The sequence below is a fragment of the Podarcis muralis genome, chromosome 13, assembly GCF_964188315.1.
Source record: "Podarcis muralis chromosome 13, rPodMur119.hap1.1, whole genome shotgun sequence".
NCBI lineage: Eukaryota > Metazoa > Chordata > Lepidosauria > Squamata > Lacertidae > Podarcis > Podarcis muralis.
This window is the reverse complement of record NC_135667.1, coordinates 11,264,514-11,399,769: the sequence shown is the minus strand read 5'-3', so window position 1 is coordinate 11,399,769 and position 135,256 is coordinate 11,264,514. Positions and strand designations below refer to the sequence as shown.

Below are 135,256 nucleotides of genomic sequence, written 5' to 3'. Positions count from 1 at the left end.
AAGGTTGTTGAGCTTTTGAGCTGTTTTAGGAATTCACCCAAATAAGGCAAAAAGTGTTACTCATCATCATCATCAAATTTTATTACGGTCGCAGACCAGCATATGATAAAAACATGCAAATAAAATTAGGCACATAGGACTTAGAGAGGAAAGAGATAAAAGCTAATAGTTAAAAGTGATTATTACTCACATAAACATAAAAGGAGATATAAATAAAGACAAACAGTTAAAAGAGACAATAAGGTAGGAAGCATGAAGTAGCACAGGTATTAATCAAACACACACTTCCTGGTTCTATTGGCAAAAACCTGTACATTTTGCAGATTTCCCAAAATTCCCTCCCGGACACTAATTTCACTGGACACTTATTTCTCCAGGAAATTCCTGACGTAGGGCAACTCTAGTGGCAGCTGTAGTTTGGACTAATGGGAACCTGAGCAGAACTCTACTATGCTTCAGAATGGCCAAAGGTAGAGAAATAGAAATACAGGTACAGAAATAAGAAGTATAGAAATAGCACTGTGAGGCAGAGTAGCTTGTCTGATTTACGGAACAGATCTAGGCACTGTTCACTAGAATTGTTTTAGCCAACTGAAATATACTCAAAGCCGAGAGAGGATTTCATGCTCTTTATTCAGCTCATAGTGGTGAGGAGGAATAGAAGTTCCCCCAAAGTATCTGCTTTATATACATTATTTACACAATAGGCCACATGTGATTGGCTAATTCTGGGATTCTCCCGTGGGCCAATCAGGTTGTGGATTCACTTCCACCTGGAGCTGGATTGGGTGGCTCCTGTGGACCAATCATACTGCTGCATTGTTCTAGGACCAATCAGACTTCTGCCTTTTGGATTCTATTCAACTCAGTATATAACACAGTGTCTGATCAATGTTACATAGGAGAGAGAGTATAAACAGCGTATTACAGGAAGAGGATTGATACCTGCCCATAAATGGGTTATTTTACTTATCAATTTCTTGTCTTAGTCAAGAGGTTGGACTAGATGACCTTGGAGGTCTCTTCCTAATCAATGATTCTGTGATGTGACAGATATGTTTACTTTGGCTGTTCTCCTACTGATGATGCACCATAGAGTCCAAAAACATTGCACAAATGCTTATCTCCCCTGTAATTATTAAAATTATTATAATCAATCCACCTGGCAAAGCTCCACAAGGTAGAATGAGAAATAAAAAATCAAAATAGGCTCTGCTATTTCAATATTTCCCCCTCTTTCATTGTAAAGGACAGATTTCAAATCACTGTAGCTTATTTAGGATTCACAGAATTTTTTGTGACAGTGTTGAAGTTAATGAGAAGGTGGATACATGTCCATTTACATACTTCATTGCCAGAGTTGGCTGTCACCAAATCTTTCCTATACAGGTCAGGCTGACGATAGTCACAACATTGTAGAGAGATAAAAGAGAATATATGTGTAGAAGGATATTTGTGATCAATATGTTACTTCTTCTGCTTCTCTTGCTGCTTCCCTACATGGTGCCCAAAGTGCATACTGTTTTTTGCAGTAGAAATATTCCTGTGGATATTCCACATGAATGGTATGAAGAAGGTGACCTTGTCATTGGTGGAATAGCGTCTCATATCTTTTACTTATTCCCCCACCTTTCCTTCAAGAAACACCCTTCTCAGGAATTTATTGACATCCCAGTGTAAGTAAATGGTTGTTAACATTATTTTATGTGTGCTTTTGGGGCGGTGGTGGGGTGGGTTTAGAACCTATTTTATAAAAAGCAATAGGCAATGTGGATTCAGTAAAGTTGGAACAGGCAGCCCACTGCATACCATTTGACTTGCCTAAATTTGAGAGATTTTTCCTCTAAATTGCCTTAAAATCATTACACCAGGCTTCTGAAGATGTCAAAGAAACACCCCTCTTGGCCAGATGACAATTTTCCATTCACCACTTGGAAAAGCTCCGTCAGATGGCTACTTGTGGACACAGTCATGGCAGAAAGGTAAGCTTTCTGTGCCAACGCTACTACCACATTGCAGTGTCCTAATACAGTCTCACACATACATGATTGATGCCATGATTTACATGGCTGTGCTCCAACCACCAGGTCTTCTGTTTCTTCAGACACATACCTGCACACAAGAGCTCTTGGTTCATATCTCCATTTTTTGGGCCACCTACAGGGTAGGAGTTGTTGTTAGGATTCAAGGATAAAGGGATCTGAGCTTCCTTGATAAAAATTAATATAAAAAAATAGTAAATAAGTGGTCATGCCTATTTTGGTGCTATTGTTTTTTTATGGCAAACTACCCTCTGATCCTCAGATTAAGGACGGTATAGAAATTTGGATAACAATAATAAATAATATTAATAATTCATGACTAAACTTTCTGGCTGTGCCCTTTCATTATAGGCAGGCAGGTGAATCTTTCAGATCTAGATTTCATTCACTGTTTAATCCCCTCGTGAAACAATAACTCACTTCATTTGCAGGGTGATTACAAAGTTCTACCAGCATATCCTGGCCTTGGTGTTTGCTGTTGATGAGATCAATGAGAATCCCAAGATCTTGCCCAATGCCACTCTTGGATTCCACATCTATGATAGCTATTTTGATTCAAGGATGACCTACCGGAACACTCTGGACCTGCTCTTTAAATCACATCACTTTGTCCCCAACTACATATGTGGCATTCAGAAAAATGTAGTAGGAGTGATTGGGGGACTTAGCTCTGACACCTCCACATCCATGGCAGACATCTTAGGTCTTCACAAGATTCCACAGGTAGAATTTGGGGGGCGGGGGGAGAGATTTCACGCAAAAATAAACACTTCCCTTTTTCTTCCTCTATTAATCTGCTGATTCATGAATATGGACTGCTTAAATGAAAGGAGTAGAAGAGGCTGCAATGTATGCATATATTGGGGAGGTATAACATGAGAAAGGTGTCAAGCAAGGCTGCCTACTGGCCCCACACTTATTTAATTTCTATATCATCTCCATGGTGGACCATCTATAAAACATAAACGTCCACTCCCCAAAACTAGCAGAAAGACACATCTCTCTTTTTTTTTCTTTTTTTTTTAATAAATATTTTTTATTGCGTTTCTTTCCATGGGTTCACAAGTTCAAAAATACAAGAGTAAAAAACAAGAAACAGATTATAAAAATATAAAAAAATAAAAAAGCATAGATATATGTCAAATCCTCTTTCCATAATTTATCACTGTCAATTGGACCTCCTCCCATCTTCCAGGCCTTGCGTTCTATACAATAACAGTGTCAGCAATTTGTTACCTTACTTCGCAACTTACTGTAACTTTCAGTTATTATGTTTCCAAGTTCAGAGTGTTATAACCCAGTTTTTGTACCTTTAAAATAAACATAATAGAAAGACACATCTCTCTCCTGCTCTATGCAGATGATGCAGCAATACTTTTAAGAACACATATTGGCCTCAAAAGAGCTCTGAGAACATTAATACAGTACTGTAAGGAGGACCAGCTAGAACTTAATTATCAGAAAACTAAAATCATGGCATTTGCCAAAAGGCCTAGGAGCTGCTCCTGGAGCATAGATGGCCACAAGATTGAGCAGGTCTCCTGCTTCAAATACCTGGGGTTAGTCTTCCATTCTACTGTCAGTAGGAAAGCCCATGGGGACTATGCTGCTGAAATTGCTCAGAGAAGCTTACCAGCAATTCTTAATTTTTTTAAAACAAGAGGTTGTCCTTATATACCAGCAGCACTCAAATTATCTGAAGCCAAGCCTATAGCACAACTTCTCTATGGTGCCCACTTGGGTCTCTTTTCCGATTTTGCACCACTAGAACTTGTGCAATCCAAATTTCTAAGGTCAGTCCTTCAAGTCCCAAAATGTGTCTCTAATGCTTCTCTGAGACTAGAGACAAGCTTCACAAAAGTGGAGGCTAGAGTGTGGGTGACCAGACTCAATGATTGGCTTAAACTATCCTTATTTTCCCCATGGCCTTGCCCCACCAACTATGAATGATGATTTTTCAATCCACGTGGAAACAGGCAGTGGCAACTAAAATCTCATCCCTGGGCTTCTTTCCAGGTCTTCTACTTAGCATGGGATATGTTCAGGCTAAAGCACTCATTTTAAACATGTGTAGTAGACACAGAGAGCCAATTGGATCTAGCCAGGACTTTTCTTGCCAAGGAATCCACCAGGTACTTTGCCTCCCCTATGGCATATCTAACTAAACTCGAAGTCCCTAAACACCGAAGGGCTTTTAACCTGGCTCGATGTCATGCCCTCCCCTCGGCTGTTATTGAAGGTCAATACAGGAAGATTGAATACTTGGAGAGGCAATGCCCCTGTGACTTAGGACAAATAGAAACGGTACAGCATGTCCTTCTCCAGTGCCTATATTACAGAGGCGTTTGTATTAGCCTGATTTCCCCACTACTTCATAAGTACTCAGGGTGCTCAGGGAAATTCTTTACTTCCTTGCTGCTCTCAGATACCAATCCTGCTACAACATACAGTGTTGCCGACCCCTGCTATAAGGGTTATAGAACAAAAGAGCAGGATCAGTGGTTTCTGTTGCTCCAGCTCCAGATTGGAGTTTTGTTAAATCATCCACTTAGTGCAGAAAGCAGTAACAATCAAAAATAATAAATGCACCAAATACTCGGATTTGTACAATCAATGTGTACAAATGTGATGACTCAATAATATTAAGAATCAATAGCTACAGAAATTAATAAGCACAATTATTTGTGTGCATTTTTCTATGTAAGGAGAATGGCATTCCTAAAATGAGTACATTTGGGTATATAGGATTTATATTCAGATAAATGGGTGCATTGTAATTTCTTGTTTCCACTTGAACAGTTTGGCTTTTCCTTTTTTTCAGATTTCATATGGTTCATTTCAACGAGCCGCAGATAATCAAATCAAATTCCCTTCCTTTTACCGCATGGTCCCCAATGAAGGACTTCAGTATCAGGGAATTATCCAGTTGCTTTTGTATTTCAGATGGAAATGGGTTGGGCTCATCACTACAGATAATGAAGCTGGAGAACGTTTCCTACAGACTATTGAGCCAATGCTTTTCAAGAATCAGATATGTTCTGCATTCACAGAAACGATTGAATACCATCTGCATTTCAAACATAACATGCTTAATATGGTAGACGATTTGGTGCATTTCTCAAAGCTATTCACACGAGTTTTCATAATGAGCAAAGCAAATGCTGTTGTTATATACGGAGAAAGTCAAACTATTGCATGGCTGTTAAGGACTGAAAAGACCATGAAGATAATTCTGCAAATAAATCATCAATATATTAAGTTACCTGAAGGAAAAGTGTGGATTACAACAGCTCAATTTGATTTCATATTAGATAAGTTTCAAAAAGATTTTGACTTTAACTTACAAATGTTCCATGGTGCTATCTCCTTTGCTATCCACTCCAAGGAGACTCACAGCTTCCAAGGTTTTCTTCAACAAGTAAACCCTTATTGGGAAGATAGAAATGGTTTTATCAAAGATTTATGGGAACAAGCATTTGGTTGTTCAGTTTCAAACGCCTCTGTGTCAAAATACATTGATGGCACATGTACCGGAGGGGAGAAGCTGGAGAGCCTTCCTGCACCATATTTTGAAATGAGCATGACCGGCCACAGCTACAGTATCTATAATGCTGTCTATGCTTTGGCACATGCCTTACAGATCATGTATTCAGCTAGAACCATCCACAACAGAACAGACGGTGGAGACAGACTCTCTCATCAAAATCTGGAACCTTGGCAGGTAGAGTTTCCTGCTAGAAAGTGTTGTTTATGAAGTGTTCAGTGTTGTGCACTGCCTTGATTGTTTTATGTGTGTTGGCAATGCATTATAAGTAAAGAAATAAAAGAATAGACCTCGATAAAAATACACCTTAATTAATGTTGTGGTATCCAAGTTGGGTATTAGAAAATGAATAAAAATAATTTAAATGACATGTGCTTTCATAAGCAAGAAACTAACAGCAACTCCTGTTGGGTTTATTGGGTTATTGCTTTTGGTTTGATTTTATATTATAATAATAATAAAACTTGAAACACTAATATCTCTCAAGTAATAGCTACTATTTGAACTGTTAGAACCAAGGGTCGTCCTAAATATCAAGCGGCAATTAAATTGACAATTGTTATATGCTAGGGGCGGTGGGCAGTAACATAAATCTGAACGATGTTTTGGTTGGGGATAGGGATTTTGTTTAGAAACGTGTGGCTTAAGTGTGCCGTAATTGTATTATGTGCTTTTGGTTTGATTTTATATGTTGTGGTCTTGTTGTGAACCGCCCTTAGATTCCAGGTATAGGGCAGTGTATAAGATGAAATAATAATAATAGTAATACTTAACAACTGAAGTTTGCTATATTTCAAACAGTGAAAATCAAGACAGAAAAGCTTTACCAAGAGTTATTGAGCTTTTTTGCCAATTTCGCACAAAAAGAAAATATTACAGCAATACCAATGTGGGTTGCCATACGTACGGATTTCCCTGGACATTTTTAGAGATTACGGAAATTCTGGACTCCCAACCTTTAGGGACACAGTTACTCCCTTCTGGATGGGGAGTCCCACACACAACTGTCCTTCTCCTGCCTTTATAGACCTTGTGGTTCTCTTTTCATCTAGGTCCACTCATTTCTGAAGAGGATCTCATTCAACAACAGCGGTGGTGATGAAATCACATTAAATGAATATGGAGAGTTAGCAGCTGGCTTTGCTATTACAAATTTAGTCACTTTCCGAAACAGGTCATATGTCAGGGTCAAAGTGGGGAGGCTGGATCCTCAGGCCCCTCCTGGCAAGGAGCTCACCATCAATGTCGACAGAATCAAATGGCACAGTGGCTTCACTCAGGTGAGAAAATAACTGCTCTGGCTCTCAAATGGCAACATTCATAGTTATCCAATAAGATGGGGTGTGAGTGGGGGAAGGAAGCAGTTCCTCACTTAATACATAATTAAATTTGTAATTCACTGGAAGGGAAAAGAAAGTTTTCTTCCAAAGGACTTTTCACCTGTGTAAATATGAATTTCACATTATTTACTGATAGATCACCTTATGTTAGATTTATTTGCCCCAAACATTTCCTTAATATTAACCTTTTCTTATATCTTTGGATAGGAACCGCCGCTTTCATTATGTAATGCCAACTGCCATCCTGGTTATGGGAAGAGAAAGAAGGAGGGGGAGAAGTTTTGCTGTTATGATTGTGATCCATGTCCACATGAGATGTTCTCAAATGAGAAGGGTGAGAGATGCCGTGTTAGCATATACCAAACTATACAATTTATTTTAGTAAATTCTGGACAGTTTTGTTGTCTTTAAATTTCTGGAAGAGAAAATGTTTAAATTATGGCTTGATATATTATTCTCTTGGTTTATAGATAAAATCAATATAATGTTATCCTTAACAAATCTGGAAGAACATATTTTAGAAAGGGAGGTACAGTGGTGCCTCGCAAGACGAAATTAATTCGTTCCACGAGTTTTGTCGTCTTGCGATTTTTTTCGTCTTGCGAAGCACGGTATTGGAAAAGTTTTGGAAAAGTTTCAAAAATCACCAAAGTCTTCAAAAACCTCAAAAAAGGCTACCACACCGCGTGCTATGAGTTGCTCCTCGAAGTCAAGTCGCAACTGTATTAACAGTGTTAAGAAAAAGGAAACAAACTTGCAAGACGTTTCCGTCTTGCGAAGCAAGCCCATAGGGAAAATCGTCTTGCGAAGCAGCTCAAAAAACAAAAAACCCTTTTGTCTTGCGAGGCATTCGTCTTGCGAGGTACCACTGTTTTGACTTTTCCCACCAACATTGACTAACTTAGGGTGGAATAGAAGTGGTGGCCCCTTCTTTAGGAGCAGGATTTGGGGGAGTGAGGGTGAAAGTCCTGTCAAAATCACCTCTCTTGCTCCCAAGATTTCAGCTGTAATATTTCTCTCATTTAACTATGCAGTATTGGACGTTCTGAGAAAAAAAGAAAAGCACCAGTGAAAACATATAGCTTATCCACATTTGTAACATGGGTTTATTTGTGAAGCATCTAGGGCGAAAGCATTCTGGCTAGGGTTTTTGAAGTTTTTCCGGGTGAAAAACAGTATGCAAAGTGGAGTTCATGTTGGGTAATAACTACTGAATACCAATTAAGAATAAAATCCAACATGTGTAGGGAACTACAAAGAAAAAAACAGCTGCCTGAATTGAAGAAAATGTGAAGGGCTTGACTCACTCTTTATAGTAACTTACAGCTCTGTGTCCCTTAACAGGGGTTACTTACTGGCAGTTATGCACAATTATGTTTGGTTTTATAAAATCTCCCACATTTCTGATAACAAAATTCTTTAGCATAATCATGGTTCTTTCATTTTTCTTGTACATTGTATTTACAGAGATGGAAATATGTGTCAGGTGCCCTGCAGGTCAGTATCCAAATGAAGACCAGGATCACTGCATTTCAAAGAGACCAAATTTCCTGGGCTTTGATGAAACTTTGGCCATTGTTTCAATATTCTCTGTACTTTTATTCTCTCTGATCACAATTCTTGTGCTTGGCATCTTCATTAAGTACAGGGACACTGCCATAGTCAAAGCCAACAACAGAAGCCTCACCTACATTCTCCTATTCTGCCTCCTCTTGTGTTTTCTCTGCTCCTTGATGTTCATTGGAACACCTAAGGAGGCAACCTGCCTTCTCCGACAAACAAGTTTTGGCATTGTCTTCTCTGTGGCCCTCTCCAGCATCTTGGCCAAAACTATATCAGTGGTTTTGGCATTCATGGCTACCAAGCCAGGATCCACAATCAGGAGATGGGTAGGCAAAAAACTGGCATATTCCATTGTCCTCTCCAGCTCCATTGTTCAAGTAGGAATCTGTGCCTTCTGGCTGGCAACCTCTCCCCCATTCCCCGATGTGGACATGGACTCAATGACTGAAGAAATGATATTTCTTTGTAATGAAGGGTCAGTCTCCATGTTCTATTGTGTTTTGGGCTACATGGGGTTCCTGGCCACTGTCAGCTTCACTGTGGCCTTCTTAGCCAGAAAGTTGCCGGACAGCTTCAATGAAGCCAAGTTCATCACCTTCAGCATGCTGGTCTTCTGCAGTGTTTGGCTTTCATTTGTTCCAACTTATCTGAGCACCAGAGGAAAATACATGGTGGCTGTGGAGATCTTCTCCATCTTGGCTTCCAGTGCTGGGCTGCTGGGTTGCATCTTTTCCCCAAAATGCTACATTATTGTGGCGAGGCCCGACCTGAACAACAGAGAGCAACTGATACGGAGAAAGATTTAAATGGTAGAAGAGATTGTCGTTTATTTTGAGATTTAGGTTCTGTATTCTTTCTGGCCAGGTTCAGTTTCACTGTACTTGTCTGAGAAATGATATCTGAAAATAGATGAATAATATAAGAGATTTTTTTAGCATGTTCTTTGTATTCAGCATACAAACATATTTGGTGGAAATAAATTGACACTCTGTGATGGAATAAAACTATATGTGATACCCAGCATTGCATGAGTGAAAGTCTGATTGTACAATAACCATCCTATACTCTCCTTCTCCTGCATACACCGAGTGGTCCCCATATTTTCCCAAGATGTTCTGAAGCTCTCTTGAGCAGTTTTTGGGAATTCTTAGAAAACTGCAGAGAGGGGGAAAGGGAAAGGAGAACATCAAAATCCGCCTTATAGTGAGTGAGAGTGTTGCTCAATCTATTTGGGAGGATTTTGGATAACTCATGTTGAGTTGCTCTGGTTTGGGTTGTATGATGCAAACTGATCTGGGGCTGTTGGAGACGGATATCAGGCAAAATTGGAAGCAGGCACCAGGCTGGAAAAGCTGTGTTTACTCTGAAACATATCTGATCATCAGGTATGTCTTCCCCAGAGACTTTAAAAGCCAGATGCCTCCTAATTCTCCTCCCTGCCTTGTACCTCACACCACAAGACTAATGTCTCTTTCAACCTGCAGCTTGATCATCAGCACAAGAAGATGCTGGTGAGCTATGACTCTTCCCTTCTCTTGTCATGGAAGTATTTTCTACTCATGAATGGATGTCACCTATCTTGTGTTTGTTTTTCGGATAATGATTGTTTCCTTGAAACGCTTCTTATGAGATACATAAAAATACACAAGAGAGCCAGCTACAGTTTGGACTAATGGGAACCTAAGCAGAATTCTACTATGCTTCTTCTTCTTTTTTTAAAATAATATTTATTAAAGTTTCAAAAATATATATACACAAAAAACAAAAAGAAAAAAAGAAAATAATTCATTCATTACATTCCAGATTTTCAGTAACTTCTTTCCAGAACTTCCCCTCACCTCCCCTTCTTGTATTCCATGTCCAGAATATTTATCCAACAAGTTCTTAACCCTAAATTTTTAACCTTAATTTGTTATTATATTTAATTCAATTTATATATCAACTTTTAACTTATAAACATCAATCATTTATACTTAAAATTTTTCCTAAGGTCGACCCAATTTCCCTTCCACGAATTCCCCATCTTTATACTAATAACAGCAAAAAATTAAGAAGAAAAATGTAAAAAAAAAGATTCAGACACCCTTTGGATTTCCAAACCCCACCCTCCCTTCCCCGGTTTCGATCCCCAAACCAATATCCATTAATCCATCTACTATCAGCCTGGCAACCTCACGTCCGAGGCTCTCAAGTCTCTCTCAGTCCCTCTCTGCCCGTTTCTTTGTAAGTCCTTTGTATTTAACACCAGCTCTCGGAGGGGCACTATCCCTATAATGTCCATGTTCCTTCCAGCCAGACCTCCCTGTTTAAAGTTGGAGCTAAAATCTTGTTCTTTAATCGTTTTAAGTCCAAATAGTCCAAAGGCTCCAACTTCCACCTTGTTCAACTTTATGGTCCATAGATCTTCAGATCCCCACAAAAGGAGATCTTTCCATTCCTCCTTTTTAAGTTCAAACCAAATTTTCCTCTTCCAATCTTTATTTTCATCCATGTTGACAGGCCTCCGGCTCTCCTTTGCCTTCTGCAGTTCTGCAGCCCCTCCTTCCTGTTCCTCTTGTTCATTTTCTTGTTCAGCTGCCTGGGTTTTGTAGCTCAAATCCTTTTCCAACTCAGTGGATACATTTGCTATTGACTTCGAAGTTACATCACTTGTAGACAAAACATGACCTTGCTCATACAACTTTTGCAACTTTCTCATGAGAAAAGCAACCTCATCCAGGTCAGCTAGTATTTTCCAACCTATTTCCATTCTTGTAATGTCCCTGAACCCCCTCTAGAGGGATTCTGGTTGTTCGGTATTCCTTTCACTTTCCAGCCCAAAAGTCAAGTTAGTTTGTTTCAATCCTTCTTATTTTCAGCAACTTGTAACTATATTGTGTCTAGTTTAACCAGCAAAAACATCAGAAATAAAGTTCTCTATTTTTCCGACTTTGACAGCTAATCTGACAGCTGTCAAAATTTTCTGTATCTCCTCAGCAGGCTCCTCTCACGGATCACTCCCGGTCCCGGGGGGGGGTGGCAATTTCACTCAAAAAGTTAGCTCATCCTCCAGCACAATTACTTATACTATCAATCCGTGCAATTAATGATTTTTCTCCAATAAAGAAAGGCTCTTCACTCGACCTTAGTTATCAAATCCTTGCTTTAAATTGTTTACAATTAGGGGGAGACGGACTTCCTCTTTGCACCTCCCCCGCTCGTACCGAATCCAAAAAAGATTTTTAGTCCAATTTCCCAATTACTCACGGGTTCTTGTTTCTAATTAGTCCAATTTTTTAGAAGAAGAAGTCAGCGCTCTCCATCAAATGGCATGCGGCTTCGCTTGGCAGGGGAAGCAGAAGACTCACAGCACCGCGCCGCTCCCCGTCACCCGCTCCGTAGCCTTTAAAAAGGCTCCTTCGCGGGTCGGGGGCGCTAACGGTGCCCGCCGAGTCACCAGGTCCACGGGCTTCCGCGCCCATGGTTTTTGAGGGTCCCCGCGTCGCCGGCGCAGCACAACCCAACCCCTGCCGAGCAGATTCCCTCCAGAGCTCGGAGGGAATCCGCCATTCGGCGATGGCGCCAACCCGGAAGTCCCCCAGAATTCTACTATGCTTCTGATTGGTGAGAAGGTTGAGAAATAAGATCTATATAAATAGCAGTGTGAGGCAGAGTAGGTTGTCTGATTCGAGGAACAGATCTAGGCACTGTTTATTGGGAAGAGTCTTGCTATATTTGTGAGCTCTTCAGTTTAACTACTCAACTGTTTTAAAATAAAATTCTTTTTTTAAAAAGATCTCTTCACAGTCATTGTTTCTATTGCCACATTACTAAAGCACCCTGTATTAAAAGCTAATTGTGTTTCAGTTCAACTTTGAAGCCTTGTTATTCACACTCTGCCTAATTGCACTAGCAACTAAACCAGTGTATATGGTTGGCTGTGTGAGTCCAGAAACTAAAGGAGTTAAAGACCACCAGGTGGAGGCAATTAGGCAATGAAGAGATTCACTTTCTGCTCTGGTAAGGACTCAGAGCAATCAGTGGCACCAGGTATAGGGCTTCAGCTTCCCCCATGTTTAGGGGGATGCCACGCCCCACCACGGCTGGGCGCTCTCTACACACCCCAGCCCCAGCTTCTGCCTGGCAGCCCAGGAGTCATGTGGTAGCTGGGGCAAGCATGTATGATCTTGCTTCACTCGTCCCAGCTGCAGCCCAGCAGTCTGGCAGCCCAATAGCCGGGCTGGGGCTGGGATGAGCAAGCACAGAGATTGCCTTCTGTGTGTTCCGCCCCTACCCAGCACATGCCAGGCAGCATCACATGACGCATCATGTGACACACCTCAAACCAATCTAAAAGCTCTCATGGTGAACCAGGACATCTAAACTCCTTGAATCTCATTTCTGGACCGATGTGAGGTTTGCATAGGAGTCGGGAAATCATGGTTCTTGCCTTAGCAAGTGCGCCAGACTCAAAAGGATCTATTATATGACACATCCCTGGCAGATAAAGATCACATCAGAGAGGAAGCCTATTTCTACCCCAGAAACTTTCCCTTACACCAGAGGTAGTCAATCTGTTTCCCTCCAGCTGTTGCTGGACTACAACTTCCATCCGTTTACAACAGACCATTATTATCAGGGATGAAGGAAGCTGTAATGCAGCAAAATTCAGAGTGAACAACATTGTCTATCATTGGTTTACAATTTACATGGATGGGACCATCCTGTCATTCATCTGAATTACGTATTTCCTCAGAGTGAGAGAATGATGGCAGAGATGTCCTCATGTATGCCACATTGATTCATTCTTTGTTTGTTTTTTCAAAAGGGGTTAGACTGTATTGCCTTGGGTCCCAACATCTGGATATGGTTATGACTCTCTCCCTCATTTCCCCAAAATATCCACTTAGTAGGGTGGATGGAAGTGTCTGATCAATGTTACATAGGAGAGTGTGTGTAAAGCAAAGTATTATAGTAAGAGGATTGATGCCTGACCATAAATGAGGTTTTTTTTACTTTGATGACCTTGGAGGTCTCTTCCTAGTCTATGATTCTGTGATGTGACAGATATGTTTACTTTGGCCGTTCTCCTACTGATGATGCACCATAGAATCCAAAAACATTGCACAAATGGTTGTCTCCCCTGTAATTATTTAAATTATTATAATCAATCCACCAGGCAAAGCTCCACAAGGGCAGAATGGGAAATAAAAAATCAAAATAGGCTCTGCTATTTCAATATTTTTCCCTTTTTCATTGTATTGGTCAGATTTGAAATCACTGTAGCTTATTTGGAATTCACAGAATTTTTTGTGACAGTGTTGAAGTTAATGAGAAGGTGGATACATATCCATTTATGTACTGCGTTGCCAGAGTTGGCTGTCACCAAATCTTTCCTATACAGGTCAGGCTGACGATAGTCACAACATTGTAGAGAGATAAAGGAGAATATATGTGTAGAAGGATATTTGTGATCAATATGTTGTTGCTGCTGCTTCTCTTGCTGCTTCCCAACATGGTGCCCCAAGTGCATACTGTTGTTTGCAGTAGAAATAATCCTGTAGATATTACACATGAATGGTATGAAGAAGGTGACCTTGTGATTGGTGGAATAGTGTCTTTTATCCGTTACTTATTCCCCAAGCTTTCCTTCAAGAAACACCCTTCTCAGGTCTTTATTGACATTCCAGTGTAAGTAAATTGTGGTTAACATTATTGTATGTTTTCTTTATATGTTTATATCTTACAGAAAAGTACTTTGATCACTTTTTTGGGGGGTGGAGTTTTAGAACCTTTAAAAAAAGGTTTTTCTGGAAGGTTTTTCACATTTTTCTGGAAAGACACAGAAAAGAGAGAGCAGGAAAAGAAAAAGTGGGTAACAAACAAACAAACAAAATGCCCTGTAACATATAGCCAAGCAGTTAGGTAGTCAAGTTTGTTGATGATACCCAAATGGTCAGTTGTTAAAAAGAGAGAGAGAGAGAGACCACAAAGCAGTTTCCGGACTTCAGATTAGGGGCAGGGGCAGTAAACTGGAAAAGGCAATTCAGTATAAGCAAGAGTAAGATGAGGCTTATTCAGGCAAAAAAAAAATTAATTTTATGCATAAACGTTGGGCATTTGAACTAGTGGCAATTGACCAGGAATGAGAATTTGGAGTTGTAGTGGATACCTCAGTGAAAATGTGCACCCAGTGTGCAGCAGCTGTGAAAATGGTAAATTCATTCTAGCAAGCAGCCCTCAATGGACTGGAAACAGAACTTCAATATCATAATGTAGCTCTACTAATCTCTGGTGTGACCACACTTAGAATGCTGTGAACAGTTCTAGTCATCTCACCTAAAAAGCAATATTGTTAGAAAAGCTTTAGAAATTACATTCAGAATGATAAAAGGGATAGAACATCTCCCCTTTTTAAGTTAGAGAAAAGGCATGCTAGAGGTGACAATATGTTTAAGGTTATGTATGATGTGGAGACAGTCAGTAGGGAACAGTTGTCTCCCTCACTCAGAATACTAGAACTCAGGGAAATTAATTAGGCAGTGTTCATTAGACAGCCAATCAATTGAGAGCCAGAGTGGGCCACAACATTTTAAATTTCGGTATTAAAATCAGTTAAAGCAATAGTGTCACAGGAAGAGGGTCAATCCTGGAAACACATTTTACAGGTCTTTCCACAGGTGGTGTCTCTCCATCCTCCAACAAGGCTTTGATCAATCCTCACACCTCCTCAGTCAATTGCCTACAGCTTGTTTTAAGAAGCCAAGCCAGAGGTGGATAGGCAGGCAGGTGAATCTTTCAGTTCTGAATTTCATGCCCTGTTTAATTCCCTCATGAAATGGTAACTCACTTCATTTGCAGGGTGATAACAAAGTTCTACCAACACATCCTCGCCTTGGTGTTTGCTGTTGATGAGATCAATGAGAACCCCAAGATCTTGCCCAATGTCACTCTTGGATTCCACATCTATGATAGCTATTTTGATTCAAGGACGACCTACAGAAACACTCTGGATCTGCTCTTTAAATCACATCACTTTGTCCCCAACTACATATGTGGCATTCAGAAAAAAGTAGTAGGCGTCATTGGGGGACTTAGCTCTGACACCTCCTCATCCATGGCAGATGTCTTAGGTCTTTACAAGATTCCACAGGTGGGTATTCACAAAATTGATATTTTATGCCAGAATTCACTTTTTTCTCCTTCCACTAGGAATCTGTTGATGCATAAATTTGAAGTGGTTAAATTGAAAAGGGTAATGGAAAGGGGTAATGTAGGATCCAAAAGAATGGAGCAGCTGTCATTGGGGGATTTGGCTCAGAGACCTCCTTGAGCATGGCAGAAATCTTAGGTAGAATATGGGAATAAAAGAAGAGAAACTCTTCCCTTCTTCTTCTGCTAGGGATCTGCTGCTTCCTGAATATGGACTGGTGAAATGAAAAGAGTAAAAGAGGCTGCAATGTACACATATATTGGGGAGGTATAACATAGGCAACCAACAATGTGTAGGGGTGTCCAAGAGGGTTCCAAAGAATGCATGTTCATTGCATGTGATGTAAGATCGCTTGAAAGGTTCTAAGTGTTGGTGGCAAGGTAAAAAATAAAATATAGAAAGGAGGATTCCCTGGATGGCAAGATGCAGGTTTGGGGCAAGTACTCTTTAGTGAGAGAATCCCAGCAGAGAAATAAAACAACAAAACATGCAGCAAAGTAAAGCATTGAAATATAAGCTGTAAGACTTTTAAAATATGACAGTTCCAAAATAGTCCCCTTTTCCCCAAGTCAGAAAACACAGGCAGTAACTTGGCTTCGTTTCAGTTGTCAAAGTCCCTAAATTCGTATGGCCTGTTAGAGCCATGTGATGTGAGCTAACTCAGACCTCTCTACATGCTAAGCTTCTCAGGTAGACTGAAGGACAAAAATAGGCTTGATTACCCTCCTCCCGAGGTGGGGGGGGACGGGATCCAGCCTGGCAGAACAATTTGCTCTATAGCATTAACCCCTCCATGCATTAATTAAGACTTCAGCATCCTGGCTTTATGAGACTTGTCACCCCGCACCAGGTTGGTAAATAGGGCACCTAGATGCATTCAACAATTCTGAAAGCATTGCACTTGCTGCTTGTGAGCTACCCATGTAAATTCATGATGTCAGTATTGGCTTACAGAGATTTCCTACGTGGGGATGTATGATGTTACTCAGCATTGTTGATTTTCAGAGGTTAATTGAGAAGACTATTTTGTGCTGTTCTGCTGCATCGTTTGAGTTCATCTTAGTTGCTCTAACTTTTGCTGGCAATGATTGCCATCCTATTTTTGTATTTTCCTGATATATGGTTTATTGAGCTCACAAACCAACAACATACATATTCTTCCGGAGATCTTCTGGAGTTACCAGAATACCTTTTCAGGAGAGTTCATAATAGATGGAGTATCAACTTCTCTCTACCATCACTAGAAGGATTATAGAACAAAAGAGCAGGATCAGTGGTTTCTGTTGCTCCAGCTCCAGATTGGAGTTTTGTTAAGTCATCCACTTAGTGCAGAAAGCAGTAACAACCAGCAATAATAAATGCACCAAATACTTGACAATCAATGTGTACAAATGCGATGACTCAATAATATTAAGAATGAATAGCTACAGAAATTATTAAGCACAATTATTTGTGTGCATTTTTCTATGTAAAGAGATTGGTGTTGTCCCTAAAATGAGTACATTTGGTTAAAGAAGATTTATATTCAGATAAATGGGTGTGTTGTGAGTTCTTGCTTCCACTTGAACAGTTTGGTTCTTTCCTTTTTTTCCAGATTTCATATGGTTCATTTCAACGAGCCGCAGATAATCAAATCAAATTCTCTTCCTTTTACCGCATGGTCCCCAATGAAGGACTTCAGTATCAGGGAATTATCCAGTTACTTTTGTATTTTGGATGGAAATGGGTTGGGCTCATTACCACAGATAATGAAGCTGGAGAACGTTTCTTGCAGACTATTGAGCCAATGCTTTTCAAGAATCAGATCTGTTCAGCATTCACGGAAACTATTGAGTCCCATCAGCGTTTCAGCAGTAACATCCTTGATATGATAGATGATATGAAGCGTAGATCAAAGCTAGTCACACGAGCTTTCATAATGAGCAAAGCGACTGCTGTTATTATATATGGAGAAAGTCAGTCTATTTCATGGCTGTCACGTGCTGCAATGACAATCAAGATAAATCTGCTAATATATCATGAATATAGTAAGTTACCTGAAGGAAAAGTATGGATTGCAACATCTCAAATCGATTTCATATTAGATATGTTTCAAAAAGATTTAGGCTTTAACTTACAAATGTTCCATGGTGCTATCTCCTTTGCTATCCACTCCAAGGATACTCAAAGCTTCCAAGGTTTTCTTCAGCAAGTAAACCCTTATTGGGCAGATGGAGATGGTTTTATCAACAATTTATGGGAAGAAGCATTTCGTTGTTCAGTTTCAAACTCCACTGTGTCAAAATACGTAGATGGCACATGTACCGGAGAGGAGAAGCTGGAAAGCCTTCCTGCGGCAGTTTTTGAAATGAGCATGACTGGCCACAGCTACAGTATCTATAATGCTGTCTATGCTTTGGCACATGCCTTACAGTTCATGTATTTGGTTGGAGCCGACCACAAAGGAGCAGAGAGTGGAGAAAGACTCTCTCATCAGAATCTGGAACCTTGGCAGGTAGGGTTTCCTGTTACAAAGTGTTCAGTTTACAGAGTGTTCAGTGTTGTGCACTGCCTTGATTATATTATGGGAATTGGCAATTTACTATCAGTAAAGAAATAAAAGAATGGACCTTGAGAACTAAAATTAAACCTTGTTGTGGTATCCAAATGGGTATTAGAAAATGAATAAAAATAATTTAAATTACATATGTTTTCATAAGCAAGAAAATAACAGCAACTACTTGAAGAACTTGTTGTTGTTTTTTGGTCGTTTAGTCGAGTCCGACTCTTCATGACCCCATGGACCAGAGCACGCCAGGCACTCCTGCCTTCCACTGCCTCTCGCAGTTTGGTCAAACTCATGTTAGTAGCTTTGAGAACACTGTCCAACCATCTCGTCCTCTGTCATCCCCTTCTCCTTGTGCCCTCAATCTTTCCCAACATCAGGGTCTTTTTCCAGGGCGTCTTCTCTTCTCATGAGGTGGCTAAAATATTGGAGCCTTAGCTTCAGGATCTGTCCTTCCAGGGAGCACTCAGGGCTGATTTCCTTAAGAATGGGTAGGTTTGATCTTTTTGCAGTCCATGGGACTCTCAAGAGTCTCCTCCAGCACTATAATTCAAAAGCATCAATTCTTTGGCGATCAGCCTTCTTTATGGTCCAGCTCTCGCTTTCATACATCACTACTGGGAAAACCATAGCTTTAACTATACGGACGTTTGTCAGCAAGGTGATGTCTCTGCTTTTTAAGATGCTCTCAAATAACAGCTGCAATTTATACAGTTAGAACTAAGGGTCGTCCTAAATATCAAGTGGCAATTAAACTGACAATTGTTATACGATAGGGGCAGTGGGCAGTAACATTAATCTGAACCAGGTTTTGGTTGGGGACACGGATTTTGTTAAGAAACTTGTGGCTTAAGTGTGCCTGTCTGTTTTTCCTCTTACCTACTGCACAAATTGGCCAAGTCGAGTGCACGTCAAACTGTCTGAAATGACCCTTGCGACTTTCTGTAGTTTATCAAAACCAGATGCAGTGTCCATGGAAATTTCTGGTTTCCACGGTAACTCCAGCACACAGAGCCAATCTATTAGACTATGGGGGTTGGGGGGTCATGCTACAGTGAACGAGTAAAATGCAGGGATTCCAGGAGGCAAAGAAAATGAAAGTCAAGCACATCCTCCAGTTGGCTGCCTTGTGGTATTAAACTCAGGTAAAGAAGAAAATATGCAATCTCCCCAACACACAAATGTCTGCCTTAACCACCCAAGCCTTGCAAACCTTTAACCAGCCTCTCTGCTGCCATCACCCTCAAAAGCAAAAGCAGGAGTTACCAATTTTGAAAGAGTAACCTTGTTCCCAATATACAACATACCACAAAAAAACCACAGAGGGAGGTGGGGAGAAGGTCTGAGTGACAGCGATGGATAAGAAAACAAGCACTTCTACTCAGTTCTGCTTAACTGCTTGCAGTCTCTTTTGCAGCTCATAAGCAGAAGTTCATGAACAGGACTTGCAAACAGGGGCATTTAGCAGTGACGTTTAAGGAGAAGGCCTGGAGTGCTATCTCTTGGTGTATGTAGAATCAAGGAAACATAGGTAGAGATGGAGCTGCTGCAGTAACCTGTATCACAGAATTTATCTGCACCTCCGACTGCAGTATTCTGGATATGTCTGGGAAATTCTTAACAACCCAACCTTTAGGGGGGCAATTGCTCCATTCAGGACTAGGGAGTCCCACACACACCCGTCCGTCCCCTGCCTTTATAGACCTTGTGGTTCTCTTTTCATCTAGGTCCACTCATTCCTGCAGAAGATCTCATTCAATAATAGTGCTGGTGATGAAATCACATTAAATGAATACGGAGAGTTAGCAGCTGGCTTTGATATTACAAACTTAGTCACTTTCCGAAATGGATCATATGTCAGGGTCAAAGTGGGGAGGCTGGATCCTCAGGCCCCTCCTGGCAAGGAGCTCGCCATCAATGCGGACAGAATCAAATGGCACATTGGCTTCACTCAGGTGAGAAAATAACTGCACTGGCTCTCAAATGGCAACATTCATAGTTATCCAATAAGATGGGGTGTGAGAGGGGGAAGAAAGCAGTTCTTCACTTAATACATAATTAAATTTGTATTTCACTGGAAGAAAAGGGAAAGTTTTTTTTTTTCCAAAGGACGTGTCACCTTTGTAAATATGAATTATACATTTCACATTATTTATTAATAAATCACCTTATGTTAGATTAATTTACCCCAAACATTTTCTTATCATATCCTATATAAGGAACCACCACTTTCATTATGTAATACCTACTGCCGTCCTGGTTATGGGAAGAGAAAGAAGGAGGGGGAGAAGTTTTGCTGTTATGATTGTGATCCATGTCCACATGAGATGTTCTCAAATGAGAAGGGTGAGAGATGCCGTGTTAGCGTAAACCAAACTATACAATTTATTTTAGTAAATTCTGGGCAGTTTTGTTGCCTTTAAATTTCTGGAAGAGAGAATGCTTATATTATGGCTTGATATATTATTGGGGGTTGGGGGTGGGGAGGGATCTGGAAATAATACGTACTTCCTCCCTTCTTGGAAAAGTGAAGATGTGATATCAAAATCTTTTCTAAAAATTTACAGCCCTGTGTCTCTTAACCCCTTACTGACTGGCAATTATGCACAATTATGTATGGTTTCAAAAAATCTCCCCCTCTTTTGATAATAAAATCCTTTAACATAATCATGGTTCTTTCATTTTTCTTGTACATTGTATTTACAGAGATGGAAATATGTGTCAGGTGCCCTGCAGGTCAGTATCCAAATGAAGACCAGGATCAATGCATTTCAAAGAGACCAAATTTCCTGGGCTTTGATGAAACTTTGGCCATTGTATCAACTTTCTCTGTACTTTTATTCTCTCTGATCACAATTCTTGTGCTTGCCATCTTCATTAAGCACAAAGACACTGCCATAGTCAAAGCCAACAATAGAAGCCTCACTTACATTCTCCTTGTGTCCCTTCTCTTGTGTTTCCTCTGTTCCTTGATGTTCATTGGAACACCTAAGGAGGCAACCTGCCTTCTCCAACAAACAAGTTTTGGCATCATCTTCTCTGTGGCCCTCTCCAGTATCTTGGCCAAAACTATATCGGTGGTTTTGGCATTCATGGCTACCAAGCCAGATTCCAAAATCAGGAAGTGGGTGGGCAAAAAACTGGCTTATTCCATTGTCTTTTCTTGCTCCATTGTTCAAGTAGGAATCTGTGTCTTCTGGCTGGCAACCTCCGCCCCATTCCCAGATGTGGACATGCACTCAATGACGGAAGAAATCATATTTCTTTGTAATGAAGGTTCAGTCTTCATGTTCTATTGTGTTTTGGGCTACATGGGCTTCCTGGCCAGTATCAGCTTCACGGTGGCCTTCTTAGCCCGGAAGTTGCCGGACAGCTTCAATGAAGCCAAGTTCATCACCTTCAGCATGCTGGTCTTCTGCAGCGTTTGGTTCTCCTTTATTCCCACATACCTGAGCACCAGAGGAAAATATATGGTGGCTGTGGAGATCTTCTCCATCTTGGCTTCCAGTGCTGGATTACTGGCTTGCATCTTTTCCCCCAAATGCTACATCATTGTGGTGAGGCCTGAGCTGAATAACAGAGAGCAGCTGATACGGAGAAAGATGTAATGACAGAATAGTTTGTAATTTCTCATCAAATCACAGAACTGTAGAGTTCCGCCCTCAATGGTCATCTAGTCCAATCCCTGTAATGTAGGAATCTCAACTAAACTATCCATGACAGATGGCCATCCTACCTCCCAAGGGAGTCCATTTTGTTGGGATTCAGGCTATTTAGACTTGTTGGCCTTGTCATTTTGCCAAGGTTTTCCTAGAAATGAAATTTCCTGAAAAGATTTAAATAACAGAAGAGAATGCCTTATCATTTCTTTTATTGATATGTAGCATAGTAATATATGAGGTGTAAATGAATTGACACTGTGTGTATGAATGAAACTGTGGGTGATATCCAACATTGTGTGAATGAATGTCTACATGTCCCCTTCCTCTTATTCGGTTGCAGCCACAGGTGTGCTCCCCCCCCCCACGTATCTTCCCAAGAGCTCCTGAAACTCTCCTGATCAGAGGTGGGAGTTCTTAGGCAAGCATCAGGAGAATGTAAAAGCCTGATGCGACCTGACTCTCCTCTGTGCCAGACATCCCACCCCACAGGATTGATGCTTCTTCCCATCTACAGGTAGCTCACTACTATGCTCTAATTCAGCCTTTCTCAACCTTGGGTCCCCAGATGTTTTTGGCCTACAACTCCCATCATCCCTGACCACTGGTCCTGTGAGAACCTTGAAAAGAACATGCCAGTGAGCTAAGACCCTTCACTTCTATACATATGGAAGTCTTTTCTACTCACGGAGGGACACAAACAGATAACACCCTATTGTCAGGGAAGAGCCAGAACGCGCAGTTTCATCAGTAGCAGGGGAGGGTTCTGAGCAGAAACTGGCAGAAGAGGAAGACAGGGAACTGACGCACGAAGCAGAGCAGGGGGATGGGAGTAGTCAGAAGGAGCAGGGGGTCAGGGATGGTGAAGAGCCCTACAAGCCACCAGAGCCAGTAGGAGGAAGTTCAGTGTCAGAAAATGGGGGAGGGGCTTTCACACCAGCACAGGCAAGGAGGGAAATGAAAAGTAAAGAGCAAAGACGTATCACGAGGTTTCCATGCCTACTTTGTTGGCGCCAAAATTGAAGGAAGCCACCCCCCGAAACTGACCCAACAGGTTCAGATGCATGATTTTGAACTGCAGCTGTTCTTTGTATATATGTAATAAAGACTGTAAATATCATGCTGTGTGTGTTGGAGTTTTACTGCAAAGACGGAACACCACCTTTACACCTATCTGCTTTTTGGATGATTACTTCTTTCCCAACGAGTAAAAATACAAAGGAGAGTCAAACTTTCCCCTTAAAACACCAGTAGGGGGAGCCCTTTTGTCTATAACAAGATCGCTGCTATAGCAATGCATGAAAAGAGGAAGGGTGGGCTGGGAGATCCTGTGAGGAGGTGAACAGGAGGGTGTCCCCGAGCCACGCCATCGTTTAAACAGCCTACAGCCTTGCCCCCGGTTGTGCTGATTGGACAGCCGGGGGCCTGACACAGCCGGGAGTCAGAATGATCCGGGCGGCATCCCTCCGCCCCACAGCCAGGTCACTAAAGGTCCTGGATGTCTGGCCGCAACACCGCCCACTGCAGAAGGTGAGCGGACCAATGAGATGTTTGTAGAAGAATGGAAACCATTTTTGGATTCCTTAAGAAAATACTTTGATTCTTGTCCAATATGAGATGGATTTATATCTTGAGTAACAGAACAACAAGAATATGTTATTTTTAGGCTTATATTTTATACTTTGTGTAATGTTAGAAACGAATGGACAGTACAGAGAATGGAGATATAACGTCTTATTGAGTGATATGGGAAGTCACAGGAAAAAACCAGAAAAATAAGAATGGTTAACATATGGTGTTCTTAAAATGTATTATGTGAAAACCTAATGAAAAAAATGAAAATGAAATTTTTAGTAAAGCATATTGAATTCTAGTTTAATTTTGCCTGAGGCCTTGTTATTCATCCTGTGCCGAATTGCACTAGCAACCAAACCAGTGCCTACAGTTGGCTGTGCCACTCCAGAAGCTACAGAAGTTAAAGGCAGTTGAACGGAGCCAGTCTGGCAATAAATACATTCACTTTTTGTTCAGGAAAGTACCCAAGTATGATGAGAATCCAGCAATAAGGACCCACATTGCTTGTCCACTGACACTCTCAAGGTGCCTTTTATGACATCAAAGAAGCCCATAAAGAAATTGCACTGTGTTAATCACCAATCCAACCATGTCCTTTAAATATACTGAATCATTTAAGAAATGGATGTAAATGGGTGGATGATGGGAGCTGCAGTTCAGCAAGACCTGGAGCACATTTCATTCACTATTAGAAGAAGAAGAGTTTGGATTTGATATCCCGCCTTTCACTCCCTTTAAGGAGTCTCAAAGCGGCTAACATTCTCCTTTCCCTTCCTCCCCCACAACAAACACTCTGTGAGGTGAGTGGGGCTGAGAGACTTCGAGGAAGTGTGACTGGCCCAAGGTCACCCAGCAGCTGCAAGTGGAGGAGCGGAGACGCGAACCCGGTTCCCCAGATTAGCAGACTACCGCTCTTAACCACTACACCACACTGGCTGGGACCACACACTGGGACCACCCATCAGTAGTGAGTGCACTGCCAGAGAGGTTCCCATGCGTACCAGATTGCCTCAGACAATAAAAATGTATTGTTTCTAAAGTGGCTAGGTGTCATGGTTTACTTCATTTCCCAGGGTCCCTACGCTCTGGAACAGTTCCACCACTGTTCCCAAGATCCAGTTAGTGGGGTAGCAATAGTGTCCCAACAAAGTTACTGAGCATACATGAGAGAGTACAGGAGCCCCAGTAGTAGCAAATTAGCAAACTGGGGGAAGGCTAGGGCTGGTTGATCTCTAAAAAATACTGTATTTTGATAGAGGGGTTTTTAGGGAAATGGCTGGTGCCTGTCTATCAATTGTTTCATAACTATGGATGTATTGTATCAGCAAGAAGGTTGGACTAGATGACTTTGGAGAACCATTCCTAATCTATAACTCACTGAGGTAATAAATATGTTTACTTGGCAGTTCTGGAAGCACCATGGAGTCCTTTAAAAATTGCAAAAAGGGATGGTCTCCCCTGTAATTATTAAAATTACAATAATTAATTCACCTAGCCAAAACTCTGAAAGGCAGAATGTGGGGGGAGAATCAACAAGAAAGTCCGAAATATTTACAGTATCCCAGTCTTCCATAGGCAGTTAGAATAATGCAGGTTACAGAGGCCAGGCTCTGTGACTATATAGGTCAAGTTTTAAATCACTGCATCTTATTTACCATTCAAGGCAGGTCTTTGCAACAGTGTTTAATGATAAGATGCATGCATGTCCCTTTAAGCACTGAACTGGCAGAGTCTGCTGCCTCCAAATCCATGCTGTTCAAATCAGGCTGCTGATAATAATGATATTGTAGAGAGGCAAAGAAGAGTCCATGTGTAGAACCTTCCTGCTGCTGTTTCTCTTGCTCTTCCCCAACATGGTGTGCCGAGTGCATAGTGCTCATTTTACCACAACTAATCCTGTACCTATTCCACATGAGTGGTATGAGCCAGGTGACCCTCTCATTGGTGGGATTGCATCTCATATCCGCTACATCCTCCCCAATTTTTTATTTAATATACACCCCTCTGAAGTCTTGATTGACAGACCAATGTAAGTAAACAGCTCTTAATATTATTTCATTCATGCTTTACATTCTAATACTTGACTGAAATATACTTTGCTTTGAATGAATAGTTTTAGAACTGCATTGATTTGACAGCCTTGAAAGATTTGATAGAGTGTATGAGAAACATCTGAGCATACAAGTCACGTCTACACTCTCACTTGGACATTAGGAATCCTTAAGATTTAGTGATTCAATTCTGCAAAGAGAGAATTGAGTAAGAGAAGGAGAAGGCGGGTGGCATAAAAACTGAAGAAGTGAAGCAGTCGAGTTTGTTGATGTGACCAAATTGTTCAGATTGGTTATAACAAAAATGGATTGCAAAGAGCTCCAAATGTATCTTTCCAAACTGGATGTACGAGCAGTAAAATGACAACTGAAATTCAATGAGTGAAGTGATTTGAATTTGGGCAAAAAAAAGTAAGTCTTAATTTTACTTATAAATCTATGGTGTTTGAATTGGTGCTGACTGACCAGGAATGAGCTCCTGGGATAGCTCATTCATGCACCATTACTGATGCCAGAGAAATGATAAAGACTCTCCTCCCTGGAAGAGAGGGGAGTGGTTGTGGGCGGGAGACCGAGCCTTAGCCCCCTCCCCTCCTTACCTGGCTGGCGCCCACGCCCACCGGAGGCAGCCAACCAGGTGCCTCCGGGGGGCGTGTGTAGCAGCTTAATGCTGTGGTGCCAGCTCCGCCTCCTCCTCATTCGTCGTCGTCCCTCAGTGAGTCACCCACCCTCCACTCCCATTTAGCTCAGGGTCTAGGTTTTTTGGCCTTGCTATGGACCTTAGGTTGGTCGCCCCGGTTGTCTGGGGGGCCTGGTAGGAATTTTTCCATTTGGCATTAGGCTTTTTGGTTTTTTCGCCTACCTCGTAGCAATCGTCACAACTTTTGTGGTATTGGTGGGTAGGTTAGGCATTGGATTCATGTGTTGTGCTGTGTCAAGGGCTAGGTGTGGCCATCGCCTATGCTATCTACCGTGGGTTATTCCGTTAAAGGAATCTGGCGGTCGTGTATTCCGTCCGATGCCTGCTTGGCGGGAGGCCATGGCACGACCCTCGGTGACATCAGGGGGTGAGCCTATAGTTGGATTGGCATCAACAGGCTCCACCTACTGTTGAATAAACCCACCTCCTATAGTCATCCAATGCCTAAGCCAATACCTTTTCACTGCTGTAATCAATAAAGTTGTGGCCTTTCCTTGTCCATTAACCTTATATCACGTGTCCTTGTGTATTTATTTCACATAGCGGGGGTCGGGCCCTCGATCCACAACTTGGTCAGATGACAGATACCCATTCACCACTCATAAAAGCTCTGCCACCATGTAAGCATTCTTCGCCGCCGCCATGTGGTTGGTGAGCTAATGTTACCTCACACGTTTGATGGACCTGTTTCAGACAGACATTTACACCACCTGCATTCTAGTTGCATAGCAGACTAACACTAGGGAAATACAGCTTCCAATCTCCATTCTCTGGGTCAACTCCAGCCAAGGGAATGTCGTGAGGATTCACGGGGAGCAAAGAGAACAGAGAAAGCCAGCCTATGTTTCATTGCTGAAAGGTGGAGAAAATGTGAAAAATAAACTGGTCATGTCTATGGCTCATAGGAAAGAATATAGTCTTTATAGTTTTTCTATATCCCAAAAGTCTCAGATCTAGATTTTGTGCACTATTTTATTTTCCCATGAAATAATGCCACTTTATTCACAGCGTGTTATCAAAGTTCTTCCAGCACATCCTCGCCCTGGTGTTTGCGATTGATGAGATCAATGGGGATCCCAAGGTCTTGCCCAATGTCACGCTTGGGTTCCACATCTATGACAGCTACTATGATGCTAAGATGACCTACCGCACCACTCTGGATCTGCTGTTTAACTCATATACTTTTGTCCCAAACTACAAATGTGGCTACCAGGAAAATGTAATAGGAGTCATTGGGGGACTGAGCTCTGAGGTCACCTCGTGTATGGCAGACATCTTGGGTCTTTACAAAATTCCACAGGTGGGAATATTATGGTTATCAAAAAATTGAGATTTCACACCATAATTCACTCTCCAGCTCTCTTTCCAGCAGGAGTATATTGATTCATAAATTTGGAGTGTTATAACAGGGACAAGTGAAGGGGACTGAAATGTATGGGTTTGTTGCTGTTATAGCATTCGGTCTCCAACAATCTGCCTGACAGGGGCAAGGTTACAAAGGACATGTGCTTAATACATGTAAGGGAAATTGCTTCAAAGGTGCCAGGTTGGGAAATGGGATATCCAGATGGGAACATATAACATCCTTGGAACATATTATCAGTGGATCATGTAAGATCAGGACATGTTAACTAGGAATGCTTTCCATAAGAATTGGGAAATTCTTTTTCTGGGAACTATGCTGTTTCTGCAAAATGTTCACGTTCAACGGCTAATTGAAAACCATGTTTTCTAGTTACTGCTCTGTCATTCAGCATTTGGGAGACACTTCTAGCAGTGCCAGTATTATATGGTGTTCTGTATTGTTTAATTTCATTTTAGTTCTTTTGTTTTTTGCTGGATGTGATTGATATGGTATTTTTGTATTTTACTGCTTTTTAATTTTGTGGTGCAGAAAGCAGCAAATTAAAAAAGAGTAAATGCTCTCCTATACTTGAAGTCAAGTAACATCTACAGGTAGGAATCTGCTTTGATTCCGCAATAATGGGAATTAATATCTACAGGGCAGGGGAATGAGCAAGACTGTGTTTTTATTTTTTATGTAAGGGTGGGTGGGTGTTTTCCATAAAATCAGTATATTGGAGATCTATGGGATAAATAGGTTTGTTATGAATTCTTTCACTCAGAATGCTTGGGCTTTTCCTTTTACAGACTTCGTATGGCTCATTTGAAGCAGCCACAAATAATCAAATTAAGCTCCCTTCCTTTTACCACATGGTTCCTAATGAAGGACTTCAGTATCAGGGACTTATCCAATTACTTCTGCATTTTGGATGGAAATGGGTTGGGCTCATCACTCCTGCTAACGAAGCTGGAGAACGTTTCTTGAATACCATTGAACCAATGTTTTTCAAAAATGGGATCTGTTCAGCATTCACAGAAAGAGTTGAATACCATCTACGTTTCACTGGTAACATACTTGATGTGGTGCGTGACACAAGTTTTGTTTTCCCAGCTTTCATGAGAAGCGCAGCAAACACAGTTGTTGTATACGGAGAAAGTACATCTCTTATGTGGTTGTCATTTGCTCTCAACGTAATGAAGGTAGCTCAGCTCATATTTGCTCAGTCCAAAAAGAACTTACCTGAAGGGAAAGTATGGATTACCACAGCTCAAATTGATTTCGTAATAAATATTTTTCAAAAAAAAATTGATGTTGATATACAAATGTTCCATGGTGCTATCTCCTTTGCAATTCATTCCAAGGAAATTCATGACTTCCAATACTTTCTGCAGAATGTAAATCCTTCCTTGGCAGATGGAAATGGCTTTATCACAGATTTCTGGGAACAAGCATTCGGTTGTTCATTTACAGACTCTACTAAGTCAATATACAAAGCTAAGCCTTGTACTGGAGAGGAAATGCTGGAGAGCCTTCCTGCGCCATTTTTTGAAATGAGCATGACCAGCCACAGCTACAGTATCTATAATGCTGTCTCTGCTTTGGCACATGCCTTACATAGGCACTTGGCTGGATCCAACAACAGAAGAATGGAGGCTGCAGGCAGACGATCTCCTCAAAATCTAGAGCCTTGGAAGGTAGTGTTTGCTGTTACAAAGAGTTTGGTTTACAAAGTGTTCACTATTGTGCCCTGCCTTGATATTTTATGTGAGTTGGTATTTACGGTAGTTATAAATAGTGGCTAAATAACAGCAGATATTTAAAGAGTTGGAATGAATGCTGTTCCTATATTTCAAGTGGCATTTGATTAGACAATTGTTGAAGCTTGGGGGCTGGTAGTAACTGTGGAGTGGATAGTAACAGAAATTCAAACCAAATTTGGTGTGGCATAATTGTTTAAATACATTTGCTGGGATATAATGCCATAAGCTCAATCAATGTTTATTATGGCAAACAGCTAGCATATTAAATCAAAATTTATGGATAATTCTCTACATAAACAATAAAAATGATCAGTATGGGGTTTAACAAGCAATATAGTGGTTAAGTGTACTTGAAATACATGTCCAGTAGAATAAAACACCATAAGAGTTTAAAATAATAAAAGATTTAACTAAGAACTGTACCAGTTTATGACGATTTATGCAGATGTGTGATATTTTGCTTTCTTTTACTTATGGCTATTGCACAAATCTAGCTACATTTCTGGTGACATAAGAATTCTGGTTGGACAGGAGGTAATTTAAATAGTATTCCTTTATCCTCCCTGGCACTTTTTGTACAAGCAGGTTTATGAGGGATGCTCTGAAATCTGAATAAAATCTACAATGGAATAGAATATGGTTTGCTGTTTCTGCTTGACCGCTCTTACGTGGATAGATCTGCTTGCCGTGAAAAATCTTTCTATATCTGCCTTCCAATAAATCAGAAGGCAGGACATGAAATCTAGCTTGCATAAATGTCCTTCTAAATTTGAGGATAGCCAAATTTGTCAAATATTTGGGAAGTACCAGCACCAATCTGTTTGTCCTGAGCACGGAATATATAAATCAGGTAGGGCTAAGTGATTTTGTAGTTTGATATCTCTCATTCTCTGTGAAATATTCATTTTTGCTTTATCATTTACTTGGGTTAGGATATCGCTGATGGAAAAATCATTTAACTGTTTTTTTCCACTTGGAGTAAAAAGAATCGGTCAATGTGAGAGGAGCTAGTCCCACAGGCGCATACATCACTTTCAACCAAAAGTGGAACCTACACAGTCATATTCAAGTTTCTATTGAAATTGGGCCTGCTTTCGGTCGTATTATTGCTCTTCTTCTTTAGAGATCACTCATAGCTGAGTAAGATTATCTTCCATAAACATGGTTTTAACACCGAGTCCGTAAGTGACTGTGCAGGCCAATTCTGGATCCACACGTCCTTCCACGGTGGGGATATTGGTTTCCGGGTGGGAATTAATCTTGGTGTGGATTTGCCAAGTATGCCTTCCTCTTGGCACGTTTCTCCCTTGCATCCTGAGCTTGAGTGTCTTCAAAACCAATGACACCTTTGGTAAAGGCTGTTCTCCAATTGAAGTCTTGCAGGCCAGTGTTTCACAGTTGTCGGTGTTTATACAACATTTTTAAAGATTTGCTTTGAGAGAGTTTTTAAACCTCTTTTGTTGACCACCAGCATTTTGCTTTCCATTTTTAAATTCAGAATAGAGTAGTTGCTTTGGAAGACAATGATCAGGCATGGAAGACAACATGACCAGTCCAACAAAGTTGATGTTGAAGAATCTTTGCTTCAACACTGGTGATCTTTGCTTTAGTTCACCTGTCCTCCCAAGACGGTGTTTATAAGTGGTCCATGTTTCAGAAGCATACAGTAAGGTTGGTAGAACAATAGCTTTGTAAACAAGCATTTTGGTTTCCCTGTGAATGTCCTGGCCCTCAAACACTCTACACTTCAATTGGTAGAAAGCTGCACTTGCAGAGCTCAGACAATGTTGGATTTAGACATCAGTGTTGGCCCTGGTGGAGAGATAACTGCCCAGGTAGGAGAAGTGATTGACATTTTCCAATGTTACACCATTGAGTTGGATTTGTGGTGCTGCAGAGAGGTTGTTTTGCGCTTGTTGGTGCAGCACTTTGGTTTTTTGTAAGTTGAGTGATAGGCCAAACTTCTGCAAAGATATTTAGGATGGTTTGTAGGTCATCCTCTGAGTGTGCACACATTACATTGTCATCAGCATACTGAAGCTCTATGATGGAAGTTACGGTAACTTTACTCTTTGCTTTCAGCCCGCTAAGATCTTTCCATCTGTTTCCATATGATTTCTACTCCGGAGGGGAGTGTCCCTTCAACAAGGTGTAGGATCATGGAAATGAAAATAATGAATACAGTTGGGGCGATAACACAACCCTGTTTAACACATGATCCCGCTGTGAATGGTTCACTTTGAGGGCCATTGTTATCTGCGATTGTTGCTGTCATATTATCATGGAAAAGCTGAATGATGTTCACAAATTCATCTGGGCAGCCAATTTTCAGAAGGAGAGTCCACAAGGCATTACGATTTACAATGATCTCTTGAGCTTTTTTAATCTACCAGGTGTTCTTTAGTTCTCTGGTTCTTCATTGAACCTCAGCCTTAGCCTTGACATAGATTTTTTTTTTCTTAGTGGCACAGTTTCTCTCTCTCTGCCAGATCTGAAAGGCATTCCTTTTCTTGTCAATCATGCATTCAATCTCACTGTCATTCTCATCAAACCAGTCCTGGTGTTTCTTGGTTTGGTATCCAATAGTTTGTTCACAGGCTGCAATAATGGATGATTTTAGCTTGGCCCAGAGTTCCTCGATGTTATCAGGGAGTTCCAAAAGCAGATGGTCCTTAAGAGTCACTTGGAAGCAATCCCGCTTAATAGGATCTTGAAGGACTTGAGTGTTCATTTTGTGCCTTGGTTTCCTTCCTTGAAGCCTGCCTATCCTTGATAGCCATTGTGGAGTGTAGTAATCAGTGATCTGTCCAGCAGTCATCGGCATTCGTCATAGCTCTGGTAAGGAGCACATCGCATTGATCTTCAGGTCGGACAATTACCGGTACATAGTCAAAGAGGTGCCAGTGGCTTAACCGAGGGTGTCTCCAATATGTTTTAGATTTATTTTTTTGTCGGAAGAGTGTGTTGGTAATAACAAGGTTGTGCCCTGCACATATCGTCAAAAGTAAAATTCCATTCTGGTTGCTGTTGCCAATTCCTTCTTCCCCAATAGTCCCAGGCCACATATTGAAATCTCACCCAACTCTTGCATTATAATCACCCAGGAGGATAACTTTATCCTCCTTAGGCGTCTCCGATAGGATGGTATCCAGCTGAGAGTAAAAATTTTCTTTAATGTCTTCATCAGCATCCAGTGTTGATGCATAAGTGCTTAGAATAGTAGCCTGATGGTTTTTTGTGAGCTTTATTTGAAGGGTTGAAAGTTGTTCATTAATGCTGGTAGGGACTTCTGACAAGAGCTTCACAAGATTGTTTTTGATAGCAAAGCCTACTCCATGTATTCGACGTTCTTGCTCAGGTAGACCTTTCCAGAAGAATGTGTTTCCTCCTTTTTCTTCCTTCAGTCGACTCTCACCTGCTCTTCGAGTTTCTTGAAGTGCTGCAGTATCGATGTAAAAATGTTGCAGCTCTCTTGCAATGATGCAGTTCCGCATTCAGGACATTCATTATCTGTGTTATCTGACAAAGTCCGTATATTTCATGTTCCAAAGTTCAATTGTCTTTTATGACTGCTGGGTGGTGACCCTACTGGGCACAGTAATTCACTCAGGGAAAAAGGGAGGCAGACTATGTTTAGGACACCTTTTCTAGCCCCTTTTTGGGGAGAGAAGAGTGGATCCTAAATAGGGATGCTCAGTCATGGGTACAGCTGCCGAGCTGCTCAACTGCCTCATTCCTTGAGTCAGAGTGACTGAATCTGTATCCACCACCCATGTGCCAGTTCATGACTAGGGGTTTCCAGATTTCATGGTCCTGCCCCCATTACCACTTGCCAATTGCCATGGGACTTTTGGGGTTTGGGATGGGTTTTTGGAAGATGCCTGTGTGAATTTGTTTTATGTGTGTAGATCAGTGCACGCTGACCAATCCACAGTCTTCACAGGAATGCTTTATTCCGATGGCATGGTTATCACGATGACTGGTAGATTCTTATCTGCTGCAGCCTTCATCCACCTTCACAGCCATTGTAACATACTGCTTGTTATCATCCACCTGTTCTGCCACTGAGGACTTCTTAGATCATTCTTTGTCTAGCTCTTCCCCTTTGACCTTACCAGCTTGGGTGACTTTACTGGGAGTACAAGACTCCCGACAGCTTTGTTCACAAGGGTCATAGGAATGTGCAGGCCCACTCACCAAGACAAAGTGATGATCCAGTGAGTGAAAAATTACTCGTATTATTGCATTTGGTACACAACAAGGTTGTTGTTTAGTCGTTTAGGTACCATAAGCTAAAAGAGAAAGAAAATTAAATTAAAGCACATTCTCCCCTTGGCCACCTTGTGATGTTAACATAAGAAAGGAAATAGGCAATTCCATTCCCTTTTTGAATTCCTTAAGCGCTTTCAAGCTCACCCAACCAAACTTTGCAAACTTTTCACCAGCTTTCTCTGCACTGCCACAACCAGCAATAGCAGCAAGAAAAAAATACACTTTTGTTCTTCAGAGGAGAAGGGAGCCATTGGGGAAATGGGGCAGTGGAGCAGTTTGACATTGCACTAGATAAAGCTAATTATCCATGATACCAATTTTGAAAAAATATGTTTCAGGTCACAATGTACCTCAAATAAAACACAAAGGGTAGAGGCAGCGCCCAAGAATAACAAACTGCAACTTCTCAATTAACTGGTACTGAGGTTAAATATTGATATTCAGAGTGATTGTTCAAAATCTCTGAAAATTTGTTTCTAAAATGTCCTGTTATCCAGGTGAATAAAGAGATCCTGTTCATGCTCATTTTAACAATTTATCACCAGACTTAACACTTCCAATGGATTCTTCTGACCAAAGTTCTTTTATCTGCTTTTGAGTGTATTCAAGTGATAGATTAGAATAGCAATGGTTTGCCAAAAATGAGACAGCAGTCATTTGATTTAGCAGGAAGTGAAATACCTGCTTACAAAGAATTTCCTTCAACATATCCTACCTGATTTCTGTAATGGAGACTTTTGAATGGCCTCTTCAAATCGAAAAGAAGATGCCTACTGAGTTGCAGGCTATGCTCCTTAAGCAGAACATAAATCATTGGGAGGTTTTGTCATAACATTAACTTTTTAAAGCTCCTCAGTTGTCATGTCCACTCCAAATATGATCCTTAGACCATCTTCCTCCTAGAGGTGAGATATTGGTCTGGAGAAGCAATTGCAAATATTTTATTATGTCCCTGAACGGTCCCAATTGTGCAAGAACATATCATCACACAATACTGATTAAAAAGTGAAATGGAAAAGGGGCATAAAAGAAGTCTTTTAACATGACAGCATGTAACTTTTCCTCCATATGTGGTGTGTGTGGTATAAATTCCTTCATTTGCAGAAAACAAGAATGGATCTGCCAATTCTACACTGTCACAAATTATACTTTGAATCAAAACTTTATAACCCCTAGTTATAAAGAGCTTGAATGCATCTAGAAAAGCTATTCAGCAATCTTAATCAGAATGTTTTAATACTTTATAGACCTTTTGATTCTCTTTCCACCTAGCTCCACTCATTCCTACAGAAGATCTCATTCAACAACTCTGTTGGTGATGAAATTACATTAAATGAATGTGGAGAATTAGCAGCTGGTTTTGATATTACAAATTTGATCACTTTCCCAAATAGATCCTACATCAGGGTCAAAGTGGGAAGGCTGGATCCTCAGGCCCCTCCAGGGAAAGAGCTCACCATTAATGATGGACAGATTAAGTGGCACAGGGGCTTGACTCAGGTGAGGAAATTAATTTCTCAAATACCAACATTCAATCAAGTAACCTTTATTGGCATCACATAGGAACATACATAAAATGAGATGCAATGAAAACAAGGAGGCGTTTTTTCACTTAGCACCTGATTAAATGTGAAGTTTGCTGGGAGAGAAAAGTAGACTTTAAGAAGAGGAAATTAATATGTAGATGGATAGTATTTTAATGGAGAGAATCTCTATTTGAACCATTAGCTTTGCTTGTGGGAAAATGCTTGCACATTAGTTTAAGAGACCCAACAGCTTATGTTGACTGCATTCTGCTTGGTATGTGATATTATATTGTATACGATTTAGAAATTCCATTTTTGTTTATTGCATATTTGTAAGCCACCAAGGAATAAGCAATATACTTTAAGGAATACTGTAAGGTCTATCATTAAATAAACGAATGAACCACAACACAAAAAAGAGCAACATGCTCAGAAGACATCTAACATTGAGAAGGACCAATGGATATCAGAAAGTGTGTGAAATACGTGAGGCAGATCTCCAGTTAATAATAATAATAATAATATATTTTTTTTATTTATACCCCGCCCTCCCCAGCCAAGGCCGGGCTCAGAGCGGCTTACAAGCAATAATAAAAACAAGAAGAATGATTACAACTTAAAAACAAAAATAAAATACAACATTAAAATAATGGAACATTAAAATATTAAAATGTAGCCTCATTGCAGGAGGAGAAGGAAAAGAAAAAAGAAAGAGAGGCATCAGTTAGTGGCATCAGATAGAATGCTAAGCTTGTTACAGCATTCCTTGGGCTTAAAATGAACATTATAATCCTCTTGAGTTTGTATGATGCTATGCAGCTGCTTCTTATCCCATTGTATGTGCTACCTGTGCAAATATGGACCATATGTTTCACGCTATTGGTCCTTCTATTCCTTATATATCACCTGGTGTTAGGTTAATACCACCCAACCATTTTTTTAAAAAAAAATCTTCCAATATTTTTGGATAGGTGCCACCCCTGTCAGTATGTAATGACAACTGCCATCCTGGTTACGAGAAGAAAAAGAAGGAGAGAAGTAAATTTTGTTGCTATGATTGTGAAGCATGTCCCAGCGGGATGTACTCAAATGAAAGGGGTGAGAAATGTTATGTTACGATAGACCAAACTGCACAATTTCTTTAGTCAACTCTGAGGTCCTTAAAATTTTGTTGTCGTTAAAATTCTGGTGTGGGGGAGGGTTAAATAATGGATTTTTAAATTGTTCTTATTGTTTGCAATATAATCTTTAAAACATTCTGAAGAAAAAATATTTAGAAAGGAAGGTAATACATTTTACATCCAAATTCTACTAAATTGTGATGGAATCGAAGTGGTGGTCACTCCTCTAAGAAGAAGGCAGTTTGGGGAGAGAATGAATGTCTCATTCATTGCACCCCTCACGGTTCAGAAGATTTTAGCTGTAATATTGCTCTCTTTTCACTACAGAGGAGCTTGTGATTCCAAAAAAGAGGAGGAGGACCACTAAAACATAGAGATGTCCTCTATGTAGAAATTCCAGATTTGATGCATGAGATCTATTTTTGAAATATCTCAAACAAAAGTCTTTGAACTAGAAGTTTTGAAACCTACTCTGGTAAAGAACATTAACTAGTTGAACTCCTGGTGACAAAAATTCTTAAGAATTTTCTTCGTAATTTCATTTTGTCTTTTCAGACATGGAAACATGTTTCACTTGCCCAGCAAATAAGTATCCAAACCAAGACCAGGATAATTGCATTCCTAAGATACTAAACTTTCTGGGCTTTGATGAAACTTTGGCCATCATTTCAACTTTCTTGGCACTACTGTTGTCTCTGATCACAGTTCTAGTGTTGGGCATTTTTATTAAACACCAGGACACTGCCATAGTTAAAGCCAACAACAGAAGCCTCACTTACATTCTCCTCATCTCCCTCCTCTTGTGTTTCCTATGCTCCTTGATGTTCATTGGAACACCTAAGCAGGCAACCTGCCCACTCCGACAAACAAGTTTTGGCATCGTCTTCTCTGTGGCCCTCTCTAGCATCTTGGCCAAAACTATATCAGTGGTTTTGGCATTCATGGCTACCAAGCCAGGATCCACAATCAGGAAGTGGATAGGCAAAAAACTGGCTTATTCCATCATCCTCTCTGGCTCCATTCTTCAAGTAGGGCTTTGTGGTCTTTGGCTGGCAACTTTTCCCCCTTTTCCAGATTTGGACATGCAGTCAATGACTGAAGAAATCATATTTCTTTGTAATGAAGGTTCAGTCCTCATGTTCTTCTGTGTTTTGGGCTACATGGGCTTCCTGGCCACTGTCAGCTTCACGGTGGCCTTCCTAGCCAGGAAGTTGCCAGACAGTTTCAACGAAGCCAAGTTCATCACCTTCAGCATGCTGGTCTTTTGTAGTGTTTGGCTCTCCTTCATTCCCACCTACCTGAGCACCAGAGGAAAATACATGGTGGCTGTGGAGATCTTCTCCATCTTGGCTTCTAGTGCTGGATTACTGGCTTGCATCTTTTTCCCCAAATGCTACATTATTGTAGTGAGGCCTGAGTTGAACACCAGAGAGCATTTAATACAAAAAAGATATAAATAATATAAGAATTTATGCTTCCATGATTGTTCTTAGTTTTCAACACTGAAACGTCAAAAATGTTAATGGATGAGGACAATGTGACCAAATAAAAATATTTCAGCTTTTTTGTGCTCTGTTTGTTGCATGTTATTGTAAGAGGCCAATCTGATCAAATGAGGCAAATGTTCACCTCAGCTTCTGAGCTTCAGTAAAAGTCGGTAAAATTCTGAAAGAGAAACATCAACATTACTCTGTAGCTATTCTGATTAAACAGCTAATATGAATGAAGAATAGAGAGTATTAGTATTAGAGTTGTTGGGGTTCTTTGATTAAGTGATATATGAATTATTTAAGAATCTAAATAAAAAAGCTATGTTATATTTGCGAGGCCTGAATCCAACAATAGAGAGTAACTGACAGAGAGAAATATGTAAATGAGAGATGTGTTTGTAGTTTAACATATGTTCTTGGTATCAATCTAGGAACATGAGGTCTTAAAAGTGTAAATTGGAATCCCCATGTGTGTCCACAACCTACCTAACTCCTAAAACACACTCCCTTGTGAGATCTTTTGCTGGAGTCAACTGAGCACAGCTCAGAGAATAGGTCCAAATTACCTAATGCCCAGAAATGACCTCTCACAAACTGGACTGTTCCCCACAGTTTTGGTTTATGACTGAAAATGCTGAGTTGCAGTGATGGTGATAATGAAATATATTAGCAGTGGAAACATCACTAAATGCAGATTTCAAAACCTGAGATTTTGTTCGAACCTATGGAGAGAGTATTCCTCAGTCAACTATATATACCTAAATGTGGGATGAGTAGAATAGCTGGTCATGTTGGGTGTCCAAAACTTCCTTAAGGTAGGAAATCCATTCAGGAGGACTCTCTTTAAGATAACCTTCCTTGACTGCACTTTGTCATGTACACAGTCATTTAATTATTAAGGCCCCTGTCACACAGCAACTTGCTAGAGAGGGTTGGAAAAGAAATAGGCAAAGGGGGTGATTACCCAGGATACACTGCAGGTTAGGCCAACTTCTTAAAAGGTAAAGGGACCCTGACCATTAGCTCCAGTCGTGACCGACTCTGGGGTTGCAGTGCTCATCTCACTTTATTGGCCAAGGGAGCCGGCGTACAGCTTCCGGGTCATGTGGCCAGCATAACTAAGCCGCTTCTGGCAAACCAGAGCAGCACATGGAAATGCCGTTTTCCTTCTCGCCAGAGCGCTACCTATTTATCTACTTGCACTTTCAAACTGCTAGGTTGGCAGGAGCAGGAACCGAGCAACAGGAGCTCACCCTGTCACAGAGATTGGAACCGCTGACCTTCTGATCGGCAAGTCCTAGGCTCAGTGGTTTAACCCACAGCGCCACCCGCATCCAACTTCTTATCCAGTTACAAACACAAAATGTAGGTCAAGCATAATAGACCTACATAATAGAGGTGTTAATGAATAGGGGCTGTGTGAAGGAATGAAACTATGGGTGCTATGCAACATCAAATGACTGAAAGTCTGCTTCTGCTGTTCCTAAAGTCATGGTCTGTGAAAGGCTCCTAGGGCTGAAGGGTGGGGCAAGGCAGGTAGGAAAAGCCATTGCCTGATAGCCAGCAGAAAGTCTTTCTCCCCTCACCCCTCATTTCTTCTTCCTCTGCTTCTCCTGCACACCATGGGTACCCTCCTATGGGAAGCTGCAGAGGGAGGAGAAGGAAGGGAAGCTAGTTTATACTGAACCAATTCAGTACTGCATTTAGTTCCATATTGTCTACAATGATGGACAGCAGCTTTATAAGGTTTCAGACTGGGGTCTCTTCCTGCAATACCTGGAGATGTTAGGTATTGAATGTCAGACCCTCTGCACATGAACCATATGTGGTACCACTGTGTAATAGCTCTTTTTCTCTTTCTTCTCTACTCGTAGAGGTTTGTCCCATTTATAAATGGATGCAGTTCGGTATCAGCCCTTCTTCATCTGTTTTGCTTTTCTGTTTTGGATTGTATAGTGACTGCTTTTTCCTTGAAGTTCATTTTACCATATATATTTTTGGGTTGGTGAGGATTCACAGAAGGGTCAAGGGTTCAATTAAAGAATGATGGACCCAGGTGCATATTTTAGGAGGAGCTTCGACTTTGGCTCTTCACACCTCACTGCCAGCCGTGCGCCAGTTTGCGAGGCTGGCATCTGATCTCAGTGATTTACCTAGCAAACTAGAAAATCTTACTTTTCCTAATTGAGAATTGCCTGAGGCAACAAATGTTTACTTGACAGTTCTGCCAAAGATGATTCGCCATGGAGTCTGTAAAAAATTGCAAGTGATTGTCTCCCCTGCAATTATTAAAATGACAATAATTAAGTCACCTTGCCAATGCTCCAGAAGGCAAAATGTGAGGTAGGGGAGAATCAGCAAACAAGTCTGAAATGTTTATAGTCTCCCAGTGTCCCATAGACAGTTAGAATAATGCAGGAGAGAGAGGCCAGGCTCTGTGATTGTACAGGTCATATATCAAATCACATCATCTTATTTACCATTCAAGGCAGGTATTTGCAACAGTGTTTAATGATAAGATGCATGCATGTCCCTTTAAGCACTGAACTGGCAGAGTCTGCTGCCTCCAAATCCATGCTGTTCAAATCAGGCTGCTGATGATAATGATGATATTGTAGAGAGGCAAAGAAGAGTCCATGTGTAGAACCTTCCTGCTGCTGCTTCTCCTGCTCTTCCCCAACATGGTGTGCCAAGTGCATAGTGCTAATTTTACCACAACTAATCCTGTACCTATTCCACATGAGTGGTATGAGCCAGGTGACCCTGTCATTGGTGGGATTGCATCTCATATCCGCTACGTCTTCCCCAATGTTTTATTTAATATACACCCCTCTGAAGCCTTGATTAACAACCCTCTGTAAGTAAATAGTAATTAATATGATTTTATACATTTGTTAAATATCAATATTTGGCTGAAATATACTTTGCTTTGAATGAGTAGTTTTAGAATTGTATTAATAAACTGTATTAATCAATTGACTGTATTAATTTGAAAGACTTGATAGACTGTATGAGAAACATCTGTGCATACAAGCCACTCACTTGGACATTAGGAATCCTTAAGATTTAGTGATTCAATTCTGCAAAGAGAAAATTGCATAAGAGAAGGAGAAGGGGGGGGGGTTGCAAAAAACCGACAGTGAAGCAGGCAAGTTTGCTGATGCAACCAAATTTTTCAGGGTGTTTAAAAAAGAAATGGATTGTGAAGAGCTCAAAAGAGATCTTTCACAATGGGATATATGGGCAGCAAAATGACAAATCCGATGTGCAGTCCAGTTTGTGAAGTGATGTACCTTTGGGCAAAAAAGCCTTAATTTCACTTACAAATCTGTGGTTTTTAAACTGGGGGTGATTGACCACAAATGAGATACTGGGACAGTAATGAATAGCTCATTGAAAATGCTGACCTGGTGTATAGAAACTGGAAATGACAAATTCCATGCTAGGAATCCTCACTTAAGCCTTAAGGAACTATAAACAAAGCTACGCAAATCATTATGCTATTAAACCAATTATGGAATACTGTGTACAGTTCTGCTCACCGTATCTAAAAAGATATATTGTACATCTTGAAATGGTTCAGAAAAAGCAGGAAAAAAGTGATCAGATCAACTCGTCTATGAGAAAAAGTTAAAACATTTGGGACTTTTTAGTTCAGAGAAAGGTGAGAAAGGGGTGACATTATATAGGTGCACTAGATTATGTATGGTGTGGTGAAAGTGGATAGAGAAATTTTTTTCTCCTCTCTCATAATTCTTGAACATAGGAAAATCCCATGAAGCTAAATGTGGAAAAATTCAAGACAAGCAACAGAACCTACTTATAGGTAAAAGGTAAAGGTACCCCTGCCCGTTCGGGCCAGTCTTGCCAGACTCTAGGGTTGTGCGCCCATCTCACTCAAGAGGCCGGGGGCCAGCGCTGTCTGGAGACACTTCCGGGTCACGTGGCCAGCGTGACAAGCTGCATCTGGCGAGCCAGCGCAGCACACAGAACGCCGTTTACCTTCCCGCTGGTAAGCGGTCCCTATTTATCTACTTGCACCCGGAGGTGCTTTCGAACTGCTAGGTTGGCAGGCTACTTATGCACACACTAAATAACTAAACGGTGGAATTTGCTCCCCCAAGAGGTAATGGAGAATGTCCTGAACTTGCATAAGAACTGGCTGCTAAAATACAACAAAATGAACCTATCAATTTCACTAGGCAAAACTTGTATTATTTCATGTCATGTATCATTATTAATTGATTGCTTCCCCCCTGTTCAGAAAGGTCTTTGCAGCAAAACATAATGTTGGTCTTAGTTACTCAGTTATTCATAAATGAAGTGGGTTTATAAAAGAAGAATTAAATAAAATTATGTGATTACCAGTCCCCCATATAAACATTGAGTAGTGCATGTGTGTTTACATGGGTTGGTGTTAAAGTTATTTTCTACTTACTTTTGCTCAATTGCCATTTGTTCTTCTATTAGCATTCTTTCAAGGACTCAGTGACTCATTTCCTTCCACATTTCTCTGATGAAAATAGGGACATCCTATTCAATAACAGGGTGGCGCTGTGGGTTAAAGCCTCAGCGCCTAGGACTTGCCGATCGAAAGGTCGACGGTTCGAATCCCTGCGGAGGGGTGCGCTCCCATTGCTCGGTCCCAGCGCCTGCCAACCTAGCAGTTCGAAAGCACCCCTGGGTGCAAGTAGATAAATAGGGACCGCTTACTAGTGGGAAGGTAAACGGCGTTCCATGTGCTGCGCTGGCTCGCCAGATGCAGCTTGTCATGCTGGCCACGTGACCTGGAAGTGTCTGCGGACAGCGCTGGCCCCCAGCCTATAGAGTGAGATGGGCGCACAACCCTAGAGTCTGTCAAGACTGGCCTGTATGGGCAGGGGTACCTTTACCTTTTACCTATTCAATAACAATAAGAAGAATTTTACTATTTATTTCCCACCCAACTCATTGGGTTGCCATTCTGGGTGGCTTTCAACATATATACCGTAAAGACATAATATTACATTAAACATTTAAAAACTTCCCTATACAGGGCTGCCTTCAGATGGCTCGGGGGTCGGATAACTCCATACTCCCCCACAAACAACATTTCTCCAATGAAAGTAGGGACATTCTAAGGAAAACTGGGACATTCCGGGATCCAATCATAAATGAGGATGGCTTCTCTTAATCAGGGACATCCCTGTAAAATAGGGAATCTTGGAGAGTGTCTCTTGGAGAGGTGCCTCTTCAGTATTTGCTGAAAGCTACATAATGAAGTTGCCAGATGGTGAAGCTACATAGTGAAATTGTGGGAATTAGACTCCAGTTCCCATTTCCAGAGCATGCAGAAGTCAGCCTTGGGTCGTTTGATCCTTTAATTCGTTCTCTTTTTTCTCCTATAAAAACAATGCAAGACATTCTCTTTTAAAGTTTAAAGAACCAATAACTTTTACTTAGTGTACTTTCAGTTGCAGATAAAAAGTGAACAACACAGGTAGGTGAGACTTAAATAGCTAAAACTTCTTACATAGATAAAACTGTGGGTGTTATGAGGATTCATAGCGAGTGAAAGCCAGCCTGTGTTTCCTTGATGAATTGGGGGGGGGGGGGAATCAAATGGTTGTGTCCATTTTCATTGGAAAGAATCAGAGGTAAGTTAGTAATGGAGAAGGGTTTCAAAGCATTTTGTAAACATGGGATCAGAGCCTTTCACAACCATCATTGCTAGCTCACAAGTAGGCATGCTTGGTAGAAATATGATATCTGAAACTCTCCATTGCTGTATCTTTATTCTCTTGAAAACCTGGTACTTTGCATTTAAAATGGCAGCTATCATGAGCTTTATTATCATTTAATGCAAATTTTCATTTCCAGAGAAAGCTACTGCCAAAGGGATACAGCAATAATTTCAAAAACTGTAGCATAACTATATGACAAAGCACATGTTTATAGATGAAACTGAATACAGGGAAGGAACAACGTGGTCAGAAATGCAAAAAATGAAGTTAAATTCAAGAAAATTTCTCACCCATTCTCTATAGGTCTCTTCAGAATCTATGTGTTTGAGGTATTAAAAAAACAGATTTGGGCTAAAGAGGAATCCAAACATTCTAAAGGAACAAAACAAGACCATCTTTCCAATAATATTTACTTCATGACTAACTTTGCTGCCTTTCCTTATAGTCCTTATATACCACAATAGTCTGAAAGTTGTACCTCTCAAAACTAGATTATGTGCATTATTTTATTTTCCCATGAAATGATGCCACTTTATTCACAGCGTGTCATCAAAGTTCTTCCAGCACATCCTTGCCCTGGTGTTTGCGATAGATGAGATCAATGAGAATCCCAAGGTCTTGCCCAATGTCACTCTTGGGTTCCACATCTATGACAGCTACTGTAACTGTAAGATGACCTACCGCACCACTCTGGATCTGCTGTTTAACACACATAGCTTTGTCCCCAACTACAAATGTGGCTACCAGGAAAATGTAATAGGAGTCATTGGAGGACTGAGCTCTGAGGTCACCTTGTGCATGGCAGACATCTTGGGTCTTTACAAAATTCCACAGGTAGGAACATTCTGGATAATTGAGATTTCACACCATAATTCACTCTTTAGCTCTCTTTTCAGTAGGAGTCTATTGATTCATAAATATGGAGTGGCATAACAGGGACAAGTGAAAGGGACTGAAATGTATGGGTTTGTTGTTGTTATAGCATGGGGGTCTCTAACAATGTGCATGAGAGGGACAAGATCACAAAGGATGTGTGCTTAATGTGTGTAAGGGAAGATTGATTCAAAAGTGCCAAGGTGGTAAATGGGGCAACCAGATGGAATCATATAAGGTCTGGGGAAAATATTATCAGTGGATCATATAAGATCAGGACATGTTAACTAGAAATGCTCTCCATATGATATAGGAAATTGAGCAAGGTCAGTAAATTTGCGACATGTGGGATAAATATGTTTATTATGAATTGTTCCATCCATTTGGAATGGTTCTCTTTTTTTATTCTTCAGATTTCATATGGTTCATTTGAAGCATCCATGAATGATCACATTAAGTTCCCTTCCTTTTACCACATGGCTCCTGAAGAAGCTCTTCAGTATCAAGGAATTATCCAGTTGCTTCTGCATTTTGGATGGAAATGGGTTGGGCTCATCACTCCAGCTAATGAAGCTGGAGAACGTTTCTTGAATACCATTGAACCAATGTTTTTCAAAAATGGGATCTGTTCAGCATTCACAGAAAGAGTTGAATACCATGTGCGTTTCAAAGATAACATACTTCATATGGTGGATGATACAAGGATTTTGTCCCCAACTTTCATCACAAGCAAAGCAAATGCAGTTGTTGTATATGGAGAAAGTGCATCTATTATATGGTTGTCAACTGCTCTAACTATAATGAAGTTAACTGAGTTCATACTTTCCCAGTCCAAAAAGAACTTACCTGAAGGGAAAGTATGGATTACCACAGCTCAAATCGACTTCATATTATACGTTCTTCAGAAACTTATTGATGTTAATATACAAATGTTCCATGGTGCTATCTCCTTTGCAATTCATTCCAAGGAAATTCATGACTTCCGATATTTTCTGCAGAATGTAAATCCTTCCTGGGAAGAGGGAGATGGCTTCATCACAGGTTTCTGGGAACAAGCATTTGATTGTTCATTTGCAGACTCTACTAAGTCAATATACAAAGCTAAGCCTTGTACTGGAGAGGAAAGGCTGGAGAGCCTTCCTGCGCCATTTTTTGAAATGAGCATGACCAGCCACAGCTACAGTATCTATAATGCTGTCTCTGCTTTGGCACATGCCTTACATAGGCACTTGGCTGCATCCAACCACAGAAGAATGGAGGCTGCAGGGAGACGATCTCCTCAGAATATAGAGCCTTGGAAGGTAGTGTTTGCTATAAAAAAAAAAGTTTGGTTTACAAAGTGTTCTCTATTGTGCACTGCCTTGATAGTAGTAGTGTTTTCCAATATTTCAAATGACATTTAATTAGACAATTTTTATAGCTTTGGGGTGCATAGTAACCATGGGGTGGGTAGTAACAGAAATCCAAACCAGGTTTGGTTGGATGTGGCATAATTGTTTAAATATATTTGCTAGGAAGGTGTGCCTGTCTTCTTTTTACTTTTCCTACCTTTTGATTGTATGCAAAGTATAGGGATGCCATAAGCTAAAAAGAGAAAGCAAATTAAAATCAAACACATTCTCCACTTGGCCACCTTGTGATGTTATGTAAGGATAAGAAATAATATAGGCAATTCCCTTCCCTCTTTGAGTTTCTTAAGAACTTTCTGACTCACCCATACAAACTTTGAAAAACCTTCTCTGTGCTGCCAACACCAGCAACAGCATCAGAAAAATCAACTCTTAATTTGCAGAGAAGGAAGCCATTGGTGAAATGAGGCAGTAGAGTCATTTCGCATTGCACTAAGGTAAAGGTAAAGGTACCCCTGCCCGTACGGGCCAGTCTTGCCAGACTCTGGGGTTGTGCGCCCATCTCACTCAAGAGGCCGGGGGCCAGCGCTGTCCGAAGACACTTCCGGGTCACGTGGCCAGCGTGACATCGCTGCTCTGGCGAGCCAGAGCCGCACACGGAAACGCCGTTTACCTTCCCGCTAGAAAGCGGTCCCTATTTATCTACTTGCACCCGGGGGTGCTTTCGAACTGCTAGGTTGGCAGGCGCTGGGACCGAGCAACGGGAGCGCACCCCGCCGCGGGGATTCGAACCGCCGACCTTTCGATCGGCAAGCCCTAGGTGCTGAGGCTTTTACCCACAGCGCCACCCGCGTCCCTGTTCGCATTGCACTAGATATAACTAATTATTCAAACTGTCAATATTGAAAAAGTATCTCTAAGTTCCCAATATACCTTTAAAAAAAAAGTAATATGGGGTAGGAGGCGCATCCTAGAATAACAAACTGAAGCTTCTCAATAAATTCGTTTGTTGTTGTTGTTTAGTCGTTTAGTCGTGTCCGATTCTTTGTGACCCCATGGACCAGAGCACTCCAGGCACTCCTGTCTTCCACTGCCTTCTGCAGTTTGGTCAAACTCATGTTCCTAGCTTCGAGAACACTGTCCAACCATCTTGTCCTCTATCATCCCCTTCTACTTGTGCCCTCAATCTTTCCCAACATCAGAGTCTTTTCCAGGGAGTCTTCTCTTCTCATGAGGTGGCCAAAGTATTGGAGCCTCAGCTTCAGGATCTGTCCTTCCAGTGAGCACTCAGGGCTGATTTCCTTAAGAATGGGTAGGTTTGATCTTCTTGCAGTCTATGGGACTCTCAAGAGTCTCAAGAATAGTGGGCTTAATTATTGTCATCCAGAGAGATTGTTCAAAACCTCAGCGCTGGACCTCAGCGTCCGGGCAGAACGATGGGAGTGGAGACGCTCCTTCAGGTATACTGGGCCGAGGCCATTTAGGGCTTTAAAGGTCAACACCAACACTATGAATTGTGCTCGGAAACGTACTGGGAGCCAATGTAGGTCTTTCAAGACCGGTGTTATGTGGTCTCGGTGGAGGCCCCCAGTCACCAGTCTAGTTGCCGCATTCTGGATTAGTTGTAGTTTCTGGGTCACCTTCAAAGGTAGCCCCACATAGAGCGCATTTCAGTAGTCCAAGCGGGAGATAACTAGAGCATGTACCACTCTGGCAAGACAGTCCACGGGCAGGTAGGCTCTCAGCCTCTGTACCAGGTGGAGCTGGTAGACAGCTGCCCTGGATACAGAATTGATCTGCACCTCCATGGACAGCTGTGAGTCCAAAATGACTCCCAGGCTGCACACCTGGTCCTTCAGGGGCACAGTTGCCCCATTCAGGACCAGGGAGTCCTGCACACCAGCCTGCTTCCTGTCTCCCAAAAACAGTACTTCTGTCTTGTCGGGATTCAACCTCAATCCATTAGCTGCCATCCATCCTCCAACTGCCAGGAAGTGACAGAAATACCTGCTTACAAAGAATTTCCTTCAACATATCCTACCTGATTTCTGTAATGGAGACTTTTGAATGGCCCCCTCAAATCTAAAAGAAGATGCCTACTGAGTTGCAGGCTATGCTCATTAAGCAGAACATAAATCATTGGGAGGTTTTGTCATAACATTAACTTTTTTAAACCCCTCAGTTGTCATGTCCACTCCAAATATGATCCTTAGACCATCTTCCTCTTAGAAGTGAGATATTGGCAAGGAGAAGCAATTGCAAAGATTCTAATATTTCCCTGACCGGTCCCAATTATGCAAGAACATATCATCACACAGTACTGATGAAAAAGTGAAATGGAAAGGGGGCATAAAAGAAGTCTTTTGACATGACAGCATGTAACTTTTCCTCCATGTGTGGTGTGTGTGGTATAAATTCCTTCATTTGCAGAAGAATGGTTCTACCAATTCTACACTACCATAAACTATACTTTGAATTAAAACTTTATAACCCTTAGTTATAAAGATCTTGAATGCATCTAGAAAAGCTATTCAACAATCTTAATCAGAACGTTATAATACTTTATAGACCTTTTGATTCTCTTTCCACCTAGCTCCACTCATTCCTACAGAAGATCTCATTCAACAACTCTGTTGGTGATGAAATTACATTAAATGAACGTGGAGAATTAGCAGCTGGTTATGATATTACAAATTTGATCACTTTCCCAAATAGATCCTACATCAGGGTCAAAGTGGGAAGGCTGGATCCTCAGGCCCCTCCAGGGAAAGAGCTCACCATTAATGATGGACAGATTAAGTGGCACAGGGGATTGACTCAGGTGAGGAAATAAATTGCTCAAATGCCAATATTCATGGTTATCCAAATAAAATGGGATGCAATGGAAACCTGGAGGCTTTTTTCACTTAGCACCTGATTAAATGTGAATTTTACTGGGAGAGAAAATTAGTCTTGAAGAAGAGGAAATTCCTATCTAGATGGATAGTATTTTAATGGAGAGAATCTCTATTTGAACAATTGGCTTTACTTGTGGGAACATGCTTGCAGGTTAGTTTAAAAGAGCCTACTTGTTGCCCAGCTGAGGTTGATTGCACTTTGCTTTGAATTAGATATTATATTGAATAATATGGGGATATTGTCTTTCTATTTATTGTATATTGGTAAGCCAACAAGCAGTAAGCAATATACTTTAAGGAATACTGTAAGGTCTAACACTAAACAAACATATGAGACACAATACGAAAAAGAGCAACATGCTCAGAAGACATCTCACATTAAGGACCAACGGCTATCAGATACTGTTGTCAGGCATTCTTTTATGTGAAGTCCCAGAGGGAGATCTCCACTTTGTGGAATCTAATAGAATCCTACGATGGTTGCAGCATTGCTTGGGCTTAAAATGAACATTATAATATCCTGGATTTTGTATGATGCTAGGCATAGCTGCAGCTAGTGTATAAACCTAAGATGGGCATAAGCAGCCCAGCCACAGAAGCCACTTGAGACCTTAGTGATGAGTTGGAATCTCAAAGTAGTTCCAACCTATAAACTTCTTCCTTCAGATTTAGTGCCATCCCTCCCAGAAGAGATCCTTCACATAATTCTGAGACACAGAAAACACTCACCCAAAGCACTTTGGACTTTGGATTCAGCCACCATCCTATCCAACACAACCTTCAGACAGCAGTTCCACACCTTCACTGCTTCTCCTAATTCCTACAGAAAGCCAAGATAGAGATGCAGGTTATCAGTATACTTGTGACACTGTGCTCCAGATTCCTAGAAGATAGCCGCTATTCCATATAAATGTTGAATCATAAAGATGACTGAACCTGAAACCTTGTGGGCCAACACAGCCCCAAAGACATGCAACTAAGCAATACCCTCCTAGTATTACTTCCTAGTAACAACCCTGCAGGTACGAGCAGAACCCTTATACTATAGTACCTCCAATTCCCAAATTCTTGATTTGCATCATAAGGACACCAAGTGACATTCCTGAAGGAAACAGCTGTGGTTCCTAAAACTGGCATAGCCAGTTTATTGAATTCTAATAAAGTTGTATGTATAGCTATGCCAAATATGTATACTCAAATCATATTGGGCTCGTATGATGCTTAACAACAGCTTTTTATCCTATTCCATGTGCCACCTGTGCACATATGGATCTTATGTTTCATGTTATCAATCTCTCCTTTTGCTGATAGACCCCTGGTGTTAGATTAAGTCCCATAAAATATTTTATTAAAAACTAAATTATTCCTATATATTTGGATAGGTGCCACCCCTGTCAGTATGTAATGACAACTGACGTCCTGGTTACGGGAAGAAAAAAAAGGAGACAAGTAAATTCTGTTGCTATGATTGTGATCCATGTCCCAGCGGGACATACTCAAGTGAAAAGGGTGAGAAATGTCATGCTAAGACCAAACTACACCATTTATTTAGCCAACTCTTAAGTCCTTAAATTTTTGTTGTCACTAAAAGTATGGAGGCAAAAGGATTAAAATTTTGATGTCTGTATTGTCCTCATTGTTTGCAATATAATCTTTAAAACATCCTGAAGAAAGGGAGGTAATACATTTTACATGGAAATTCTACTAAATTACAATGGAATAGAAGTGGTGGTCACTTCTCTAAGAAGGAGGCAGTTTGGGGAGAGAGTGAAGGTCTCATTCAGTGGACCTCTCTCAGTTCAGAAGATTTTAGCTGTGATAATGCTCTCATTTCACTATAACAGCTTGTGATTCTAAGAAAGAGGAGGAGGACCACTAACACATAGAGATGTATTCTATGTAGAAATTCCAGATTTGATATAGATTTGAGATTAATTTTGAAATATCTCAGACAAAAGTCTTTGGGCTAGAAGTTTTGAAAGCTACACCGGTAAAGAACATTAGCTAGGTGAACTCCTGATGACAAAAATTCTTAAGAATTTTCTTCATAGTTTCAAATTCTCCTAATCATTTGTCTTTTCAGACATGGGAACATGTATCAGTTGCCCAGCAAATAAGTATCCTAACCAAGACCAGGATAATTGCATTCCTAAAATGCCAAACTTTCTTGGCTTTGATGAAACTTTGGCCATCATTTCAACTTTCTCGGCACTACTGTTGTCTCTGATCACAGCTCTAGTGTTTGGCATCTTCATTAAACACCGGGACACTGCCATCGTCAAAGCCAATAACAGAAGCCTCACTTACATTCTCCTTGTGTCCCTCCTCTTGTGTTTCCTCTGCTCCTTGATGTTCATTGGAACACCTAAGGAGGCAACCTGCCCACTCCGGCAAACAAGTTTTGGCATCGTCTTCTCTGTGGCCCTCTCCAGTATCTTGGCCAAAACCATATCAGTGGTTTTGGCATTCATGGCTACCAAGCCAGGATCCACAATCAGGAAGTGGATAGGCAAAAAACTGGCTTATTCCATTGTCCTCTCCTGCTCTAAAATTCAAGTAGGGCTTTGTGGTCTTTGGCTGACAACTTTTCCCCCTTTCCCAGATTTGGACATGCAATCAATGAGTGAAGAAATTATATTCTTATGTAATGAAGGGTCAGTCCTCATGTTCTATTGTGTTTTGGGCTACATGGGCTTTCTGGCCATTCTCAGCTTCGCTGTGGCTTTCTTAGCCAGGAAATTGCCGGACAGCTTCAATGAAGCCAAGTTTATCACCTTCAGCATGCTGGTTTTCTGCAGTGTTTGGATCTCCTTTATTCCAACTTACCTGAGCATCAGAGGAAAATACATGGTGGCTGCGGAGATTTTCTCCATCTTGGCTTCTAGTGCTGGATTACTGGCTTGCATCTTTTTCCCCAAATGCTACATTATTGTAGTGAGGCCTGAGCTGAACACCAGAGAACATCTAATACAAAGAAAGATATAAATAATATTAGAATTTGAGGTCCCATGGTGTTTTTCTTTGTATTCTACAGTGAAACGTCAAAAAATGAGAATAAATGAAACTATTTCAGCAGTTTTGTCTTTTTTTCTGGACTGCAAAATGGTTGCATGTTATTTTTGCAGCCCATTCTGACCAAATGAGGGAAACATGAGCTTCAACTCAAGAAACTGAAACTCCGAAAGAGAAAGAGAAACATCAACATTATTCTATAGCTATTCTGATTAGATAGCTGATATGAATGAGAAGTAGAGAAAATATATGTATTATAGTATTTTTTTGACTAAGTGATATATGAATTTAAAAAACTAAATTTACAAAGTTACATTATTTTGGAAAGGCCTGAATTCAACAATAGAGAGCAGCTGATAGAGAGAAATATGTAATCAACAGAGATGTTTGTAGTTTCACTTATGTTGTTGGTATCAATGTAGGAACATGAGGTCCTAAAAGTGTAAATCCCCATGTGTGTGTGCAACCTACCTAAACCCTAAAACAAACTCGCTTGTGAGATCTTTTACTAGAGTCAACTGGACGCATCTCTGAGAATAGGCCCAAATTATCTCATGCCCAAAAATAAGCTCTCACAAATTGGACTGTTCCCCACTGAGTTGGTTTATTACAAAAGAATAAATGATCTTTTAATAATAGATTGATTAGTATGGTGCAGAATATATAGAACTATGGGTGCATTTAAAGTAATATCCTCATGCATTCAAACTCATAGTAATAGGTTCCTACACCACAAGGGGAAAATAAAGGGATAGAAGATAACAGTGTGTTGCATGATTCCCAAGCAGGGCTGGCCCTCCCATGAGACAAGGTGAGGCAACCACCTCTGGCGGCAAGATCCACAGGGGCAGCAGATCCCAATGCAGATCTTTATTACCCACTTGTTCCTGATGGAGATCTTCACTCATTCCTTCTTGCCAGGAGAGGATGGGGATGCCGTTTTGTGGCTTACCTCAGACACCAAAATGTCTTGGGCCAGCTCTGCCCCCAAGAAGATAGTGATCAATGCGGAGTTTACCTATCCAACCACTGACTAGAGCAACTGCTGCAGCTGTGTGGGCGTAAGGATGTGCTGGACTTTTGTGTCAGCGTCGTTCGTGTAGGTTCTCTTGCTATTCGCTTGTGTTCCTGTGGTGGTGATAGAGGTTGGGGTTGGCCTAGGTTGTGGTTGCTCGTTTGTGATTGGCTGTGGTGAGCGTTGTTTTCATGAGTGAGTGGGGTGGGCGGGTGTTTTAACACAAAACCCACACATACATTAAGCAGAAGAGAAACATTGCCACCCAACCCCAACCCCACCCTCCATGGTCCCCTCCACCTTTCTCCCCCCTCCCTTTTTTTTTCTTCCTAATTTAACACTAAAGTCTCAACAAATGAAATGACCTGTAGAAAATGTAATTTGAAAAAGAGAATTTGCACATACTTTTGTAAACTAAGAAATCTTTAATAATAATAAAAAGAAAAAGAAATAATGATAATAATAATAATAATTTATTATTTATACCCCGCCCATATGGCTGGGCCTCCCCAGCCACTCTGGGCAGCTTCCATAAAAACCAAAAATACAGTAAAATATCACACGTTAAAAACTTCCCTGAACAGGGCTGCCTTAAGATGTCTTCTGAATGTCAGGTAGTTGTTTATCGCTTTGACATCTGCTGGAAGGGCGTTCCACAGGGCGGGCGCCACTACCGAGAAGGCCCTCTGCCTGGTTCCCTGTAGCTTTGCTTCTCGCAATGAGGGAACCGCCAGAAGGCCCTCAGCGCTGGACCTCAGCGTCCAGGCAGAATGATGGGGGTGGAGACGCTCCTTCAGGTATACTGGACCGAGGCCGTTTAGGGCTTTAAAGGTCAGCACCAACACTTTGAATTGTGCTCGGAAAAGAAAGAAAAAGGATGTGCTGGACCCAGTACCCAGAAATAGGAATAGTGACCAACAAGGCTAAAATCTGAACTTCTCTATAGGATTTTGGGTACCAGAAGTGGGCATGTTTGTGATGCAACGAGGAGGGGTGTTGATGCATAGGTAGGCCTGCCCCATGACATGCTATTGTTTTACTCATCCCAAATTTACGTATCTATATTTGACTGAGTTAGCCTCTCTCTGGAGACAAGGGTCTCAAGTTGTAAAATCTGCATTCAGGGATGTTTCCATTGCTAATGTATTTCATTATCATCATTATTGCAGCTGAGCATTATCAGTGGTTTAAAAATTAAGGTTCCTGTCACACAGCAATTTGCTAGGGAGTGTCAGGAAGACATGGGCAGAGGGGGTGATTACCCAGAGTACAGTGCAGGTTAGGCCAGCTTCTTATCCAGTTACAAACACAAAATGTAGGTTAACCATGAACCCTCATAACAGAGGTGTTAATGAATAGGAGCCTTGTGAAGGAAAGAAACTATGATTGTTACACTGGTTAAACGATGTAGCCCAGCGGTAGAAAATAGACACAGAGAGAAAAGTGTTGTTCTTTTTTCATGATACTCTGTTGCATTGTTTTGTGTTTCATTGTTCTAACCTAAGATGTCATGTTTTCCATTAAAAAATATTGAACATCTAGTGTAAACTGGGGGTCTGTTCATATTGTTATGAGTTTGGAGTGATAAATTGGGGTCCAGACCCCTCTAATCCCTGGATCCAGCAAGTGTTAAAAATTAATCAAGCCAGACTAGCTTCCTGAACCCCAGGGTCCAGCAAATGTTCAAATATAAGCCAGGCTCCCTCACTGATGAGGTGATCACTTGGGTGACGAGTCATTAAGAAGGATTAAGCGGCTCAGTGTGAGAAGTGAAATGGGTGGGGCTCCATCCCTCAACAGATAATGCCAGAGTTTAGAGTTTGGAGGGCAGTGGTGTAAAATGGAGGGGAAAAGCAAAAAGCTGGAGACGGTGGGCGGGCGATGTTTCATTTGTATCTAATCCAAGGCTGTGGCTATGGGCTAAACAATATCCTTTGGGGTCTTGATGCTGTGAAGCCTTCCACTGCAGGGTCAGGTTGTATATATGTGCTAATGAACCATATACAGTGGTACCTCGGGTTAAGTACTTAATTCGTTCTGGAGGTCTGTTCTTAACCTGAAACTGTTCTTAACCTGAAGCACCACTTTAGCTAATAGGGCCTCACACTGCTGCCGTGCTGCTGGAGCACGATTTCTGTTCTCATCCTGAAGCAAAGTTCTTAACCCGAGGTACTACTTTTGGGTTAGCGGAGTCTGTAACCTGAAGTGTCTGTAACCTGAAGCGTATGTAACCCGAGGTGCCACTGTATCACAAAGACACCACAAAGAACCCACGGAGGGGAGGGGGGAGGTCTTGAGATCCGGAAGAATCTTGTGTAATTTTTAATATCTGTGATTTTGAATGTGAATGAATTTGTAAAATAAAATAAAAATTATTTTAAAAAAAATATGTTTCATTTGTATCTAATCCAAGGTTGTGGCTATGGGCAAAACAAGTCCCTTTTGGGGTGATGATGCTCCATTGCAGGGTCAGGTTGTATATATGTGCTAATAAACCATATATCATAAAGACACCACAATCTCAACCATGCTTCATTCCCAAATGGAAACACGAACCCTGGGCAAGTGCCTGGAACCCCCTGGAATCTCACACCACTCACAACAATATTCTGATGGTCGCGTATTACAGGTTTTGTACCTAACTGCGTCCCCAACTCCGTACTTCTGTTAGAAGCTGGTGAATGCCCAATTTCAACTAAAGCGTGGTGGGCTGCCCTAAAACATTGGCTCAGGATTTCAGTGTTTGATCTAGGGAAGGGTTTTTACCAACACCTGACCAATGAGGAATTTGTCAGCAAATGGCAGAAAACCATGGCTAGAAAAGCCACCTCTATTGGTCTGTCTCCCCCCCCCCCCAGCTGTATTACCTGGGTATGAAGGCGCCCAAAAGATGCTAAAGCAAAGATTATGAGATAATGCACACAGTGACTTGCGATCTCGATCACATGCAGTCTGTAGTCCGCTGGCAGCAGGAGTACAATATGGGTATGTCTTTAAGTTAATATCTTAAATTAAAAACCTGACAGTACCAAACTACCGAAGGCTTTTCACCAAAGCCAGACTAAACGTCTTTCCTTCTGCAGTGTTGGATGGCAGGTTGAGAGGAGTTCCCTACCAGGACAGACTTTGCTCGTGTGCTCAAAACATCGATTCCATAAAACATATTTTGTTGCATTGTGCAAAACATGAGCAAGCCAGGGCTGAACTGATACTACCCTTGCTGGTACCTTTCCCGGGAAAATCAGAGGCTCACTATATCAGGTTCCTATTCGAAGACCGGACAAATGCTAGAACATTAGCAGTGGCAAAGTTTTTATCGGTGGTTGCAAGAAAAAATAATCCCTATTTTCTGAACAAAATGCTTGTTTAACCTGGAGGTAGGCTGTATGAATTGTGCATTGCTTTGTAATGATTTGTTGGGTCTCTGGACCATAATAAAGATTGATGATTATGAGGTTTTGTAGCTGTGGAGGCCCTCTATCAGCAGAGGGTTGGACTAGATGTCCTTGGCGCTCCCCTCTATAATCTCTGCTCTAACAAATAAGTTTCCTTTGGCAGAGCGCCAAATGATGACACATTACATCATCCCAAAGCATTTCAGTAGTGATTCTTTCCCCTGTAATTATTAAGATTACAGTAATCAATTCACCCAGCCAAAGCTCCAGAAGGTGGTAGGGAGACAGGGGGAAATAAACAAGCAAGGCTAAAATGATTATAAACACTTCAGTAATCCATGGCCAGATCAGATAAAGAACAAAAGAGTGATCAGGCTCCGTTAAGCTGTTCAGGTTCCTTCTTTCATAGTAGTGGGAGTAGCGGTATTTATTATTATTATGTTATGCATTTTGTGTGTTTATGTTGTAAACTGCCCTGTGTTCTTTAGAAGAGAGGAACTATAGAAATTTAATCAATAATAATCCTAGCATAGCTAAAGCTTCAGATCAGGGTTACTTATCTGATATCCAAGGCATGCTTTTCTGACAATGTTGAAATCAAGGATAAAGTGGATATATGTCCACTGGAGAAATCCCTTGGCAGATTCTGCTGCCACCAAGCCATCTTGTTCAAATCAGGCTGAAAATAGCAACCATGTTGGAAAGAGACAGAAAGGGAGGAAAGCCCATGCATAGAATAAAGTTTGAAATCAGGATGTTGGTGGTGCTGCTGCTGCTGTTCCTGCTCCCCAATGTGGGGTGCAAAGAGCATAGTTTGAAGTGCACCCAAAGCAATCCTGCACATATTCATCATGAGTGGTATGAGTCAGGTGATCTCCTCCTTGGTGAGATGTCATCTCACATCCATTATGTGTTTCCCAAGGTTTTATTCAATGAACACCCTTCTCGGGTCATGATCGACAACCCCTTGTAAGTAAATGGTCCATTTAAATTTCATTTATCTTTATCTTTTTCTATCTGACTGTAAGGTGCTTCAGTTGCTTTGAAAAAAGTACCGTATTTTTCGCTCTAGAAGATGCACCAGACCACAAGACGCACCTAGTTTTTGGAGGAGGAAAACAAGAAAGAAAAAAATCTGAATCTCAGAAGCCAGAACAGCGAGAGGGATCGCTGCGCAGTGAAAGCAGCAATCCCTCTTGCTGTTCTGGCTTCTGGGATAGCTGTGCAGCTTGCATTCGCTCCATAAGACGCACACACATTTCCACTTACTTTTTAGGAGGGAAAAAGTGAGTCTTATAGAGCAAAAAATATGGTAGTTAGAGGATAGGACTTTTTGCAGCTTTCCTGGGTTCTGTATTGTGCTGGGAAGTGGGTTCCTGGACAAACCAGAGAATTCCCCTCTGCTCAGCCAACCTCCCCTTTAGACCACCGGAGTTAGAATCATAGAATTGCAGCTTTAGGAGGGTCCCAGAGTGCAAATCTAGTGTACCCTCTGAAATGCAGGAATCACAGCTATTTTCCCTCATATAGCTGTGATTCCTGCCTTTCAGGGGGTAGACTCTATTGAGGGAAAACCTAATCAAGATGTTTTATAGATGGTACTTAACACCTACCAAAATAGCTAAAATGTATAAGACAAAAACAAATCTGTGCTGGAGGTGTGGTAAAACAGAGGGGACACTTATACATGTTTGGTGGACCTGTGAAAAAAATCAAAAGCTTCTGGAACAAAGTATATGATGAGCTTAAAAAAATGTTTAAGTATAACTTTATGAAAAATACAGAAGCTTTTCTACTAGGGATAACGGGCACAGGTAAAGCAAGAGAAGATCAGAAAATATTCCTCTATGCCACAGGAGCGGCAAGGATCCTAATTGCTAAAAACTGGAAAAAAGAAACTGTGCCAACAAAAAAGGAATGGCAAGACAAACTGTTAAGAGTATATTGAACTGGCTAGATTAACAGAGGCAATTAGAGATCGCACTAGACAAGAGTTTCAAAAAGCATGGGGGAAATGCAGAGAATACTTCACAAAACAGTGCCCTAAAATACATACCTGGACTTGTTTCAATTAATGTCTGCAGGAGACTTAGTGGATATTATTCGGACGCGGGTGGCGCTGTGGGTTAAAGCCTTGGCGCCTAGGACTTGCCGATCGAAAGGTCGGCGGTTTGAATCCCCGCGGCGGGGTGCGCTCCCGTTGTTCGGTCCCAGCGCCTGCCAACCTAGCAGTTTGAAAGCACCCCCGGGTGCAAGTAGATAAATAGGGACTGCTTACCAGCGGGAAGGTAAACGGCGTTCCGTGTGCTGCGCTGGCTCGCCAGATGCAGCTTGTCACGCTGGCCACGTGACCCGGAAGTGTCTGCGGACAGCGCTGGCTCCCGGCCTATAGAGTGAGATGAGCGCACAACCCTAGAGTCTGGCAAGACTGGCCCGTACGGGCAGGGGTACCTTTACCTTTACCTTAAGTTATAATTAGAAAAATCTTAATAATTATTTAGAAAGGAAACAGTTTATAAGAAGCAAATAAGGAAGCCAGATACAGGATAAAGGAAGTCTTTTATTTGCTTGTTTGTTATGCTCATTGTATGTGATGTTCACGTTTAATGAGGGTGGATTTGTGTATTTGGGGGCGGGTTATGTTATGTTGTAAATAAAATTCCAATAAAACAAAAGAAAAATTACAAGAAATCACAGCTATTTTACTAAAAGTCTGCCTTTTAGCAATCAGCCTGAAATATGCTTTGCATCACCTCAATTACAACGCAGATGGATGTGTGACTTAGTTGTGGGCGGCGTATAAATGGAGACAACAATGTTTTTTTATGAAACTTGCTCTTATCTTCCCATCAAATAGCAAGTCATTTTATTTGCAGAATGCTGACAAAATTCTACCAGCACATCTTGGTCTTGGTGTTTGCTGTTGATGAGATCAATAAGAATCCCAGGATCCTGCCCAATGTCACTCTTGGGTTCCACATCTATGACAGCTATACTGATTCAAGGATGACCTACAGGGCCACTCTGGACCTGCTCTTTAATACAAATTACTTTGTCCCCAACTACCAATGTGGCATCCAGAAAAATGTAATAGGAGTCATCGGGGGACTGAGTTCTGATACCACTTCATGCATGGCAGACATCTTGGGTCTGTACAAGATTCCACAGGTAGGACCTGAGCATCAGAGACAGAGAGACTTGGCACTGTAATCCATTCTTCTTTCTTTCCAGCAGGAATTTGTTGATTCACTGGGCGATGCACTGGGCAAAAGCAAAAGGAGCTGAAATATATGGGAAATGTCTGGGGAATATAATATGGGTACCCAACAATGTGCATGAAAAGGGTGAGGATCTCAAGAATATGTGTTGAAAGATTATTCTGATGGTGACAGATTGCTAAATGGGACTTCTAGTTGGGATCATACCTACAGGACTGCCTCTCCTGGTATGCCCCGCAGAGGACCTTAAGGTCCATAAATAACAACACTTTGGAAGTCCCGTGCCCCAAGGAGGTTAGATTGGCCTCAACCAGGGCCAGGGCCTTTTCAGCTCTGGCCCCAGCCTGATGGAACACCCTACCGCAGGAGATCAGGGCCCTGCAGGATTTGACATCTTTCCGCAGGGCCTGCAAGATGGAGCTGTTCCGCCTGGCCTTTAGGCTGGACTCAGTCTAACCCCCCCCCCCCATTTATTTATTTATTTATTTTTAAAATGGAACCCCTTATGTGGGATTTGTATATACATTTTCCCTCAGCTCTTTTTGCTGACCCATGTAGGACCAGCATGGATAGTTGCCCCCAGTGAATATTTGACGTTTTCTCCCCTTATGACTTTGATCTATAGGCTACCACTAAAACAAAACTGTATTTTAAGCTGCATTTTAAACTGTATTCTATCTTATACTTTAATCAACTGTTGTTGTTGGGGTTTGGGGTTTTTTTGTTTTTTAAAAAATATTTTTACTGTATTTATATTCAGTATTAGCCGCCCTGAGCCCGGTCTTGGCAGGGAGGGTAGGGTATAAATAAATTATTATTATTATTATTATTATTATTATTATCATCATCATCATCATCACCATCATCATCATCTCTGAAAGCATGGCACTGGATACTGAACTGGTGGGCTCAACTCATGATGTTGATGCTAACTTACAAACCCCCAAGCAGTTCAGGACCCATTAACTAAGGCAGTGTTTCCCAACCTTTTTTGGGCAAAGGCACACTTGTTTCATGAAAAAAATCTCGAGGCACACCACCATTACAGCCCCGTGACGTCAGCGCGCAGCGTCACGCCGGGAGGGACATGAATTGCTAGCAAATTACATAATCACCTCCTTGAGGGCTGGCTCATCTTCTCCGAAGGCAGAACCCCATTAATTAACAGCACAGACTCACACCATAGCCAAGACGAGGGGGGGGGGAAACCTCAGTCATGCACAGTCATGCACATGTGGGGGCTAAATGAGGACGAAGACCGGGCAGAGAGCAGGGTTCAAATCACCCCACCTGGCCAGGACAATCCCTGGGTGCTCCCTTGGGCCACTCGCCTGACCCACCTCGCAGGGCTGTTGTTGCGAGGATAACACGGGGAGAACCACGCGCGCCCCCGGGAGCTCCTTGGAGGAGAAATCGGGCGATGAATGCAATGCACGAAATATATGAGAGGCGACCAGGTTTTGCAGGTGAGGGGCCCCCGCCAGCCTCCGCTTCCAACACCCGGCGCAACGACGCCGAAGTTTCCCCCCGGGCTCGGCTCAGGGAGCAGCGCTGCTCCCCCCCGGCTCCCCTTCGCCCTCCCGGCTCTCTCTGCCGCCCACTGGGGACCCCCCTCACCTGCCAAGTCCGGAGCGCCGGTGGAAGTTGCATGCATGCATGCAGGGCGCCGCGTTGCCATTGCATTGCACTGCACTCCATGCAACGCCTGCACGCATGCATTGCCTTGCATGCCCGCCAAGGGGTCTCCCCGCGGTCCGATGCGTCCCCTCCGGCGCGGATGCAGCATTGCAAAAATAAAAAACCCCCGACGCAGCCCTACCTGGGGGGCAGCCTCCGCCTCCGCCGCTCCGCCTCCGCGGGGATCCCCGGCCTCCATCCTGCCGCCCGATCTCCGCGGTGGCGCAGGCAGGCTGCGCGGGGTCTGCGCGGAAGAGCCCCTGCCCGCCCGGCCGCCGCCACTGTGCTCATTCCATGGCCGGGAGAAGTGCGCTTCAAACAAAACGCCCGGCCCGCCAGGCCACACTGGGAAACGTAGTTCGCGCACCCCGCGCGGGCGCGGAGCCCAAGGACGAGGGGACTACGGATCCCGGCAGCCCCCGCGCCGGGGACGGAGGGGGAGAGGCCGGGTGCAGGGATGGAGGGACGGGTGGGCGAACGAGTGAGTGAGTGGCAGCCGCCAAGCCTTGGCCGAGAGCCAGGAAGGGCCTCCCCGGAGGAGGAGGAGGAGGAGGGAGGCGCAGAGCGGGAGGGAGGGAGGGAACCCCAGGGGTCATCTAGTGACAGCGCCCCAATCAAAAATTTGACTTTAAAAAAAAAAATCTTTCAATTTTTTAATTTTTCCCGCGGCACACCAGGCAACATCTCGCGGCACACTAGTGTGCCGCGGAACAGTGGTTGGGAAACACTGAACTAAGGAGTACCTTCCTCAATACCCACTGATCCATGGTTTGAGATGGAAGTCATGCTTAATGTCCTACCAACAGTCATAGCCAATAGGTGATAACAAGGACCAGGGCTTTTCCAGTGTTGGTGTCCCAATTGTGAAAATCCCTCCCTGGGAAACTAGGAAGTTTCCCCACATCTTCACGTTCAGGAGTCAATCAAAAATTTGTTTGTTGTAGTTCTGGCACTGGGGAGACAGATCTGGCACTGAAGGCAGCCCTGTTTAGGGAAGTTTTTAAATGACTGATGTTTTAATGTATTTTTAATCTTTTGTTGGAAGCTGCTCAGAGTGTGGCTGGGGAAACCCAGCCAGATGGGTGGGGTATAAATTAATAATAATAATAATAATAATAATAATAATAATAATAATAATATTCCAGCAGTAATGCTATTGTACTGTTGTGCTGCGTTGCTTGAATGAGTTTTGACCACGGGTAGACAACCTAAGGCCCAGGGGCCGGATGCGGCCCAATCGCCTTCTCAATCCAGCCTGTGGATGATCCAGGAATCAGCGTGTTTTTACATGATTAGAATGTGTCCTTTTATTTAAAATGCATCTCTGGGTTATTTGTGGGGCATAGGAATTTGTTCAGGGACGCGGGTGGCACTGTGGGTAAAAGCCTCAGTGCCTAGGGCTTGCCGATCGAAAGGTCGGCGGTTCGAATCCCCGCGGCGGGGTGCACTCCCGTCGTTCGGTCCCAGCGCCTGCCAACCTAGCAGTTCGAAAGCACCCCCGGGTGCAAGTAGATAAATAGGGACCGCTTACTAGCGGGAAGGTAAACAGCGTTTCCGTGTGCTGCGCTGGCTCGCCAGATGCAGCTTTGTCACGCTGGCCACGTGACCCGGAAAGTGTCTCCGGACAGCGCTGGCCCCCGGCCTCTTGAGTGAGATGGGCGCACAACCCTAGAGTCTGTCAAGACTGGCCCGTACGGGCAGGGGTACCTTAGGAATTTGTTCATTATTTTTTTTCAAATATAGTCCGGCCCACCACATGGTCTGAGGGACGGTGGACCAGCCCCCTGCTGACAAAGGTTGCTGACCTCTGATTTTGATGGTTTTAGATGTTTTAATATTTGCTGTAAATGCTATGGTGTTTTTATATTTTACTGACATTGCATTGTGCGTTATCCTGGGCTCCTTATGGTGAAACAGTAATATAAACAAAAATAATAAATTAAAAACTACATGAATGTAAAAGGAATCAATATATACAGAAACAGTTGAACAAGACTAGATGTGTTTGTGTATTTGTGTGCAAGCAGAGGGGGCATTGCTCTCAAAAAAATTTGTGGAGTATATACAATTGCGCTGTGAAAAAATATTCAGTTAAACGGCAATGTGATCCACACTCTTGTTCCCATTCTTACGTTTGCCTTTTTTTCAGATTTCATATGGTTCATTTGAATCACAAGCAAATAATCTAATTAAGTTCCCATCTTTTTACCGCATGGTCCCCAGTGAAGCCCTTCAGTACCAGGGAATTATTCAACTACTTCTGCATTTCAAATGGAAATGGGTTGGGCTTGTCACTATGAATAATGAAGGTGGAGAATATTTCTTGCAGATCATAGAGCCAATGCTTTTCGAGAATGGGATCTGTTCAGCATTCACAGAAAGAGTTGTAAACAATCTGCGTTTCACTGGTGACGTATTTGATTTGATGAAAGATACAAAAATTTTATCATCAGCTTTTTTGACAAGCAAAGCCAAGGCAATTGTTATATATGGAAAAACTGGGACGATTTTATGGTTGGCAAGTACTATAAAGGCATTGAAGATGCTTCAGTGGCTATTTCCTCAATATAAGAAGTCCTCTGAAGTAAAAGTATGGATTACAACAGCCCAAATTGATTTTGCATTACACAGCATTCAGAAAACTCTTGGGACTGATATACAAATATTCCATGGTGCTATCTCTTTCACAATTCACTCAAAGGAGCTTCCAGACTTCCAAAAATTTATTCAAGATGTATATCCTGGTTGGGCAGGTGGAGATGGTTTCATAAATAGTTTCTGGCAACAGGCATTCACTTGTTCAGTTTCAAACTCCACAGAGACAATGAACGCTCATAAAGTGTGTACTGGAGAGGAGTTGCTGGAGAGCATCCCTTCTCCATATTTTGAGATGAGCATGACTGGCCACAGCTACAGTATCTATAATGCTGTCTATGCTTTGGCACATGCTTTGCATGCTATGCAGTCAGCTGGATCCAACCACAGAAGAAGGGTGGTTGCGGATATGCTGTCTCCTCAAAATGTGAAACCTTGGCAGGTACAGTGTTATAATAATAATAATAAATTTTATTTATATCCCGCCCTCCCCAGCCGAAGCCGGGCTCAGGGCGGCTAACAACACTAAAACAATGCAACATTATAAAACATTATAAAAATTAATTAAAATACAAATTGATGGCAACCATAAACTAAAGTTTTGTAAAGATTGCCAAAGGAGGGAGTCAGCCTGCACCCTGACCAAAGGCCTGGTGGAACAGCTCTGTCTTGCAGGCCCTGCGGAAAGATGTCAAGTCCTGCCAGGGGGAGTAAGGTCCCGCAAGGCTTGACGGAATCTATCAGGGTCCATCAGCCTCTGCGGGCGAGCCCAAATCGGCTCGCCACCGAAGCAGGGTGGGGGTGGAACGTCAATCCTGGCTTTCAGAGCGTAGTGATCAGACCATGGCACCTTCATCGAAGGAAACATGATCACATCTATACCGACGCCAAAGATCAAATCCAGCGTGTGGCCTGCTTGATGTGTGGGGCCCGAAACAAACTGGGAGAGCCCTAGTGTCGCCATGGAAGACGCCAGGTCCAGAGCCTGTGAGGAGGGAGTGGCATCAGCATGGATGTTGAAGTCCCCCAATACCAATAGGTTAGGGAACTCCAAGGCCCAGCCGGCCACCGCCTCCAGCAGGCCTGACAGGGTGGCTGCTGGTGCGCTAGGTGGCCGGTACACCAGCCAGACAGCTAAGCTCTCCTCGGAGCCCCACACTAGGCCAACACATTCAATGCCGGGGATTGATGGCGATGGTAGAGCCCTGAAAGAACAATCTTCCCGGATTAACAATGCCACCCCTCCCCCCCCGGCCCACAGTCCGCGACTGGTGGAGGACGGAAAAACCCGGGGGCGCCATCTCTCGTAAGGTAACAGTATCCCCTTCGCGCACCCAGGTCTCCGTCACACAAGCCAGGTCGACCCCCTGCGAGATGAAGAAATCTCGCAGGGTGGCAGTTTTGTTGCCTATAGACCTGGCGTTGCACAACACCAGTGTTCTTTTCCTCTAGAAAACCTGGCCACGTTCTGGAATTTAGCAGGGCAATGGTTAATTTTGTAAAGCATTCTGTTATGCCAACTGGCCTATTCAGTTGTTTGCTTTTCTTTTTCTTATAATTTTCTTTTCTTACCATTTCATTCGTGTGTGTGTGTGTGTGTGTGTGTGTGTGTGTGTGTGTGTGTGTAAAGGTAAAGGGACCCTGATCATTAGGTCCAGTCGTGACCAACTCTGGGGTTGCGGCGCTCATCTCGCTTTATTGGCCGAGGGAGCCGGCGTACTGCTTCTGTGTCATGTGGCCAGCATGACTAAGCCGCTTCTGGCAAACCAGAGTAGTGCATGAAACACCGTTTACCTTCCCGCCGGAGCGGTACCCATTTATCTACTTGCACTTTGACGTGCTTTCGAACTGCTAGGTTGGCAGGAGCAGGGACTGAGCAACGGGAGCTCACCCCGTCATGGGGATTCGAACTGACAACCTTCTGATTGGCAAATCCTAGTCTCTGTGGTTTAACCCACAGCGCCACAGTCATTTTGTGTCTTTTTGTATAGTATTGATGGTATCTTATGCTGTGCACTGCTTTGATATTTTATGTGAGCTGGCAGTAAATAGATACTTTTAGATGCGAGAACTTAAGAAAATAAACTTTGATAAATTAGCTGTCAAATAGCACAATCAGTCTCTTCCTCGGTGAGAGAGGCAGCACTTAAAATAGTAAAAAAAAAAAAGTGGTTTCTCATGCCTGTACAGTGACCTCATATTAGCACCTCCTACTTGCTAATCCTGGAAATGGTGCAGAATGTTTGGTACTAGTGGACGCGTGTTCCCTCCTAAAGGAAAAGAGCTTAAATACATCCAGGAAAGCTATGGAGCAATCTTAATAAGAATATCACAGCACTTTAGATACATTTTTAATATCTCTCCACCTAGCTCCATTCATTCCTGCAGAGGATCTCATTCAACAACAACGCTGGAGATGAAATTACATTTGACGAACATGGAGAATTAGTAGCTGAATTTGATATTACCAACTTGGTCACTTTCCCAAATCAGTCCTTCATCAGGGTCAAAGTGGGAAGGCTGGATCCTCAGGCACCTCCTGGGAAACAACTCACCATTGATGAGGACAGAATCAAATGGCAAAGAGGCTTGACTCAGGTGAGGAAATAACTGCACACTCTCTCCAATACCAACATTCATATGAAGATATGTTTATAAGCCACATGGCAGAAGATATTGTCCTTTAAGAAGTACTGAAAGTTCTACCAGTAAATATACAAATGACAACAATACAGTGGTACCTCAGGTTAAGTACTTAATTCGTTCCGGAGGTCTGTACTTAACCTGAAACTGTTCTTAACCTGAAGCACCACTTTAGCTAATGGGGCCTCCCGCTGCCGCCGCGCCGCCACTGCGCGATTTCTGTTCTCATCCTGAAGCAAAGTTCTTAACCTGAAGCGTATGTAACCTGAAGCGTATGTAACCCGAGGTACCACTGTATTAAAAGTGCACCATCCAGAAAAAAAATCTCTAACAAGAACTCAATTAATGTGAGAGGATGTTGTCCATCATTCTCTTCTGTGAAATCCCTGAGGCTGGTTTGCTGGCTGGTTTGTTTGTTTGTTTGTTTCATAAACTGCATGCACTCCTTGATTGTTAAAAATACCTCAAAGTGCTTTACAAGAAGACCAAACAAGAAAATCTAGGGGGGAAACGTAACTACTTTAAAACATACCAAAGTCAAAATACTAAAACAGATTAAAATTTCTGCTTTGTGGCATTAGATTGAATTCTAACCTACTTGGTCATTCTAAGTATTAACATCCTAATCTTCTACAGTTTGGATTATGTTTAATACAGCAGGTAATTGTTGCCCTGAATGTGCTACCTGAGCAATTAGGAAGAATACCGTATATTTTGTACGATTAGTGTTCCGCTTTACTAGTAGACTATCTGATGTAAGATGAATGCTCCTAGATGTTCTCTGAATATTAAACTCTTCAAATATATTTGAATAGGTGCCACCGCTTTCAGAATGTAATGACATCTGCCATCCTGGTTATGGAAAGAAAAAGAAGGAAGGAGTTAAATTCTGCTGCTATGATTGTGTTCCATGTCCAGATGGGATGGTCTCAAATGAGAAGGGTAGGGATATATCAAACAGTACAATACATTGCAGTAATCTCCAAGAAGCTCTTTTGCAATTTTGTTCTCATTAAAGCGGGGCAAGGATTTAATGATGGCATTATGCATTTTTTTCCATTGGTTATAAATAATATGTATACAATTTTAAGTTTCAACCAGTTTGAAGAATATGTTTTTTTAAGAAATGAAGTCACTACATTCTGCCATCAAGTTCTACTAACTTGAGATGAAATAGAAATTGTGATTCTCCTTTAAGAACAAGGCTGTATGGAGAGAAGCTGAAAAGTCTTGTCAAAATCAGCAGGGTTGGCTCTCAAAGTTTCGGCTATAATGATTCATGAGGATAAAGGGGGAAAAGAACGAGGCAAACAAGAATTAAAAAGAACATATGTCCTTCACATACAAAAGTCCAGATTTGATAACACGACTTAACTGTTTAAAATGTTTTAGGCATGAAGTTTTGAAGGGCTCCCTGGAGAAAAATATTAGGCTAGGTGGACTCTTAATAAAAGTTGTTTTTAAGAATAGCTGTAACTGGTTCGGATTGTGATGCATTGCTTTCCTCCCGTCCAGAAATGGAAACTTGTCTCGTATGCCAAGAAGATCACTATCCAAACAAGGGCAAGAATCAATGCATTCCTAAGATTCCAAACTTCTTAGCCTTTGATGAAACTTTGGCCATCATTTCAACATTCTCTGCACTATTGTTGTCTCTGATCACAGCTCTAGTCTTTGGCATCTTCATTAAGTACCGGGACACTCCCATAGTCAAAGCCAACAACCGAAGCCTCACCTATGTTCTCCTTGTCTCCCTCCTCTTGTGTTTCCTCTCCTCCTTACTGTTCCTTGGGACACCAAATAAGGCGACCTGCCTTCTCCGACAAACCAGTTTTGGCATCGTCTTCTCTGTGGCCCTCTCCAGCATCTTGGCCAAAACCATATCGGTGGTTTTGGCATTCATGGCTACCAAGCCAGGATCCAGAATAAGGAAATGGGTGGATAAAAGACTGGCTTATTCCGTTGTCCTCTTTTGCTCCAAAATTCAAGTAGGGATCTGCACTCTGTGGCTGGCAACCTCTCCTCCATTCCCTGATTTAGACATGCACACAATGACAGAGGAAATAGTCCTGCAGTGTAACGAAGGCTTGGTCCTGATGTTCTATTGCGTCTTGGGCTACATGGCCTTCCTTGCCACGGTCAGCTTCATTGTGGCCTTCCTAGCCAGGAAGTTGCCTGACAGTTTCAATGAAGCCAAGTTCATCACCTTCAGCATGGTGGTCTTCTGCAGTGTTTGGGTATCCTTTGTCCCAACTTACCTGAGCACAAGAGGAAAATATATGGTGGCTGTTGAAGTCTTTTCCATCTTGGCTTCCAGTGCTGGCCTGCTGGGCTGCATCTTTTCCCCCAAATGCTACATTATTGTGTTGCGGCCTGAGCTGAACAGCAGAGAACATCTAATACGGAGAAAGACATAAATGATAGAAGAGTCTGTGGTTTTATTACATTCTTGGTATCCTGCATATAACTATAAAAGAGGTGTAAATATATTGGAACTGTGCAATAGAATTATACTATTTTTGGGATTTTGTTCTCTTGTTTTGTGGTTATAAAATAGTTGCTGTTTTAGTGGCCAGGGGGATCAAAAGTTCAACTCTGAATGCTGAAAGGTGTTCTAATATATTCTGTTCTTTATTGCTATACATTGACTTATGTAGTAAACCTATCCAGACTAAGTATATCTCCATACATTTCTGGCGTTATTTTCATTTTCTCTTAGGGCTAACTGTTGAATCTGATTTAGATTTGGAGTGCAGGTCCTAAAAATTATCTTCATAACAAATATTTCTGTTACTGCGTTTACCAAAAAAAAAAAAAAAAACCACTTTCTAAGCTTGTGTCCATTGTCCAATGCATCAGTTTCCAAGCAAGGCACAAAATCAATGAATGTTAAGATCCACTTATCAATACTGAAACAACTGCAAGGAGATCAACACAGAGATTTGTGTGTTTTTTAATAATAAAAAAGAGTAGAGTCACACATCAATTTTCTGGATTTGAGACTTCCTAGTTGCTTTTGATGCCATTTTTTTGTGGGGGGTATACCTTCTGGAGTAGAAGTGCCAACTGCCCATAGAAAACAAGAGAAAGACCCATAATTTTAGCATAGCTGAGACTGGACAGCAAAGCATTGAACATGTCTAAGTCAATTCAGAAGCTGGGTGCTACGTGTGTCTCTATTTTTCATAAAAAGGTAAAGGTACCCCTGCCCGTAATGGCCAGTCTTGACAGACTCTAGGGTTGTGCGCCCATCTCACTCAAGAGGCCGGGGGCCAGCGCTGTCCGGAGACACTTCCGGGTCACGTGGCCAGTGTGACAAGCTGCATCTGGCGAGCCAGCGCAGCACACGGAAACGCCGTTTACGTTCCCGCCAGTAAGCGGTCCCTATTTATCTACTTGCACCCAGAGGTGCTTTCAAACTGCTAGGTTGGCAGGCGCTGGGACCGAGCAACGGGAGCGCACCCCACTGCGGGGATTCGAACCGCCGACCTTTCGATCGGCAAGCCCTAGGCACTGAGGCTTTTACCCACAGCGCCACCCGCGTCCCCGATCTATTTTTCATAAGTCTATGGAAATCAACAGTGCCAGAACTTCAGCTGATGATGAACCATTCCTATCCTTGCATTGTGCAAAGGTGCAGCCCCTTTCAGTGTGCAATGATAACCACCATCCAGGTTACAGCAAGGCAAAGAAGGAGGGGGAGAAGTCTTGCTGCTATGATTGTGCTCCGTGTACAGAAGTAATGATCTCTAACCAGGATGGTAGGAGGCGCAGACCGCAATTGGGGGTATTGCTCAGAGTAAGCCTATAGGCCAGGGATGAGGAACCTCCTATCAGCCAAGCCCAGCATGGCCATGAGTTTCCCACCCCCTCTGTAGGGTTTTTCCGAGTGGCCCAGGTGTTTCTTGGCAGATGGTAAAATTCAGATAAAATTAAACAAAGGGGTGATCTTAGTAAGTAGGGAATATATTAAATTTTGGGGAAATGAATTAATTTAATAGTATGTTGCCTACAGGTGGTTTGGGGAAATAAATATGGTGATTCATTATTATTATTATTATTATTTGAATTTATATACCGCCCTATACACGGGGGTCTCAGGGCGGTTCACAGAATAAAATAAAGATATAAAAGCACAAAATACCTAATAAAAATAAAAAAAACAACTCAATAGCCCCCCTTCAAAAAAAACCCACCACATTTTAAAAGGGAATAGGATGTAAATTGGATCAACCAAAGGCCTGGTTAAAAAGGAACTTTTTGCCTGGTTTCTAAATGTGTATAATGAAGGTGCCAGGTGAACTTCCCTGGGGAGAGCCTCAGAAGGTGATCTCAGGGTCTGGGTAGGTTCATGATTAAAGGGGAAATTAATTTATCTTCTGCCAACCTAGCAGTTCGAAAGCATGTCAAAGTGCAAGTCGATAAATAGGTACCGCTCCGGCGGGAAGGTAAACGGCGTTTCCGTGTGCTGCTCTGGTTCGCCAGAAGCAGCTTAGTCATGCTGGCCACATGACCCGGAAGCTGTACGCCGGCTCCCTTAGCCAATAAAGCGAGATGAGCACCGCAACCCCAGAGTCGGCCACGACTGGACCTAATGGTCAGGGGTCCCTTTACCTTTACCTAATTTATTTAGAGGCAGGTGTTTGGGGAAATTAAGTGGGTGTGTATGAATCCAAGAGGAACTGATCTGGAGCAGGGGTGCAAGTTAACTGAAGAGCTTTTGTGGAGTGATTTGGGTGGGAAACCTGTTGACTTGCCACCACAATTTGTTCAGAAAGTACAGAAACCCCTACGAAGGCTTCTTAAACGGGCGAGCAGGGAGGGCAAGAAACGCTGATTTGAATCATTGTTTTCTTTTATTGCCACGAGGTGGCAGTACAGGACCGCTCTTTAAGGAAGCTCCACCGCTGCTCCGAGAGCTGCGAGATGAGATACATGAGATGAGTGGCCATGTGAGAAACGGGGAGTTTGCAATCTGAGGTGGAAGGGAGCCTGGGATTCGCCTGAAACGGCGTTATGGCCTTGCAGACGGATGCACAAGCCGCTCCCTGAATAAACAAGGCAGACCTGTGCTGTCTGCTTAACAGAGTGTATTTCCCTCCTCTGTTTATACTCTGCACTTAAATCTGAAGAAGTGTGCATGCACACGAAAGCTCATACCAATAACTAAATTAGTGGTCTCTAAGGTGCTGGGTGGCGCTGTGGGTTAAACCACAGAACCTAGGACTTGCCGATCAGAAGGTCGGCGGTTTGAATCCCCACGATGGGGTGAGCTCCCGTTCCTTGGTCCCTGCTCCTGCCAACCTAGCAGTTCGGAAGCACGTCAAAGTACAAGTCGATAAATAGGTACCGCTCCAGCGGGAAGGTAAACGGCGTTTCCGTGCACTGCTCTGGTTCGCCAGAAGCGGCTTAGTCATGCTGGCCACATGACCCGGAAGCTGTACGCCGGCTCCCTCGGCCAATAAAGTGAGATGAGCGCCACAACCCCAGAGTCGGTCACGACTGGACCTAATGGTCAGGGGTCCCTTTACCTTTACCTTAAGGTGCTACTGGAAGGAATTTTTTATTTACTTTATTTTATTTGTTTTGTTTTGTTTCATCTGCAAATAGAGCAGTCATGACAGCAAGACGTCTAAAACAGGCGTACCAGAAATGGTGCCCTCCGGATTTTCGTACTACAACTCCCATGAACCTCAGCCAGCGTGGCAAGATTCTCAGGAGGGGTGGAGTGCAGTGCAAAACATCTAGAGCAGATGTGGGGAACCTTTGACCCTCCAGATGTTGTTTAATTGCAGCTCACATGGCCGACGGCCAGGACTGATGGGAGTTGTAGTTCCACAACACCTGGAGAGCCAGAGAGTCCCCACACCTGATCTAGATAGAGGGCACCATTCAGGAGGCAGAAGTGCTTCTGAAAACCCTTTTCTGGGAACCTCCAGAGGGAGGGGAAAGTGCTGTTGTGCCTGGGTCTTTCTTGTGTGTTTCCTGCAGGGATCTGGGCCACTGATTTTCCTGATCAAATTTGCAGATGACACCAAACTGGGAGGGGTGGCTAACACCCCAGAGGACAGGATCACACTTCAAAACGACCTTGACAGATTAGAGAACTGGGCCAAAACAAACAAGATGAACTTTAACAGGGAGAAATGTAAAGTATTGCACTTGGGCAACAAAAAAAATTGAGAGGCACAAATACAAGATGGGTGACACCTGGCTTGAGAGCAGTACATGTGAAAAGGATCTAGGAGTCTTGGTTGACCACAAGCTTGACATGAGCCAACAGTGTGACGCGGCAGCTTAAAAAGCCAATGCAATTCTGGGCTGCATCAATAGGAGTATAGCATCTAGATGAAGGGAAGTAATAGTGCCACTGTATTCTGCTCTGGTCAGACCTCACCTGGAGTACTGTGTCCAGTTCTGGGCACCACAGTTCAAGAAGGACACTGACAAACTGGAACGTGTCCAGAGGAGGGCAACCAAAATGGTCAAAGGCCTGGAAACGATGCCTTATGAGGAACGGCTAAGGGAGCTGGGCATGTTTAGCCTGGAGAAGAGGAGGTTAAGGGGTGATATGATAGCCATGTTCAAATATATGAAAGGATGTCATATAGAGGAGGGAGAAAGGTTGTTTTCTGCTGCTCCAGAGAAGTGGACACGGAGCAATGGATCCAAACTACAAGAAAGAAGATTCCACCTAAACATTAGGAAGAACTTCCTGACAGTAAGAGCTGTTCGACAGTGCAATTTGCTGCCAAGGAGTGTGGTGGAGTCTCCTTCTTTGGAGGTCTTTAAGCAGAGGCTTGACAACCATATGTCAGGAGTGCTCTGATGGTTTTTCCTGCTTGGCAGGGGGTTGGACTCAATGGCCCTTGTGGTCTATTTCAACTCTATGATTCTATGATTCTATAATTCTATGATTCTATGATCTAACCCAGCTGTGTCGGTGGTCACAATGTCTGTGCATGCCCTGTTATGACACTACTGTATTATGGAGGTACTTTCAGACAACCTGTTTATTGAGCATTCAGCCTGATTTGATTGGATGACGGTGGCTATTTAATGAGTGATTAGTTTGCAGGGAGGTTAGAACACGTTAGGTCAAAAGCCGGTGTTCTGCTACACTTTCAAGTGCATTTCCCCCCATTGCTTTTGTCATAAGAATTTTAAGGTCATGTACTAAAAAAAAAAAAATGTTCATAACTGTATATATAAACCACATGTCTGAAACCCCACAAATTTGGTCCTGAACAAATTGACCTCAAATATTTCTCTCCAAGGTCAAAGTGGGAAACCTCCCCATTGTCTCTTTCCTCACAGATCCTGTCTTAAGGGCACATTCAAGATATGAACAGGGTGTGAGCCTGTGACCTGTGACCTAGATTCAGGAATTATAATAACAAAAGAGTGGCCAAAACCCAGATAATGCAATCTGGGCAATTTAAAAAGTCTATATAAGGGCTTGCACAACTGTGCTCAAGGTCTTCTCTACCCTGCCCCCCCCCCCCCCCCGTGTGTGGTGGGAGTACCCTGTTGCAACAGCTTTAATAAAGATCAGGCTTAGTAGCTGCCTTGCTTCTCAATATTCTCTGGTTGGCCTCTGTTATTTTCTCCTACCCATAGAGAACCTAAAAAGAGGACTCTAGATGGGCTCTTGGGTACCCCATAAGGGAATAAAAGAGCGGTTTTTTTCTTATAACACTTGACTCTCCAGCTGTTTTTGAACTACAACTCCCATCACCCCTACCTGGCAGGACCAGTGGTCAGGGATGATGGGAATTGTAATCCAGAAACAGCTACAAACCCAAGTGCGGGAAATTCTGGATCTAATGAGAGGCTATCATAGCTGCGTTTCACAATTCCCCGCTGGGAAAATGGTGAAAATGTCTGGGAGAACCCGGCGGTATGGCAACCCATATTGGAAGTGTTATTGTTGTTTTTTGGCGAGTTTCAATTTTTTGTGTGTGCTTTTAGGGGGGAAAGCTCAACAACTTTGCCAAAAAAAAAACCTCAATAGCTTTTGTGTCCAGATCTTCATCTTCTGAAACACGACAACCCTACATAAAACCCATTACAACCCTACATAAAGACCACATGTGCATTGAAAATGGAAACCCTTTACTATAATCGGCTGTAGTTCCAAATATGAAAATAAAGTTTATCCAAAGGAGCGACTCCGCTGAACCACGTCTCTACCCATTCCCTTTTATCTTTACCGTTGCTGCTTTCTATTATGGCCACAAGGTGGCAGTATAGGACCACTCTGCAGACTCGAGGAGCCGCCGCCGCTTGCTCTGAACTGCTAGATGTGTGGTGGGGGGGGGGGGCAGAAATGGCGAGTTTGCAGTTTGGATTTGTGATAGGAATTTTGAGGTCTTAGATATATGGTAATGTTTATAAGCGTACCAACCAAGCACGTACATAGAGCAGCACAGGAAGACCGACCTGGAACCATTTTAATTCCTAAACTGAGCAAATGATTTCTCTGCAAGGTCAAAGTGGGAAACCTCCCCATTGTCTCTTTCCTCACAAATCCTGTCTCAAGGATATGTCTGTTTGAATAAGGTGTGAGCCTGTGACCTGGCCCAGGAACTAAGTATTTATCATTACAAAAGACTGGCCAGGCTACCCAGGCAATCCAATCAAGTAACCTGCCAGACAGGAGATAAACGACAGGAGAAAAACAACATTCAAATTTCTGTTTTAAGACCGCCTTTTCTGTGATGTAGGTATGATGTATCTGGGGGGTGGTCTTAGGTTACACCACTTCTGTGATGTATGTATGATATTTCTGGGCGTGGTCTTGATCTACAGGGTAGCAATTTCAAAAGTCTATATAAGGCCTTGCGCTCCATTTTTCTGGGTTCCTCCTCCTTTCTTGTGTGTGAGGGAGTACCCTGTTGCAACAGATCAATAAAGATCAGGCTTACGAGCTGCTTTGCTTCTCAATAGTCTCTGGTTTGCCTCTGTTATTTTCTCCTACCAATAGGGAACCTATGTAAGGACTCTATATGGGCTCTTCGATACCCCATAAGAGAAAAGGGCAATTTTTGTTTACAACAGATTCAAAGAGGAAAGCGGGCTTTTGCTGGAAATGGAGTCCCAGCCTTGCAGAGGGAAGAACAAGCTGCTTCCTGCTAATGCAACACAGACTCTGCCGTCTGCTTAGAGGAGCGTATCTCCCTCTGCTTAAAATCCATCTGCCCATAAATTTGCAAATACAGTGGTACCTCAGGTTACATACGCTTCAGGTTACACACTCCGCTAACCCAGAAATACTGGTTACAGATAGGTAGCCGTGTTGGTCTGCCATAGTCAAAACAAAACAAAATTCCTTCCAGTAGCACCTTAAAGACCAACTAAGTTAGTTCTTGGTATGAGCTTTCGTGTGCATGCACACTTCTTCAGATACATCACACATACCATCTCGGGACTATTTAATTGCTCATCGTCTAACATTGTGTATGCCATCAAATGCCAACAGTGTCCTTCAGCTCTCTATATTGGACAAACAGGCCAAACCTTACGCCAAAGAATAAACAGACATAAATCTGACATCAAGAATCACAAGACAGAGAAACCAGTAGGAGAACACTTCAATCTCCCAGGACATTCTATACAAGACCTCAAAGTAGCTGTTTTACTACAAAGGAATTTCAGAAATAGACTGGAAAGAGAAGCTGCTGAATTACAACTTATTACCAAACTTAAAACCATGGAGAGACCTGGTCTGAACAAAGACATTGGATTCTTATCTCATTATACATGACAAAGCCATTTTTCACCTTCTCACCCCTTGCTTTTTCCTGTAAGACCTATTGCAGTCATTAAGAGTCGTCAACAGGCTCATCACAGCTATCTGCCAATCACCCATTCCCACCACCCTTCTGAGTAATACCCCTCCCCACCTTCTCACTATATAGAAGGATCTGGCAACTTCTGTTTCAGTGTATCTGAAGAAGTGTGCATGCACACGAAAGCTCATACCAAGAACTAACTTAGTTGGTCTTTAAGGTGCTACTGGAAGGAATTTTTTTTGTCCAGAAATACTGCTTCAGGTTAAGAACTTTGCTTCAGGATGAGAACAGAAATCGTGTTCCGGCAGCGCGGCGACAGCAGGAGGCCCCATTAGCTAAAGTGGTGCTTCAGGTTAAGAACAGTTTCAGGTTAAGTACAGACCTCCGGAACAAATTAAGTACTTAACCTGAGGTACCACTGTAAATCAAATATCTCAGAGAGACTCCAGAGCTCTCTCATCCTATGGAAGATAAATCCTTTAGAATTGCCCCTGGAACTGCTCGTCCCACAAGACGGGGGAGCTTATTTGTAACAATGCTTTAATTCAACCTCCCCCTCCCCCCAAAAAAAAACCAGCCTCTCTCAACCGTGGGTAAATAGATATTGTTGGACTACAACTCCCATCATGGCTGGGACTGATGGGGATTGTAGTCCAAAGATTCAAAGGAAACCTTAATACTGTTGGGCAACTCCTGAGGGCATAAAGCAGGGGTCAGCAAACTTTTTCAGCAGGGGGCTGGTCCACTGTCCCTCATACCTTGTGGGGGGCCGGACTATATTTTGAAAGAAAAAAAATGAATGAATTCCTATGCCCCACAAATAATTTCATTGTAATTAATTGTTAATTTCATTGTACACAGGTTGTACATTGACAATAAAGGTATAATAAAGGTATTATAATAAAGGTATAATAAAGGTATTGTTGTTGTTGTTGTTGTTGTTGTTGTTGTTGTTGTTGTTGTTACCCAGAGATGCATTTTAAATATGTTACGGGGGGGGGGCACATCTTTAAAGTTAAATATTACACATATTATGCCTGAATGTATCCTTTCAACTTGACAGCTCAGGGAAGTTACCTAGCTTTAAAAAGAATATAAAATCATCTCCTTTGCCAGTTCCCTCCACTCCAAAGCTATTTTCCCCTTGAAAAAGGACTCCAGGAAGTTCCCAGAGGTGACAATTGCTGGGCTCATCGTTAGCCAAGGGAAGCCAAATCTCATCACCAGACTTGCCAAGGGGTCCAGACATGCAAAGGAAGTTCTATTGTACTTTTGGGTGGTGGGTACTGTACTTAAGACATATTTGTCTATGCTACTCTTTTACCTGAGTCTTGCCCTGCCATGTCTGCTTATGCTAACCTTGTACCAAGGACTTGTCTGGACATGTTTGCCAAGGTTAACCCCTCCCCTTCTGTGACATGTCAGTGATGTAGCAGTGATGCTGTACGAACTGTATTCTGGGATATAGTGGGAAAGTTTTTAAAGTCTTTGTCACCCCATCCTCAGGGTTCAAATTTGCTCTTTGAACCTATTGCGCAATAAACTTTGGTCTACAGCTATTTGCTCGGGTTGGCTGGACTCCTTCCTTTATTCCGCAGGGACCTACGAGCTCTGCCCGACAAGCTGGGTGACTGAGCAGCCTCACACCTAGATTTTTCCGTAACAAATAAAAGGACACATTCTACTCATGTAAAAACACGCTGATTCCTGGACCGTCCGCGGGCCAGATTTAGAAGGTGATTGGGCCAGATCTGGCCCCCGGGCCTTAGTTTGCCTTCCCATGGCATAAAGGATAGCCACAAAGGATGGCAACAGATCTTGCTTCCCATTGCATTTACCATTTTTACCTGTCTGAAAAGTGGTACTGATCTGTAACCTGAAGGATAACTGTTATCGGGAAAATAAATAAAAGAATTGTTCACGTCACAAAAATTGTGCCTTCTGTAATGAAAGAAGAGCTCAGCTTGGCTCCCACTAACAACACGAGAAGCATCCATACATCCATGTTAGTTTACACATAAAGATCAACATATGCCAGCCAGTGTTCACATAGGTAGGTACCCAAGAAAAGTTGGTGTTTATAAAAAGTGCTTTCAAATGTAGCAAGTACGGTAAATAATTTCTGACCAGCTAAACTGATTCACACACACTAATAATATCCTAGTTATTGTGTTTTTATCACACCCTGCCACCAACAAACTCAACCTGGTTCTCCCTCTCCTATTTTATTCTCACAACAACCCTGTGATGTAGGTCGGGCTAAAAAAAAAAAGTAAGCTCCATGGCTAGAAGGAAGGGGAGATGAAAATAATTGTACTATGTACAGTGGTTTTGTGTGAGTGTTTTAAAATAATCAAAAATATTGATTAAAATGCCTTGGGGGGCAGCAAAAAATGACTGCCATTAGCAACAAGAAAGTGCTATCACCAAATAAAAGAAACCTGGTTGTGTATATCTGCTATTAAAATCTGTTGGTTTTATCTACAGTTTGGAAATTTTATTGAATGTCTGGTTTTTCTTACTATTTTTAAATAATATTCCCTATCTTGTTTTTTTAATTTCATATGCTGTTTTCTGCTTTCAGTTGAACGATATATTGTTGTAAATAAAAATATATGCCCTTTTCCCTTATGGGGTATCCAAGAGCCCATATAGAGTCCTTACATAGGTTCCCTATTGGTAGGAGAAAATAACAGAGGCCAACCAGAGAATATTGAGAAGCAAAGCAGCTAGTAAGCTTGATCTTTATTGATCTGTTGCAACAGGGTACTCCCTCACACGCAGGAGAGGAGGAGGACCCAGAAAGATGGTGTGCAAGACTTTATAAAGACTTTTGAAATTCCCATTCTCTAGATCAAGACCACCCCCAGAAACATTATGCATACATCACAGAAGGGGTGTATCCTAAGACCACCCCTCAGATACATCCCACCTACATCACAGAAATTTAAATGTTGTTTTTCTCGTGTCACAGTTTATCTCCTGTCTGGCAAGTTACTTGATTGGATTGCCTGGGGAGCCTGGGCATTCTTTTTTAGTGGTAAAATACTTATTTCCTGGGCCAGGTCACAGGCTCACACCTTATTCAAACAGACATATCCTTGAGACAGGATTTGTGAGGAAAGAGACAATGGGGAGGCTTTTCCAGTTTAACCTTGCAGAGAAAGGATTTGGTCAGTTTAGGAATCAAAATGGTTCCAGGTTGGTCTTCCTGTGTTGATCTATGTATGTGCAGTTATGAACATTACCATATATCTAAGACCATAAAATTCCTATCACAATATACAGATTGCTAAATAAATAAACTTCTTAGCGTGGCATGTTAAACACTTATACAGAACTGGCTCAGAAAAAAATAAAAATAAGCCACCCTCTTTTTGCCGTGACTCGGATTCGAACCGAGGTTGCTGCGGCCACAACGCAGAGTACTAACCACTATACGATCACGGCGTGCTACGAGGATCTTCCTGCTAAAGTGGCTCTTGCTAGCTCTGATAGCGCAATGGAACTTCCATGTACAGAGGAATTGTATCTCTTTAAAGACCTGCTGCCTAGCAACCAAAGTTATAGACGCGCAGAAGTTCGTTTATGCCATGCTTTTGCGATTTCACAAAACCATCTGGCTCCCCACAGTGGAAGAGGTTGGGGGCAGATTCTAGGTCAAATGGATCTGTGATCTGATCCAACAGGGTTTGTAAGTAAGTAAGTAAATAAAAGTAATAATAATCGTGTAGTCCTTTCAGGAATCAAATGACAGGATTCTTTTAAAAGCAATACAGTAATTTATTATTATTATTATTATTATTATTATTATTATTATTATTATTATTATTATTTATACCACGCCCATCTAGCTGGGTTCCCCCAGCCACTCTGAGCGGCTTCCAACCGAATATTAAAAACAATACTGTGTGATCAGTGCAAGAAACCCACATTAAAGTATTCACGCATGTTCCACGGGAACACGCACGTCTGAAAGTAGCCAAACCACTGCGGGTCTCAACGTGTCCACAAATCATCCCTCATCTCAAAACAGGAGCAGAGTTTAGGTTCAGGCCGAAAGAACTGCCCTGTGCAATCCGAAACCTTGCCTCCTGGAGCTCATTGAGGAAACGTTGGGGTGAGATCTCAAGGAATTGTAATTCCTTCCCTCACCCAATAGATTTCCTTGCTTGTTTCTTTCCTAGACGGCGGGTTAGGATACGGAGTTGCATAGCGCGTACAAAACTCCAGATTATTTTTCCCCTCCCGCTATACGGGTGGCTGCAGAAGCATTTCACTTCCAAGGCAAAATTAGCAGGCAGGGAGACTTTGCAAGGCGAGCGTGAGAAAGGTTTCTCAAGCCTTAATCAGAATGTAAAGCCGAGACGGGAGCAGTGTTTTTAGGAATCTTAATGAAGGCTAAATACTCGTGCAGCAGAGTGGCGCAGCGGAAGCGTGCTGGGCCCATAACCCAGAGGTCGATGGATCGAAACCATCCTCTGCTAGTTCAATACTTTTTTCCCTAGTCCCAAATACAGTTTCTGGCATTTTTATTTTATTTACAGCACTCTGCTGTACAATTTCCTTGCCTTTTCTTCCTGCTACCTGACTGGCTCTCGCATTATTTCTTCCGTGTATGAAAAAGCACCCCCTTCCCCCCAAAAAAGGGCTTTTCTGTAGTGGACATTTGGGGAAAGTGTTGGCTCAGAGAAATTGCAAAAGAGCTTAACGTTCCTTTATATTGGCAGCTCTAAAGATACCATAATGATACAGTGTACAATAAACTGAAGCAACGATCAGCGTGTGGTATGTAGTGCAAAAAAAAATATGTTGTTGGCTTTGGAAGAAATAAAAGGTTTCTTGAAAAGAGAAAAATTCTGCGCCCAACGTGGGGCTCGAACCCACGACCCTGAGATTAAGAGTCTCATGCTCTACCGACTGAGCTAGCCGGGCTGCTGAAAGCACTAGTTTGAATCACCCATCTATATAGCGTTACTTTAGAAGAGAGTCAGTTTACGCATAAATTATATTTCAGTTGGATTTCATAATTTATTTCAATCCCGGGCACGACTCTCATTCTGGATTTTATTTTATTTAGACTGGAGATGCGCGTTTTGCAAAGCCACTTAAGAGATCACAGCACCCAGGGTTATTTTTGAGCTGTATGGTGGGTGAGCTAGTCGCTGACCAATGTCTGTGTGTTAGAACACGAACAAAAAGGGTGTCTGCGCTTGAGGTTTACCTGCTTCCATTTGCTTTTCCTTGTGTTGGATCTTCTAGATTACAAAACTGCGGGCAGGAGGGTATTTTTAAAATGACGTTTGAAAACTAGCCGGGGAAGTTCGTGGTGTTCTGCTTTCTTTGTTGAGAAAAAAAATGTTTTAGGCGAGGACACAAAAGAAACTTGCCCTCTCTGAGGATCGAACTCAGGACCTTCAGATTATGAGACTGACGCGCTGCCTACTGCGCTAAGAAGGCACCTGATAATATCTAGGCGGCTTCGATCTGAAAGGATACAAAAGCTGCCAATCAAACATCAAAAGGACCACGTACAAAGTATTACCACTTCTCTATATTTAGAAAGCGCACAATTTGGGACCCTAAATAAGGCTGCAATCCTAATCTGAGAGTCAGATCTATTGAATTCAATAGGATTTACTTTTGGATTACACTGTAAATGCACTTGGGGAGAAAGCACTTAAATTACTCTATTGTCCTATTTAATATTTTCACAGAGCAATCCTATGCATGATTGCTCAGAAATAACCCCCACTGAATTCAAAGAGACTTCCTCCCAGGTAATTGCGCATAAGGATTGTGTTAAAAAGCTGGCGGCGAATAGGTCGAAGGCAATCTCCTTTTTTTGTTTGGATCCTGTGGACAACATGACCATGACTATGGGCGTAACCAGGATTTATGTTGACAAGCGTCATGTTGCGGGAGAGGCAGAAGATGAGCAAATTCTAGAATTTCAGACATTAACAGAAAAATAGTTAGGTCCACGAAAGCTTATCCCAAAATCTCTTTATGGTGCTCCCTGAAAGGGGAAGTTGGGGGGGGGGGGAGAGAGAGACGATTTCCTGGTTACAGTTGCCTCATTTCTTTGACGGAAACTTCCGTACTTGGATGTGATTGGTCCAAATTCTTTTTTGAAAAGTCCCGCGCTTTTTACGATTGGTCCAAACTGTTTTCAAAATTCCCGCGCTAAAATACTAGCCAATTAAGTCCCTGCCGCTTCGGCTCCCTTTTCTTTATACTGTACTCCTGGAAGCGGGGAAAAGATTCTGCTTACATTATAACATCAGAACTTTTGTGCCGAACTGAAAACTTGAATCAGATTCAAAATTGTTACTTTGGTATCAGTTGTGGCGTTTTGGAGTTTACTTGTTACAGTAATGTACAAAGCTCCCTGTCCGTAACAGTGTATTCAACTTGCCTTCTTACTGGAAACATTGATCCCCAAAGTACAGCTCTTTGTGTTACTGGTGTATTTTTTTAAAAAAATTCACACCCACCAATCTCAATGAGCTTTATATACATTTAAGTATTGTTCGGGGAAGCTACCGCAGCCTGCTATAGGGGCCGTAAAACCCATTTAGCAAAAGCGAACGGGAGGACCATAATTTTATAAACTACTAACTCTTCCTCAAGAGCATGGGATTTTACATCTCGCAAGTAGTAAGAGAAAAATCAGCTCTTTTTATGAAGTTGTAGGTGGCTCTTAAAAGAGCCTTTGGGTTGTTGGGCTTTTTTACTTTTTAGCGCCTTTCTTCTTCCTTTATTTTCCTTTGGCCTTGTGGCTCTCGGTTTTCTTGGGCAACAGCACAGCCTGGATGTTGGGGAGGACGCCTCCTTGAGCAATGGTGACTCTGCCCAGGAGTTTGTTCAGCTCCTCGTCGTTGCGGATGGCGAGCTGCAAGTGGCGAGGGATGATCCTGGTCTTCTTGTTGTCCCGGGCAGCGTTGCCGGCCAACTCCAAGATCTCAGCAGTCAGGTACTCCAGCACAGCAGCCAAGTAGACGGGCGCTCCGGCTCCGACGCGCTCTGCGTAGTTCCCTTTGCGCAGAAGACGGTGCACACGACCCACGGGGAACTGGAGCCCGGCACGAGAAGAGCGAGTCTTGGCCTTAGCCCGAGCTTTTCCTCCTTGCTTGCCGCGTCCAGACATGGCGATGACGTTGAAAGTATTCACACAAACAAACTCCTCCGATGCTGAATGAAGCTACTGTGCCCGATTCCGCTCCTTATATACTTTCCCCTGGTTTTGAGACTGCACGTTCTGATTGGTCAGCCTCTGGAACTCAATGCCCAATGACCGTGCAGGATGCCCGCGGCAGAAGGAATTCTGAAACGCAGCCAATGAGAGAGGACGCGGGAAACGGTTGGCCAATGAGAGCTCACAGGCGCGCAGAACAAAATTCCGGACCACGCCCCTCTCTTTTTCTTTTGCGTCAGCGAGGATTGTAGCCAATTGTGACACGAGCGTTTCGATACCTCATTTGCATAAGCGTCCTATAAATAGGAGGGCGCGCAGCGCGGCTGTTACTCGACTTTCTTTCCTTCGGTGCTGTCGGCAGAAAGTTGGAAGATGCCTGAGCCAGCGAAATCCGCTCCCGCGGCCAAGAAGGGCTCCAAGAAGGCCATCACCAAGACCCAGAAGAAGGGCGACAAGAAGCGCAAGAAGAGCCGCAAGGAGAGCTACTCCATCTACGTCTACAAGGTGCTCAAGCAGGTCCACCCGGACACGGGCATCTCCTCCAAGGCCATGAGCATCATGAACTCCTTCGTCAACGACATCTTCGAGCGCATCGCGGCCGAGGCTTCCCGCCTGGCGCACTACAACAAGCGCTCCACCATCACCTCCCGGGAGATCCAGACCGCCGTCCGACTCCTGCTGCCCGGAGAGCTGGCCAAGCACGCCGTCTCCGAGGGCACCAAGGCCGTCACCAAGTACACCAGCTCCAAGTGAGCTTCCCCGGAGAACTGATTATTGGGCTCCCCAAAAAGAAAACCAAAGGCTCTTTTAAGAGCCACCTACTTTCGCAGTAAAATGAGCTGATATTGCTAAGCATCGCCTCTTTTGGTTAACCAGAGAGACTAAATAGCTTGGGACGTGACTTGAAGGTAGATCTGTAGTGGTAAATTCTGTTTCATGCTACTTGAAAAAGTTGAATTGCGCTATAGAGTTTCTGGAGCGTTTTCTGTGCTGCTCGGTTTCAGATCCCACTCTGCAATGTGGGAAATGCTGCCAGGCAGAAATGTACTGTCTTACTGATTTGTAGAATGTTGCATCTTATTCAACATACAGATCCCAGAAAATCTTGTAACTACCACATAATTCAGGAAGTCACCCTAATTTTGCAAATAGGTTTATTCTAGGTCTGTTTTTTTTTTCTTCAGTACTTAACAATGTCCCTGCCATCTCTGACTTTGAGCCCTACCTACTGAAGACTTTCCGTTTCCAACAAGCCTTTTAAGTATAGCTCTTCCCCAGTCTACACCTGTACTGTTTTGGAATTCTTTTTAGGTGTATGTTTTTATTTTATCGTCTGTTTGCTGCCCTGGGTTTCTTTTGGGGGGCAAGATAATTATAATTATTATTTATTTCACAACATTTATGCACCACTTGATTGTAGTAAAACATCCAATCAGTTCACAAAAAGTTTAAAAGTATCTAAACATCCAACAAATAATTAAAATCAATAGTAAGCTAAAAACAAACCAAATTAAAACAAATTTTGACATCTGACATGTCTCAATAGGCTTGCCTAAATAAAAAAATGTTTTTAGCAGGTGCTGAAAAGAGTTCAGTGAAGGCACCTGGTTGATGTCAATAGGCAAGGAGTTCCAATGTGTGGGTAATCATTTTTAGAAGTAAATACTGTACAAATTAGTAGAGGTCCAGAGTGACTATATAATTTGGGAGGGTTTAAAGCTCTTGAGGACATAACAGAAGAGCCTGGTCAGGTTAAAGGCCTATTTGGCACAGCATTCTGCTCCCCACAGTGGTCAGCCTGAAGTATTCAGCAATCCCATAATAAAGAGTGCCCTAAAACAGCACTGCTACTGTCTTCTTTGGCGATCATTCGTAGCCAAGTAAGATTGTCTTCCATGAACACAGTCTTAACAGTGAGTCCGTAAGTGACTGTGGAGGCCAATTCTGGATCCGGGCGGGAGTTGATCATGGTGAGAGTTTGCCAAGCGTGCCTTCCTCTTAGCACATTTCTTCTTTTCGTCCAGAGTCTGAGCGTCTTCAGAGTCTATGACACCTTTCGTAAAGCCTGTTCTCCAACTGGAGCACTCGCAGGCCAGTGTTTCTCAGTTGTCAGTGTCTATATTACATTTTTTTTTAGATTTGCCTTTTTTGGTTTTTTTGAGCCTCTTTTGTTGACCACCAGCATTACGTTTTCCATTTTTAGCTTTGGAATAGAGTAGTTGCTTTGGAAGACAATAACCAGGCACCCACACAACATGACCAGTCCAATGAAGTTGATGTTGAAGAATCCTTGCTTCGACACTGGTGATATTTGCTTCTTCCAGTACACTGGCATTAGTTCGCCTGTCTTCCCAAGATATGTGTAAAAAAATTTGGAGACACGGTTGATGGAATCTTTCAAGGAGTTGGAGATGGCATTTGTAAGTGGTCCATGTTTCACAAGCATACAGTAAGGTTGCTAGTACAATAGCTTTGTAAACAAGCATTTTGGTTTCCCTGCGAATGTTCCTAAAACAGCACTGCTACTGTATTTCCTCACTATCCCCACTCCCATATCTGAAGCTGGAGGTTCCATTTAGTTTCCATAACTGGTAGCCAGTGCCAGGCATGTCTAAGCCACTGATAATCTGTCACCACATTTATGTTGATGAATTACACAAACCGCTGGACTTCTGTTTGCCCTGAATCTACCGCTGATCAGTTTCAATGGGTGGTTTTCATGTCTACCTTTATGAGACAGGGAGCAAGGGCATCTTTCAGCTGCTTTGAGAAACAGCTGCTTGGAGGAGATGGAAAAAAGGACTATTAGCCAGCAGCCCGGCTAGCTCAGTCGGTAGAGCATGAGACTCTTAATCTCAGGGTCGTGGGTTCGAGCCCCACGTTGGGCGGAAGTTTTGGAGGATGGGGAAGCCGCAACAGGCTTAGACTAATAAAGGACTCCCATACCAGAAGCCATGAAGATATTTGAATTGGCATTGCTGACCAATGTTTTGATCTGGTGGAAGGGGGCTAAGTCCTACTACCTAGGGTGATATATACGAATCTTTTTGCAGAGAAAATCTAAATGCGTCCCACAGTGAAATGTTTGGCTTAGTTCAGGGGCGAGGAGCCTGCGGCCTTCTCATCTTGTTACGGGACTCTAATCCACCCCAAACAGCATGTCCAACAGGCAGGAATTATATCTGGAAAGCAAAACCTGAAAAGCCAACAGCTTTCCACATACTTGGATTAAATCTGTAGATGCTGTATAGAACCTTTTCTGTAAACCTATTGCTTAGTGTGAAAGTGACAAAGGAGGTCCTTCTCTCAGCACAGGGAAGGCTTAAAACATCACTTAAACACGAGAAAGCATGGAGGCTGTTTCAAACATGCCTCTGAATACCAGTTTCTCGGAGCTACAGAAGGGGAGAGTGTTGCTTCACTCAGGTCTTGCTTGTGCGTTTATTCACGTGGGAACAAGATGCTGGAATAGATGGGCCATTGGCTTGATCCAGCTGGGTTCGTCTTACGTCCTAACCCCCCACCCCAAATTATACTTTCTTTTTGAGCTGCTAAGAATGGGTCAGCAAAAGACGTGTTCAGCAGCCTCTGAAGAAGGAATTAACTCTACGCATAAATATCTTAGTTTAGAAATACACTTTTTTGTTTTTCAAAAATACCATGCCCTCTCTGAGGATCGAACTCAGGACCTTCAGATTATGAGACTGACGCGCTGCCTACTGCGCTAAGAAGGCACCTATCATTAAACAGTCCCAGTAAGCCTGACCAGGATGTAAATTTGCTATTTTAGTAAATAATTAACTAACTAGTATTTGTTTCGTTTGAAGTTTCTGGAATGACATCGCGTTTATAATCTGAATTATCTCCCTACACTGAAAACGTAACAGATCTCAACGGAGTGGAGGGCCTCTATTATAACCACAGAGCGGGAAAGAAATTAGTTTTATGCACCAGAGATAGGCGTCTGAAGAAACACCCATTGGATTACACAATACAGTTTCCCATTCAGCTCCCTCCAGGATTTTGTCAAAAAATAAACGAAAGCATGAGAAAATCGGAGAGAATTAACGATACTGCATTGCAAAAGGTTCCAAAAAATAACCCATTGGCCCGTACGGGGATCGAACCCGCGACCTTGGCGTTATTAGCACCACGCTCTAACCAACTGAGCTAACCGGCCAGTTACGAAAGAGTTGTTTCCTGGATAGCTGTTGAATGTAATAAGGGATGTTAAAATCGTGAAAGCGAACGCTAGATGGCGAAATCACAATACTGAACTTTTTCTCTCGCCTATCAACACACGCCATTATGCTTACATAAATAGAGCACTCGACATTCCTATTTCAAGCTTTATTTCAGATCAAACAAATCAACCAGGAAGTCGAATTTCACATTTGCCCGAAACGTGGGGAAAAACGGGAGAGAATGAGAGAGAGAGAGGATGTGTGTGTGTGTGTGTGTGTGAGAGAGAGAGAGAGAGAGAGAGAGAGAGAGAGAGAGGAAACGATAAAACACCGCAACAGAATAATTTAAGCAGTTATATTCTGTGCTGATCTGCAAGCTGCTTAGTCTTATAATGATGACAGTAATTTTGGGGGTATTAAAACTGCAATTAACTGCGATAGCGGACAGTGGTGTGTGAATTGCACGCAATCAATTTTCATTGAAGGATAGCTATCCACAGTGCACCCAAAAAGGAGAAGGAGAAGAATATCTCCAACCCGTTCTCTGGCAAAGGCACCAAAAATAACGCTTTGTCAGAAGTGGGATTCGAACCCACGCCTCCAGGGGAGACTGCGACCTGAACGCAGCGCCTTAGACCGCTCGGCCATCCTGACAGTTGTTAAACGCCCTTTGCTGTGTTGCAGTATTAATAATTTGTTATTATGTCATTCTGTTCCAGTTTTAAACCGATAAAATATGTATAATAATCATTTAAGCACTGGGTTAACAAATGACTGTCTCTTTCTTCTATCTCAGAACTATTAGGGCTCTAAGTTAGCGGCACCAACCTGGAAGGCTTTGAACGATGGTAAGTCGCAGTAGCTACGTTCTCTCTCCCCTGTTTGGAGGCAGTGGGTCTGGTTACTGCGAATCACAAGTGGGGAGAATGCTGTGCACCCCCCCCCCTCGATCTCCTCCCCACCTCCTGCTTTTGGGCTCCCCATTGGCCCCATGGCTGGGCCAATGTAAGGACAGGTTGCCGGACAAGGTGGGCCACTGTGGCCCGATGCAACAGTTGGCCTCTTACCTTTCCGGGAGGAAACAAAGGGAAGGACAATGTGCCAAGAACCTGCAGGCTTGCTATGCCAAATCACACTACACTACTCCTGAAACAAGGCACTCTCAGAGCCCGGATAGCTCAGTCGGTAGAGCATCAGACTTTTAATCTGAGGGTCCAGGGTTCAAGTCCCTGTTCGGGCGGCTGAATTTTTTTTAAATTCTTTTTTTGTTCGCTTTGCATGTTTGTCTCTTTTACCTTTTTAAAAGAGATTGCTTTGAATCCTCCCCAAATAGTTTAAAAAATATATAATAAAATCAAAGAAGTGCCCTTTTCGATAATCAGGTATGTTTTGTTCTTTCATTTCCGTATCTGGCTAAGCAGCCCCTCCCCCTCCTAACGAAGCATGTATATATAGAAACACAAGAAACACATTAAAAAAAATATGTTGGCCGTTGGAAGGAGGCCTCTTTTAACGATGAATTTCATCCTAACGCCATTCAGCTCAGCTTGCGCGTTTATAAACCGCAAGGCTTTGGTTTGCAACCATTTCTGATCACAGTGAATTGCAAACGTAGCAATTAGTGAATCCGAATGATTTTTAAAAGCATCCTTTCCTTTTCTTCTTGGATCACATCTCGTGCATCACATTTCATTAGGGCTTGTTTTTAAAAAGCTGCGGGCTTGTTTGCACCTTTGCAGTCAGAGCATATCAAATTAAACTGTGTGAAGGGTGTCCCCCATCGAATACTATCACGGTCCATGAGCTTGCAGCGAAATCTTAAGCAAGCTTACTCAGAAGTAGATCTGGCGTTCAATGAGGATACGTAAGTGTCAGGTTTTGAGCCACAAAGTCTTTTTCTGCTATATATATAAAATCGCATTTGGGTGATACCCCACTCACAATGCAAGCCTCAAAAATGTCTACTGCTCAGAGGTAAGTCCTATTTAATTAAGTGGGGCTGCTTCACCCCCATTTACGTGGGAGCGAGCCCCGTTGAATGCAATAGACTTTTAAATTTATTTTTAAAAATGCTTATATACTGCAATTTCATTCAAAAAACAACACAAAGCGATTTATCAGAATTATATATACAATAAAAAAAACTCCACACAAATCAACGGCTAACTATTACAGAAAGACATATTTTTCAATACCTTTTATGAGTAATCATTGTTAAGTTTGCACTGCTCGAGTGGACCCTGATATAACCCATTGATTGGCGTCTTCCTTTCCCTGAAGGGGAAACAGAGTTATTTAAACAAAAGACTTCTGTCTCCAGGCATCTAAACTGGAAGGTATTGTAGCTATTTGAGACTCGAATTGCCTGCATATTAATTTAAAGGAGGTATTTGTCTTCTTCCACATTGCTACCAAATTAAAATGTCACCCTCCAAAAAAAAAAAATCGAACTTAGCAGAGGATGGTTTCGATCCATCGACCTCTGGGTTATGGGCCCAGCACGCTTCCGCTGCGCCACTCTGCTCCATGAGGCTGGGGTTTGCATTACATTCCTAAATAGTCGTTGCTGCGTATTACAAAGCCATGAAAGACTGTCAATTGAAATAGGACCATGGATTTGAAACGATGCGGTGCATTTTAGAGCCAGCGAATTTTGACGAGCAATTCTGGGTCTAAAACATATTGACTTCCTCACCTTTGCATACTGATGGGCATTGGGAGGGGGAAGGTTGGCTTTGAATTGAATTTGCAAATTCCCCAAATGTGAGGTGCTAAAAAGTTGAAACATGACTTGGCAATACAAAAGATATTATAATTTAGGGTTTTTTTCTTGGTAAGTAAAATGCATGTAAAATTGCATAGAAATATTTAAAAATGATTGCCCAAAATATGCAGTTATATTATATATCCATATATCTTTATATCGATATATCGATATATATAGATATAGATATATTCTTTATTTATTTATTTATTATTATTGTTATTATTATTATTATTATTATTATTATTATTATTATTATTCAGCATTACCTGACATTTTCAGAAGTTAAAATTAAAATTCTTTGGTTCCCCAAAAGCAGTTTATATGCTTCCTCATCATTTACCAAACTAAATGCTGCCCAATAGCAGATTTGAGTTCTTCCCAAGCAAAAACATATTTTTAAGACCCCCTTCACTGACAAATCTTGCAAAAATTAAGCTTCATCCCCTAAAATGGCATGGCCTAGGCTCACATTCCTTTGGCGCCGCTCTTGAATGCAACCGCCTGTCACTGCCAGTGCTGGTTTTCTGTATTCATACAAGGCAACAGCATAGTGGCAAACTCAAAAGTGTTGGGTCCCTTCATGAGAACTGCAGCCACAGCTGTTCTAAGATCATACAATAATCTTCTAATTATACATTTAATAAAAATTAGGAGTGTGTTGCAACAATCCAGGCAGATCTCCATGTGTTGCCCTTCAGCTTGATGTACTATTTTCTGTGCGCATACATGATTTGGAGTGCTCCAATATCTTATTTTGGAGTGACTTTAAGTTGTTTTCCGTAAATCTCCACTTTAAGTAACAGATCTTGAAGTACCTTCTTCTGAAACTGAAGCACCTTGTATTTTCAGTGTTCCCAAATGCTTAGCTTTGGGGCATATAGTGGCTTAAAAGATCCCTTTTCATGCTGGCTGATAGGATAGGAGTCAGGAATACAATGAAATATGGGTAGTATTCCCCACATGAAGTGTACATTGGGGTCATCAACATGGTGGTGAATTGCCTGAATTTTCCGAGCATGAATCCCTATGTGGGGGGGGGGGGGGATCCACAAAGGAGGTATCAGCAGGCTCAAGTGAAATCCCAGGTACGTACAAAACAACTTTAGGGGAGAGACTTCGTCAGCCAAGGCCTCTTTCCACCTGCCTTGCTCCACCCTCTAGTCTCGGCTTCTCAATTTTTTTTGTTTGTTTTATTGATTATAGTTTAGAAATTATTTATTGTAACTGTTGAGTGGATTTCTGTTTAACTTTTATGTGTTGATATTATTATTATTTTATATTACCCTAATGATTGTTGAATGTTACTTTTGTGATGCAGGTTATTTTAAAGTTACGTTTTGTGTTGTTTTTATGGTGTGAGCCGCTCTGAGCCTGGCCTCGGCTGGGGAGGGCGGGATACAAATAAAAATTTATTATTATTATTAGAAAGAAAAACTGAGGGGACCACAAAACACCGATGAGGTCTGGACATGCTCAGTAGCTGTGGAAAGTTGACCAACTGCTGCAGGCCAAGGGAAGGGAGGTACTGGCATCCAGAACAAGGGCTTTCCACACTGCAACATTTTCTTGCAGGTCCCACTCATGAACCTCAAAACTGCACATAGGACCATTTATAAGCAGAGGTTTTCCCTAGTCATCATTTCTCACAATGCACAAAAAAATTTCTCACAAGTGCCAAAAATCTGTAGAGGGTCACTGCTCAGTTTCAGGTACTCCAAATTCCCAGTTACCACAGAGACATGACTGTTCTTTAGATAATGTATTTCCAAAGAAAAAAAGAGAACAGTAAAAAGGGTAAAAATGAGAGACAACCCCACACACACAAATACAGTGGTACCTCGCGTTACATATGCTTCAGGTTACATACGCTTCAGGTTACAGACTCTGCTAACCCAGAAATAGTACCTCAGGTTAAGAACTTTGCTTCAGGATGACAACAGAAATCGTGGTCTGGCGGCGCGGCGGCAACAGGTGGCCCCATTAGCTAAAGTAGTGCTTCAGGTTAAGAACAGTTTCAGGTTAAGAACGGACCTCCAGAATGAATTAAGTTCTTAACCCAAGGTACCACTGTACACATTCCAAAGCTCCGCAGACACGCTACTTCTCTTAAAATAAGACATACATCATATATATTATAAAAAGTTAAAAAGGAAGCATAACAAGAAATATCCTCCTCAAGGACTGCCTTTCCGTGATTCCCCGGGAACCGAAATATGCGCCAAGCTGCGGCACTGGTCTTCCAGAACGCCGCGGAACACCTCAAAGCGGTGGTTCAGGTCCTTGCGGCGATGGATGTGGTATTTGGTCCCCAGGGCGCCGTGTGGGGACGGCACGCCATAGAAAACCCGTCCAATGCGCGAGTGCACCAGAGCCATGGCGCACATCACGCACGGCTCCCGCGTCAAGTACATATCGTAGCCGGTGCAGATGTAGGGGAGCCCGTCGCCCGACGAGGAGGAATGGCCTGAGTCGCTGTCCAGCTGAAGGAAGGTACAGGCGGCGTAATCTTTATAATCGTACGCCCCACCTCCCTGGCCGCAGGCCACCAGGTCGATGCAAACCATAGCGGCGTGCAGCAACGGGTTGAAGCCTCTCCTGCAGTCATGCGCCACCGCCAGAACTCTCCCAGAAGCTTGGTCAACCACCACGGCCCCCACCGGCTCCATGCTGAGCCACGCACCTTCTCTCGCCGCTCGGATAGCCAGCTCCATATGGCTCTGCATGGCGGCCTTTTCCGAGGGAGTGAAGAGGCAGCCGCTGAGAGCCCGGCTGATGCGCTTGTTCTCATGGAAAGAGACAGGCCAGTGCGAGGAGGCTTCCTCATACTGGGGGCGGGTCAAGGGCGGGAAGGCTGGCACCAGGGTCAAAAAAGGCTCCCCCAAGCCACGCGGGTCGACCTGGCCATCGGGGAAAAGGGCAGCAAGGGACTGCGAGCCATCCTGCTTTAGTCTGGGGCTGGCCAGGCACAGGATCATCTCCAGTGGATGGGCGCTCTCCGCAGAGACGCAGGAACGGACACGTTTCAAGTGTGCGTGGTCCCCCAGTGGGTAGGCGGCAGAGACCTCCCTCACCAGGCGGCACGCCTCCTTCTTGTCCAGGATGGGTGCGGCAAAGGCAGGGATTAGAACCACACTCTGGGATTCCCTCTCTGAAAGAACAGGAAGCACGTCCCATGTGGAGGCCCCATTCAGCTCCACCGTTTTCCGGCGCTTGCAGCCTGGCTCCATTAGGATGGGCGCATCCCTGGCATGCTCTCTGGATGGGAGGGTGAAGGAAGAGGAGAGCCGGTTATCAAAAATGCACGACACAACAAATCTACACCACCTGTGCATTTGCTTCAGTCTTCCCCTCCCTCTTTGCAATAAGAGGCTGCATGCCATTATCATTATGATGTATGACTTCTAAAGGGTTGTAAGTGGGAAGCCTGACCTAACTATGCCTGCGAGCTCACAATCAAATAACTAGATTACTGAAAATGAGTCTGAAGCTATTGTTCTTGAAAGATAAACATTGGGAAATATCAATGCATCGCTAGAGCTCATCGAGTTACCAAACGCTGGCACAGGCTCTCTTAGTCAAACTTGTTAAAATAACTACAAGCAGAACAAGTTCTGCCCATTTCAACACACAGGCAAACACACACGCAGTGTTTTATTTTATAACCAGGCTGATACTAGGACTTCAGGTTCTCAAATGTGGTGGGAAGGATTGTGATGATTCAGCCAAGGAAGTAAGTCGCTCTGCACATGCTCAGAGGTACTCTTTAGGATTGAACCGCATGAGCCAGAGCGGGGGGAGAAGCTGAGCCCATGTGCACCTCTTTTCTTGTTCCACTTCACCCACTGAAGAAATTCACAAGTGCTGAATTTAATAATTCCCAATTATTACATTTATGACAAGCAAGTATTATTATTATTATTAGGAGGATGACGACTGGTCATCATTAGAATTTTCATTACCATCATAATCTCACCCTGCAAAAGTATCCCCCTATTATCGTATCCACACGTGCATCGGAATCTCACCCCCGGCTTGGCTCTGCAAAGACCACGAAGCGCATCCGCCCACGTGGTGCGCCGGGACTTCATCTGACGCTGATTGGCTAACTAAATTCCACCACATCCACGATGTGGAAGCTGATTGGCCAGCAGCTCCTCTTTCCCCTGTCCTTCTTTCCTCTCCCTGACGCTTTGGAGGAGTAAGGAGGCCGAGTCGGCACGTTGACGTAGTCTAGAAGAAGAGACAAGTAAGAGGCTAGAGCGGCCGGAAATGGTTTTCGCCGACGAGGAAGCGGAAGTGAGTTGGGTCCGGAGCTGGGACATGGAGTCCGGGCAGCAGCCGGTGTGGCGCGGCCTGGGGCTGCTCGGCAGAGGCGGGGACAACCCCGGGCTGGGCCCTGGGGGCTGCGAGAGGCGGCTGCTGTGGGTCGCGTCCTTGCTGTGCGTTTTGCTGGACCTGCAGTTGCCAGGTAACCATGGTAACCGGGAGGCGACGGGTCGTGTCCTCTTCGCCCTCAGGGACAGGGCTTTTGCTGGCCCCGCCCCCTGCGTAGACGGTCGCCCCGCCCCTTTCTCTCTCCCCTCCTCCTGTGCTGCCGGGTCCCCGCGTCAGGGTTCGCTCTGACGCCCCCAACCCACCTTCTAAGCCCCGCCCGCCACGGGCCCCGCCCTCTCACGTTGACGTGCCTTGTAGCCCCGCCCACACGCGTATAGCCCCGCCCCCTTTTCATTGCCACTCTCACTTAGCATGTTTCTAGTCCTTAGTGTTCTCCTCCATCTCCGCAACTCATGCCTTGCACTTCTGATCTTTTGCATCCGCTGGAAGGTTCCTGCCGGCTGCCAGTCAATATCTTGCAGCTGAGGTAGTCGCTCCCTCCGCTCTACTCCCAGCTGTCTCCACTAGGAGTACACTTATTATTTACCCAAACAGAGGTAGGACTGTACAGGACCTGTCGGATAACCTAATTGAAGGGAACATTCCTTGATTATAAAACAATACGCATGTTTTCCTAATGTATCTTTAACATTTCTTTATGTGCCGTACACAAGCAACGATAACAGCTAGTATGTCGTTTCTTGTGGAAAGGCATAACGGTACAGTAGTTTGAAGTTGGAACCGTTGTTGGAATAAGTTTGTGATGCATATTGAAGTCTCTAGTCCAATAGATCGCTCCAGATATTTCCACGGGTCTGGGGAGATTGTGTTGATTGCTCTTTGCATCTCATATGGGAGACAACGATAAATGACAGGAGGCAGCTGTTTTTGAACACGATGGATTTAGTTTTAAAAATAATTTCATTGTCTGTTGAATTTATAAAAACAGCAAACCAGTTCTAGAGCTACTTGCCCTTCAAGCTTACTTCTGCAGTACACACCTTCTGGGTTTGCAGAAAGCTATGCAGTGTGAACAAAACTGAGATTGGCAGGATACCTGGTTCTGGAACCAGTAACTGAATGGCGTTTCCAGAAGTGATCTTTCACATCTCATTCTACTTGATTCTCCCCCTGCCTCCTGGAAATGCTAAGGAGTTTTTAACAGAGTCACTTCAATAGCAGAGAGTCTAGAGAGAAAAGAAACTAATAATGCTTTAATGTGCGACCTGAACAAAAGCAGTACATAAATATGAGGAGAAATAAACAGGTTTTTGTGTTTCGTAATTAAGGCCTTGTTCACAGCAGGAAGATGTACAACTGCACGTATAAGGGGAAACTCTCTCAGAACTACATAGCCAGTCAGAGTGTGAGTTACCTCAGCAAGCACCATGCCCTTCTGACTGGGTGCTAGGCAACAGCTCCACCATTCTCCACCATTCATACAGTTAGCTGGCTAACTGTAAGTAGAATTAACCCTTACGTTGCTAACTTAATTATCCCTGCTGTTGTACTTCCAACAGGCTTGACCCTAAGATCATCTTATGCAGAGCAGGTGTCCTGCCATTTTGCTTGGCCCCCCCCCCTTTCCTTAAAACATGCGTATGTCCTCTACTCACACCTCTCTTTCTCCTGCTCTGTTACAATGGCTATTGGTCCCACAAACCATTTCATACCTTGCAGGTTTGCTGGCTGCTGGGCAAGCTGAGATAGAAAACCACCTGGAAATGGGGCGGAAGCTTTTGGCCGCTGGGCAGCTGGCTGAGGCACTATCACACTACCACTCTGCGGTGGGTGAGTAATATAGCCTGTTTTGACTGTCATCCCTGAGGCATCTAACTGACAGGTGTCTTACGGGCTTATGCTGCCCTCTTAATGTCGGTGTGTCACTCGACCTCTGAGCACTCTAAGGGTATAAGTTAGAGGGCCCTTGGAAGGTAATGGTTCCACTAACTGATTTGTTGTTTTTTGTATAATTTTAAATCATAAATATAGCTTCTGCTGGTTTAGAGAAATGCATGTGAAAGAGCTAAACCACAGCAATTCCAGTCTGTCCCTATAATTATTAGTTTATGTTACTACTCATGAGGGGGACAGGGTGCAGATGCAGAACCGTAAGCATCTCACACAGTATATGATCTGTTAAGCATACTGACATTTATTACTGTTTGGTTTTTCCCCCCTCGACTCTCCTAGAAAGTGATCCCAAAAATTACCTTACCTACTACAAACGGGCAACTATCTACTTAGCCATGGGCAAGTTCAAATCGGCGCTCCCTGACCTCTCAAAGGCTATTGAGCTCAAGCCGGATTTCATGGCTGTAAGTCGTGTGTGTGTGTGTGTGTCTTCTCCCCCTCCCCACTAAGACCTACTTAATGGGAAAGGGTGCAGGGAGAAAGGTTTGTTTCCAGCTCAGAGAACTAGTTTGAATGATTCAAATCAGTCCCCTGCTTCCTCTTTCAATGCCTCTTGCATGGGTGGAGAATGATTCTGAATAGCATGGGCATGCTGGCAGATGCCATTGATACAAGTTATAACTAATCCACAGCCATTATTTGTTTTATTTTTAAAGATGTTGTATCCTGTCTTCTGATCGGCTGATTTCAGGGATAGCTTGCAACACATTAGATCCATACAGTTTTGTTATTTTAAATTGCCTAGCAGCCCTTGTGTATCTTCCCCTCAATACTGCTGTCCCAAGGCAAGTGGCACAGAGCAAGTTCCCTTTTTTTGGCAAGGTGGCAAGCTGCAGGGAGATAGTAAGGTCCCTGCAGCTGCTCACCATGTACTGATGTCTGAGAGCAGGCTGGTCTTCCCTTTGCCATGGTGTCCTTCTAAGGAATCAGGATGCATGAGCAGCTTCGTGCAGTGGGTATATTTGTGAAGTTCCCTGTTTTACTATATAATCGGGGCCCTGCAGATTCTTACTCTATCCTTCCTTGCGTGTGTTTGCAAATGTGCACAAGCGCAAACAGTTTGTGCACAAGCAGTTTGTGCAACCCAACAGATAAGCTTCCTGTTTTCAAGCAGGAAATGATTGCTGTCACCCAAACCTACTTCCCTGTCACACTTGTCTTAAAGGATCTGGGGGGTTTTCTGTCCCACAGGCCCGATTACAGCGAGGCAACATCCTCCTGAAACAAGGCAGCACGCAGGAAGCCAAGCAGGATTTTGAAGCTGTGGTAAGCAACCTGCCCACATCCACATCACAGGGGCAGGAGCCTCATCTAGCCATGCACACTCATTTTCATGTCTGGCAATGGACCGCTGGTGAAATATATTCTCTTGCCTCCTTAGAATTCCATTTCAGGGCCATCAGAAAGACTGTGTAGCTCAGCATCAGTAGCCTGCAGCACCAGTCTCCGCTCAACACTGGCTGCGTACACACCATCCATTAAAATCTTCCCACAAATAATCCTAGGAATTGTAGTTTAAGGGTCTAGTTTAGTTCTGGGGGGGTAAACTACAGTCCTCAGGATTCTTTGGGCTTGTACGTTCTAGCCAGTTAGGAAGTTGCGGCAGCACACATTGGATTCAAACCTTGCAGTTATGCAAAATATTGCTTTCACTGTGGTGTTTAAATAATACCACGTATTATGCATTGGTGGGAAATATGGGGGAGTGTAGTTCTTTGGGAAAGTTTGCTTTGTAACAAGCAGGAATGGTCCAGGAACGGTGGGATATCTGCCCAGCTGAGCACCTTGGGAAATTACCTTTCTCATAATTTCCAAACTCCAAATACATCGCAACACCATTCTTCTTTCTGTATTGGCCCCCATCTTTTCTCCCTGTTTCAACTACATGGACATTTTCGGACCTGCTCAGAGATTTGGATCAACATCTTAAAATATTGAGTGACCTAATACATGCCTTCTGTTTTATTTTATTGAAAAAATGATCTCATCAGCTCCAAAGTAATCCAGAAAATACAGAGGCCCAAAGGCAGCTTGCGCGTGTCTCTGAGCTCGAATTTTCCATGCAAGAAGCCCGTACTGCCTTCCAGAGGAAGAACTACCTGGGAGCAATCAGTATTTTGGATCAAGCAATTGAGGTATGTTGTCTTCAACTCCTCCTGGCTTTATATTCTTATTTAAACAGCACCATGGGTCAGGTTAACGGGCCTCAGGAACTTGCCTTCCTGTCCTTATAATAAGGTAGTTGGTATGAGAGTGCTATGAAGTCTACAAAAGTCATTCAGCTGTGTTGAAGTACAGTCACACAGCAAGCACCTCTTGGGCCAACATGTGGGGGTGTTTAACTCGTCAGTTGTTTGGAATGGCTGGGAAGAAGTGGTGTCTGTGTGAGCGAGAGGACGAACCCTCTTTTTAACCTGCGTTGTTAGAACATTGAGACCAGAACCTGGAAGACCAGGGTTCCAAACCCCATTCAGCTGTGAAGCTCATTGCTTGACCTCGGGCCAGGGACTCTTTCTCACCCTCACACACCTCATAAGGTTGTTGTGCGGATGAAGTGGAGGAGGAGAAAACCATGTACACCACCTTGAAGGAAAAATGGAAGTGGAATAAATAGCATGGTCCTTGTCGCCTTCTGCCTCTTCCAAAAGCTTGCGGGTGGTGCTGTGGTCTAAACCACTGAGCCTCTTGACCTTGCTGATCAGAAGGTCAGCGATTTGATGGGGTGAGCTCCCGTTGCTCTGTCCCAGCTCCTGCCAACCTAGCAGTTTGAAAGCACACCAGCGCAAGTAGATAAATAGGTACCACTGCGGTGGGAAAGTAAATGGCATTTCTGTGCACTCTGGTTTCCGTCACGGTGTTCCATTGTGCCAGAAGCGGTTTTGTCATGCTGGCCACATGGATCTGGAAAGCTGTATGTGGACTTAACTGCCCAGAGGTCCTTTACCTTTTACCTCTGTCTCTTCCCTCATCTCCGCCCACCCCAGTCACCTGAAGCTGGAAAAGAGCAGGGAAAATCTAATGGGCTTGGCACACTATCAAGTCCTGGGGTGGGGAATAATAAATAAATTTTATTTATACAGACACACAAAACTCTGAATAAATATAGCAGAAATGAGTTTTTGGGTTGGGAGGGCCATAGCTGAGCATTAGAGCACCTCCATGCAATGAGGCCCAGGTGCATGTTAGGATTCCTGCTCCTGACAGTGTAATCCCTGGCATTTCCAGGTAGGTAGGGTGGAGAGAGACTCCCTGACTGAAACCCTTGAGAGCCAGGGTGGACAAGTCAGGGTGGACTATCCTGAGCTAGATGGACCAGCCACCCAACTCTCTGTAAGGCAACTTCCTCTGCTACCAACTAAGGTTCTAAAGTAAAAACAGCAGGAGGCTTTGAGGATATTAACTTCCTCTCCTCTGTGCCCCAGATCTCCCCCTGGGACCCAGAAGCAAAAGAGCTGCGTGCTGAGTGCTATCTGTACCTCGGCGACTACAACAAGGCCATCATGGACCTGAAACCCACCACCAAGCTGCGTAACGATAACAGGGCGGCCTTCCTGAAGCTCAGCAAACTCTATTACAACTTGGGGGAACACGAGGAGTCCTTAAAGTGAGTGGTGCGTGCATGCATATGTTGTGCGGTGTGTTACAGACACGTGCAGGGGGGCCATTCTATATTTCCTATCCCAGGCACTGTGTCTGGATTTAATAATAAAGCAACTGGGGCGCAACAATGCACAGGCAGGGAGTTTCTGCACCACCACCCCTGGCCTTTCCACTGTCTTGGGTCCCTCCTGTTGCATCTAGACCCGGTCTCTTTTCCTCCACAGCCAAGTGCGGGAGTGCTTGAAGCTGGATCAGGACGACAAGGACTGCTTCTCCCACTACAAGCAAGTGAAGAAGCTCGCCAAGCAGCTGGAATCTGCCGAGGAGCACATCAGATCTCAGAGGTGCGCTGAGTACCTCCCTATGTCCACCCGCCTTAACGTTCCTGGGTTACTTGTTGGCATGGGTGGCTGGCTAGAAGTCGGCAGGGCACATCGAGTGCCTTCTGTGCACATCGTTACGCTCTCAGCATGTGCAAAGGGTGCACAGAGGAATGCTCTGTTCTGTGGCATTTTATGAGCTTGCGGGTTGAACCCATATGCATATATTTGTTCAGTGTGTATCATCGCTTCTGTTTCTGCTGTTCACAGAGAAGGGAGGACACCTGTGCAAGACTCTGTTAAGTACATAAACAGTTTCTGAGACTTCAACAGGCGGCATATTTACAGTACATCAAGTCTAGTAAATGTAAACTGATATTCTTGAGATAAGAAAATAAGAACCAAGTTGCTGGTTCAGACCAAGGATTCATCTAGGCAGGCATCCCACACGAAACGTGTTTCTGGGAAGTTCACTCCCAAATCATGGGTATCCTTCATGAATCTGTCTGCTCCCTTTTTTTTTTAGAAAGTCACATGAAGCTGCCTTTTATCCTGAGTCAGACCGCTAGCCCAGAACTGATTCTTTGAGGGTCAGGTCAGAGCGTCTTTTCTCAGCTGTGAAGCCCATGGTTGCTTTAACTGGAGATAGACAGTACTGAAAATGGTGCTTTGCCTGCTGAGAACACCTGGCTCTCTAACAAGGCAGATTCCTATGACTTTAAAAGTGGAACTATCAGACAACTTTGTGGCAAACGGGTCTTAGCAGCTACCCATGGAGCCATCTAAGTTGGTCACCATTTCTTGTAGTAGTGAGTTTTGTAAGATAATCATGTGTTGCGAAGTGCTCCTTCACCTATTGTCCATCTTGTTTGTTTCATTTCTCCAGTGCTGTGAGAAAAGAAAGCTCTCTCTTCTGTACTATTGATAATTTAATAGATGTCTATCATGTGGTTTTGTTTGTGAAAACACAATGTTGCTGCACTCCGGGGCCCGGTAGCAATCTCTGCACTTGAGTAGAGTGATAGCAGAATAATCACAGCGTTTCTGTTACACAGATAGACCACGAAATCAGACCAATCACATTCAGTTCTTTGGCTGCTCGTTATCCCTTTGTCGATGAGAGCATTGTGCAGCCTCGAGGTTTGCATGCTCCTTTCCTTTCCATCTACAGTTGTCTTCTCTGTCATTTCCTGGGGACAGGTACGAAGATGCCATTGAGAAGTATAAAGCAGCCATGAAAACTGAGCCCAACGTGGAGATCTATACCAGTAAGGCAAAAGGACGCATCTGCCACTGTTTATCCAAGGTAAGGCAGTGTGGTCCAGCCTGTCTGAGGAGATGAATAGGAACTGAAACAAACTTGGCTTTGTTTTGTTGTTTAATTAAAGGAGTAAACAATCAAATGCAACTACAAGAGTATTTGACATAAATGAATGAAAATTCATAACACTTGTATTGCAATTTTTTCCATTTTAGAATGAATTCTGACAGTCTTTGAAGTACAGTGGTGCCCCGCAAGACGAAATTAATTCGTTCCGCAATTTTTGTCGTCTAGCGAATTTTTCGTCTTGCGAAGCACGAAATCCCATAGGAATGCATTGAAAATCAATTAATGCGTTCCTATGGTCAAAAAAAGTCCAAACAAAGCCAAATTTGGTACAACAACAGTTTATTAACTGCTCTTTAAAGTCACACATACTGTAAAGAGCAGTTCAAAAATTGAAGGGAAAATAAATTAACTTTATAAACAAAACATGTCTTTGTTTTTAGACAAAGAAAACAAAGTCGCGAGACGTTTTCGTCTTGCGAAGCAAGCCCATAGGGGAAATTCGTCTTGCGAGGCAAATCGAAAACGGAAAAACCTTTCGTCTAGCGAGTTTTTTGTCTTGCGAGGCATTCGTCTTGCGAGGTACCACTGTAACAGAGATGTCAGTTTTGAAATCTAGGGATCTGCATTTGGTTTCCTGATCTGCCACTGGTATCCTATCTGTGCCTGGTCATGTTCTCAGCCTTCTCATGCTTCTTCCTTCCTGTAGAAATGAAACTTGTTGGCCTACAATCAGAGTAGCCAACAGGGTGACCTCCAGTTAGTGTTGGGCTCCCTAACAGCCATCAGTCCCCCCCGCCAGCACGGCTAATGGACAGGGTTGACCGGAATCATCCATCAAGCATCTAGAGGACACCCTGTTAGCTGCAACTGGCCTGTATCTCAGGAAAGATTTGAACCGCCATCTCTCTACTCTATAACAGTGATCCACTGGATCAGAATAGATAATGGGGCAGATATGGTGGGGGGACATGATTGCTGGGAAACAAGTAGCAAACAAATTCCCTCCCCCTTTTTGTGTGCCACAGAGCAAACAGCCTCATGAAGCTATAGACATCTGCACAGAAGCCCACCAACTCGACCCCAGGAACATCTTCATCTTGCGTGACAGAGCTGAAGCCTATATCCTGAACGAGCAGTTTGAAAAAGGTAAAAGAGTTGGTGATGCAGAGGACCATGTAGAGTATGGTAGGGTATCAGTGGTAGAGTATCTGCTTTGCCTGCAGAATCATAGAGTTGGAAGGTACTCTGGTTCAGGGTTTTCCCATACTTGGGTCTCCAGCTGTTTTGGGACTGCAGTTCCCATCATCCCTGACCACTGGTCCTGCCAGCTAGGGATGATGGGAATTTGTAGTCCAAAAACAGAAGGAGACCCAAGTTAAGAAGCCTTGATCTAGTCCAGCCCCCCCTGCTCACTGGACCAAGCGCAGGGTCATTGCTTGAAAATTTTCCAAAATTTCCATTTTATTTTATTACACTAATAAAGGGTTAGGCATGTGGCTTCTTCTTTTTTTTTAAGAAATATTTTATTTTCTCTGGATTTCATGCACTTCGGTCAGATTCCAGGTGCACAGACCTGCGAGATAATGACATTAAGAGACAAAAGTTGAAAAAAGAGGCTGCAAAAAAGTCACTGTTCCTCCTGTATTAAAGCCAACTCTTTCCTTGTAGCGGTTGAAGACTATCAGGAGGCCAAAGAGTTTGATGGTGAAAATGAGGAATTAAAAGAAGGGTTGGAGAGGGCACAGAAACTGCTAAAGCAATCGAAGAAACGGGACTATTACAAAATCCTTGGGATTCGGAGGTATGGCATGCACTTTCCATAACTCTTTCCTGGTCCAGAATTGGACCTGGAAACAAATTGAGAGACAATACAGCTGATACAGCATTGGTTTAATAGAGTCAAGAAACTGAGCTCACAACCTCGTCATTTCTTTTGAACCCATTGATGCTTGTGGACAGTTTTCAAGGGCAGCCCCATGTAGTATGCATTGCAGTAGTCTAATCCAAATGTGATCTCTATGTGTAACTGTGGTAAGTTCAGCCTGTACCAGAGAAGGCTGCAAATGAGACACACCAGCCCAAGCCAGGCAGAAGTGTTTCTGACCACAGCCACCACCTGTCTATTCTTGAATTCATTGGAACTTGACTTTGACTGAATCAGACCTTAAGTCATAGCTTTGCCAGAGCATAGTTTTAAACTTTTCAACTCTTGCCCTCCCCACCCAGCCACCCGGCGCTCACAAAAGGATATAAATATTGGAACGACTTCAATAGTTTTAAAGACAAAGTCAGCCTGGCCAGGTTTCGGGTAAATATTTGATGCGGCAAAGTAGATGTACTGGTTGGTTGGCAGAGTGTATTTATGAGGTGGCAATGGGGAAAAACAACTCTCTTGCGGCTCTAATTAGGTTGCTGCAGGAATATGCAAGCCTTTGGGTTTGCACAGGAATCTCTGGTAGACATGAAAGATTTCTGTATATCTGCAGAGCTTGCATACACTGAATGCTGAGCTCAGTTGGCCAAACATAGCGAGGTCTTTTTACTTATGTACTTTGCTTCTCCTATTCTTCTGAAACCCATGGCACTGGAACCCATGTCCGAGCTGTGCAGTCTGTGGAAACTTTCATGCTTAAATTTGTTATCATTCACATCACTGAAGAAAATGCAGGAAAAAACTTAGTTTCTGTTTCCCCCCTGTCCCCCACTTCTAGGAATGCAAATAAGCAGGAAATCATAAAAGCCTACCGGAAGCTAGCTCAGCAATGGCACCCTGACAATTTCCAGTCTGAAGATGAGAAAAAAGAGGCTGAGAAGAAATTCATTGACATTGCAGCTGCTAAAGAGGTCCTGACAGATCCAGGTAAGGCCTTCCTGATTAAATTCAGGTTTGTGTGTGCTTCACTGTAGGCGATAAATTGGTTGTTTTGCACAACGAGTGCAAGAGTACATATTTGGCATGTGTTGTTCTTTGCTAAGATAGCCTGCCCCTTAACCACTAGAATTTTGGGAGTATGCAATGGGTTACAGCTGTACCAGCAGAATGGTGATTGCATCTAATTTCCCTGTACAGTGGTACCTCGCAAGACGAACGCCTCGCAAGACGGAAAACCCGCTAGACGAAAGGGTTTTCCGTTTTGGAGGCGCTTCGCAAAACGAATTTCCCTATGGGCTTGCTTCGCAAGACGACAGCCCATAGGGAAATCTCTGGGACAGCGGGGAAGCGCAGCGCGTCTTCCCCGCTGTCCTTGGACCTCCTCCGAAGCCTGGCGGCGGGGCGGGGACACCTCCTCCCGCCGCCGCCGGGCTTCGGAACGATGCCCCGATCCCGGGTGGTGGGGCGGGAACGCCTCCCCCCGCCGCCCGCCATCGGGACGATGCCCCGATCCCGGGCGGCGGGGGGGGGAACGCCTCCGCCGCCACCCGCCATCGGGACGATGCCCCGATCCCGGGCGGCGGGGCGGGAAGCCTGGGCGCGCTGATCTCGGGCGCGCCCAGGCTTCGGCATGCTGGCACCTGTCCGCAAGCAGCGGCAGTGCTGCCGCTGCTTGCGGAGAGGTCCGCGAAGCCTGGGCCGGTCAGCTTTTGAAGGCAGGCGGGGGAAGCAAAGACTTTCGCCCCCGCCAGCCTTCAGAAGAGGTCCAGGACCTCTTCTGAAGGCCAGCGGGGGGCAAAAGTCTTTGCTCCCCCCTGCCTGCCTTCTCGGGAGAGCGGAGAAACGCAGCGCGTTTCTCCGATGTCCCGGAGGGCTTTTGAAGGCAGGCGGGGGCGAAAGTCTTTGTCCCCCCTGCCTGCCTTCCCAGGGGCTTTTAAATCGCCCCGGACAGCGGAGAAGTCCTCCGCTGTCCCGGGCGATTTTAAAATGCCGCCCGTCAGCATTTTAAGATCGCCCCGGACAGCGGAGACGTCCTCCGCTGTCCCGGGGTTTTTTAAAATGCTGGGGGTGGGAAGAAAAGCCCTTGTCCCCCCCCAGCCTTCAGAAGAGGTCGGGGGACAGACTGTTTTTGTGTCAGGGGCTTTTGTCTACACTATCTAGAACACAATAAGTATTTAAATGGGTCTAGAAACATCCACGTATGGAGGGGATGAGATCTTTCAGATTTGAAAATAACAAGGAGTGCTTGAGAGATACGAAGACCAGAGCTGGCTCCCTCCTTTTCTCCCACCCACGTGTGTCCACCCAGATATGCCTTGCACCTCTTTTGATCCAGCGGCCGTCTCAGCAACCTCTTTCCCACCCTACGTTTTTGTTCTCTGTTTTCTTCCCCCTTCCAGAAATGCGGCAGAAGTTTGACTCCGGCGAGGACCCCCTGGACCCAGAGAACCAGCAGGGAGGGGCAGGACACCAGCACCAGTGGCCCTTCGAATTCAACCCTTTTGGTTCTGGGAACTTCCACTTCAAATTTCACTTCAATTAACTTGGAACCGAGCCTTGGAACAGGAAGGCCCAAAAAAAAAGAGACCCTGTGGCTAGCAAGCAGGTGCCTGGAGCTTTGGGCTGTGCTTTGTCCATGCAGACACTGCAAAAGTTACCAGCCCCCATCAGAAAACAACCGCTATGCAATGGGGGTGGGTGGGGGTGGCCTCCCCGCTGCATCCAGACATCCCTGGCCCAGATGTCCGGATGCTCTTTCCGACTAGAGCTGAGGCCTGAAGAAAGATGGTGTCGTCTTGTCTCTGGTTGTGGTTCCCAAGCAATGGGGGGCTGCAAGGTGAGATGTAACCATGCATGCAGGGCCTTGCACATACCTTTCTGAAAATCCTGCCTTTCATGGGAGTCCTTGCAACTCTGAGTTTATGTACACGGCCCGACTTAGTTGGACGATGGGCTGTACCTCTCGTGTCTGCTGAGATTCATTTTTTTTAAGCTGGTGGTAAGGAAACTGATTCCTCCTTCCCTGCCCTCACTCCCATCTATCCTTAAATAAATCCTTCACTGCCATATAACTACCAACCCGTTTAAATTGTAAAAAGAAAAGAAAAGTAGGCAGGAGATTATACCTGTTGGCATGCATTTGAGTTTGCCTACCTGAGAAAATATTTGCGTAATGTGAAGTGTGGGGTGATCTCTGCTGATGGCAGAAAGCACCGCTGAGTCCTGCAACGGCCTTCCTCCGTTGCAACACCCTTAATTTTGTTGATGCAGCTATTCATCTTGAAAAGGCAGTGAGAAGCGCCTCTTGATCAACACCCACCAGGTTTTGCGGTGGTTTGGGCCACCCTATGAAGTGGCAAGATTCATCTCTTCTTTTGGTGGGGTGGATTCCGGTATTTCACATTTGACTTCTCCCTTCCCCCAAATACAAAGGGAATAACGGTCAAGAACCCAGTCTGGATTTGGGGGAGAGGAGCTTAGGTCATACACCTTTCCCTAAAGTTAAACTCTGTGAAATCCCCCTCCTTCCTTGCCACCGTTTGACTGTTACAGTGTGTGAATTGCGAGTCTGATATTCTACCACCCAAATGAGGGATTCTTGCCTCCCTCAATTTACTCCAGTTAGGCGAATTTTTAACTTTTCTTCCTCCTGCTCCAGGGCAAAAGGGGGAGGCACTGCTGTCCCCTTACCCCACCCACCCACCCACCCACCCACCCCAAGACAGCACAGTACTGTTATAAAGCCTGAACCTGCTCTAGCCGTTGCCCAGGGGCCAAGGGAAGGAACGTTAAGGAGGGGGTGTTAAACCACCACCTATTACCAAAAGTGTCAAGATTAAACGTTTGTATTGCAAAGCTCTCGCTTGTCTTTCTGTCTTGCTGCTTCAAGAAACAAGGGTTGGCCATGTCTGGAGGATCTGTCTCATCACAGCCCCACAAATTCTCTTGTACTTGGAAGCAAAAAAAGGGCACAAAAAGAGCCCTGGTTTGTCAGATCAAAGACCCATCTAATCCCATCGTCTTCTTTTCACTGTGGCGAATCAGCTGCCTGTAGGAAGCTTGCAAGCATGACTTCATTTTACCCTAAATGTCTCATCTTTTGAAGCCATTCCCCCTTTGCTTGGGGGGGGGGACATATTAAGTCATACAAAAGCAAGGCTTTCTGCAACAAAGACCTTTATCTGGCATTATTGAGCTGACCCAGCCTATTAAGGGAGGAATCCTTTGTGACACCCACACACCCCTCCCAAAAACGATTTACTAATGCCTTCTGCACAGGTTTGCAAGGAGAGAGGTGAGTTGCAGGTGCAAGCCTATACGGTTCCCTAGAACTTGGTGGGTCATGCGTGGTAGGATGTGGACCTGTGGCCCTGTAGGTGTCAGACAAGTCTCATCCATCATCACCCGTGGTGAGGGATGATGGGAGTTGTAGTCCAACATATGGACACCCACAGGTTCTTCACCTTTGCCTTCAGTATGTTCCATGTTAGGGAGAGCAAGGTACTTTAACCATGCCTTTCTCTGGTCTCTTTTGTGTATCAACGAACCCAGAACAACCTGCAAGGCTTTGCCAAATCCAGTATGTTATGTCTTGGGAGCAAACATAAGTGGATTCGGTACACCACGCTGCTGAAAGGACTTCTTTCCGGAGCCCCCAGGCACTATCGGGACTGGGGCACAGGAGTCTTTTTTGCAAGAGGATAAATAGAGGTTTTTTCAGCCCTCCTGTAATTAGGGATGGGGAGATGAATGATAGGACCTCGCAAGGTTGTCATGACTATGGAGCTCCCTTACCATTGTCCTTAAATGCTAAGGGCCTTTTTTGGTGTGTGTGTGTGTGTGTGTGTGTGTGTCAGTGTGGTAAGAGTTGGGGTTGTGATGAGCAGCTCCTGAATGAAAAGATCGGAGCATGGAGCATTGCCAGTGAAGTTTGGTCCGAAGTCATTTCAGAGCACTTGGTTGTAGGACGTTGCCATCAGTCCTGGCTGGATTGCCCTACTTTAGTTCTGTTTAAGAATCCTGCTTTTATTTTAGTTGGGTTCCTGCAGCTGGTTGTAAACAGCAGACACCAGTCAATTGTCATTGAAAACAATGTTCATTTTATATATATAATATATATAAATCTGAAATGTACAAGATAGTGCTTCTAGCGCACAGGTCATGTGCTCCCAGAGTTGTTTTTCTCAGCATTGAGTGAGCAAAGACTTGGTTCAAAGTCAAAGCAAAATTCGCGTTTTCTTATCTATAGGAGTCCAGTTGCTCCTCTTCTCAGATGGAGGGAGGCCAAGTTACCCCAGGCTGCCGTGTCTCCACAGGAGTATCTTTGAGTAATACTTATCACAAAGAGGAGCTGTTGAACGTTCTGTACAGGTCCAGAGTCCAGGTGCTATTATTAACCTCCTTATGTGTGATTGTCAGAAGTAGAGATCCCTTTCAACCAGAGCTTTTGGAGGGCTTTCAAGTCACCAGCTAGGTGTGTCATATCCTGAAATGCAAAACTTTTCAATATGCACCTCCAGCTGCATTTGAACTTCCTGCCCACGGGTAGGAAGGCTGACACGGCCCTTTCAGCAGAAATTTCCAAACCAGCAACACTGCATGAAAGGGTGACCTCAATTTTCTTACACACCCTGTTTCAGGAGCCAAGCCAGGAGGTGTTATTGCAGAACAAAGGCTCACCTTTGGTGCCAAGTTTTCAACCAGCCCATGTTGCTGTGCCTTTCACAGGGTGATTTGTAACTCTGCAGAGATTATAACATTGACCCCTGCTGTGGAGCCACTTTCCCTAACCTGATGGCCTTCAAATGACGCTGAACTCTCATCTCTAGTCAGCTCCGGCCATCATGGCCAGCAATCAGGGAAGATGGGAGTTGTAGTTCAACCACATCTGGAGAGCACCAGAGTGGGAGAGGCTGCTGTGGAATAAACCAGGGCATAGCAGCTAGCGCTAATCTGATAGGTGGCAGAGGTGTGCTCTAAGCAGTAGGTAGTAATGGGGGGGGAGACTCCTAGCGGAACCAGAAAGTACCCAAAACTGTATTTTCAGCTGTGAATTGCTGGAGATAATATATACATCCAATGCCATGCTTGATGAATGATGACAAAGCACTGGATCTTTTGATCTAACTGATCCCCATCTTCAAATACAAAAGGGCAATCAAAAAACCCTAAGGCTAGTAAGAGAGGGATGAGATACAGAAGCAACCCTGGTTTGCTTTACAACACAAGACCTGATAGTTCTTGCAAAAGCTTAAATTTCCACAGGATGTCTAGGTTTTTTGACATTTGAAGCAACTTTGCTACTTCAGGGAGTGGGAATCTGAGGTCTTCTGTCTATGGTTGGGCTTCCCATTATCCCAGACCAAGCTGGCTGGGGCTGATGGGAGTGGATGTCCAATGGGGAGGGCACCTTTAAAAAGCCACATCTTAAAAGTTTGTCTTACGAATCCCCGAAGCAATCCTATTCTGTATCAGCAAGCCTTATTCAGTACTGTCATCCTGATTCAATATCATTTCTCTCCCCCGCCCCCCATCCAGAAAACTCAATCATTGTGGGTGTTGTCGGGGTGTGCAGAGATAAGAGGTACAAAACCTACAGAAAATACTATTTTGTTGCTATTTACAAGTGAATTTGAATTCAGACTACTTCTTTCCCCATAGAGACCAATCCAAGTATTTGGTGCTTTGGGCTGTAGGAAGTAAGGATAAAAACCAGTTCTTCTGAGCACGTTCAAAATCTTTTTTGGCCTCTCTCCCGATCACCAAGCGCATATGACCTGTGCAAGTGTCTGGAACAGACGAGAAGTTATTTCTCCCAAGAGAAATGGTCTGATTTCATCCCCTGCCTCTGTCGTTTTAAGAAGCCATCTGCTCCCAACGACAGGCTAGCCAAAACCAGCAAGCCAGGGTTAACTGACCAACAGGGAACCGTCTCCATTCAGAGGAGAAGGAAGGCAAAATCATTTTATGTAGACAGCTCTCCTCCGCATTGAAGAACTGAACACCATGCAGCATTTTCCAGGGTCGGTTGTGGATTCAGCGTCTCTGTCCAGTTCCTGTTACCACCATCATCAGCAGAAATGTCCAAAGGAATTGGAGCAGAGAGTGGGATACGAGAGAGAGAAAGAGAGCCCTTCCTACCATGGCTTGCAAGCTCCATAAAAAAGCCTTTAGGTTCTTGTGCAACCAGGAAAGCATCTGAAAACGTCTTTTTTGGGAAAATGCAAACAGAAAGGGGTGGTCACCCCACTGCAAAGGCTTAGACGTAAGCGTTCTTCCCATACTTTCCGTTGCTGCTGGCGTTAGACTCCCTGCGGGGGCGAGGGGCTGTGTTGGTGGGGGCTGACAGGACACTCTTGGGGGCCTTGTATGGATAGGTGTAGCTGTGAAGACACAAAACCAGATGTTGGGGGGGTTACTATTCGATAAATTTTGACGTGGCTTTGGCCTTGTTTGCTTCCTCTCAGAATTGCCCCCACCCCTTTCCTTGCTGCTTTCATAACCATCCCACTTTGTAAGGGAACCTGTGGCCTTCCGTAGATTTGTGAGACTACAACTGCCATCATCCCTGACCATTGGTCATGCTGGCTGGAGCTGATGGGAGTTGGAGTCCAGCAACCTCTGGAGTCCCTGTCCCTGGAGAAGACAATTCTAAGCTAGATGGACAAATAGCCATAAGGCAGGAAGTCATGACAACCTCTCATTGCCTTCCCTTTTCTTTCTGGGTAATAATAATAATAATAATTTATTACTTATACCCCATCCATCTGGCCAGGCCTCCGCAGCCACTCTGGGTGGCTCCCAACAGGATATTAAAAACACAATAAAACATCAAACATTAAAAGCTTCCCTAAACAGGGCTACCTTCAGATGTCTTCTAAAAGTCAGGTTGTTTATTTCCTTGACATCTGATGGGAGGGCGTTCCACAGGGCGGGTGCCACCACCGAGAAGGCCCTCTGCCTGGTTCCCTGTAACCTCACTTCACACAGTGAGGCAACCGCCAAAAGGCCGTCCAAGCTGGAGACACTCCTTCAGGTATACTGGGCCAAGGCCATTTAGGGCTTTAAAAGTCAGCACCAACACTTTGAATTGTGCTTGGAAACGTACTGGAAGCCAATGTAGGTCTTTCAGGACCAGTGTTATATGGTCTCAGCGGCCACTCCCAGTCACCAGTCTAGCTGCTGCATTCTGGATTAGTTGCAGTTTCCGGGTCACCTTCAAAGGTAGCCCCACGTAGACCGCATTGCAGTAGTCCAAGCGGGAGATAACTAGAGCATGCACCACTCTGGCGAGACAGTTTGCGGGCAGGTAGGGTCTCAGCCAGCATACCAGATGGAGCTGGTAGACAGCTGCCCTGTACACAGAATTGACCTGCGCCTCCATGGACAGCTGTGAGTCCAAAATAACTCCCAGGCTGTGCACCTGGTCCTTCAGCTAGGACGCAGAGGGGGAAAGGGAGGAAGGCATAAGTCCCTCTACCCACCCCACGAAAAGTCTGGAGCTAGCACTGCTCTCACCTCTTGTCCTGGGACAAATGGGTCTTACACGAACTGAACAGGCATCCTCCTCCAATTATCACAAGCAGCGAGGCGCTCCAGCCCAGGTAGAGGGCAGGTCCAATTTCATACCTGTATGTTGGAAACCATCCCAAAGGAATCTTGGTTAAAATCCTTTCATCACATTTTGTCATCCAAAAGGAATTCAGTTTGCAAAAGCAAACACGAAGAAAAAAAACATGTTTGCAAAAAACAGGGCATGCCGGTGAGGATGCGGTTGGACTCCCGATCCCATCAGCCCCTGCGGCCAGCAAGCCCAATGGTCAGGGATGTTGGGATTTGTAGTCCAACGCCATCTGCAGGGCAACAAGCACCCTGTGCTGAGGTCAACTTAACTGCGTGGATAATAAAACTCTTTACTCTCGACTCTTACGATATGCAAAATCAGTCAAGGGCATGTCCTGTAAAACACTGGTCAGGAACTGCAGGCCCAGGGGCCAAATGCAGCCCACCCAGTCCTCTCTAATTGGCCCATGAGACTCTCCCCAGGCCACTCCCACTCTCCCCAGGCAACGCCTCCTCTTTTCAGGCCACACCCCCTCTCTGGTTCCACGAGGCACCCTAAATGCTTTTGCCTGGGTGAAATGTGTCCTTGAAGTCTGCTAATGCTAATTTATTTAAGCATTTTATATATGACAGTAAAGTCATTGTAAAGAAAGACCCAGTCATTAAGACAGTCTAGAAAGAAGCACTGCTTCTCTTCCCTTATTTCACTGTTGTTCGGGGTCCTTTGATCTGACACCCCACCCCACCCCCCTCCTGCCGCTTGGCAGACTTACTTTGTGCCGACAAAGAGGGGGTTAAAGAAATCCCGGGTAATATTGAAGGCATACCAGGAGATGGTCACCATCCCGCAGATACCTGGACAAGGAGAAAAAGAAAGGTTGTTCAGGACAGGACGAAGCCCTGGCACATCTCTGTGTACTAAAGAGGGACGCTTTTGGTAGCTCAAGCAGACTGTCAACAATTGCCAGCAGAGGAGGACAAGACTTACTTGGGAAAGAACCAGGGGTCAAATGCGGCCCTTAAGTTTCTTCAGTCTGGCCCTTGAGATCCTCCACAAGTCACAGCCTTGATTTGCACCCTCCTTGAATGTTTTTGCAATGCTGGAATGTGTCCCTGAACTGTGATGATGCCCAGATGTAGGTGTGTGTGTGTGGGTGGGTGGGTGTGGGTGTGTAAGCACGTCCATGTATGTAGAAATTTCTGGTGTTTGTGTGGCTGGGCATACGGTCCCCACAACGTTGTTTATTAAGGAGATGAGGCCCTCAGGCTGAGAAAGGTTCCTCCCCCGGTTTTATTAAATCTCCCGATGTGGCAGGAGATAAAATAATGACAACTTTCCCTGCTTGTTCTGTGTCTCCTGTGCCGCTGGGAGACCCCAAGAGCAGGGGTGGGGAACCACTTTCAGACGGAGGGCCAGGTTCCCATCTTTCGGACCTTCCAAGAGACACATGGCAATGTTGGGTGGAGCCAGAGGAAAAAATGGGCATGAGCAGCTGGTGTCCATTTTGCATCTAGCTTCCTACAGTTGGCTAGTTCCTCCACACACCCCTCTGTGCACACAGCACTTCTTTTGCCTTTAGAGCAGCAGTTTTAGGGAGAAAAGTTTGTAGGGTTGATAGTTAAAATGCTTCCGAGCAGCAGACTCTGATGTCAGAATGCCTGGTTTTAAGAAATAGTTTAGCTGTGTAATGCATTTAATTCTTTTTTTATGTATTTTGTTTTTTTGCAATGGCTTCAGCTACACAAATAAATAATATTTGTACATAATGTTGATACCCTCCCCTTCCTTATTCTCCATCCAAGCAAGCGAGAGGCCTTGTCAGAATTCAAGGACCCACTGCGCCCAAGCAAAAACACTCTGGGAAGGATATGTAAGTGTCAGAGACTGGGCAGAGGAGGAATGGTGGAGACTGCCTCCCCATCCTGACCCTTCCAGGGAGGAGGAAGAGGAAGACAGTATAGATTTACAACAGGGGTTTGAGGGAGGTCACAGCTCAGAGGCAGATGAGGAAGAAAAGCTGGGGAATCATGGGAGAGCCAGAACAACACCCGGCTGACACGTTGTTATTAGAAAGCATTCCAGACCCTCCATCGCCCAGAACCCGGTGAGCCTTAAAAGTAGGAGAGCAAAGAGCTCAAAGACCGAGGCGCCCGTAGAGAAGACAATGAGAATGACGAACGAGGAAGTGAGAGAGATTCATTCAGGGCAATGTCATTATCCAACAGGCTGGGTTCTATAGCCTCTCTCTGTGAAGATTGAAATAAAAAAGGGTGGTAAAAAACTATTCCTTGTCTTTATACTTTCCTGGGCAACCAGCCAGGAGCCACTGACAGCATCCTGACAGTAAGTAGGGCTGTAAGTGGGTGTGGCCTGAAGAGAGGGGTGTGTCCAGGGGGCAGAATCCCCAGTGCCAGATAAGAGAGGTTCCCCACTCCAATCAAAAGGCTTATGAACAATCTCCAGCTTTGAATCCAGGAACATTGCTCAGCAAGTAATTTCCGTCTTGGTCAACAGTCGTTAGGCTCCCTCTTTTCGCTCCACTTACCAGCCAAGATGAACATGCATCCCGCGAGAGCCGCCATCTTTGCCTTGACGTTGGGGTTCCCCTCTGCCACCTTGGTGCACTGCAGACCCAACATGCCGCACAGGATCCCCAAGAAGCCCAGCACCAACGCACTGATCATGAGGGCTCGAGATGCCTGCAGGTAAGCTGGAGAGGAATAGCGAAAAAGCTGGTCAGGGTTGACCCAGGCAGAACTTTCCAACACAACCCTGAAATTTGAGTTCCCAACTCAGGAGCTGCCACAGAGAGCGCACACTCCAGGGCCACAGCCACCATCAGAACTTCTGAGGGTGGTGGAACAAATGAGAGGGTCACAGAATTATAGAGTTGGAAGGGACAGCGGGGTCATCAAGTCCAACCCCCTGCAATGCAGGAATCTTTTGCCCGACCTGGGGCTCAAACCCACAACCCTGAGATTGAAAGCCTCATGCTCCTCCGATCTTAGGGTCTGTAGGGAAGGAGGTAGTCTCTCAGGTTATTGGGGGCCTGAGACATTGAGGGCTTTAAACATTAATGTGAGCACCTTGAATTGGGCCTCACAATTGCTCAAAGTGCAGCTGTTTCAAAACAGGAATGAGTTCTAAACTTGCAAGCCCTAAACACAGTAATCTGGCAGCTGCACTTTGGAGCAACTGAAGAGCTCTTCAAAGGCAGACCCACGCAGAGCGCATTGCAATAATCCGATGTGGAAGTTACCAGAGCATGGAGTTCATTGGCCAAGTCATCTCAGTCCAAAAAGGGCCATCTCCCCACCTCCTGGATGTGAGAATTCAGGTCGCCTAACACCTCTGTCTGTTTGGGATTCAATGTCAGTTGACTGACCCACATCACCACCACCTCCAAGTATTGCTCTAGCAGTTTGCAAGTATAAAGTCAATTATAAAAACCCATAGGTAACTAAAATACACAATAAAGCAATTCCGGGAAAACATCGGTAATTGAAATTTGTAACACAAAACATGGCAAAACAATCCGTTATATTTTTTTCAGCCTCCCCCCACCCCCTGGACATGGTATTAGCCTCGAGTTCCGGAAAGGTAGCTTTTGGAGTAAAGCAAAGGTGTCATTTGAAGAGTTTTCACACCTGTGGTTCTGCCCAGTAGTATAGCTCTCTCTCTCACACAGACACACTATACACACACTGAGGGCTATTGTCATATAAACAATGAAACCGAGCTGTGCATGCCAAAACCACAAATCCCTTTACCTTTTCTTTGGGGGGGGGGGTGTGAGGGTGTGTGACTGTTTGAACCCTGCTGATAATGCTTCCCACAAGCAAATAAGCCAAATAAATGGCTCTTTAAAATGCCATTTTTAACCATTTGACCTTCCGCATATCACTTTTGTGTGTGTGTTTTTTTAAGGTACACAGAGATAGAGGCTGGGTGCATGGAGTTGTTGCCCTGCGCTACTGCTTCGTTTTGCTCCATGTTAAAGCCGGCCTTGGTTTAATTACCGTATTTTTCGCTCTATAACACGCACCCGACCATAACACGCACATAGTTTCTAGAGGAGGAAAACAAGAAAAAAAAATATTCTAAACGAAACAGTGGATGTATGATTTTTGTGGCTCATGCTGTGGCCACAGACATGTGATCTGACGGTGAGTTTGTAGTAGCCCAATGCAAAAATCCTGAGGATCCATGTGGATCCATGCTTTGTAACCACGTTTTTGCACCACTGCGGCCCCAGGCAACAGTGGGTGCGTGATTTTTTTTGGTGCAAGCTGTAGCCATGGACATGCTATGTGATCTGATGGTGAATTTGTGGTGACCCAGTGAAAAAATCCTGAGGATCCATGTGGATCCGTGCTTTGTAACCACGTTTTAAGTGGGGAGGGAAGGAAAAGCCTCAAGGGACAAGGAACATGCGTGGGGTGGGTGGAGAAGGATGCTGTTAATAATGCAGAAGTGGGGTATAAGGAGAAGCAAGCAGGCTCTGCTTCTCTCCCTCCTCTCCGGCTCGCTGAAAAACTTTGCTGCTATTTAGCCAGCTGAGTGGGGAGGAGAGAGGGACAGAGAGCCTGCTTGCTTTAAAGGAGCCAACCGGACAGGAGCCGCTTACACAAGTGTAAGCGGCTCCTCTCCTCTCCCGCTTTGCTCCTTTAAAGCAAGCAGGCTCTCTGTTCCTCTCTCCTCCTCACTCAGTGGCTCTTCTCCCGCTTTGCTGTTTCAAAGCAAGCCACGGAGGAGGGAAGGAAGGGGAACCATGGATCCTCTGCTCACGACTGCAGCAGATCCCCCCACCATCCGTAGGCATTTGCTCCATAACACGCCCAGACATTTCCCATTACTTTCTAGGAGGAAAAATGTGAGCGTTATGGTGCAAAAAATACGGTATCCACTGATCTTCTTGCTTTTTTATCCTGCCTTTCTTCCATCAGGGAAACCAAAGTGATACATTGTGCAGTTCCCTGGGCACAGACCAGACCCAGGTTTGCTTTAGTTCCAAACAAGGTTGGTCGCCTGGTGTCCTCTCAAACCACCCCCTAGAGCAGAACTTGGAAAGTTCCTTTTAAAAAAGAACAAACTCAGGTTTATCCAAAAGGAACTAACGTTCACATTTTAAGAAGGCAAACATGGATGTAGCCGTGGGGGGGGGGGTGTATGAGGCAGCTGCCCCCCCCCCCAAATCAAGTAAACAAATAAAAATACTTAACTAAAGGTAGAAATTGAGGAAGAAACATCATGGACAGAATAATTGCCACACACAAGAAGAACAAAGAGAGAGTTTGAATGCTTCACCTGTGGGACTATAAACCATTTAATGTGTTAATGCGGACGGAAGTTGTTAAAATTGCAGTTGTGGTATAAGGGTTTGTTATTCTGACTGGAATGTAATGGAAACTTGTAAGATTGGAATGCAGAAATATAGTAAATTATCAAATCATCAACTCTACCATGTAGGGGGAAAGCTAAATTGTATAATTTGGCTTTTGAATGATTGCCATTATTAATGGTATCATAATTTGGCAATGTTAAAATGAGCCTTTTATTGGATTATTGTAATTGAAAATTAATTTTAAAAAATATTTTCAAGGAAAAACAGAAAAACTAAAAGTAGAAATGGTACAAAGATTTTGACAGCTTTTTCTGAGCCCTTGGGTTCAAAAGAAAGTAACTGGTAACAACTTCCGCTGAGACATTTCATTCTGAATCTGCTAGACAGAACCAGACAGAGGATGGCGACAGAAGGGTGTCCTACCCCCCGCCCCGCACAACATAAATCCTGGCTACTACGCCTATGAAGGCAATGGCTTTAAAAAATGTGGGCAATAATTTGCAGCAGACAAGTTCCCTGCTGAAAAGCCCCCCAGGAACAACACAGACTCTCCCTGGTAAGAAAGGAACAGCTGGAACATGTGGATTCCACTGCCCAAACGGCCTCGGTCCAGTATACCTGAAGGAGTGTTTCCACCTCCATCGCACTGAGGTCCAGTGCAGAGGGCCTTCTGGCGGTTCCCTCACTGCAAGAAGCCAAGTTACAGGGAACCAGGCAGAGGGCCTTCTCGGTAGTGGCACCCGCCTTGTGGAATGCCCTCCCACCAGATGTCAAAGAGAAAAACTACCAGAATTTTAGAAGACATCTGAAGGCAGCCCTGTTTAGGGAAGCTTTTAATGTTTAACCAACTTTGTATTTTAATACTTTGTTGGAAGCTGCCCAGGGTGGCTGGGGAAACCCAGCCAGATGGGTGGGGTATAAATAATAAATTATTATTATTTCATTATTATTATTTGACTCTGAATCCTTGTCCAGCATTGTCTTACATCTCGCTATAGGAGATCTGCACTCCTCTTCCTCCATCACACTTTCTGCTTCAATTCCAGATCTTTGCTGAAGGGTGGTAGGGGAGACGGATTGTGCCAGAGGAGGTGTGTCTCAGAGAATAAACAGGGAAGTAAGAAACAGGTTCTGCCATTCCCCGCTCACATCCTTTTTGGCCCAGACTCTCCTGTCTGCCAGTCTGAGGACAGCTCTGTGGTCATCAGTCCTGCCTCAGTTCATTGTCCAGGTGTTGAAATCTCTTTCTTCCCACCTCTACCCACCCTTCGTTCCTGTGGCAAACACGCTGACTCACACATAGGCCAAGTACCAATGGCTCCCACAGCTCAATAAACTCCAGCTGTGTTGAAGAGGGAAGCCAAACTTTCCGTTTGCACCTCTCTGAATTTTGCAGTGCCGTTCTCCATCCCAGTAATGTATACAAAATGCACCAGGGTGATGTGTACATAAAAAAGGCATGTTGTAGTCGTGAAAATAGCATGCAAAAAAAAAAGTTTATTATTAGTGGAAAGTGCTGGCAAAAATGTATATAAAGTGGTACCTTGGTTCTCAAACGTCTTGGTTCTCAAACGCTGAAAACCTGGAAGTAAGTGTTCCGGTTTTCGAACGTTTTTTGGAAGCCAAACGTCCGATGCGACTGTCGGCTATTGTTTTCGGGGCACCTTCACCAATCAGAAGCTGCACCTTGGGTTTCAAACATTTTGGAAGTCAAACGGACTTACAGAAAGGATTAAGTTTGGCGCTTTTGTTTTTGCTATTTATTTTGCGTTTTTGTTTCTAAGGCTTTTTCGGTTAATTTGTTTTTGTGACTGTGTGGAACCCAGTTCAGCTTCTGATTGATTGATTGTGTGACTGTGGAAATAGATAAAAGCCCCCCATCCAAACAATGACTATCATCAGTGCAGGTAAGAAAATAATAATAATTTTAATTTTTATCATCTATAATACTGCCTTATTTATTTTATAGTACAGTGCATTGATTATTGCTTTCATTTTCTGGATCAATAGTCTCGTTAAATAGTAAAATTCATGTTAAATTGCTGTTTTAGGGGTTGTTTTTAAAAGTCTGGAATGGATTAATCTGTTTTGCTTTACTTTCTGTGGGAAAGCACGCCTTGGTTTTGGAATGCTTTGGTTTTGGAATGGACTTCTGGAACGGATTAAGTTTGAGAACTAAGGTACCACTGTAGTAGGCAAAGCCACATACAAAAATGTGTATATTGGGTGGGTAGGTGGGTGGGAATCACTGGTGATTTTTTTCATGAGACCTTTTTTAAAAAAAGTTGGATTGAATTTAAGTTTACTTATTTATTTGCAGAGTTAAAAATTGGTAACTGATGTCAAAATGCAGAGAGCTGAACTGGAAGACTGGAAAATGAAATATTGGGAGAGAACAAAATTGACAGATTAGCTGTTCCCTAGCAAGGAGGATGAGAGATAAGTGTGCTGCACAGCCTGTCCTGCACTCCCTAAAAACTGTCCTGCTGTCCTCAGGTGCCCTGAAGGATGCTGTCCTCTTGCCAGTGATGAACCAATATTCAGGTACCAGGCTACTCATCATCTTTATGTGACATGGAGGATGTTGGAGGCACGAGGAGGACCAGTTTGTCCTTTGCCCAAGGCAGCAAAATGTCTTCCGGCTGAGCCTGTTCCTGCTCATGATGGGGTGATTGATGACCCAGCAGGAACAGATCCCAGGAGAAGGAGGAATGCTGGCAAAGAAGACCTCAAGGCCTCCTCCAATTGATTGTCCCCCTTCCACTGACCTGCACCTAAACATGGGAAGGGAAATTTGATCCCACTGGCATTTAAAGGGGAACCTACCTAATTCACATTTTCAAAAAGAAAAAGCAAAGCAAAACACAACAGTGAGCCATACTTCGAAATTCACACTTCTGTGAGTTTGGCATTGCTGTCCTTCAGCTTGGCAATGTGTACAAAAATGCAAACACCAGAGTGAAGAATTCATTTATAAGTGAAAACAAACTATTCAAATGTATTTGTGAGCCTAACATATACTAATGCATTCTGCTGGGGAGAATTGCTCTGCAAAAATGACAGATTTCCATTTATTTTTTTGTACATGAAGCAAAATTGCATGCAAAAAAAGTGTTGGGATAAATTCACACTAAGAATGCTAGTGAATTTTCATGAATTCTTTAAAAATAAATCACAAGCTGGTGTAAATAACTGATTTTTTAAATATTATTATTATTATTATTATTATTATTATTATTATTATTATTATTACATTTAGATCCTGTCTTTTCTCAAGGGGCTCAGGGTGGCGTAACAGGGCCTCTCCAATCTATCATTTACGACTACCCTGTAAGGTAGGTTGAGAGTGAGTGACTGGCTTAAAGTCACCCGGCCACTACACCACTCTGTATCTCAGTGCAAAGATTAGAAAAAAACCGAGATGCTGAGAGAAAGCAACGTGGCCAGATTATTCCATCCACAGAACCATCTACTACCAATTGCGCCCTCTCAAAGTTGCTTTTATATTAGTAAAGCACAACAAAGCGCTCCTGTTAATGATACAAGCCAGCCAGCCATGCCCTTTCCCAAGTTACTCCATTCCATCCCTCTCTCCTTACTGTCGGTCAGCATTCTGCGGCCACCAGGTTTGCTCGGTTCTTATTGGGCAGAAGCTCTTTTTGGGGGCGGGGACTTCTCTCCCTTAGTCCTGCCCCCCTCCTAAAGCGTTCTACATATCTGCAGACTTTAGGGTTCTTCTAAAGCTCCCCGTTATGGATCCGCCTTGCGCAGGGAAGTTCCATTTCAGCTACATAACCGACGGCACTTAAAGCCTGGACATCGGAAACAGAGGGAATGGTCACAGGCAGAGCAACTGAATACACCTAGCTGACAGCAGCCTGCAGCTGTTTGGAGAGATCACAAGCATCGGTGGCAATTCGCGCACAGTACGCGCCACGCCTTGCATCGAGCTGCGGTAAAAAGCACAGCTGCGCGAGCAGTTGGCAACCTCGGTTTGCACACAGTCGCCAGCCCCCTTCAGCCCCCTGGAAAGGACGGCTTTTGTTTTGGTTTTTTTCCATGATGTTACCTTCCCCACGTGCCAGCAGATACACAGCTGTTCTGAACGTTTGCAGCTAGCAGAACCGTTCTGCAAACAACCTTCCAGGATGCAGACTAACACAACAACCCCGTTTGGCGCATGAAGTGACAGTTGCAGCCAAAAGGCAGTTTATTCTCTTTATAGGTTACATTTTCCTATCGGAGATCATTTCATTGCTCATCGCTGCCCCCTGCGGGGCCTTAGGAGAAACGCTCATAATCGGCATCTTTTTTTTCTTTCACGCCCTCTAAGACAGAAGCGCGTCCCCCAAAACCCAGATGTGTAGGGGTGCGGAGAGAGAAAAGCACTCTGCACATGCCCCAGAGCACTGCATCAAAATGGTTCAGGACTGTGTGGTTTTTTTTGACACAGAAGTCTAATTCCATCATGGTCAATCGAACAGGTACTGTACCCGTATCGCGCGCACACACACCCCACCGCCCAACAGTGCTTAGTTGGGAAAGGGAAAGGGACAATCCCAGATTGTCTCTTCCGCAGAAATTCCACGTGGAAAACTCTTTGTAGCGCTGCCTTAGCTCGATGCTGACGGAAGCTACATCTGTTGAATTTCTGCCTGTCATGCAACTATTCCAAATCCTGGAGAATCTTGGCAGAAAGATGTAACAGAAGGTTTCAAGCCTGCATCGAAGCCAGATCTAATGGGAAAAGGAGATTGCTCTGCACATGCTCAGAGGAACTTCTGTCATGGCTTTTGCATGCTGGCTGAAAGGTGCGATTGGCCGTTGGTTATATAAGCTAGTATATTACACAGGGCATGCTGACTTGGCAGTTTATCCCGGGGCAGAGTTTAAAATTCTGGATCACCCTTTCTGGCAGCCTTTGGCGAACTCTTCTCTAGATTCGCTATACAATATGCAAACTAATAACAAAGCGCCTCTGAGCATAGGCAAAGGACTTAAATATACCCAGCTAGCACTCCTTCGGGGTGACATCCCAGCTGCCGCAGGCAGGCAGGTGGTGTAACAATATGGTCCCCCTTCACCCCACTTTCCAGAAACGAATTTAAAGGCGAGGCATCCAGCCCGGAGGAAAGGGGTAAAGAGAAGAAGGGATCTCTTAGGAATTTGCTGCAACAATGGGAAGGGACTCTGCCTGGGTGGGTTTTGCCCAGAAACCCACCCTGATGCCTACTAAGAGCTGCCCAGCAGGAAAATAGACCTGTGCGTGGGTGGAAGCGGATAGAAAAGAAACTATTCTGGGATGCCCAAACAGGAGCAAATGCAGCTGCCATTCGGAGCCGTTTCCGTGACCCCTTGGTGCCATTCCCATGGCCACTCGGAATCATTCTCCATGGCTAAAGTGAAAGCACTTTGTTAATCTAAGGAACTCACTGCCACGGGAGGCAGCGATGGCCAACCAAGGTGGTGTAAAAAGAGGATTAGACAGAAACATGGAGGAGAGGGCTGTCAGTGGCTCCTAGGCAGGATGGTAAGCTCTGCCTCCTCTACAGCTGCAGGCAAGAATGCTTCTGAAGACCAGTCACTAGACACCATAGGAGGAGAGAATGCTGTTGTGCTTGAATCCTTGCTTGCTGGTTTACCACAGGCATCTGGTTGGCCACTGGGAGAACAGGATGCTGGGCTAGACAGGCCATTGGCTTATTCCAGCAAGCCAGGCATAGACAAACTCGGCCCTCCAGATGTTTTGGGACTACAACTCCCATCATCCCTAGCTAACAGGACCAGTGGTCAGGGATGATGGGAGTTGTAGTCCCAAAACATATGGAGGGCCGAGTTTGCCTATACCTGCAGCAAGCTCTTCTTGGGTTCGTATGTCGTATAGTGTCCTTCCCATAGACAACACATGTCATTCCCATGGCCACCTGATTCACTCCCATGGCTACCTGGTGTCATTCCCATGGCCACCTGGTGTCTTTCCCATGGCCACCTGGTGTCATTCCCATGTTCACCTGGTGTCATTCCCATGGCCACCTGGTGTCATTCCCATGTCCACCTGGTGTCTTTCCCATGGACATTCACTGTCATTCCCATGGCCACCTGGTGTCATTCCCATGGGCACCTGGCATCATTCCCATGGCCACCTGGTGTCATTCCCATGGCCACCTGGTGTCATTCCCATGGGCACCTGGTGTCTTTCCCATGGCCACCTGGTGTCATTCCCATGGCCACCTGGTGTCTTTCCCATGGCCACCTGGTGTCATTCCCATGAGCATTCACTGCCCTTCCCATGGCCACCTGATTCACTCCCATGGGCATTCGCTCTCATTCCCATGGCCCATCGATGTCCTGCCAATGGTCACCCGGCTGCCACTCGCCTTCCCACTTCCCTTATGCATGCCTTCCTGTCCTGCGAGATCCGAGGACCCCTCCTCCGCTTCCCTCCCCCTCCGCTCACCTGGCAGCTCCAGCAGCGACTGGAACTCCCAGCAGTTGTAGACGCCGGTGGAGTCGGTGGCGCAGCTCTGCCACAGGTTCTCGAAGATGGTGGAGGTGGTGATGACGTTGCCGGAGATGGTGGAGACCCTCCAGTAGCTGTTGAAGAGCGTGATCCCCAACATCCCGCAGCCGATGGTCGCCATGAAAAAACCGACGGTCTCCAGCATCGCAGACATGGTGATGGAGAGGAGGAAGAGGACGACGACGAGAGGAGGATGGCGATGGCAAAGACAGATTATGGGATGGCGAGAACCGGGAGTGGAGGGGTGGGTGGTCTGGCAAGCAGGCAGGCAAAAGGGAGAAGCCCCGACGGCGAAGACGCGCGGCTGCCGAAGTGACACCCTCCGACGAGGTTTCCTTTGGACGCGGAAACTGCGCGGGCTGGCAGGTAAAGGCAGAGGCAGCCCCCCCTCCAAGTGACGTCAAGATCTGGACCAAAGTCCACCCCCTCTAAGAGGCATGGGGAGGAGGGATCAAGAAGGCAGGTGCTTTTGGGGTGGGGAGAATAGCGGGGGTGGAGCCGCAGTGAAAGTTTCCCCCCTCCCTCCCACACACTTTCTCTCCAGATGTTCGAATGCGCTCGCAGGATCGGGCACGACGATCGCGTATCTGCTCGGGCCACGCTCCTTTTTGTGATGGGGGGGGGGCGGGAGATGTAAGACGCTACGTGTGTGTCACACACTTGCACAAGCACCCAAGAACGCCCCCTGTCTTCTTTCAGGTCCGGGAAAGGCGTGGGAGGGTGATGAAGATCCGGCGCGCGGAGCGGAGCGACCCCTTGGACGCCAGAGTCCCGTTAATATTGGACAGTTTCGCTACCTGTCCTGCTAAATTTAACAACCCGAGACGGACATGAGACGGTCCTTTGTGTGTGAGACACTGGGATGAGTCAACGCTCCTGGATCCGGCCACACGCAGAGTCCGCTGTGCCGGTTGCACAATATATTGGACAATCGAATTGCATTGTATCCCACGGAGCTTCCTCCTTGGTTAGGGCGCGCAGGACTGCGGCACGATGCTTACTTATAACGCTGAACGCACATTTAAAGCCCTTGGGGGGGTTTCTCAAAAGCATCCTGGGAACAGTAATATTTTTAAGGGTGCTGGGAGCCGCGATCTACAATTCCCAGGATTCTTTGCGGGGGGGAGTCATTAAATTCTGGAGCGCATCCTCGAACTCCGGTTGCACCTGAGTATGTATATGTGTCCCTCAGGTTGGAAATGGTGCCCTGCCGCTGAGATGCAGTAAGACCACGACTTATGCGCATTTAACATGTGCGCATTCAGATTTTGGCGCACTTGGCAAAATAAAAATTTAAAACAGTTAAAAGAGGGCAGAAAGAGTGTGTCCAGGAAAAAGGGACTTTGGCAATCCCGCCTGCCATTGAACCCAATGTGTTTTCACTATATGTGATTTCGGCTTTCGGCGTGATCCCGGAACATAATCCCCCAATAAGTTGTGGGTTTACTGTAGCTGATCCAGCAGGACTATTTTATTTTTTTAAATTTGTTTTTATTAAAATATTTTATTGGGGAGCAAAAGTACATACAACGTCTCTGTTTTCAATTCATAGAATCCTTTCTACAGATCAGTTACATTAAATGAGATACTAATGTTATAGACAATATGAAGTAGGGGGAGAAAATAGGTGGGGAGAGAGATTGGGGAGAAAGAAGGGGATCATGGTCATAGACAGGCTTTATGTTGGGGGGCGCAGAACCTCAGTTAGTTAAGTATTTTTATTGATTTACTTAATTTAGGGAAGCAGCTGCCCCCCTGTCCCCCTTGGCTATGCCCAAGGGGGGGATTGTAGAATCTTAGAGTCAGAAGGGACCTAAGGGTCATCTAGTCCAACCCCCTAAATTTTCCTTCTTTTACATAGTGTGTGTGTAGGGCTTTTATGCCAGCGTCACATGAATAGGTTCTTCATCCATCCATTTGTCAGTATTCATTGGCGGTAAGCGAGATTGGGGAGCCTGGTCGGTTGCGTTGGGTTGACTGCAGTGAGTTTTGTTTGCGTGAGAGGGGGGAGGGGTTGTAGGGTCAAATTAGCCATATCGATTCGTATGCTGCTGGCGGGGTTATGTGTGCAATAAAGGGGAGCCACACTGGAGCGAAGGCATCCTCTTCTGTTTGTCCCCGTGCTGATTCAATTCAGCAGGGCTCTTTATGAAGTCTTTATCATCTTAACTTTGGCTGGATCAAGGCCCACATTTGCTGAATTGGAATCTCTCTCCCTCCCCACTCCTCTCATAATAAGCCTGAGCTACACATGTTGTTGGGTGACCCTGGTGTTAGAGGCTGTGTGTGTGTGTGTGTGTGTGTGTGTGTTACCATCTGCTTCCTAGCTTTCCATCCTGTGTTTGCTTTCCATATGTGCTTCCTAGAACATTTTCCTATTTGCCATGTGGTCCCCCACCTTCCTCCCATTTATTTATTTAATATATAGTCCTCAAATAGAGGACATATCAGATATTAAACTGATAAGAACAGATACTACCACTTGATCTTAGCCAAAAGGCCCAAGGGAAATGGGACACATAGAAAGCCAGAGACAGATTTAATTGTCTTTGACAAGTCCCCCAGATGGTCCCAGCAATTCAGAAAACACCGTTGATGCCGGGAAATTGGGAAAATGCTGCAAATCAACCCCGAGAACAACAACACCGTGCATATCCTAAGAATGGTTGCATCATTTCCGAACCAGTGGGAGAGCTGTTAACAATTTCCCCATCACAATGAAGCCAAGCCAGTTATGGAACGAGCAGCCTTAACTTCATCTCATGGAACATAGCGGGTTGGGCCAACAATCTAGGGGACAAGCCATTTCATGAATATATAACAGGGTTTGACATAATAATGCTGCAGGAAACTTGGGCAACTGACAACATAGTTTTCGACGGTTACGACGCCTATGAAATCAAGGCCTCTAAACCGCTCGGAAGGGGACGACCGAGGGGGGGGGGGCTAGTAACTCTGGTTTCCACTCAATTGGCGTCACAAGTTACTGAGTGCTCAGTTTTCGAGCAGCTGGCACTGGGGATCACTTTGCATCTGGAATCCAAGAGTATCAGTCTTGTTTCAGCTTATATCCCACCATATACAGTGCAAACCCAGAGAGTACGTGGCGTAAATTCCATAGTTTCCTTTATTCCCTACAAATTAGGCACCCTGGACCGCCTTTTTACCTAATGGGAGATATGAATGCCAGAATAGGCTCAAATGATGATAGCCTGGAAATAAAATTCCCAATATTAAGAGATCTAAAGGAAAATAGCGCCCTCTTTCTAAACCCACCCCCACGTAGACATTTGAAAGATTGCCAAATCAACTATGCCGGATTCTGCCTGGCTTTTTTACAAACAAGCCTTGACCTCATCATTGCTAATGGGGCATTCCCCGGGGACAGAGAAGGCGAGTACACATTCATAAATACAAATGGAGCCAGCACAGTAGACTACTGTCTCACTAACAGAGAGGCCTTCGAATCAATTAAAAAATTCACCATAGATAATAGGACTGAAAGCGACCACCTACCTCTAATCATCTCCACTACTGGCCAAAATTCAATTCAGCGCTCTCACATAGAACATGAGGTCATGGATAAAGCAAATTATCCAGCATTGCGTAGGAAAAAAATGGACACCTGAGATAGCAATTGCAGTTGAGAATAGATTGAATTCACAAACTGCAATTAAGTTAAGATCAATTATAATAAACAATCTATCAATAGACTCCTCCCTGACGGCTTACGAAAATCTCATTGAGTCCTTGCAGGATGTGGTTTCGGTTAACATAAACTCAGCCGGCAAGCCACGCACTGCAAAAGGGCGCGGTTGGTTTGACCAAGAGTGCCGCACAAAGAAGGAAGCCTTAAGGAACGCTTATTTGGCCTATAGAAACGCTGGATTAAACTACTTACCTCCATCTTATTTCAAAATCAAAAAAGAGTATAAAGCCCTTTTGGCCTCAAAAAAAAGGCAGTCCGAACAAAATTCCTGGTCCCTGCTATTGAATGCCTCACTAAACAATGAAACTAAACTCTTTTGGCAACTGGTCTCCGACTCAATGAAAAATAGTTCCTCAGCCCCCAGCTGTGTCATTCCAGCTCAGGTTTGGGAGAATCACTTCAGAAATATATTTATGGAAAATCCAAACCTCCCTTCCAGCTTACAGGAGGATGACAGGGCAGAATTATCACTGCTCCCTAATTGGAGGCCGGTTACTGTGGAGGAAGTCCATACATTAATTGGGAATCTGAAGAGTGGAAAGGCTCCGGGGAAAGACTTTATCCCAGCGGAGTTGATTACATCAAACCAGCACTGGTGGGCTCCGCTTCTGGCAGCACTCTTTACGGTAGTAAATAACTCGGGTAAGGTACCATATACATGGCGTTTCCGTGTGCTGCACTGGCTCGCCAGAGCAGCGATGTCACGCTGGCCACGTGACCCGAAAGTGTCTCTGGACAGCGCTGGCCCCCGGCCTCTTGAGTGAGATGGGCGCACAACCCTAGAGTCTGTCAAGACTGGCCCGTACGGGCAGGGGTACCTTTACCTTTACCTTTAAGGTACCATATAGCTGGAAACATGCTATAGTAGTTCCAATCTTTAAGAGAGACCACCCAAATGTACCTTCCAATTATAGGCCAATTAGCCTGCTCTCAATAATTGGGAAGCTGTATGCCCGTTTCCTCAGTAGCAAACTGACAACATTTCTAAATGAACATAATATACTATCTGAAGCCCAGGCAGCTTTTCGTGAGAACCATTCAACAACAGACCACTGTCTAATGCTGTCCTTCCTAGCTGAGAAGTATACCAGGCCTCTACAGGGTAAACTCTTTGTGGCCTCCATGGATTGACTCCATCCCCAGATTCCAGCTATGGTCCAAATTAAGTCTGATTTTGCAGAACAAACGACTTCTCTTTCTCATAAAAGCCCTGTACAATGGAACCAAACTGCAGGTCCGATGCGGTCGACAGGGACAGCTATCAAACAGCATCGAGATGACTAGGGGGGTGAGACAGGGTTGTGTTTTGGCCCCCACATTGTTTTGTCTATTCTTAAATGACCTAGAAGAGAACTTAATGGACCCAGATGGACACATCCAAAAATAGGAATGAGAAGGACCCCTCTGTTGTTCTACACTGATGACGCGGCCATCATTTCACGTTCCAGACTGGGTTTGAATTATCTGTCGAGGAAATTTTCTGATTACTGTTCTGGAAATGGTTTATCCATTAATTATGAAAAATCTAAAATTTTAGTCTTCGAAAGAAGATTCTCCCAGTCTAAATGGGTGCTGGATGGCCATAACCTTGAACAGGTAAAATACTTCAGTTACCTAGGGCTCACATTCCATCATACAGGATCTTGGAAGCAACATTGGCAAACCTCCCTTCAAAAGGCGGAGATTACAAAGCCATACATAGATTCTTCTTCACAAAGGGCGGCAAGTATGTTCCAGCAGCCTTAAGGGTTTTCAACACAAAGCCCGTTTCCCAACTCCTGTATGCAGCAAATGTCTGGCATAATGGGGACCTGCTAAAGCTAGGTGGCTTTCAGGCAAAATTTATACGATCTCTGCTGCAGGTACCTAACTGCGTCCCCAACTCCGTACTTCTGTTAGAAGCTGGTGAATGCCCAATTTCAACTAAAGCGTGGTGGGCTGCCCTAAAACATTGGCTCAGGATTTCAGTGTTTAATCTAGGGAAGGGTCTGCACCAACATCTGACCAATGAGGAATTTGTCAGCAAATGGCAGAAAACCATGGCTAGAAAAGCAACCTCTATTGGTCTCTCTCCCCCCCCCCCCAACTGTATTACCTGGGTTATGAAGGCGCCCAAAAGGTTTTAAAGCAAAGATTATGGGACAATGCACACAGTGACTTGCGATCTCGATCACACGCAGTCTGTAGTCCGCTGGCAGCAGGGGTTCAATATGGATATGTATTTAAGTTAACATCTTACATTAAAAACCTGACAGTACCTAACTACCGAACCGAAGGCTTTTCACCAAAGCCAGACTAAATGTCTTCCCCTCTGCAGTGTTGGATGGTAGGTTGAGAGGAGTTCCCTGCCAGGACAGACTTTGCTCGTGTGCTCAAGACATTGATTCCATAAATCATATTTTGTTGTATTGTGCAAAATATGAGCAGGCCAGGGCTGAACTGATACTACCCTTGCTGGTACCTTTCCTGGGAAAATCAGAGGCTCACTATGTCAGGTTCAAACATTAACAGAAGTCAAATGGGATGAGAGACTGTAAGGAAGATTGAAATATACTGGCAGTTGAGTGTGAATTTCATGCTCTTTATTCAGCTCGTAGTAGCAATGAATGAAACTTTCCCCAAAACTGTCAAGTTATATATACATTATTTACACAATGGGCCCCGCGTGATTGGCTAATTACGGGCTGCTCCTGTAGGCCAATCAAGTTGTGAATTCACTTCCTCCAGAAGCCTGATTGGCTGCTCCTGCAGTCCAATCAGGTCGCTGGTTCACTTCCACCGGGAGCTGGATTGGGTGGCTCCTGCGGACCAATCACACCTCTGCATTCTGGATCCTATTGTTCTAGGATTCAGCTTAGTACATAACAAAGATGCAGTTTGGAAAGAGGCCAGGAGGATCTGAAGTGAGAATTATGGTAGGTTTGACATAGCTCCAAAAGTGAAAATCAGGACAGAGTTGTTGAGCTTTTATTTATTTTTTTGCCCAAAGTTGTTGAGTTCTTTTTGTTTTTGTTTTGTTTTTTATGGGAACCAAAGTTGTTGAGCTTTGTTTAGTTAAAGGTACAAGAATTTTTGAGTTTGGCGGATAGAAATCAAGTGGTTTCCAGCTGTAATGCATTAAGAGAATATGGGGGAAAAAAGGTTTAGAAATAGGTTTTAATTTATTGATAAGGATTTGCTGAATTAGCCATTTGAATTGGAATACAAAAAAGGGAGGTATGAGGAGGTCTGGGAAATAAGTTAATGGAAAATAAGTAACGATATTTTATGTGGTTTTTTAAAAACTATTTGTATTTTTGTTATTTTTTCTTTTTTCTTTTTGATTTTTATTGTATTATTATTGAAAACTTCAATAAATATTCTTTAAAAAAAAAAGAATTTTTGAGTTTGGGAGCTTTGCTTAGGCATTTTCGGCACGATTTAACCCCTGTTGCCTGTTTTCCAGGACATTTGCGAAAAATACTCCAGGATGCCATTTTCGGAGGCAAATTCCAGGACATGTCCTGGAAAGTCAGGACGTATGGCAGCCCTACATTATGGAGATGCACAGGGGAGGGCCATGGTGACATTACCAGGGGCTCCTCCTTATGATCTATTAACTGAGCTCTCGTCCTGATTTGTTTGTGCAAAGCTTACGCAGAGGTTTAGATTGCAATACCTTCCCCTGTAGAGCAGTGGCAAATTCAGAAGCACAGAGCCCCTTTGTGAGAACCACAGCCACGTCGTCTCACAGTCATGCCCCTTCTAAGATCACACAACTGTCTAAGATGATGCAATAACCTCAAGAATATACAATAATCATAATTAGGGATGCATTGCAACAGTGCAGATCTCCATGCATTGCCTTGCAGGTGTTTTCTGTGCACATACAGGGAAGATTTGGAGTGCTGCAACATCACCTTCTGGAATGGCTGGAGTTGTGTTTCCCAAAGAACTTACATACCATTCTCTTGAAACTGAAGCACCTTGTGTTCCTAAATGCTTAGGTTTAGATCAGGGGTCAGCAAACTTTTTCAGCAGGGGGCCAGTCCACTGTCCCTCAGACCTTGTGGGGAGCCAGACTATATTTTGAAGGGGGGGGGGGTGGAATGAACGAATTCCTATGCCCCACAAATAACCCAGAGATGCATTTTAAATAAAAGGACACATTCTACTCATGTAAAAACACGCTGATTTCCGGACCGTCCGTGGGTGATTGGGCCAGATCCAGCCCCTGGGCCTTAGTTTGCCTACTAATCAGGGAATCGGGGTTATTTGTTAACTGAGCCACCTAATTCAACCCAGTTTACACATCTTCCCATTCCTCATTCATTCATTCATTCATTCATTCATTCATCCATTCATCCCAGGTGGGCAGGATTCCTGCATTGCAGGGGGTTGGACTAGATGAGATCCCTTCCAGTTCTACCATTCTAAGATTTTGTGATCTCATACTTTTCAATGCATTAACTGGTCACTTTCCAAACCTCAAAAAGTCTGGCGTATTTACCCCTGCTCCCAAGAGCATTTCTTGTGCTAAGGCTGGCGTAGCCCTTTAATCCACTTTAAACTCATGAACTTAACTGTTGTTGTTGTTTTTGCATTTATATTTCATCTGCCCTCCAGTGAGCTCAAGGAGGTGGTGTACTTAGTTCTCCCCTTCCCCAGTTTATCTTCACAACAACCCTGCAAGGGAGATTAGGTTGAGAGAGAATGGACTGGCCTAAGTCCGGTGAGCTTTTTGGCTGACTGGGGATTTGAGTCCTCTTCTCCCAGATCCTAGCCTGGCCACTATTGCCACACCACCTCTCCTGGTGCACTTGAATCACTCTTGGAAAATACCGGCAGACTGGAGGTACCCTTGGTGTGTGACAGCAGAGTGGTGATAGGAAAAAGCCATCTTCCGTCATTTCGCCTCCACATTTATTTTTTTGGCTGCCTTGCTATGCACACGTCCATCTCTCAAGCCCTGAAGATGGGATCGCCTGCCTTTTCAAGTTGGCACCGATCACGCTCTGCAAACACATCATTTCCTGCCGACAATCTACAGGCAGAAGGCTGGATGCCATCCCTGGAGGGATTGCTGGCTTCGTTCCCCTCTCCTCTAGGGATGTGGCAGATGAAAGGTGGGTGCTGATGCCAGACTTCTCCCCAGGCACCCGCCTTCTCTGCAGCAAGGCATTTGGAGGGCTGGAAGAGCATTGCACAACCTAAAGGGCATTATTAGCAATGTTTATTTTAAGAGAAGAGGAAGAAAGGGCTTGAGGAGGGGGAGGAGGAGGAGGGCCTGGGCAGGAAGTGGGTTTCGAACAATAAGGGAGCTGTTCAAGTGCCACAAGACTTGTCTGTTGTCCGTGTGTGTGTCTGTGTGTCTGTGTGTGCAGTTGTCGCGTTGTCCCTTGGGAGCACGCTGATAACCTCCCTCTTGTTTCACAGTGACCCTGTTCTGGATCCAATCCTCTTGGCCCTCACCATCTGAGTTCAGTATTAGAAGGACCATGAGGACAAGAGAGCTGTTAGACAGCATGGACAACTTCCCATGGACTCTTAGGTTTTCTAATATGCAAGTCAATACACGGAGCACAGGGTTAAATGCACCTCATTCCTGAATGGGGATGGGCAATTCTGTCAGTTTTGGTTTCTCTCCGTTTCTCATTTTTGCAATCTAGGGTTCAGTTCTCCACGTCTGCATATCAGTTTGCTGCCATTATTATTATTATTATTATTATTATTATTATTATTATTATTATTTACACATTTTCCATAAAGTACATGCTTTTGCACAAAGCTTTGTCTCATTTACACACCCTTGCATCTCTATTTTTGTATGCTTTAGTTGCTGGCCTGCGCCTTTATATGCACACTTTATCCTAGTATATGCATTTTTCCACACATGACTTGGCTGGAGAACTGCACTGCAAGATTCAAGAAAGCGTGGATTTCAAAGGATGGCCTGAGCTTCAGTCTGCATGTTCTTTCACAAAGTAGGAATTAGGTAGGTTCCCCTTTAAACTACATTGAACTCTCTCCCACCCCTCTTCCTAAAATGCATTTCTGGATACCGTGCAAGCAAAACATTAGCATGCCACCAGAAGAAGGTTTGCAGAAATTAGGGGAATTTATTTAACTCCTCTGTATATGAGCCCATCTTCATGGTCAGGAGCATGAATAAGGCAAGCAGCAGACCCAATGCATTGCATTCATATATAGGAAACAACCTACTCCATAGAATCAGAGAATTGTAGAGTTGGAAGGAGCCTTGAGGATCATCTAGTCCAACCCTCTGCAATATGCAGCTGTCCCATACGGGGATCGAACCTGCAATCTTGGTGTCGTCAGCACCATGCTCTAACCAACTGAGCTAATGCTGCATCAAATAATTTACTGTGATATATCCACTTATTGGTGTAGTCAGCTTCTCCCTTGCCTCTACTTAGAATCATTCAGTACAACCTGATGGCTTGTAGATTTCAACAAGTAAGGCCTGCAACAAAATGTTGCAGTACATTCTGACATCCTCCTGCTCAGAGTTTAAGCTACCCAACAACCCATGCATGCCATCCTGCCTCAGGCTATTCTATTTTCCTCCCAGCCATTTTCTTTTCCGAATGCCAGTCAACCTTCCAGGTCAAGTGATTCAACGGTCCAGAGTCAGGAGGAATAAAGATCCATTATTATTTCTACAGCAGGGTCCCCTTCGGGGGTCTCTCTCTTCAGCACCATACAGCTGCCCAGTCAGCACAAAAGGGGGGCTATTTAGGAACTGTGTGCTCCAAAGCCTGTTGTTATTGTCCATGGAGTTTTCTTGGCAGGGATACTGATGTATGGAAGTGAGAGCTGGACCATAAAGAAGGCTGATCGCTGAAGAATTGATGCTTTTGAATTATGGTCCTGGAGGAGACTCTTGAGAGTCCCATGGACTGCAAGAAGATAAAACCTATCCATTCTGAAGGAAATCAGCCCTGAGTTCTCACTGGAAAGACAGATCCTGAAGCTGAGGCTCCAAGACTTTGGCCACCTCATGAGAAGAGAAGACTCCCTGGAAAAGACCCTGATGTTGAGAAAGATGGAGGGCACAAGGAGAAGAGGATGAGATGGCTGGACAATGTTCTCAAAACTACAAAAAAGGCCTAAATGGCCTCGGCCCAGTATACCTGAAAGAGCGTCTCCACCCTCATCATTCTGCCCGGACGCTGAGGTCCAGCGCCGAGGGCCTTCTGGCGGTTCCCTCATTGTGAGAAGCAAAGCTACAGGGAACCAGGCAGAGGGCCTTCTCGGTAGTGGCGCCCGCCCTGTGGAAGCCCTCCCATCAGATGTCAAAGAGATAAACAACTACCTGACATTCAGAAGACATCCTAAGGCAGCCCTGTTCAGGGAAGTTTTTAATGTATGACATATTAGTGTATTTTTGGTCTTTGTGGAAGCTGCCCAGAGCGGCTGGGGGGGGTACAAATAAATTATTATTATTATTATTATTATTATTATTATTATTATTATTATTATTCCAACATGAATTTGACGGGATGCAGTGGAAGACAGGAGTGCCTGGCGTGCTCTGGTCCATGGGGTCACAAAGAGTCGGACACGACTAAACAACAACAACATGCTCCAAAGCTAAGCATTTGGGAACAATGAAAACAGGAGGTGCTTCAGTTCCAAGTCAAT

At 43.9% G+C, this 135,256-nt stretch overlaps 13 protein-coding genes, 10 non-coding genes and 2 pseudogenes across 25 annotated transcripts; 14 read left to right on the top strand and 11 right to left on the bottom strand.

Annotated features, from left to right (window-relative positions):
- The first annotated feature begins 1,464 nt into the window (after positions 1–1,464).
- On the top strand, positions 1,465–3,423 carry LOC144325276 (vomeronasal type-2 receptor 26-like). The gene is made up of 3 exons (XM_077918022.1): positions 1,465–1,676; positions 2,474–2,765; positions 3,403–3,423. The coding sequence occupies exons 1-3, from the start codon at positions 1,465–1,467 to the stop codon at positions 3,421–3,423; spliced, it is 525 nt and encodes a 174-aa protein (XP_077774148.1).
- A 1,503-nt stretch (positions 3,424–4,926) lies between these two features.
- Positions 4,927–11,080, top strand: LOC114583437 (vomeronasal type-2 receptor 26-like). The gene is made up of 6 exons (XM_077918021.1): positions 4,927–5,763; positions 6,639–6,866; positions 7,134–7,260; positions 8,394–9,289; positions 10,907–10,937; positions 11,064–11,080. The coding sequence occupies exons 1-6, from the start codon at positions 4,927–4,929 to the stop codon at positions 11,078–11,080; spliced, it is 2,136 nt and encodes a 711-aa protein (XP_077774147.1).
- Positions 11,081–13,947: 2,867 nt separating this feature from the next.
- LOC144325275 (vomeronasal type-2 receptor 26-like) lies at positions 13,948–15,801 on the top strand. Its single transcript, XM_077918020.1, has 2 exons — positions 13,948–14,159; positions 15,330–15,801. Exons 1-2 carry the CDS (start codon positions 13,948–13,950, stop codon positions 15,799–15,801), a joined length of 684 nt encoding a protein of 227 aa, XP_077774146.1.
- A 1,537-nt stretch (positions 15,802–17,338) lies between these two features.
- LOC114583438 (vomeronasal type-2 receptor 26-like) lies at positions 17,339–21,834 on the top strand. The gene is made up of 4 exons (XM_077918019.1): positions 17,339–18,175; positions 19,954–20,181; positions 20,446–20,572; positions 20,933–21,834. Exons 1-4 carry the CDS (start codon positions 17,339–17,341, stop codon positions 21,832–21,834), a joined length of 2,094 nt encoding a protein of 697 aa, XP_077774145.1.
- Positions 21,835–25,313: 3,479 nt separating this feature from the next.
- On the top strand, positions 25,314–27,590 carry LOC144325274 (vomeronasal type-2 receptor 26-like). Its single transcript, XM_077918018.1, has 2 exons — positions 25,314–25,489; positions 27,220–27,590. Exons 1-2 carry the CDS (start codon positions 25,314–25,316, stop codon positions 27,539–27,541), a joined length of 498 nt encoding a protein of 165 aa, XP_077774144.1. The 3' UTR covers positions 27,542–27,590.
- An 835-nt stretch (positions 27,591–28,425) lies between these two features.
- LOC114583440 (vomeronasal type-2 receptor 26-like) lies at positions 28,426–37,748 on the top strand. The gene is made up of 4 exons (XM_077917981.1): positions 28,426–29,250; positions 34,861–35,088; positions 36,086–36,212; positions 36,791–37,748. Exons 1-4 carry the CDS (start codon positions 28,426–28,428, stop codon positions 37,693–37,695), a joined length of 2,085 nt encoding a protein of 694 aa, XP_077774107.1. The 3' UTR covers positions 37,696–37,748.
- Positions 37,749–44,670: 6,922 nt separating this feature from the next.
- On the top strand, positions 44,671–51,552 carry LOC114583441 (vomeronasal type-2 receptor 26-like; annotated as a pseudogene).
- A 5,191-nt stretch (positions 51,553–56,743) lies between these two features.
- LOC144325273 (vomeronasal type-2 receptor 26-like) lies at positions 56,744–59,199 on the top strand. The gene is made up of 2 exons (XM_077918017.1): positions 56,744–56,958; positions 58,866–59,199. Exons 1-2 carry the CDS (start codon positions 56,744–56,746, stop codon positions 59,197–59,199), a joined length of 549 nt encoding a protein of 182 aa, XP_077774143.1.
- A 3,854-nt stretch (positions 59,200–63,053) lies between these two features.
- On the top strand, positions 63,054–68,793 carry LOC114583442 (vomeronasal type-2 receptor 26-like). The gene is made up of 4 exons (XM_077916939.1): positions 63,054–63,921; positions 65,850–66,077; positions 66,938–67,064; positions 67,638–68,793. The coding sequence occupies exons 1-4, from the start codon at positions 63,097–63,099 to the stop codon at positions 68,537–68,539; spliced, it is 2,082 nt and encodes a 693-aa protein (XP_077773065.1). The 5' UTR covers positions 63,054–63,096; the 3' UTR covers positions 68,540–68,793.
- Positions 68,794–79,294: 10,501 nt separating this feature from the next.
- On the bottom strand, positions 79,295–79,366 carry TRNAH-GUG (transfer RNA histidin (anticodon GUG)). The gene has a single exon. It is a non-coding gene; the product is annotated as a tRNA-His (tRNA).
- A 965-nt stretch (positions 79,367–80,331) lies between these two features.
- On the top strand, positions 80,332–80,403 carry TRNAM-CAU (transfer RNA methionine (anticodon CAU)). The gene has a single exon. It is a non-coding gene; the product is annotated as a tRNA-Met (tRNA).
- A 375-nt stretch (positions 80,404–80,778) lies between these two features.
- Positions 80,779–80,851, bottom strand: TRNAK-CUU (transfer RNA lysine (anticodon CUU)). Its single transcript has one exon. It is a non-coding gene; the product is annotated as a tRNA-Lys (tRNA).
- Positions 80,852–81,303: 452 nt separating this feature from the next.
- TRNAM-CAU (transfer RNA methionine (anticodon CAU)) lies at positions 81,304–81,376 on the bottom strand. The gene has a single exon. It is a non-coding gene; the product is annotated as a tRNA-Met (tRNA).
- Positions 81,377–82,556: 1,180 nt separating this feature from the next.
- LOC114582524 (histone H2A type 1-E) lies at positions 82,557–83,101 on the bottom strand. The gene has a single exon (XM_028703617.2). The coding sequence runs from the start codon at positions 83,064–83,066 to the stop codon at positions 82,677–82,679; it is 390 nt and encodes a 129-aa protein (XP_028559450.1). The 5' UTR covers positions 83,067–83,101; the 3' UTR covers positions 82,557–82,676.
- A 359-nt stretch (positions 83,102–83,460) lies between these two features.
- On the top strand, positions 83,461–83,962 carry LOC114582525 (histone H2B 1/2/3/4/6-like). Its single transcript, XM_028703618.2, has one exon. The coding sequence runs from the start codon at positions 83,487–83,489 to the stop codon at positions 83,865–83,867; it is 381 nt and encodes a 126-aa protein (XP_028559451.1). The 5' UTR covers positions 83,461–83,486; the 3' UTR covers positions 83,868–83,962.
- Positions 83,963–85,929: 1,967 nt separating this feature from the next.
- Positions 85,930–86,002, top strand: TRNAK-CUU (transfer RNA lysine (anticodon CUU)). The gene has a single exon. It is a non-coding gene; the product is annotated as a tRNA-Lys (tRNA).
- Positions 86,003–86,775: 773 nt separating this feature from the next.
- On the bottom strand, positions 86,776–86,848 carry TRNAM-CAU (transfer RNA methionine (anticodon CAU)). The gene has a single exon. It is a non-coding gene; the product is annotated as a tRNA-Met (tRNA).
- A 372-nt stretch (positions 86,849–87,220) lies between these two features.
- On the bottom strand, positions 87,221–87,294 carry TRNAI-AAU (transfer RNA isoleucine (anticodon AAU)). The gene has a single exon. It is a non-coding gene; the product is annotated as a tRNA-Ile (tRNA).
- Positions 87,295–87,869: 575 nt separating this feature from the next.
- Positions 87,870–87,952, bottom strand: TRNAL-CAG (transfer RNA leucine (anticodon CAG)). The gene has a single exon. It is a non-coding gene; the product is annotated as a tRNA-Leu (tRNA).
- A 513-nt stretch (positions 87,953–88,465) lies between these two features.
- Positions 88,466–88,538, top strand: TRNAK-UUU (transfer RNA lysine (anticodon UUU)). The gene has a single exon. It is a non-coding gene; the product is annotated as a tRNA-Lys (tRNA).
- A 1,212-nt stretch (positions 88,539–89,750) lies between these two features.
- TRNAM-CAU (transfer RNA methionine (anticodon CAU)) lies at positions 89,751–89,822 on the bottom strand. The gene has a single exon. It is a non-coding gene; the product is annotated as a tRNA-Met (tRNA).
- Positions 89,823–91,474: 1,652 nt separating this feature from the next.
- On the bottom strand, positions 91,475–94,224 carry ADAT3 (adenosine deaminase tRNA specific 3). 3 transcript variants are annotated; one of them, XM_028702309.2, is made up of 2 exons: positions 94,025–94,224; positions 91,475–93,320 (listed from the first exon to the last, which is right to left on the bottom strand). In XM_028702309.2, the coding sequence occupies exon 2, from the start codon at positions 93,290–93,292 to the stop codon at positions 92,240–92,242; it is 1,053 nt and encodes a 350-aa protein (XP_028558142.2). In that variant the 5' UTR covers positions 93,293–93,320; positions 94,025–94,224; the 3' UTR covers positions 91,475–92,239. The 3 variants fall into 3 exon arrangements, with proteins under 3 accessions (XP_028558142.2, XP_028558141.2, XP_028558139.2); XM_028702308.2 differs by having other exon boundaries at positions 94,039–94,224; XM_028702306.2 differs by having other exon boundaries at positions 94,091–94,224.
- Positions 94,225–94,334: 110 nt separating this feature from the next.
- Positions 94,335–107,331, top strand: LOC114581760 (dnaJ homolog subfamily C member 3-like). Its single transcript, XM_028702304.2, has 12 exons — positions 94,335–94,533; positions 96,120–96,230; positions 96,633–96,757; positions 97,545–97,619; positions 98,345–98,488; positions 99,776–99,957; positions 100,178–100,297; positions 101,474–101,579; positions 102,629–102,749; positions 103,272–103,404; positions 104,315–104,463; positions 105,876–107,331. The coding sequence occupies exons 1-12, from the start codon at positions 94,335–94,337 to the stop codon at positions 106,016–106,018; spliced, it is 1,608 nt and encodes a 535-aa protein (XP_028558137.2). The 3' UTR covers positions 106,019–107,331.
- Positions 107,332–108,552: 1,221 nt separating this feature from the next.
- On the bottom strand, positions 108,553–124,467 carry CLDN15 (claudin 15). Its single transcript, XM_028702310.2, has 5 exons — positions 123,841–124,467; positions 114,585–114,749; positions 112,812–112,893; positions 111,994–112,104; positions 108,553–110,858 (listed from the first exon to the last, which is right to left on the bottom strand). The coding sequence occupies exons 1-5, from the start codon at positions 124,055–124,057 to the stop codon at positions 110,735–110,737; spliced, it is 699 nt and encodes a 232-aa protein (XP_028558143.2). The 5' UTR covers positions 124,058–124,467; the 3' UTR covers positions 108,553–110,734.
- A 1,820-nt stretch (positions 124,468–126,287) lies between these two features.
- On the bottom strand, positions 126,288–126,415 carry LOC114583750 (U2 spliceosomal RNA; annotated as a pseudogene).
- Between the last annotated feature and the right edge of the window lie 8,841 nt (positions 126,416–135,256).

Bases quoted from the DNA above. Each gene is read 5' to 3' on its own strand.
- LOC144325276 (XM_077918022.1), top strand. From the start codon at position 1,465: ATGTTACTTCTTCTGCTTCTCTTGCTGCTTCCCTACATGGTGCCCAAA. The intron at 1,677-2,473 runs GTAAGTAAATGG...CTTCATTTGCAG, and splicing joins GAATTTATTGACATCCCAGT to GGTGATTACAAAGTTCTACC. The intron at 2,766-3,402 runs GTAGAATTTGGG...TGCTCTATGCAG, and splicing joins GTCTTCACAAGATTCCACAG to ATGATGCAGCAATACTTTTA.
- LOC114583437 (XM_077918021.1), top strand. From the start codon at position 4,927: ATGGTCCCCAATGAAGGACTTCAGTATCAGGGAATTATCCAGTTGCTT. The intron at 7,261-8,393 runs GTGAGAGATGCC...TTGTATTTACAG, and splicing joins GATGTTCTCAAATGAGAAGG to AGATGGAAATATGTGTCAGG. The intron at 9,290-10,906 runs ATTTAAATGGTA...TCAGATCCCCAC, and splicing joins AGCAACTGATACGGAGAAAG to AAAAGGAGATCTTTCCATTC.
- LOC144325275 (XM_077918020.1), top strand. From the start codon at position 13,948: ATGTTGTTGCTGCTGCTTCTCTTGCTGCTTCCCAACATGGTGCCCCAA. The intron at 14,160-15,329 runs GTAAGTAAATTG...CTTCATTTGCAG, and splicing joins GTCTTTATTGACATTCCAGT to GGTGATAACAAAGTTCTACC.
- LOC114583438 (XM_077918019.1), top strand. From the start codon at position 17,339: ATGGTCCCCAATGAAGGACTTCAGTATCAGGGAATTATCCAGTTACTT. The intron at 20,182-20,445 runs GTGAGAAAATAA...ATCCTATATAAG, and splicing joins GGCACATTGGCTTCACTCAG to GAACCACCACTTTCATTATG. The intron at 20,573-20,932 runs GTGAGAGATGCC...TTGTATTTACAG, and splicing joins GATGTTCTCAAATGAGAAGG to AGATGGAAATATGTGTCAGG.
- LOC144325274 (XM_077918018.1), top strand. From the start codon at position 25,314: ATGGTGTGCCGAGTGCATAGTGCTCATTTTACCACAACTAATCCTGTA. The intron at 25,490-27,219 runs GTAAGTAAACAG...CTTTATTCACAG, and splicing joins GTCTTGATTGACAGACCAAT to CGTGTTATCAAAGTTCTTCC.
- LOC114583440 (XM_077917981.1), top strand. From the start codon at position 28,426: ATGGTTCCTAATGAAGGACTTCAGTATCAGGGACTTATCCAATTACTT. The intron at 35,089-36,085 runs GTGAGGAAATTA...ATTTTTGGATAG, and splicing joins GGCACAGGGGCTTGACTCAG to GTGCCACCCCTGTCAGTATG. The intron at 36,213-36,790 runs GTGAGAAATGTT...TTGTCTTTTCAG, and splicing joins GATGTACTCAAATGAAAGGG to ACATGGAAACATGTTTCACT.
- LOC144325273 (XM_077918017.1), top strand. From the start codon at position 56,744: ATGTTGGTGGTGCTGCTGCTGCTGTTCCTGCTCCCCAATGTGGGGTGC. The intron at 56,959-58,865 runs GTAAGTAAATGG...TTTTATTTGCAG, and splicing joins GTCATGATCGACAACCCCTT to AATGCTGACAAAATTCTACC.
- LOC114583442 (XM_077916939.1), top strand. From the start codon at position 63,097: ATGGTCCCCAGTGAAGCCCTTCAGTACCAGGGAATTATTCAACTACTT. The intron at 66,078-66,937 runs GTGAGGAAATAA...ATATTTGAATAG, and splicing joins GGCAAAGAGGCTTGACTCAG to GTGCCACCGCTTTCAGAATG. The intron at 67,065-67,637 runs GTAGGGATATAT...CCTCCCGTCCAG, and splicing joins GATGGTCTCAAATGAGAAGG to AAATGGAAACTTGTCTCGTA.
- LOC114582524 (XM_028703617.2), bottom strand. From the start codon at position 83,066: ATGTCTGGACGCGGCAAGCAAGGAGGAAAAGCTCGGGCTAAGGCCAAG.
- LOC114582525 (XM_028703618.2), top strand. From the start codon at position 83,487: ATGCCTGAGCCAGCGAAATCCGCTCCCGCGGCCAAGAAGGGCTCCAAG.
- ADAT3 (XM_028702306.2), bottom strand. From the start codon at position 94,125: ATGCGCTTCGTGGTCTTTGCAGAGCCAAGCCGGGG. The intron at 93,321-94,090 runs GTGAGATTCCGA...CCTCCCATCCAG, and splicing joins TTTGCAGAGCCAAGCCGGGG to AGAGCATGCCAGGGATGCGC.
- LOC114581760 (XM_028702304.2), top strand. From the start codon at position 94,335: ATGGTTTTCGCCGACGAGGAAGCGGAAGTGAGTTGGGTCCGGAGCTGG. The intron at 97,620-98,344 runs GTAAGCAACCTG...TGATCTCATCAG, and splicing joins AGCAGGATTTTGAAGCTGTG to CTCCAAAGTAATCCAGAAAA. The intron at 101,580-102,628 runs GTAAGGCAGTGT...TGTGTGCCACAG, and splicing joins TCTGCCACTGTTTATCCAAG to AGCAAACAGCCTCATGAAGC.
- CLDN15 (XM_028702310.2), bottom strand. From the start codon at position 124,057: ATGTCTGCGATGCTGGAGACCGTCGGTTTTTTCATGGCGACCATCGGC. The intron at 112,105-112,811 runs GTAAGTCTGCCA...TCCAACATACAG, and splicing joins CCCCTCTTTGTCGGCACAAA to GTATGAAATTGGACCTGCCC. The intron at 110,859-111,993 runs GTGAGAGCAGTG...GTGTCTTCACAG, and splicing joins CATTTGTCCCAGGACAAGAG to CTACACCTATCCATACAAGG.